The 144,179-nt window shown below is 38.8% G+C and overlaps 1 pseudogene; it reads right to left on the bottom strand.

The window, feature by feature from the left end:
- Nucleotides 1-48,602: 48,602 nt before the first annotated feature.
- Nucleotides 48,603-112,781, bottom strand: LOC116156438 (early endosome antigen 1-like; annotated as a pseudogene).
- Nucleotides 112,782-144,179: the final 31,398 nt, after the last annotated feature.

The raw sequence follows: 144,179 nt of genomic DNA, 5'->3' as shown, positions 1-144,179 counted from the left end.
ACATCACGGCCACCAAAGATGGGACAATATTGACACAAAGCTGGACGTCCCTTCTGAGTGTTCCAACTCTGCCCTCTTTTATACCTGTCATGGCATTTATGTCTCTGTACCGAAACTGCCTGTTCATCTGTTTCTCCAGTTTACGATACAAGATCTTTCAGGGTGGACTCTGTCATCTTCACCTTGTGGTTCCAGTGCTTGTCACAGTGCCTTAGCACATGGTTGCTGAGTAAGTGAATGAAGAGTGAGAAAACCAGGCGCTCTGATCCTTAGCCACAGGAGCAGTTAATTCAACATGCAGCCCTGGGCAAAGTCTAGAGTAGTAATCTTGGGTTTTGTGTTGTAATCGTATATAGGTATTTTTCATTCTTCTTAAAACTTAGAAAAGTCTCAGCTTTTCTTAAAAATAAACTGACATTTAGTTACCTATGAAGTATTTTAAGAATCTAATTCTTTCACTTTCTTTCCAGCTGCTATTGAACTTGAATCTAAGTCCTACAGACTCTTGTAGGCTTAATGGACAAGTCAAGTCTAAGTCAAGATCTGGTTTCGAAAGCACGTGAAGAACATGTGGAGATGATGAAGAAAAAGTGTCTGATCTACAAGATGAAAAGTAAACATTTACCTGCTGGGTTGTTTGCCTCACATTTTAGTTACTTCCCGTCAAGATATTGACACTGTTTATTAAAGGAAAATATTTTTATATTATATGTGCATGATTAAAATTGATGTAGTATTCTAAACCACATTTCTCTGCATCTCATTAACTTTTAAGCAGAGGGAATAAAACCCAGCACTTTGGAGCTTTTGGCAGGACCAGGAGAGGGCAGGCCCAGGTGTGTGCAGACCCAGAAACGGGCAGGCCCAGCCGAGGGCAGGCTAAGGAGAGGGCAGATCGGGATAGTGAAGGCCAACGTGAGGGCAGGCCCAGGAGAGGGCAGGCCCAGGAGAGGGCAGGCCTAGGTGAGGGAAGGCTCAGGAGAGGGCAGGCCCAGGAGAGGGCAGGACCATGTGAAGGCAAGTCCAGGAAAGGGCAGGCCCAGGATAAGGCAGGACTAGGTGAGGCAGGGGCTGAGGTGGGCAGTCAGCATGGGCCCTGCAGGGCCTTGTACTGGGTGGTTCCTGCCATTTCTTCCCCAAGTCCTGGGGTCGCAGGTCTGCCTGGGGCTGTTGGGCTTCAGGCCGTCCACCAGGCTGAAGGCACGTGTAGTGCTGTTGAGTGTCTGTGAGTGTATGATTGTGGTGCGTCTTGAGGTGCGTGTGTGTGTATCTGAGCGTGTGGGGGGTTTCTGGGTCTATCTGAGCCTGTTACGATCTCTTCCTCAGCCTAAGATCCTCAGAGAAGTTGTCTCACAAATGCACCCACAAGACAGGGCCAAGCCATTTCCCCACGCAGCGTCTGCAGGCGATGCCTCGCCCTTCGTGTGACATCAGGGCACCACCCCCGCTGACCCGGGATGTACCCCAGAGGTGGTGCCCCTTCTTGGGAGGGGATGCTCAGTTAAGCTCAGCTCCCTTCTGCTTCCAGAAGCAGCAGTGACTTGGCTCACATTCAACAGCAAGTCCAAATCGCCTCATTCTGGAGGTCATGTGGCCAGGCTTCCTGGGGCCAGCGTGTGACTCAGCTCGAGAAGACTGGGGTGCACCCCGCCCATCACAGCCCTCGGGGTCGGCCACATCGCTCCTCTGCCCACACTGCAGGCGCGCTGGCCCAGCAGGCGGGTTCTGTCCCCCAGCTGCCTGGACCGGCCTCCTCGGGGCGGCTGGTAGCTTTAGTGGAAGCGCAAGCTGGAGAGGGGGCGGTTACAGTCGGGGAGGGGTCACGAGCAGGGTCTTGTCAATGTCATCCTGGTCTTGCCCACCCATGTCACCCAGCTTGGCCCCTCTGGTCAGGCTGGGCGCCTTCCTGTTACCTCACAGCCCTTGGGCAGGAGCCAGCGGCCTGTCTGCACAGGACGCCATGCTTGCCCTGCTGGGTCTGTCCCGCCTCTTGTGGCTTCTGTGCTATCCATTCGCCGCTGTGTGGCATTGGCCAAGTTCCCCAACCTCTCTGTGCCTATTTCTTCATCTGTAAAATGGGTATGATTGGAGGATCATGCAAGATGCCCAGGACTTGTCAAATGCCCAGCACAGGGCCCAACATGGGCTCTTCCTCCCCAGAGACAGGCTGGTTTGTGCACCTCTTCAGAGGGATCCCGGGGGGATGAGGAGGGGTGACTGGCTGTGGCAGGTGTCCATCTCACAGAGGAAGCTTTTGGGGAGAGCTCTCTCCACATCCTGAATTTTCTTCCTTCTGTGCATTAGCAAGTTGGCACAGAATAGCCAGTGCTTTGTAGACCCTCGTGATAAAGGTTCTGAACTTAAATTGTGGGCTTTGGGGTGGCAATCGAGCAGTCCCTGGGATTCAAGGATAAGGCCCACCTGGTGAGTGGTCAGCCCGACGTGGACAGTTGAGGATTCAGCAGTCTGGAAACAACGGAGAAACAGATGACAGGGAGGAAAGGGGTGTGGACACAGCGGGTGGACACTCAGTGCCCCGGCTCAGGTTGTCACCACGACCGCCTGCCCTCACCCCTGTGGCTGCGCAGCCTGGAGTCTGATCTTGCCAAGTAAAGTTTGTGTTGCTCAAAGATCTTTCCCAGGCAGTTCCAGAAACAGGGTCCCAAGCTGTGGGGACCCAGCCCTGCAGGGCCCACCATTCAGGCTCACAGCTGCAGGCTCTGACCAGTGAGCTGGCAGCCTGGGGAAGACGTTCACACTTGGTAACTGCGCTCAGAGGCTGTACTTTACCATCTGAATGTCTTAAAAAGAAAGCCACCCATCCCAATATTTACCATAGGGTGAAGTCCATGACCAGGCAGGGCAGCGGGGACAAGCAGGGCCTGGGCCCATGAGACACAAAGGGACCGAGCTGGGAGGCATCGGGCAAGAGTAGGTGATATTTAGACACTTCAATCCCATGAAGCTCCCTGTCTGCTCACTGTTTAATCACAGGCCTGAAAAGCCCTTTCTCGGCTCTAAAATATGAAAACAAAGCTGCTTTTGGATTTGGGAGCTACTGTCTAGGGACAACTCACAGGTGTTTGGGGGATTTCCTGGGAAAGGTGTGCTCCCCAACATGCCTCCTCTGCAGCCAAGGTTCCTTCTCCTCTCCCCCCAACCACGCCACCCCAGGACCCCACCAAGCCAGGAGGCAGAGAGGCCCTGACTCAGGTGGAGCCCTGCTGACCCATCTCCTCCACTGCCTTCCCACCGAGCCTGCCCAGATGTCCGGAGCAATGCCTGAGATGAGCTGGACACCCCGCACCGACCGCCACAGCCACATGCCTCAGGCCGGGGGCTCAGGGAGTAGGTCCAGCCCAGTGTAGATCCCTGGGGAGGTGCCCCGCCCAGGAAGTGAGGGTGGGGAGTTCACTGGACTTGCTCAGCACTTGCTGGCCTGGTTCACGCATCCCTTTAGGGACCTTTTAGTCACCTCTGAGCCAAGTTTTTCTCAAGCTGCACATTCAAAGCTGACTTAGGCTCATGAGGAAATGATTTGCCTGTCGACTCATAATTTGGTAATTTCATAATCTAGTGTCTCCTTTCTCTCTCTCTCTCTCTCTCTCTCTCTCTCTCTCTCTTTCTCTTTCTCTCTCCGTGATTCATACGTCCTGTCAAATGCTGAAGGTGAAGGCTAAAGTATTCCTGCATGTAGCCACCAGCAGATGCTCACATCAACTCCTCAGACCACCAAGCCTCCCTCCTTGCCTCCATGCATCTCTGGGTTATCTGAAAGCTCCCCATATTCTGCAGCAGAGACTGGCATGGATTTTCTGAAAAGGGCCAGGTACAAAGATTCCCAGTTCCACTGTCTACATGGTCTCCCTCTGAGGCAACCACTGCACATTTCTGCTGTCCATAGTACAAAAGCAGTCATTGACAATGACAAACAGACGTGGCTGTACTCCAGGGAAAGTATTCAAAAAGACAGATCGGGCACACAGGTGGGCCACCTCCTGTTCTCTAGTCATTTCTGTGACCCACACAGCAGGAGGGGTCACTGTCCTCCCTCCCTCTAAACTACAACAGCAGGGAAATTCTTTCCCATTAAAATACCACAACCAGTATCAGCTCACATATATGCTGTACATGAAACGCCTTCTAGGGAAAAAAGCATTCAAAATCTTATGTCATAAAGAGAAAAAGAGTGAGTTACAAGGGAACCCCCATAAGGCTCTCAGCTGATTTCTCTACACAAACACTACAAGCCAGAAGGGAGTGGCAAGACACACTCAAAGTCCTGAATGAAAAAAAAAAAAAAAAAGCAGCCTAGGATACTTTATCCAGCAAAGTTATCCTTTAGAATACAAGGAGAGATAAAGAATTTCACAGACAAGCAAAACCTAGAAGAGTTTAGCAACACTAAACCCAAGCTGAAAGAAATATTGGAAGGTCTACTCTAAATAGAGAAGAAGCAGGATGCTACAGAAATGAGACAACTGTAACTGGAAAGTTGATAACTACCATGAATTACAAATAGAATAAACACGAAATTGTAAATGAAGACATCTAAATCATTAGGTGTGGGAGAGGGAAGCAAGAAAATACAGAGTTTTTTTCTTCTTTTTAAAATATTTTGTTCTCAGTAGGATGGGTTTGAGCTTATACTACTATCTGTTTAATACAAACAGTTATACTAATGGGTTAACAGACTTACAAAAAAACGGTAACCACAAGCCAAAACCTTACAAGGGAGTCACAAAAACTAAATAAAATCCATGATAATACAAAGGAAAATTACCAAACCACAAAAGGAAGAAGAAAGGAACAAAGAGGAAATACCAAATCAACTGCAAAAATTAGTTCAAAATGGCAATAAACACACACCTATCACTAATTACTGTAAATGTCAATGGACTAAATGCTCCAATCAAAAGACATAGAGTGGCAGACTGTATAATAAAGCAAGAACCTTCAATATGCTGCATACAAGAGACCCACTTTAAGGAGAAGGACACACATAGCTAGAGAGAGAGAGAGGATGGAAAAGGATATTCCATGCAAATGGAAATGACAAGAAAGCAGGAGTAGCATTACTGATTTCAGACAAACTAGACTTTAAAACAAAGGCCATAAAGAAATATAAAAAGGACGTTTTATGATGATTAAAGGATTAATAAAAGATGAGGATATTACACTCATTAATATATATGCACCCAATATAGGAGCCCCTAAGTACATAAAACAATTACTAACAAAGATAAAGGGGGAAATTGATGGGAATGCAATCATTGTCGGAGAGTTAACACCACATTAACATCACTAGACAGATCTTCCAGACAGAAAATAAATAAGGTAACAGAGAAATTATATGATACAATAGAAAAATCAGACTTGGTGGATATTTTCAGAACTTTACACCCCCCCAAAATAGGATAAACATTCTTTTCAAGTGCACATGGAACATTTTCTAGGATTGATCATGTACTTGGGCACAAAAGAAGCCTCAACAAATTTAAGAAGTTAGAAACTATCTCAAGCATCTTTTCTGACCACAATGCCATGAAACCAGGAATCAACTACAGAAAAACAAAGGAGAAATAATGACAGCATAACGATTAAGCAACATGCTACTAAAAATCCAGTGGGTCAATGATGAAATCAATGTTGAAATTAAAAAAATACCTTGAGACAAATGACAATGAAAACACAACCACACAAAATTTATGGGATGCAGCAAAGGCAGTGCTTAGAGGGAAGTTTATAGCAATACGGGCCTTCCTCAAAACAAAACAAACAAACAAAAAAAAACCCCACCAACCTCAAATAAACAATCTAATCCACCAGCTAAAAGAATTAGAAAAAAAAAGAGCAAAAAATCCCCAAAAGGCAGCAGAAGGAAGGAAATGATAAAGATCAGGGAGGAAATAAGTAAAATACAGATTTTAAAAAATATAGAAAAAAACAATCAAACCAAGAGCTGGCTTTTTGAAAGAGTAAGTAAAATCGACAAACTTCTGGCCAAGCTCACAAAGAAGAGAAAAGAGAGAGCACAAATAAGCAAAATAAGAAATGAAAATGGAGAAATTACAACCAATAACATAGAAATACAGAATATCACATGAGAATATTTTGAACAACTATATGGAAACAAAATGGACAACCTAAAGGAGATGGACAAGTTTCTGGAAACATACAGTCCACCAAGACTGAACCAAGAAGAAAGTGACACTTGAAAAAATGAATCGCTAGAAATGAAATTGAATTAGGAATAAAAAACTTCCCTGCAAACAAAAGTCCAGGACCGGATGGCTTCACCGGGGAATTCTACCAAACATACAAAGAAGAACTCATACCAGTCCTTCTCAAACTCTTCCAGAAGATTGAAAAGGAGGGAATACCCCCAAACTCATTCTATGAAGCCACCATCACCCTGATACCAAAACCAGGCAAAGACACCACCAAAAAAGAGAATTACAGACCAACATCACTGATGAACACAGATGCAAAATTCCTTACCAAAATATTAGGAAATAGAATCCAACAGCACATAAGAAAGATTATACATCATGACCAAGTGGGGTTCATCCCAGGGACACAGGGGTGGTTCAACATATGCAAATCAATCAATGTGATACATCACATCAACAAGAGAAAGGACAAAACCCACATGATCATCTCAATAGATGCAGAAAAGGCATTTGATAAAGTTCAACACCCATTTATGATAAAAACTCTCACCAAAGTGAGTATAGAGGGAAAATACCTCAACATAATAAACGCTATATATGACAAACCTACAGCCAGCATAGCACTTAACGTTAAGGTGAAAAACTCAAAAGCTTCCCACTAAAACCTGGGACAAGACAAGGCTGCCCACTGTCACCACTCCTATTCAACATAGTCCTGGAAGTCGTAGCCACAGCAATCAGGCAAGAGAGAGAAATAAAAGGGATCCAAATTGGAAAAGAAGAGGTAAAAGTGTCACTATATGCCGGTGACATGTTACTATATATAGAAAACCCTAAAAGGTCCACACAATAACTACCAGAGCTGATGGAAGAATTCAGCAAGGTAGCAGGTTACAAAATTAACGTTCAAAAATCAGTTGCATTTCTTTACACTAATGATGAATCAATAGATAAAGAAAGTAAAGGATCAATCCCCTTTAAAATAGCACCCAGAGTAATACAATACCTAGGAGTAAATCTAAAGTTTCGTTTTTAAACGGCGGTTATTGCAGCGTTAGGCTGTGTAATTCCGTGTAGCTGTGTTGATGGGTATGTCTCTCACCTCTAAGGTCTTCCACTCTCAGGCCAAAGCTTCAGTCAAAGCAGGGCCCAGACTGACTGCCATTTCACTGGGACCACAAGTGGTAATGTCATCCAAGGAACAAATATATCTCAACCCTGAAAGCCTAATTCAAACTGGTTAAAAGAAAAAATTTGAAGGGCCTTTAATTTTTTTTAGGGGATTTTTATCAATTTTGGAAATTCCTTCCTGATATTTAAGTAAGCATGAAGGCAAATTGAGAATTAGAAATTAAATTTCAAAACGTGTAATGGATTATGATTTGTAAATAACTAGTAAGAAAAATTCAAGTATAGTAAACTAGCATTTTCATATTCACTGGAGTATGCATTGCTAATCTAAGAAATGCTGAAACTGAAAACCATACATATTTCGTATATATTATTTATAAGCATATTTATGATTTATATGCTTATGTGCAAATAGAAGATCAGCCCTCAGCTGTGTTATCTTTTTTTCATTAATTATTTACTTTTAAGCATACAAATAACAGGTGAATACTATATTTTATAAAATCTCAAACAATATAAAGGCAAATCTCCCTCAATGAGAGAAAAATTTTTTTGATGATCGTAAACTTTCCATTCTTCGGACCTTTCCTCCTGTTATGCCTTCTCCCTCCTTAAGGTCCAGATACTGAGATACCTTGGGGTGTGAATTTAGGTGTTCACAGCGGCTGTGGGTGACTTTGGGAGGATCAGGTACCCACAGTCCGCATTTCTTTGTCACAGAGTCTTGTGTTTCCTAGCAAGTTGGCCTCTTTTGAAGGGCTTCTGCTATGTCCGTGGTGAAGTCTGTACGCGGTGAGGGCACTGACTGAAGTGTGTCTCAGAAATCGTCCCCAGCCCTCCTCCAAATGTATCTGCTACTGACACACATTCTGAAATTATGTCATTATAGATTGTTGTGAATTCAGTCCTTCAAAGTGTAAGATACTTTGTGTTCAGAAATTTATATTTCAAATCCACGAACTCTAAGAGGGATAATACGCTATTTATCAACTTCCATTTTAATAGATTGATTGAAAGATAGCTGAGAGGCCAAGGAATGAGGGTGTGGGTCTCCAGAAAGCAGAAGCAGCCCAGAGAAGCTTCCTGTGCTTTGGTATTAGTTAAGAGTGACCCTGATTCTAAGATTTCAGAAGAATCAGGTTGTGGAACCAAGTCATGACCATAACGGTGCCATCTTCCATCACTGCTTACAACCTGCGACCTCCACAGACCTTCTCACTTCCTGCTGGATTCTAGGGCAGCGCCCCAGCTGTCACGTGACTCTCCTTTGCAGCAGTCACCAGGAGCACCTTTCTGTTACGTGCTGCTCTCGCTCATCACCTTAACTCCATTTGGCTGAGTAACGTACCTGCACATTTGAGGGCAATTAGGGCTGATTTTGCCAGACCCTATCATGACTCCCTCAGCGCCATGAGGCTCCATAAATGACTTTAGCTGCTCTTTGTAGAGGGGAGTGGCCACCTGTCTTGTGCCCAAGAACTGATGGCAGAAGTCAGATTACTCACCAGGTGCATTGTCTGGCTTGGTATCTGAAATTCCACCCTTCTAGCCTCATTCTTATGGGTCTTAAAAATTTCTAGATATGGATTAAAGTGAAAGTATAGTATGCTCACAGTAAACCTCTAGGCCCTAAGATGCCAACACCCTAGTGACGGGAGGTGGCTCGTGAGGTGCTGACCGCAGCCCTGCAGGGGACGTGGTGAATTCAGTCCTTCGAGCTGGAAGATACTTTGTGTTCAAAAAATCACCAGGTCTCTTCTGTCTCGTGCCGGGCGGGCTTGTCCGGCCTCAGCTTGTGCAGCACATGTCTCTCTGGAGCGCTGCTGCCTCTTGCATGTACAAATCAATAGGCTAATTCCAGGAACTGGGCGGTTAAAAAGTAATTGTGGCTCCTTAATTGAGAACAAGTGCTAAAAAGCGGAAAGGTCACTTGGCTGGGAAATTCGCACAGAGGTTCCCACTGCAGAGAAGCTGCAGGACCTGTCACGCCCGAACGTGTGTCCGAGTTGAACACGATCACACAGTCCTCCCCGTTCTCTGATGATGCTAAAAGAAGCAGATGGCGTGAGACCTCGGCGACAATTAGAGGCATCACCCACAAGCTAAGGAGGGGACAGCATCTCAAAACTGTTGCAGAGGGAGAAGAAAAGATGTCAGATGATCTCACGATGGCTGTGTCCAAGTTCATCAGGAAAACTGAGTCTTGCCAAATATTAAGTAAGTGATTAATAAACAACACAGGTCTGACAGAGTCTAGGCTGTGACTGAGGAACGGGCAATTTGGCAGAGAATCTGGTCTCCCACGGTCACTTATGGACGTGACTTCTGAAGTCATCTTGGACAACACTTATGGGCTTAGCAGCTGTTCATCCCCTAGTCTCAGCTGTGCTAAGTGCATGGGAGAGAGGGCTGGGGTGAGGGCTGGGAGCGGCGTGGGGGGAATGAGCAGGTGGGAGCCCCCGTGGCTCTGACAGCTCAGGTGAAACGGGGAAACACAATGTCTTTCCTCTTGTCTTGAGGCCCAAATAAATCTGTCACACTCTATTTAAAATTAGCTTTATAACTGATTGTATCTCCCAGCAAATTGTAAGCTTCATTTGCTCTGGTCAGTTCTGTGGTCCCCAAGCCCACACAGGTGCTGGAATGTAATGGCTGCCCCACAGACCGTCCTTGGATGAGAAACTGGACACAAAGCCCAGGGGGAGGGTCTGGTGTGGATGGGGAGGGTCTGGCGTGGATGGAGAGGGTCTGGCGTGGACAGGGGGACGGTCTGGTGTGGACAGGCAGTACGATGGAGGAGAGAGCCTTTCATGTCTTCTCAGGTTCTCCTTCAGTTGAGTCTCTCCTGAAGAGGTACAGGACTGGGGCAAATAACACTATATATTCAACCAAAATAAGCAAAGCGATAACCTGGGTCTGAGAGGATGGGAACGTGGGTCTGAGGGGGTGGGGATGTGGGTCCTCAAAGGTGAGAGCTAATCATGAGCAAATGTTCTGGAGAACAAGGGTTGCAGGTTCTTCCCTCCCCAGGCCCATGACTCCTTAACTCCCTGTCACAAGTGTGCCCTCCCTGCTCCAGTAATGAGCCCTCTGCCCTCTTACCCACAGTGTACTCACCCCCTCACCCCAGACCACCCCAAGCCACCCAGGTTACAGGTCAATAGGGTCATATACACCGACAGTCTAAATCAGCAGGAATCTGAAGGAGCTCTTGGTTTAACTCAGGGAACCCAGAAAGCCTTTTTCGTCCAAACAAAATCTTAAAACATTTACTTAACTGTTTCTTTACTTTAGTTAATAAACTATATTTGAACTTCTGTTTGATTACTGCAAAAAAATTAGTTTTACTCATTTAAGAGAATGCTTACAATGCTTTTGGCATAAGAACATTTATACAAAGCACATACTCCAACTGAGTTTCTCAAACCATGCCCCACTGTGACAAATGGCACAATTTATGAGCTCCCTTAATGATGCTTTAAACTTCCAAATAAATAGCATAACTAAAACCAGACCAACGCCGGAGGCAAAGCCCCCCATAACCTCCCCAAACATCCTCACCTACTCCTTCGAGAAGTCTCCGCATTGTGTGATATGACCTCCCCTGCAAACCTATGGAGTAAGCTGAAGCTATGTTATTTCCACGTCTCAGAAGAAGAGCAGGAACACATTATTTGAGCCGAGGGACCCACCCCCAGGGCACTGCAGGCAAGTAGGACCTAGTTTATAAGTTCCTGGCCCTGCCTACTGGGGTTTCTAAAAATTGAAGCTGAGTGGTATGGGGTTGAAGGACTCTCCCCCACTAAAATTATGAAGTCAATATGAGATGTCTTCTGGAAACGCCTTTTTACTTTTAAAATAAAAAAAATTCCTACACTGACTTTTTTCTTACATTCTTTATTTCTCACAAACAATTCAGGTCAATGAAGGCACATGAGTGTTTACATTTTCTACTCAGTATGTGTGAAAAACATTCTTTTCAAAAGAAAAGAATTGATCCTTTGTGATCATAGCCAGCAATCAAGTTAAGTCTAGGAGTCTGACAATCAGTTACATTAAAGTAGTGCCTTTTTCTTCCCCCAAACAATGATTAGGAGGAAAATCTGTAAACAGGGTTGTTTGAGCAGGTCAAGCAGCAGAGACTCACTGTGATGACCGCACCCACGGAAGCTTCTGAAACCCCTTCCTCGGGGAGTGTAGGAGCTGAAACTTTGTGCTGGTTCCCGAGAACCCACCGAGGCGGTGAGCTCCAAATCCAAAGCTGATCTCATGGGGATCCGCTGCCCCCGCTGAAGGGCAGAGTCACGTCCTTGGACTCGGTGTGGGGCTCCTGAGCTCTGCTCCTGCTGAGTGCGGCTTGTCCTCGCTGGGGCTGCCGCAGGCCCCAGTTCTCACCGCTGAGTTCACCCCAAAGCACAGCCCCTGAGTGAGCCTCCTAGAGATCCCTGCGACAAACGTGAATATGCAGGGGGAGGGGAGGGAGAAGGAAACGTGGGCAAAAGAGGAGGGTAGAAGTATGCTGATGATAGAAAAAAAACAGAGTTAAGAGTGGAAAAAAATTTCCCAACACCAACATGGAAAAGTGTCAGAGCAGAAAAGAATCTCTGAAGCTGAAGCTTTTCATTCACTGAGTTTAATTGCACAGCTTCTCAAAGGGATTTTAGGAAACCCAACTTCATAGAGAAACTAGCGTTCTCGTGATTTATTCCATTGTTTATAAGGAGGAAGAGTAATGAACAATGCCGACCAATAATACGACAGTGACGGGTGATGGTGATACTGAGCTCTTGCTACATGCTGGGTGTGATGCCAGACACTTTCCGCACAGCGATCACAAACTGTGGGCATGATTACCCCCACTTTAGAGGCAGAATAAATAGCATCCCTGGGAGTCAGGCCCTGGCTGACCTGACTCCAAAGGGCACCATTTGCTCTCCACATTTACACTTCAAGCTGCTGTGTGGGGGGCCAGGAGCAGGTGTGCAGGGGCTGTGCTGTAACGTAGGGCACCTTCCTGAAGTGGCAGTTTTCCCTGAAGGGTTGGTGAAAAGGTTTTGGATTTTTTTCTAATGAGTATTAAACATTTCATTCAAAGATTTTAAAGTTAAAAAAAGGTACACAAATACAGATTACATTATACCAAGACAAGATTACATTATACATTATAACAAGACAGTAGTCTACATGACAAAAATCAAAATAAAAAAATTAAAAAGTAAATATACAGGTACTAAACACGCATAATACCCGATACCCACTTCAGGCTGCATACACACAAAATGCCCTGACTACATACATGCTTATGCAAAAGAAATTTTTCTTAGAACACAATTCCAACCATTCTGACTGTCAACTGCCTTAGTCCCCTGGCGACTAATTTGAGAAAACTTCTATGTAATATAAAAATAATTGGCAATGGCACATAAAGACTACAAAAAACAATACAATTAAAAACATATTTGTAATGCAATTCTGTTTAAAATACTGAAGTAAATTAAAATACACAGAAAATGTTATTAGTTAAAAAAAGATTTAAAAACAAAAAGCCACTCTGAATAATGGTTAAAACCTCATCACAGAAAAATGCCCATCAGTTGTAACATTATGGACAGAAAATTGATTTTTTTTTTGAGAAGATATCTAACTTGAAAATGTCATTCATTCAAAATTTATTTAAAGTTGTAGATAAGATAGTAACTCGCTGTCTCCCCCTTTGCAAAACGTTTTTATCATGAACACTCTAGTGTGTAGCTAAGGACAAAATAAAAAAAAAACTCAGGCAGAGTTTCTCAAAATGAGGCCCAGGTGGGTCAGGTCCCGGTGCCCCTGTAAAACCTCCAACAAAGCAAAGGTTATTTTCTATTCTGCAACTTGTTATTTTTATAGGAGTGCAGAAGTGTCAATATCCTTAAAGGTCAGAGCACTGAGAATAGGCTCTCTGGTACATTTCAGGCTAAAGGCAACATTGTTTTACACAAAGTGCAGAGCTGGCAAAACTAAGCCTAGAAAACAGGGCACAGGTTTAAAGGAAAAGAAACAGATCTAATGGAGTCAGATTTGTTCTTCTCTACTACAGTGCCTTTTGGTGAGAGGTAAGAGGATGTTTCTGGGCAGGTCCTCATCTGCCCAGGCTGGGGTTCAGGCAGGAGCCCTGCCAGGTTCACCATGACTGTGGACCTGCTCTCCCGCAGAGAAAGTAATAATTACTGGTGATTAAAATTACCTCTTAAAGTACCTTCAATTGCCTGTAAAGTATACCAAGGTCGGGGGGTATGAAACGTCTCATTGGCTGGTCAATGGTCAGTCTCCCTGTATGCAAAGGACCAGTGTCATGGCAGGCTCCAAGGTGGCCTGGCCAGCACAGCTGCCTGCTTTGCTCTCCAGCCTTGGCTTCCTAATGTGGACACTTTCAAAGCTCCAGTCCCTCTTCCTCTGCCCTGGCGCTAATGGACAGGGTCCCTGTAACCACTGGGCTGAGCCCAGGCCATGCACACATCCCACCCGCCTGCTTGTCCATGCCGCAAGCTCAGCTGCACCCCCCCCCCACTGGTCCGCAAGCCCAGCGCCTCCACCCTAGGGGGCCCGATCACCATCAGAGATATCAACAACGGATGGCCCACAGGCCAGTGGCGGGCAGCCCTGAACGACCCTGACCCGCTGGCTCAGACGAGGCACAGAGCAGAGTGCAGGAATTGGAACCGCCTCCAGCCCGACCCGCCGCAGCCTGTAGCCTTGGACACTAGCTGTGTGGCCAGACACTAGGCCAGATCCCCTGCTCCTGGCAGTCGCCATGGAGACCGGAGCCCAGACTTTCCCGCCCCAACCACGGGGTGATGGGTGAGGGGGTCAGCTGGGGGTAGTGGTGCACTTGGAGTGAGGGGGGACAGGCTGAGCAGTGAGGGGCCGCTCCGAGTGGAACTGACCCGGCTGAGGGCTGAGGCGGACCATTTCGGGATGTTGCGGTGGGGGTCCTGCGGTGAGGCAAGAGGGGTGAGCAGTGTGAGGGCAGGGACCTAGGTGTGAGGAGGAGCCCCATTTTGGAGGTCCTGTCAGAGACCGGGCCTGGCTGGGGCTACAGGGACAGCAACGGGGTGGGAAGGGGAGGCGAGCATTGGGAGAGGGGCTGGGGGTGTTGCCTGGCCCGCGCCGGCGGTGGTGCTGGTTGGGTGCCAGGACCAGTCAGTGGCGGGATGGAGACCTTGCAGGGCGGTCGTGGGGTGGGCCCGCCCCGCCGCCCCGCCGCCCCGCCGCCCCGCCGCCCCGCCGCCCCCAGTCGCCGGGCCCCGCACAGCAGGAGCCCCAGCCCGAGCGTCCGCGCTGCGGGCGGGAGGAGGAGGGACGCAGACGCCGGAACCCTCCCAGAGCGTGTGGAAGCTGGGTGGGAGCCAGGTGCTCCTGGACCAGGTCCCCGAGGAGGAACGCGGCCTGGGGTCTGCGCCGCCGCTTGCCGTCGCCTCTGCTGCCGTCGCCGGGCAGGTAAGGGGGCGCAGGTCGGGGAGCCGGCGGGTGAGGCCCGGGCCGCGCAGCTCCTTAGGGCCCTGAGGCGGGTGCCGGGCGCCGCCCTGGTTCGCGGTGCCCCTCCCCCACATTGGTAGTCCCTGAACTCCGTGTCTTCCCTGCCGGGTATACCCGGGTTTGAGAAAGCGGGTGCAGCTCCAGGAGATGGGAGGGCGCTGGACGGCCAGGGAGCAGCTCCGACCGGCCTTCAGGCCATGGCCTGCTCTTGGGAGGCGGATGCGTGTGGTCACGGGGCCGCAGGTGGCGCCGCGGTGGGATGGGGGCTGCCCCGTGCAAGCCGTCTGGCGGTCAGCCTGCCCCTGGGAGGCAGACGCGGTGCCGTCAGGGTGCGGAGCCCGCGGCATCAGAGGCGGCGGCGGGGAGAGGGGTCTGCCTCTGTGATCCTGTGGGTTTGCTCCCATCTCCCCTGCGTCCTGTCCTGGGTGCGGCCTCTGTTGCCCCAGGTTCGCGGGACGCAGGTGACAGGTCAGTCTGCTCCTGGAAGGCGGGCGCGGTGCGGCCAGTGTGCGGGGGCCGCTGCAGCGACAGCGGGAAAGGGGAGCAAATCCCCGCGCCCGCTCAGGGCAGCCCCAATCCCGCCATCGCTTCCGCAGCCCCCTGACGGCACAGCGCCCGCCTTCCAGGAGCCGGATGACCTGTCACCTGAGTCCCGAGAACCTGGAGTAGCACAGGACGAGCCTAGGGCAGGCTGCGGGGGAGGTAGAAGCAAATCCACAGGCTCTCATAGGCAGATCCCTAAACCCGCCGCTGCCGCCGCCTCTGACCCCATGGCGCACGCCTCCCGGGAGCAGGCTGACCTGTCACCTGCGTCCCACGAACCTGGGGCAGCAGAGGCCGACCCCAGGCCCTGCCGCGGGGATGACGGGGAGAAATTGATCAGTTCACTAGGGGCAGCTCCCCTCTTCTCGCTGCTGCCCCAGGTTCGCAGGACACTTGTTTCCAGGTCAGTGGGCTCCCGGGAGACAGGCGCAGCGTGTTCGGGGGGGCGGCTGCGGGGAGGGGTGCTGCCCCAGGGGGAGAAGGTGGACTTGCTCCCATCTTCCCCCAGGCCTATCCTGGGAGCAGCCTCCGCCTCTGCCTCGCAGGACCCACGTCTTCATGGCAGTCTGCTCCTGGGAGGAGGGCGCAGTGCGGTCAGGGGGCAGCGTCAGCGGCAGACAGGGACTTTAGGAGGACTGGGCTCTAGGGTAACAGCTCTCCTTTCTGATCTTGTTTCCGTCAGTTGGTGGCTGTAGCCGCTTTTCCTTTAGAGGTTATGACCAGATACTGAACATAGATTTCTATGCTATACAGAAGCCACTATATTTAAAATCTATTTTTACGTACAGTGGCTAGCATTTGTAAATCTCAAACTCCCAAATTTATCCTTTCTCACCCCCTTTCCCTGGTAACCATAAGATTGTTTACGAAGTCTGCAAGTATATTTCTATTTTGTAGATGAGTTCATAGTGTCTTTTTTTTAGATTGCACAAATGAGTGATATCATATGAAATTTTTCTTCCTGTTTCTGGCTCACTTCACTTAGTATAACAATCTCTAAGTCAAACCATGTTGCTGCAAATGGCATTATTGTATCCTTTTTTATGGCAGAGTAGTATTCCATTGTATAAATATACAACCTCTTCTTTATCCAGTCATCTGTTGATGGACATTTAGGCTGTTTTCATGTCTTGGCTATTGTAGATAGTGCTGCTATGAACATTGGGATGCAGGTGTCATTTTGAAGTAGGGTTCCTTCTGGATATATGCCCAGGAGTGGGATTACTGGGTCATACGGTAAGTCTATTCCTAGTCTTTTGAGGAATGTCCATACTGTTTTCCACAGTGGCTGCACCCACCTGCATTCCCACTAGCAGTGTAGGAGGGTTCTCTTTTCTCCACAGCCTCTCCAGCATTGGTCATTTGTGAACTTTTGAATGATGGCCTTTCTGACTGGCGTGAGGTGATATCTCATTGTAGTTTTGATTTGCATTTTTCTGATAATTAGTGATATTGGGCATTTTTTCATGTGCCTATTGGCCACTTGTATGTCTTCATTGGAGAATTGCTTAAGTCTTCTGCCCATTTTTGGATTGGTTTGTTTGTTTTTTCTTACTATGTCATATATGTGCTGTTTTGATCGTAGCTCTGTAGTATTGTCTGAAGTCTGGGAGTTATTCCTCCAGCTTCGTTCTTTTTCTCCAGTAATTCTTCCGTAATTCTGGGTCTTTTGTGATTCCATATACATTTTAGGATGATTTATTGTAGTTTTGTGAAAAATTACCACTTCTTTCTACTTATGCCCCTTCTTGAGGGTCTTTTCAGGGAGTAGGATTTCTTAAAAGCTTACCCACTAACTCTGAGCACTGAAAGAGCCAGTCTCTTTCAAATTGAAACTGTCAGATAATTAAGCTACAAAAATTAAGCATTTTGAGAGCTGTGCTGATTCTTTGTGGTAATAGTGCCTGGCTGGGAGGATGAGACTCAGGTAAAGAACACAGAATAGCAACAGTGAGCCCTTTCTCTGCACACCTGTGGCTCCCTGACAGCTGCAGACTGTCTTAGGGAAGAGAACAGCTGCGAAAATTTTGATTGTCTCTTTAATTACATTGAATGCAAATAGTAAGATGGAGCCCTCGTTGTGCCCCAATTTTTTCTATCGGCAGGAAAAGTGAAGCATGTTATGCATGGTAAAACATGATAAAAGCTTCATGTAACTAACTGAATAAAACAAGTTAAAACCAAGCCTAAATGTAGATGCCAGACCTTTAAAAGTAATCATAGTACAGTAATAATCTGTTGTTGGGAATCTTCTTTGGGATTATCTGGGGCTTTTCCCACACCGATTTTAGAAATGTAGAAAGAAAACCGATGCAGTAAATTGCTCCAGGTCACAGCTAAGATGAGAACCCAGTTCTTTGCTTTCTAATCCTGCACTTTCTCTTGTACTGTTTGTTATGTGTCAGAATTTGTTCACGCGGTTTATTTGAATATTTTCTAGTGGTTTGCTAATAAAAGTTTGACAACTGGTTCGTTCTGATATGGATGTTGGGTGATACGTTCATTTTTGTAAGTGAATGAGATGAAAGTGCACCGGTGAAAGCATGTCCCAAGTTCCCTCATTCATCAGTCACGGGACTTCTTTGCTGAATCGTGTAACAGCTTTTGAATATTGGAAAAAAAATTCCTTAATTTTTTTTGTGCTATTTAAAAGTAATGACTCCGACATGCACACTTTTGAGTTTGATTTTCTTACTATCCCTGTTAATTTCTTAACCAGGAATAGGGACACTTTTTCTATAAAGGGCCAGAGAGTAAATATTTTAGGCTTTATGGGCCAAATATGGTCTCTGTCACATGTTCTTTATTTGTTTTACAACCCTTTAAAAATGTCACAAGCCCTGATTTACAGCATTTGCCAGTTTCCATGGCATTAGGACTCCCACCACAGCTGATCGCGATCTACCGCTGCGCCATCACAGTGCGCGTGGAGTGGGGAAGAGATGCGCACCACCTCTTACGCGGTGCTTCCAGCACAGATACGGCACAGTCACGGACCTTGAGAGCGCTCACAGTCAAATGCAGGACAATAAAGAGGGAGGACTGGCTTCAGGTATTAATTATCTTTCTTATTAACTTAATTTATTTGTGTAAGTTTATATAATTCGATCTTTATCAATGCCTGCATTTGACAGCTGGCGTACAAAGTCCCTGAAAAGGCAGCAGTGGGCTGCAGGCAGCTGGTTAAGACGGCCTCAGCAGCGGCGTGGGGATAGGCTTCCAGCAGGCGGGCTCACCGCAGCCTTGCTCCCCTCGACGGTACATTACAGTACTCAGAGTGGATTAAGTTAGGGTTCTGAAGTGTAAAGTTGGGAGGTTTTATTTCTTTTATGTCTTTAAAATTTTTTTCACTTGAAAGTAATCAAATCATCTATGTTTGAAAAATAGTTTGTTAAATGTTTTCCTGGGTTCTGAGAAGGGTTGTGTTACTCTGGATCTTGAACTTAAATACAGGAGAGAGCTTTCTCATGCTACTCTAAGGACAATGTAGTGATTCTATTATATTTTGAGGTTGATTTAAAAATATTGATGTCTCAATCTCAAAATCCTGGTCACCTTTTAAATGCAGCTACTTGGTGTGATAAAGATTAATTATAAGAATCCCAATATTTTTGTTCATTTTTTTATTGTGGTCAAATATATATATCATAAAATTTGTCATTTGAAGCATTTTTAGTGTACAGTTCTCATGAAATATATTCTCATTGTTGTTCAGCCATCACCACCTCCATCTCCAGAACATTATCTTCCCAAACTGAAACTGTACCCATTAAGCTGTAACTCCCCAGTTACCCACTTCCCAACCCCCTGGTAACTATCACGTAACTTTCTGTCTCTGTGAATTTGACTACTTTGTGTGCCTCATATAAGTGGAATCGTACAGCATTTGTGCTTTAGTGACTCATTTATTTCACTTAGCATAATGGTTTTAAGATATATCAATGTGTAGCGTATGTCAGAATTTCATTCCCTTTTAAGTATGAATAATACCCCATGATGTTTCTATACCTTATCTGGTTTATCCATTTAACCACTGGTGCACATTGCGGTTGTTTGGCCCTTTGGCGGTTGTGCATATGCTGTAGTAGGAGAAACCCCATGTTTAGGTAGAAAAATTAACATGTGAACATGGACACTACCTGTAGGCCACAGATTTTGAAGAATCATAAGCCGTAAAAGCATTAGACAAAAATTTGCTTCTTGAAAGAATATGTATGGACATTTTTAGCTTAGTGGGGAGGGTCAATTAGATGTTCTAATAAGGCTTTGTTTGCAAACACTGGCATTCCCTCCATGTTGGAAAAATAGAACTGTTGTATCTTTTTACCAGACTTAAATACAATATGATCACTTTATAATGGCGGTCTAACAATCCCTTGTGTACGTGAAAGACACGCTGAAAAATCAGCAAGTTATAAGACCAAAAAAAGATACGGTTTGTGTGGCTAAATGGATTCTTAAAGAGCTAGTAAATAAAAGTAGATTGCAAGTATTCTTACTGGTTTATTTTAAATATTAGGGTCCTTTTAGAACTGCTGCAGGCTGGAGGCATAGTTCAGTTTGAAGAGAGTTGGCTCATCCGGATGGTAGAAAAAGCAGAGTTGTAAGTTGTTTTGAAGCCATGTGTTAATCCCCAGAGAACTATTAAATTACATTTCTCTAACTTGAAGCCCAGTTTATTGATGCCTTGTCATTTTTTAATTAAGAAAAGCTATGCGTATAACAGCAATAACCTGAAAGCTTTTGCCTTTTGAGTCTAGAAGTTAGTAAGATTTACAGAAATTAACAGCAAGTAAATTTGAAGTGCTTGTGCATTTGTTTTAGTATGAAAATGGGATAATAGTTTTATGAATTACTAGTTTTTTTACTTAGAATTTCTATAGTATTTGATAGATTTTTGATATATAATAAACAATGCAGAATTGAACATAGTCAATAAGATGCAGTATGTTAGCCCTACTACTTATCTAGTTTGCTGACTTTCGTTTGACATGTTTAATTCTGGATGGGGAAACTGCATATAATTGATTAATTGATATCTAATTTATTACCTATTTTTATGTGACACATTGTTGCTTTAACGTCTACGTTGTACCCAGCTTTGAAGTCCCCTGCGTACATAGTACTCGGCAGCACCCCACACCTGTCTAGTTTAGAGGAATGGTGGGTGCTCACCTCCCTTAGATACTGTAACTACATTTAACAGTAGAAACCACTTCTGTACTCATTTTTCCTTAATACTAACCTCTTTGTCTGGACATATATCTTATAAGCTAATAACCACCTGTCTGCTTGGTACGCTGAAGTTTTTCCTTTTATGATCTAGCTATCAAATCTGTAAATTTATGAACAAGGACACCAATATGACAAAATTATTGATTGCTACCTATGTGATCCACTAGGAGAGGGGCATTCATAAGAGCTTTAACCTTTGTTCTTACTCGGTTTCCTCCCCTCCCTTTACCAAATAGAAATAAGTACTCAGTAGGTATAACTTCAGTAGGAATATTTGGACGTGTGTTTACTGAGCCAAGGTTCTCTTCGTTTATTCAACAGACTTTTATTGCATGCCTGCCATTAGCCAAGTATATATTGATAAGTAAAACAGACATATAGTTCCTTCCTGCAGTTTTAGAACTTAATAGTTTAGTGATGGAGACTGACAATAAGAAAATCAAATATATAATTGTAAATTATGATGAGTGCTAGAGAAACTGGGTGCAACTTTAGAGGACAGTTGGGTAACTGACTTATACAGAGCGGCCAAGGAAGGAATCTCAGATAAAATGACATATAAACTGAGTCTTGGAATTTGATAAGAAGCCAGTCAAGGAAAGAGTAATGGAAAAAATGTTCCAGTATAGGGAACAGTCTGTGCAAATTCCTGAGGTGAGAAATTTTTTTCACATGTTCAAGGAACTGAATAGAGAGATCGTATAAATGAAGCAAAGGTCAATATAAGTTGAACATAATAGACAAAAGTAAGAGGGATTTGAGATGAAGTTGGGAATGTGAACAGGGACCATCAAAGACAAAAGTTTGATATTCGTTCATGAGATTAATGAAATTGAGACTAAAATGAATTGGCATAGATTTACTTCTAAAAAATTTATAGCAAACATCCATATATGCACCACCTCAACTCCTCTTAACATTTTACCATATTTGCTTTATCACCAACTGTCCATCTACCCATTCCTCCATCAGCCCATCAATCTGTCCTTTTTAATGCATATCAAATTTGCAGATGCCATTACATTTCACCCTAAACATTTCATGGACATATCATCAGCTAGAGTCAATCATATTTTACAGTTTTTTAAAGAAAATTTCCCACACAATTAAATGCCCAAATCTTAAGAGAGCATTTCCTAAGGTTTGGAATGGAAACAGATGTGTAACAGAAACTGATATTAAGCATGAAATAGTAACATCATCCCCAAAAGTTCTCCCAAACACCTGCCAATTGATCCCCACTCCCACTGAGATGCAAGCACTGTCTCTGTTTTTCCACTGTGGGTCAGTTTTGCCTCTTCTAGAAGTTATATACATGGAATCTTACAGTATGTGCTCTTCTGTGTCTAACTTCTTTCACTCAGTGTAATTATTTTGAGATTCAGCCAAGTGGTCGTGTATATCTGTAGTTCAATTTTTTTTTTTTTTTACTTCTGCCTGACATCTCGTGTGAATGAGCCATAGTGTGGTTATTCATTCAGCAGTGAATAAATACTTGGGCTACCTCATAACCAGCTTTTAAATAGAATTGGGCAAGCTAATTCTAAAATATTAATGGGAGGAATAATTATAACCATAGCCAAGCAGAAATCTCTGAGAAGGGGGACTTGCCCTACCAGATATGAAAGCGCATTATACAGTTATAATAATTAAAAGAGTGGGTTTTGAAACAGAAAAGGCAAATCAGAAGGATAGAATTTGAAAGTCCGGAAGGAGACTGATGTATGTAAGATAAATGTGTTTAAATAAAAGGGCATTTTAACAGCCCTCAAAATGGATAGATACAAATTTGAAAACAAAAGAAAAAATAAATATAACATGGAAGAGAATTTCCTAAGAAAAGTATAAAAGCAAGAATTCATAAGTGGAAAAATTAATTAATTTAACCAGAGAAAATGTAAAACCATCTGCACAATTATAAAACATAAAAATAAAGAATATAAGGTAAATTGACAGAAAAAGCATAATGTCCTTAGATATTTTTTAAACTCTTACAAATCAGTAACAGTAAGATAACTCCCAGAAAAGTCAGCAAATGAAATGAACAAGGTCACAGAAAAGAAGAAGAGAAATACAAAAGAAAGGAAGCATTGTCGTAAATGTTCAGTCCCACTCATCAACAAAACATTGCAAATAAAAGGCCACCAATTGACAAAGTGTTTCACATTGAAAATAGACATTCTTGGCAAAAATTTGAGGCACTCTCACACATTGTTTGCTGGAGAATAAATCAATAAATCCAGCATGACAAAAGGGCATCTCCACTGACCTGCAGTCCCACGCCTGGTATCTAGTGTTGTGTATCTGCAAAAATACTGAGACACTAACACTGTGATATTACAAAATTGAAAATAACTAAAATGTTCTCAAGAGGAAAAAAGGTTAAATTAAACATAGTTTTTCAATACGATAGAATATTATTTAGCTCCCTAAAACCCTAAGGGAGAGGGTGCAGACTAACATAGAAAACCATCTCCAAAGTATACTTTAAAAAAGAGAGTCATAAATAGTATGTATTAGATGATTCAAAACTGATGGGAAAAGATGGTCTGAGTATGTTTATCAGTGCAGAGAGGAAGACCTTGAAGACTGCGTTTTCAAGAGCTGGGCTTTCACTCTATTTCCTTTTCTACTGCTTGGATCTTTACGCTGGGAACGTGCTACTTGTCTGACAAAATGTGTGTGCGTGTGCGTTTTAAAAGGGAAACTCAGTTTAGGAATGTTCATCTTTCCTGTGACTCTTGAATCCTAATAATTACAAATTATTTGTAACATTTATAAATAAAATCTTGGCCCCTTTAATTGCTTGAAAACTAGAAATGAAGGATGAGAAAGCAAAGGAATTATCAGCCTCCCCTGGCTTACAGTCACGAAGCACCCCCAACATGGTGGGCATAATTGGTAAGTCATACCTGTGGCCCACCAGGACCCTGCAGAGGGGACACCAGGACCCTGCAGAGGGGACACTGTTACCTCCACTTGACAGAAGAGAAATCTGAGGCTTGGGGTGTCCCACCACTGCCCCAGGCCTCTCGGCCACAGAGCAAGGATTGGGTCCAAAACCTCTCCATATTTCCTCTGCACCCCTAAGATGACACGGCACAGGTAGGACCCCTGTGGAGGCACGGGCCTCCCAGAGGGACACACTAAAGACACTCTCACATCCCTGGTTGGCATGGCCCCATGTCCAAATGGAGTTGCTATCACAGGGGTGTTCGGCTGGCAAGGTTGCCCCTTGGTATTGTAAAGTCAAGTTCACCCTGGTATGTCACCAACATACCACCCACCATCTTCACATACACACACATATGCATATACATTTATTCCTAGAACCTTGGCTACTCTGGGCAACAAAAGCAACTATATTAAATAGTATTGACTGTGGACAAAATTTTCAAGAATAAGAATGCATCCTTACAATTTCTTATACTTCACATTCAGCACACGGTGCTACTGACACCCAATGTGCAGGCAGGTGACACAAGTATGTGATGACCCCTTGGCTGAACTAGACCAACTCTTCTCCCAGCCCTCTTACCCTGTCCTTCCATGCAGGGGTCTCTCCAATGCACCACTCCAGGTGTTTTAAAACATTAACAGTGTGTCTGGGCTGGACTCCTCCCCATCCCTCCCCACCTTTCTTTCCACTTAACAACTCTCTCCTCCTCCCATTACTTCGCCTTCACTCTCCACACAACAGGCTGAGTGCCTGTGCCCCACGCCCAGTGCTCAGTCTTTCTGCAAGTTCCCCGGGGCTGCGGGCACCTCCCTCCCTCTTCCCAGCCTCTCGCTTTCTCTACCCTTCCCTGAGCCACCCTCCACCCGCTACTCAGGGGAAATTATTTTCATGCTTCCACACTGATGACAGATGATAATTTCAAGTGGACCCTCTCGTGTAATGTACCTGAAACCTTCAAGAGCCAAAGCAGGAAATTCTGGTACCAACGGGTACCAATGAAACCCAGAAAAAGTAAATATTTCGGGGTAACTGAGCCTCTTGGTCACCAAATATCATCCATTCTCTCTTGTTATATCTTTAATTGCTGCTGTAGTATTGTAGAGTTAAAATAAAAGTGCATAAACAAAATATCATCATCAAACTCCTCCCACACCATGGCTCTGAGTCTCATGGCCTTAAATGCTTTAGAATTATACAGTGATTCACTTATCCCCCAAATCCATTTTTTTTAAACTTTTTTTTATTGAGTTATAGTCATTTTACAATGTTGTGTCAAATTCCAGTGTAGAGCACAATTTTTCAGTTATACATGGACATACATATATTCATTGTCACATTTTTTTTTTGCCGTGAGCTACCATAAGATCTTGTTTATATTTCCCTGTGCTATACAGCATAATCTTGTTTATCTATTCTACATATGCCTGTCAGTATGTACAAATTTTGAAATCCCATTCTGTCCCTTTCCACTCCCCTCCCCACTGGCAAACCACAAGTTTGTATTCTATGTCTATGAGTCTGTTTCTGTTTTGTATTTATCTTCATTTTGGGTTTTTTTAGATTCCACATATGAACAATCTCATATGGTATTTTTCCTTCTCTTCCTGGCTTATTTCGCTTAGAATGACATTCTCCAGGGACATCCATGTTGTTGCAAATGGCATTATGTTGTCATTTTTATGGCTGAATAGTATTCCATTGTATAAATATACCACATCTTCTTTATCCAGTCATCTGCCAATGGACATTTAGGCTGTTTCTACGTCTGGGCTATTGTAAATATTGCTGCTATGAACATTGGGGTGCAGGTGACTTTTTGATGTAGGGTTCCTTTTGGACATATGCCCAGGAGTGGGATTCCTGGGTCATACGGTAAGTCTGTTCCTAGTCTTTTGAAGAATCTCCCTCCTGTTTCCCACAGTGGCTGCACCAAACTGCATTCCCACCAGCTGTGTAGGAGGGTTCCCTTTTCTCCACAGCGTCTCCAGCATTTATCATCTTTCTTACACACATCTCATTTTCATGAGGATTCTAGAATCTATTTTATTCATTGCTGTCTTCTATCAGCAGAAAATACATCCCAACTGGACCCATGAGGTCCTTACTAAGTTTATTTATTTTCATTTTTAAAATTTTTTAGGGGGGAGGTAATTAGGTATTTTATATTTATTTGTAATGAAGGTACTAGGGATTGAACCCACGACCTCATGCATGTTAAGCATGCACTCTACCCCTGAGCTATACACTCCCCAGTAAGTTTAAGTCTTATATCATTGTCTATTAGCTTGGGCATTCAGAGAACTTTCTTGGGTACCAATCAGGTGCCAAAGCATCATCCAAGATGAAGAGATGGGGAGAACAGGATTGCCACAGGTCCTCTTAGGAAGGGCAGAGGGCATTTGTTTGTAAGGGGACTGTTCTCAGCAGCTCCTGGGGTGGGGGTGGTGAGTGTGTAGAGGAACCAACAGTGAGAATGTGGAGCTTGAAGGTGGATGCAAGTCTCAAGCCGAGCAGAATTTTTCTGGATATCATAGGAGGAGGAACTGAGGGTGCCAGCAGAGGACCCTTCCTTTGCCTTCCCCTCAGAGAGCTAAATACATGCTGGACAAATAAAGATCTTCTGGTACTAAGATGCCCTTGGGACAGCTCATAACTCAGGTCTGCTTTGCTGACACGTGCACACCAGTCCCTGCTGCTGTTAGCACCCCTCCTTAATGGGTGAAACCACTGACTTTTCCTTCAGTGTGGTTTTCTATAAAGATCTACACGGGTGCCCGGGTCTGGTCTGGCCTTGTCCTGGGCAGTGATTCACATACTCGCGTTGAGCAAATGACTTCCCTTCCCTGCTTTTCACGGTGGATTCACAAGCACATGATTTCTGTCTGAATGTGTAGAAAACAATTATCTCCTCCACTCATTGCCCTGGCTGCCAAGGCTCGCTCTGCAAGTCCAAAGCCCGGCTGCGTTTCTTCTTCAGTTACAACATGACTTAGAGGGCCGTCTATCTTAAATTGCTTTAGGGTAGAAGATGATGATAATCAACAATTTAATTTTTGTTTGACTTTGTTAACAGGGATTCATTTTTATAAACCCGTACTGGGAAGACAGAAGTAAAGACTAGGGAGGGCAGCAGAGTCATCACCTGTAATTTGGGTTTGACCCTGGACACATGCTTTCTTATTTCACGCACCCTCTTAACCCATTATCAGCCTCCTACATTTCCTGCCTCATTTGTTTTCGTGCTCTTAAAAAAAAATTTTTTTTCTTTACACTAATGTTTCTTTGAGGATTTTCGATTTCATGACATGCTTCTTGATATCAGAATCAACTTTCTCCCAACATACCCAATTATTCTGTGGTTTAGTATTGCATGAATTTATTGACCTCACCAAATTAGGGTCATTTCCAAGCTTGAGTTCTCTGGACAGAATTGTACACAGGCAGGCAGGCAGGCAGGCAGGCAGGCACGCACGCACACACACACTTCTCCAAACATCTCCAGCAGCAGACCCTTGGCCTCATAGATGCTATATCATTGTGCTGTTTGGGGCGGTCAAGATCTCCACTCATTCCATTCAAGAACCCAGATAGAATACGGTGATCAATTTCTGAGCTGTCAAAATGGAAGCCACAGCCTTGTAAACATAGGTGCTCTTACAAGAAAAATTGAATATGAATGCGAAAATCTAAGGTATGTGGTAATTGCTGGCTGAGTGTCTTCCTCATGGCCCTGTCTCTATCGATGCTTTTATCCTACTGCTGAGTTTACTGAATGCTCCAGGACACATTTAATTGGCTATCTGCATGATTCTCCAATGATGACTGTCCTGGCTTGGCTTCCCCCCAGGAAGCAGCTTCATGATCAAAATAAAGTATTGTTGGTGTTTCAAGCCACTAAGTCTGGAGTGTTTGTTATTCAGCTGTAGCCACTGGAACAGGTCTTTCTGTGAGGTCCAGGACATTTCTATCAGCTTCCTTCTTCCTGTTTATGTAGGCTATTTTTACTCAGTCCACTCTTATTAATTCCATGAGCCATCAGACTGTTTATGATCACAGAACCTAATAAAAGATGACCTATTTCATAGACCCAAGAGGCTCAAAAATTTGGCTCCCAAAAATCCCTGTCATAAAAAGTGTAACAAATCATGACATCAGATGACCGCTGATCTAGTGTATATTTTAAAATCAGTTCAAGTTGGAGTTGATTTATGGTATAAACATATGTTCTATTTGATTTATTAATAATTAATATATAAGGTAATACTTAATATGGAAACTTTCATGGGGCTTCTGGTAGCAAATAATACTAGCCCACGTTTCCTGGCAGGGAGCAAATGTAAACTATCTGGATTGAGTAGAACCAAGTACGGTGCCATATCACACAACTGCTGGTAGCTGATGTGCGTGTTGGCACAACAAAGAGACATGATAGTCTTTCTCAGAATGAATGAGTATCCCTTTGGTTTATCAGGACACTTTACAAATCATCAGTCCTTATGTGCAAAAAAAAGAAAGACATTGGATGGGATATAACATGATAGTCACTGTGATAAGAGGTGCAGGGATTTCAAAGAATCTTCTCCACTTATGTGAGTTGCTCTGGGTAATGTAAATAGCCATGGCATGACCATAAATCCATAAACGTGCTCATCGGTAAAATAAAGTGAGGGATCAGTTGTCATTATCTGCTTCCTTCCCACCTCTGCCTGTGGAAACACAGCACCAGAGGTCTTTTGGAACATTTCCAGCAACTCACCAGCCTGATGGGTGACCGGATACTCAGGTGGCTGGCAGGGGATTATTCCACTAGTTGTTGCAGTCAAGGATGCCTCTTTGGGTTTGTTGCACAAAGCCCTTGTGGATATGTCCACACTCCCTATTACCACCCTGATTCTGTGTGTGTTTATAGAATGGAAAATCTCATGTGTCTGAGCTACTACTCAAGTTATTTCATATTTTAACCACATTACCAAATTCCCAAAACCTGAGTATACTCCTACTACTGAAAAGAGAATTTTTCTCAGGGGACTCCACAGTAGACTGTATTTTCCAAATGTGACTCCAAAAATATTCTCCAGTTCTCAAGTTCTCCTCAAAGGAATGGTCAGACCAGCCTTCAGACTGCTTAGCCCAGTAGAATATAGCAGAAAGGTCCTTAGCTGGCCTGGCGGCTTCTGCTTCCTGCTCCCTGGAAGCCACCCACCATGGAAGAAATAGGGCTATCCTGAGACCGCCATGCTCTGAGGAGTCCAAACTCCACCGAGAGGCCCTGAGGGTTGAGCTGTCACATGGAGGGGGAGCAGGGACACTTAGGTGGCAAAGAGCAGTACTAAGTCACTAGATGTGGAAGGAAGAAGCATCTTGCAAATGAGTCTTCCAGCCCCAGCCAGGTGGAGTAGAGGTGAACCATCCCAGTCAAAACCACTCCAAATTTCAGACCCATCATGAGTTTAAGACATTAAGTTTTTTTTAACTGAAGTATAGTCAGTTACAGTGTGTCCATTTCTGGTGTACAGCACAGTGTCCCAGTCATGCACATACATATGTGTATTTGTTTTCATATTCTTTTTCATTAAAGGTTATTACAAGATACTTAAAATAGTTCCCTGTGCTATACAGAAGAGATTTGGTTTTTATCTATTTTTATCTATTATGGTTATCATTGGCAAATCTCAAACTCCCAAACTTATCCTTTCCCACCTTCTTTCCCCCAGTAACCATAAGATCATTTACCATGTCTGTGAGTCTGTTTCTATGTTGTAGATGAGTTTGTTGGCATCTTCTATTTTTTTTTTTAGATTCCACATATGAGCGATACCTCTTTCTCTTTCTAGCTTACTTCATTTAGAATAACGATATTCATGTTGCTGCTAATGGTACTGTTTTATTCTTTTTTATGACTGAGTAGTATTCCATTGTATAAATATACTACATCTTCTTTATCCAGTCACCTATCAATGGACATTTAGATTGCTTCCATGTCTTGTAAGTCATTAAGTCTTGAGGTTGCTTGTTATACAACAATAAACAAGTGAAACAACCCCTGGTGTTTTGCCCAGTCCCAACTTTTCTGCCAATTTATACCATCTATGTTCCATTCAGTTCAAGGTGGCAGTGTTTCTGCTGCTATAACTTAGTTTTTGAGACACTTGTAGGCCTTGAGCATATTTTCACTGAGTTTCACTTAAGATATATCCACCAATGTTTTCCAAATAATTCCTTCTCTAGCTTTGGCCTCTGCTGAGAGGGCTGAGGAAAAATGTTCTTAAGTTTCCCCAGGCCCCCTTGACCTTATCAGTCAAACCAGATCTTCTTAATCTCTTAGAAGAGTCATTTATGTGGCTAAAAACTTCTGTACTTTTAAGAACTTTCAGGATTTCAGCAGAGTGGTAGTCACATAATCAGCCTTTTCTCCATGCCATGGTTTGGGCATCCATTTCTGTCTTTTAGGATCATCCGTTATCTGCAGAGGCTGAGTTTTCCAAACCGTCAAGTCTTCTTCCTTCAATTCACCTCTCTTCTATCACATTTTACTCTAAGCAGTAATAAGACACCAAGCAACACCTCCAACCCTTTGCTTGGAAATCTCCTTAACTGTGTCTTCAAGTTCATTGCTTGTGAGTTCTGTTTTCCATTAACTGCAGGGCTCAATGTCACTGAACTTCCTGCTATGTTATAACAAGTGTGTGCCTTCCTCCAGACTCCAACTTCCTCACTTCCTTCCTTGCCCTCAGCAGTAATATCCTTTAAGACCAGGTTTCTACCAATAATCTGTCCACAGTGACTCAGGCTTTTTCTGTGATGCTCCTGTGTCTTTACTGGAAGAATCTCTAACACCCATATTTCAGCCAGACAAACTGGAGGGGTCCCTTCTAACGCATCAAGCTGAGACAGTGAATCCAGAATCTCATCTTAAAGAGGCTGTATCAATACATTCAGGCTCAGCCAGCCTGATATTCCTTCCACCTTGATACCAGCCCCTTAAGATCCACTCCTACACATATTCCCAAGGATTCTGTAGATACAAAGTAGGGAAGTCACCAGTTTTCCAGAAGCAGACCACACCTCTCTGTGGGTAAACTTTGCACCTCACCCATTAGGGCCTGCTGGGACTTGAGTTCAGTTATAGGTCCAGAAGCAGAGAGTGGCGATGGGGGTGGGTCCTGAGGACAATCAGCACTACCTTCAGGCCCTGTCCAGGGGAAGGCCCACTGCAAGTCTTCAGGCAAAGGGGAACTAACCTCTTCAGCGGGGAGAAGGGCTCCTTCTACCATTGTGCCAGGGCTCCCCACGACCACGCCCAGTTCACCTCCCAGGACTAGACATGTCAGCTGTGCCCAGTGCTGTGACTGCCTCAGAGGGATGGGAATCAAAACCAACCAAGGAAAAAGGCACATGGAGAAAGTCTGGAGGAAACCACGCACAGGCCTCTGAGAGCCCCCTCCCCGTGAAGTCACACAGGATGCACTCAACTCCTCCACCGACGAACTGTGAGGACATGTGGGAATGCTGTCTCCCAGGGAATCGGAGGCTCAGTGCCCAGGGCTTTTTACTGGGGGCTTCCCATCAAACCACCTTCTGTCTAGCACATAACAAAACGTCAGAGTCCCAGAAGGAAAACAGGTCTTACATAAATCCCATTGTTTGCACAAACAGGCTAGGAACATGGAGAGACTTTCATCATTTAAGGAACGAGGGGATCCCTTCCAAAGTCCAAGTTCCCTTGGAGTCAACTGAGGGTCAGCCTTGCAAGCAGACCTTTCTATGTTTAACTCTTTCCTACACAACTTTCCAAGAAGATATGGTGGCCTTTAGGGACTTGAGGCCCCCAGTTTAATTGCCTCTGTTCACACGTCCCTGTTCCAATTTTCCTGATTCCACTCCTTCCCAATCAGTGCAGTGCGGTAATTCAGCCCTCACAGAGTAAGACTCTGGGTTGGCTTGGTTGTCATGATAACTGAGGGCTGCCTCTGGCATTTGGTAGGAAGAGAATAGGGATGCTGATCACCCCACAAAGTAACTAACTTCTCCTGCTCTCACATGAAGTTTGAATGCCCACTCAGATGTTCACACAGATGGAAAAATCCATTTATAATTATCTGAACCTTTCATCTAAATCTTTACACGTAAATACAAGAGATATTATTACACAGGATGAAAACACTGACATTTCCAAGAATGTATCTATGGTGTAAATTAAGAGGAGATTTTTCTCTATTTTGTCTGGAACTTTGCCAGGCATGGTTCATTGTTTTAGAAAATCGCATTCCTAATGACAAAACCACGTGTGGTGTTTGAGTCCCAGGAGCAGCACCTGCATCGTGAGTTTGCATCTGTGGGCGGGGCATCTAGAGTGGTTCCGTGAGAAAGGGGTGGTTATTTCAAAGTGCCAATTATAGAGACAAAAATTTTCAGCTGAATATTGGCTTTCTTCTCTCAAATCCAGCCTTGTTCACTGTAAGTGGGTACAAAGATCTCTGTCACCTCCTTGTCTTGGAGTGAGGTCGCCCCGTGTCTTTGGCCATGATGCATGTTGTTAAGGAGTGAATTTGTTCACATGCTTCAGTTTTCCATTTCTATGCAACAAACCATCCTAAAAAATAGTACCTTTTCAAACAACAAAAACTGTTTATCGTTGATCACAGTTCTGCAAGTGGACTGGAATGAGCAGTGTGGCTTTTCCAGCCTGCAGAGTGCTGTTGACTGTAGATGCTGGAGGCCTGACCGAGCTGGGGCACCTCAGGTGGTGCATGGAGCAGCAGTGACTGGTCAGCGGGTAGCTTAGCTTTATGTGGGCAGGAGGGCCTTGTTACCCTCCACATACCCTGGTGCCTGGGCATCTCCCAGAGCTGTGGGTGGACTTGAAGACACAATGTCCTAAGCCTGGAATAGCCCAGCCTTGGCAGACCCAGAACACCAAGCACTCAATGGCTCAGAGAAATCTCAGGCCCAGCCCAGATTCCAGGGGAAGGGAAATGGGCTCTAAGGGGGTGGCCAATAATTTATGGCCACCCATCACAGTACCCAACAGATAAATTGGAGAATAAGACCACCTCATAAAAACAAAACCAAAAAAAAAAAAAAGCCACTTTCCATGAGGTGGGTTAGCTCTGTGCAGCTATACACCAAGAGGTGTAGGTGATGGGTGCCCTCTACCCAGCTCAAAGCCGTTGCCTTCTGAGAGCTAACACCTCAAGCCCCATCACCCGTGGGCCACACCTGTCAAGTATGTGTGATGCCTGTCCCCGAGCATCAGAATTTCATGATAGAAGTATCCATGACAGAAACTCAAACACGAGAAAGCATTTTGGCTATACAAACCCAAGTATGAATGATAAAGGACAGCCTTGAATATTGAGGAGAAGCTTGAAGTAATAAAATATTTGGTAAGACACGGAGATACATGTTATTGCAAGAGAATCACACCCACAGGAATCCACGTTGTACAGCAAGAGGAAAACGGCACTGAGAGCAAAAATAAAATACAGTAAGATAAAGTGAGATAAGGAACACAAAATAATGATACTATGGTAATCAGCTCCACTAAGTGTGACCAGAAATCACTTGCAGTGAATGGAAGGGGACAACTCTAATGCTGAGTGCAATAGAATTTTGGCTTTGAGCCAGCGAGAAGACACAGAATGAGGATGAGCCATGGCCACCCACCCTAGAACGGTGGCATTTCATCCTGTGAATGACATGGCCCTTCCAAAGCCCCTTTCTCCAAAAGCCACACCCACCCACCAAACCTCACGTGCTTGTCAAGGTAAATGGCAAACTGTTTTGTATTCCTTTATTTATGAAGAATTTAAGATGCTTCACACTGCAGCACTATGTCAGTAAGGTTCCTCACTTATTGTGTAATGAGTTAATTATAAGGTCACACAGATGTTGAATATTCTATTGCTACCATTACTTTCCCCATAAGCAGTTACTACACACAAAATTCCATCACATAGTGAATTTTACGAGCACATATTCTGCTTTGTAGAAGAAACAACCTTAGATTGAAACTCGTGGTATTTTATTAGGAATTATTTTCTTTTTACTTCTCCATACTGTTACTGTTGAACCCAAGCTTGTGTGCCCGATGCACAGTGAGGCCAAACAAACTGACACATCAGAGCTTGGAGCAGAGGAAGTTTTATTGCAGGGCCATGCAAGGAGAATGGGGTGGCTCATGCTTTAAAGACTTGAACTCCCTGATGGTTTTAGGGGAAGTTTTATAGGCAAAATTTGGGGAGAGGTCTGCAGGCTGCGTGAGCTTCCTCTGATTGGTTGGTGGGGAGGTAATAGGGTGGTGGTCCAGGAATCTCAATCATCAGCCTTCTGGTTACAGCCAGTCTAGGGTCCAAGTGCTTATGCTCAGCATGAGGTTCCTGTCCTCTACCTGGGTGGGGCCGTATTTCCCACAGAAGAACTCAGAGACCTGCATCAGGTTGTTATGCGATCTCGTACCCCTTGAGGAGGAAGTAGGACCTTGCCCCGTCGCTGCACTACTGTTTATTGGCTGCCTTTTCTGTGTTTCTGCATCCCCTCGCTCCTCTAGTTAGTAACTGTTTGAATCTGCCATTCGGAATCCAAGGAAACTCTAGGAGGCTTAAACTTTTTCCTGAAAACAAGAAATGGGGGACATGGAAGGACGTTTGTACCCGGGAGGGCCCCACAAGGTTCTGCTGGGTTTCACTGTGGCTAGATACTTAAGTATATCCATGTGAAGATGCATACTTATACACGTACAGCACATATCTACACAAGATGTGTTATGTGTGAATTTCATCATAGGACAGTGAAGGGGTATAAAAAGATATATTTATGAAAGGGGAAACTGGGAATAGGGCTGGGCATGCACTCCATGATCTCAGAGATTTACCACCAATGCAGCTCATTCCCTGGGCTGGGGTCCAGAGGCCCCTATGTTAGTTGTCTGTTGGCGCCTAAGAAACACTGAGAAATGTCATGGTTTACAGCAACAGTCATTCGTTACCTTTCCTGGTCCTGTAGGTCACAAATTGGACAGAGAGCAGCAGGGTGGTTGGTCTCTGCCCCATGGCATCTGGACTCTGTAGGGGATGTGAAGTGGGGCAGGACCACCTCAAGGCCATCCTTCATAAATCTGGCAGTTTGTGCTGGCTGTTGGCTCCTGGCTGGAATGCCTACATGTGACCTCTCCATATGGCTTGGATTCCTCCTGGCAAGGTGGCTGCTATCCAAGGACAAGCACCCCAGAGAAGCTCGGAAGAAGCCATACTACTTTTATGGCCCAGCCAAGAAAGTCCTACAGCGCCAATTTGCGTGCATCTCTTGGTCGAGGCACATACAAGTGTCCCCCTGGGTTTAAGGGGCGGTATTCCACCTCAGCTCCCGGGGGAGGAAGTCAGCACTGCATTGTCAGGGGAGCTTGTAGGATGGCATAGACAATGGTGTGATCATCTTTACCAGATGCAGTCTGCCCAGCCCCCAAACAAGGGCTTTGGGTAAACCCACCACCAGAGAGGTACATGCGAACTAAGAAAGGGACGGGGGAGGAGGAGTGAGGAGGAGGAAGAGGGAGGGATGAAAGGAATGCTGTAAAAGCATGCACAAAACTAAAGCAGTAGTCAAGCTGAATCTTCCTAGAACATCATAATGAACTGAAATCTCTCAGACTCTGTGATAAACATTCCATGTTATTTGGATCATGTTTTGAAAGAAAACAGTTTCAGGATTTCCTTAAAAAATGACATCACGTGTAGTGTCTTACCAGCGGATTTTGTGCAGAACTGAACTGTCCTTTACCAATTTAGTTCCAGAGTGTTTTTTTAAAAGTCGCATTTACCTTCATATCTGTTGGAGGGAGTATAAAGAAAAGCAGTTCATTTAGTCGTAATTCTTGCTGTGTATGTGGCATGTGTGCATGTGCAATGGCTGTTGGTGTCTGTTAGGTATGTGTGAGTGGGGCACGTGTGTGTCGTGTATGTGTACAAAACAAAACAAATGAAAGAAGGAATATTTCAGGTGTTCAGTTGCTTATTATTTGTGTGACTTGTTACCTTACTGGATATGGACTGGTGGGCCAGGAGTAGCTAAGCCAGTTGCTTCCCATCCAGTGACCCCTCCCTCTATAAAATGGGGGTGGGAACACTGACCCCCTCATCCCATGCCCCTGTGGCATCCTTCCTCCCCTTGGGAATCCAAGCTCCACGCGTGGAGTTTCATAGAAAACCGTAGTGTACAGCACGCTCTTCCCATCATGCCCGATGGAGTGGCGTGGCCGAGGCGGGTCAGCGTGGAGGGTGACCGCAGCGCTTTTCCTGCAACAAAAACCAAGGAAACACTAGACTTTGGAGTTTGCCCTGCCCACAGTAGGCACCCAGTAAATGTTTGTGAATAAGTGAATCCGGAAAGCTCTACACCCCAGTTTCTTTTCACCTTCCCTGAGCAGCAGGAGGCAGGGCTGGAGCCATTCCAACCAACCAGTCTGAACAATTTGCATTTTCTACACAGGGCAGTTACCATCCATGCCAGAGTAGCACAAGGAAACCAAACAAACATGTTTTCAGATTCTCTGAACTGAACGAAGACCTCATCCTCAAAAGAGTTCAGTTCCTGTTCACAACCATGAGTTTGCATAACGTTACCTGGATTGAGACAGTGTCTCTGGAAAACCAGCTGGATAATAACATCTTAAAAGCCAAGTACAAGATGTGACATTTTACACACAGTGCGCCAAACAAAGCGAAATGTTTAATGTTTATTCTGCCCTACTGGCCCTCTGGCCTTCTGTTTGAAAGCACCTTATGAAAATTAAAAATTCAAACAGCCAGAAAGCCCTCGCAGAGACCGCGAGAGAAATGACGGTGGACTGTTTAGGAACAGTGGTTCTCATACTGCCCGTCTGCGGCTTCCTCCACTTTCAGGGCTTCCCGGGTCCCCTCCCTGTTCCTTGGGGAAAGGCTTTCACTTTGTAGCTCTGCTTGTGACGTGCAGGGAAATCACAGGGAAGGTGGCTGCCATCGCGCTGCCCTTGTGTGTCAGTTACCTTCCGACCACGACAGGCGTTTGGAGTCTTACTCTCACTTTTTTCTCTCTCTTGAAAGCCGTGTCTGGTCAGAGGCCCGGATGTGTCCCAGGTGGGCAAGAGTCTCTTCCAGAATCTCTTTTCTGGAATATGCTAAATACAGATTTCATTTCCAAGTCAGCACAGAGTACATTACTATTATGTTTTTCAAAGTGGAAGCACTGGAATTTGGTTTAGAGATTCTGTGCTGATGAACTAGGGTCAACCTGCCATTCCTATTTCCAGGAACTAGTCTTTTTTTTTTTTCTTATTCTAGTGATGACCTTTGAGGAATTTGTTCATTTCTCCCCTAAAGCTGTGAAGGAAAGTTGGAGATTGAATGGGAATATAGGATGAAAGAGAAAGAAAGGGAAGAAAAACAAAGAAACTTAAACTCTTGAGCTTTATATTTTTTGCACAATTATTGAATAAATGTGTCCCCAAGATTCTGAAGTCTCTCCGTCCATCACCAAATGATTGAGCAAGGTAGGGCTTGGGGAACAGGGCATCTGTCCTCTGACTCAAATTGGAGAGCACAGCTTGGCTGCACTGGAGATTCTGCAGAGCACCAGGAGACTGTGCCTTGGTTCTGGGGTGCAGCCCAACCCTAGCCATGCACCAGGGTAATGTGAAAACAAACTGAGGTCATCTTCACAAAGGGTATAACTGATGGTCTACCTATGCTGGAAGCCATGATGTTATCTGGCCCTGACTGACTTCCAGCTTGTCACCACCAGCTCTTTTCTGTGTGGAGCCAACGTTCCTTCAGGCCTGAAATCTCCTAATTAAGCGCACCAAGCCTTCATCTCATCAGAGGGGAGCTAATGAAGAAGCTGAGTTGCATAACAGAGCATTGTCCCTATTCACCCACCTCCACTCTTGTGCAACAGGCCGTGGCGATTAGATGGAGCACACAGCAAAAAGGCAGGAAGGTGTCTCTTCAGGGACCTTTCCATACCTGGGAAATGGGGAGCTCAGGCCATGGCAGAACCAAACCGTCTGTGGCCAGCCCTGCAGAGACCAGCACAGCTGGGCCTCTTGAAATTTCCAATCTACTGCCGGGGGGGGGGTGGTTTCCGCCTAACTTGTTTGGAATGTGAGATACGGTTAGTCTTTGCCTTTTAATTTATTAAATCAAAAACCTGTGATGTCTTTGTCTCTAAATCTATACACACACACACTTACGTTATATATCATAACTGGCTGATACAAATGAAGAACCATGTGTTGGTTTAATTGCCCATAACTGATGCAAGTATGTAGCCATCAGTGTTCAGCTTAGGAAACCAAAAAAGTTCTAGGTACTTGATCAAGAGAAGGTTTAATACTCAGAATTCAGTGTTTTAAAAACTATTGAAGGAACAGGTTTTAGGCTGGGGTTCTTGGAATGACTTTTGGAACAATAAGGACCAGCCCAGTTGGGGAATTACTGTCTCTGAGTTCATTGCTGGAGCCACACTAGGCAAAGTTCAGAGCCATTGGGGCTGTGCCCAAAAACATCGAGGTGGGACTTTCCTCATGCTCAGGAAATCAGAGGATGGACACTGGGGACACACTTGGAGGAGAAAGCAACAGAGACAGAACCCACAGGAAGGGCACCCAGCCTCAACCTTGCCTTGCCAATCCTTCTCTAGACTAAGGGTCTGCTAACCTTTCCTGGAAAGAATTAGGAAATATTTTTGGCTCTCTGGACAGTAGAGTCTCTCTCACAGCTACCCAACCAGGACATTATAGTGCCAAAGCATCATGGATAATTTGCAAATGAATTAATATTCTATGGTCCTGTCCACAAAAACAGAGGGCCCACCAGATTTGGTCCGTGGGCCATACTAGGCCAAACCTTGCTCTAATGAATCTCAATAGAACTTAACTTACCCCCAGAATCCTCATTGCAAGGGAGTTTTGAAAGGGTAGTTTTTAGTTTTCCAGTGAAATGGCCCTGAGACAGTGAGGGAGAGTTGCTTTCCTGCCTAATGAAAGCATGTTATTTCTGCTGCTTTTATGTATTTGAATAAAGGAGAAGCATTAGCCAGAATGGAAGGTATGTACCAGGCACCAAGGGCTATGGTGCTTTTTCTCCAGTAAAGAGACCACATCATGATGAATAACGCCAGTTAGAATTGATTTATAATAACTTTACTGTTATTCTCCAAGAAGTCTCTGTCCTCTGATGGGTCAATAAACAAGAGAGGATGTGGAGCCCCCCCCCGCTGCACCTTGCAGCACTGTGGTTCTCCCAGAGGTGCTGTGCTGACTTTGGTTTTACCCAGAGGGTGGTTCCAGGTCGCTCCACTTGATTATTTCTGGCAGAGAGGCCCTCTGTCCCTCAGTGAGGGAACCAAGGTGGAGGATGCAGCCAATCATTGAGTATGTCTCTTTTTTCTAAATTATTGAGGCACAGTAGACATAACATTCTGTAAGTTTCAGGTGTGTACCATAGTGATTCACAGTTTTTAAAGGTTATACTTCACTTATCATGATGAAAACTTTACCCTAACTGTACATTCAGGAGCTAGGAAAGTGAACACAGGATGGGTTTCCAGAGCCACTGGATCTCCTGGGAAATGGACATGGGTTGAAATTCCATTTATCCCCTGACCTTCCCACCTTCCATTAAGTCCCAGTCCTGGAGTAGACTCATCAGCTCGGAGACCACATCAGTTGCTCCCTGACAAGCTGGGCCTCCCTTTCTCCTGGGCACAGCCACCCTGGTTAATGGCTTCTGGTCATGTGCAGGAAGGGAGAGGGGAAAAGCCACAGTGTGTTCTTGGAGTAGCTTCTCAGGGTCTGAGGTCAAGGGACTCAGTCAGCTCCTCATTCAAGACCCTTCCTCAGGCATCCTCACCCCAGGCTCCAGAGGGTTGACTCAAGGGCTGCTCACCATGGTGTCCACGTACTTCATGGACACCATGGCCAATATGATCTCCCGGAGACCTGTGGCCCAGACACCTTGGTCACAGCTTGGCTCTGCCACTGGTCACTGTGGTCATTCTCATCTTGTCTCTGAGGTAGGGGTTGATAAGGCCTCCTGACATTTCTACCCAGACCACCTGCAGGAAATTCACCACTCACCTGATCATGAAAGGATCATGCCCTTTTCATTTGTTCAGTGAAAGAACTGTGATGTATTTAACACAGACTTCTTGCGTGATTTCTTTACCTACTTATGTATGACTGCGAGTGATGAAAATCTGTGTGCTGTGTTTCAGTGCTCAAAGCAAACACAAATTTGGAATTGTTTGAGTTGGCACCATTTGGAGTTCTGCCTCTACTGAGAGTAAGGATAAAGCCGGTGGAAACAGACCTTACAGAGGCATTTCCTGTTATCAGCCAGAACCAGAGCAGAGCAATAAAGTAATCTGTATGAATCAGAAATCTACTTAGCTGAAGCTTTTTAAAGAAATCCTACCCCATAACCATTGTGGTTGCAAACCTGGAAAAACTCTAGGTCTCTGAGATTTGAGGTGACTTGTCTGTGGCAGCCAGATTACATGAGACTCAACTCAGAAGCACAGACAGGTGAGGGGCACCCCAAGTGGACAACTGCTTCTAAAGGAGGCATCAGTCTGGGGCACGGCCCTGATTCCTCTGCCTCAAGGCACAGGACTGCCAGCAGTGAGGATGGGGCACAGCCGCAGGGTGGCTCTGAGCTCAGGCCCAGGAGAGGTTAGCAAAAATGCACAGACTCTGGAACCAAGTGGCCTGGGTTTGAATCCCACTTCCATCACTTGCTGGAGAAGTTATTAGTTTTTGTCTTAGTTTCCCCATCTATAAAATAGAGATGAGAGAGATTGTTTTGAGATTAAATTAATTAATTCATGTAAAACACTGTGAGCAGTGCCTGCACATTGAAGCTCAGCACAGCACTCACATCATCAATGTTGGGGGTGAGGTGGGTGCAGTGGTGGGGATTAGGGATGAAGACAGAATGCTACAGGGCTTCCGTTATTTAACTGGGCTTCACATACCCCTGTGTGGTGCCTGGATGGGGTTATGCTAACTTTTTCCAATTTTAATTTTAATTTTAATTTATTTTTTTGTAAATGAGCTTCTCTCTCAATGAAGGGTTAAAAAAAAAAAGCATGTTTAGTTCAAGACCAGCCATGCTTCAGGCCAAAAGCACAACCGGAAAACTCTGCAGCCCACCCTCCTTCCCAGGTGTTCCTGCCTGATAAACCCTTCCAGGCCCAGGTAGCAGGAGCTGTGGTCACCCTTCAGGGAGCCACTGGATGTCTCAGCCCTGGATCTGCTGATGCTTCCGAGGACAGTAAGTGGGCAAATAGCCCCTTCCCCTGGCCTCCCTCTTCCCTGCCCTTTCTTTTTCTTTGAATCCCAGAAGTTCTACATCTGCGAGGAAGTTTGAAATACTCTTAATTCATGCAACATCCCTTCAAGGCATCCAAAAAGCTTGCTCCTGAAAGAAATGTGATTTGTGCCGGAGAGAGTTACCCGTGAAGAGCAGTCCACTCCCTCAGTGTTCTGGGTTGAGTTCAGGGTTCTCAGTCAAGCCCCTCAACTCAAGGAACCCCAGCACAGGCAGCCACATCCTCGGTCTTCAAGTGCAGTCAATTCAGCTACCCATGCCTAGCAGGGGATTCATGGTCTTTGTGCAAAAGAAGCGCAAACACTCTGGATTCATGTGGTTGGGCCACAAAGAGCTTTGTTGGCATCGACAGCTCTGAGGATGACTAGAGCAGCGTTCCATTCATAAACGGAACCAGGAGCCCCCTCCGGGCAGCCTTCAAGAACCTTAAGCAGGAGAGATTAGAAAAATGAGAATGAGACCCATCAAAGGAGGAGGAGCGAAGAGAGAAAACACATGGCCTATGGCAGCGGTGAACTGGAGAAGTTAGCCCAGTCTTCTAAGAGAGCAGCTAGAACAGTGAGAAAATATTAAAAAAGAAAGAAAGAATTTGCCTGGAGGCACGGAAGATAAAACCAGCCAACAAGGAATTAACAAGGAAGGATTTGGGAGCTAAAGGAAGGACAAGGGTGGTGAACCCAGTCTTCCCAGAGATGTTTACCAATTGCAAAAAAAAAAAAAAAAGGCAGTTAAGAGAGAACAAGAGGGGGCAAGAGCCCCTGGCAGCCTTTCAGTGGAGGAGCTAAAACCTGGAGCCCAGTACCAGCCAAAGGGCAGGAGAGAGTCACAGGCCACCTACACTCCAGGTGGGGGCCACGAAGGGCTACATCCTAGGAATAAGGGTGACAGAGATGTTATTCATCTCTCAGAGGGACTGAATCCCAGCTTCAAGTCATGTGTAAAACTGGATTGTGGTGAATGTTCCAGCTGACAGCCAAGAAAAAGCACAAATCCTTCCTCGGGGAAGATAACAGCAGACTAGACCTCAGATTACTCCTACTACTTGTCATACACAGCATTTGATCCGCAAATGCAAATTCCAAATACCCATGAGACCAAAGTAAAGGAATGTAAGCCAAGAAAGGCAAGAGAAAAGAGAACAATCTCTTAAGAACTCCCCCCAAAAATGGAGTCATCAGAATCAAACTTTTTAAAAACTTTTTTTTATTTTGAAAATTTTTAAGCATACATCAAAGAAAGAATAGTATAATGAACCCCTGTGTATAAATTATTCATCTTTAACAATTAAACACACACACATATTTTGGGGAGCATTTTCAAACAAATTCTAAACATAAAATCATTTCATCTCTAAAGACTTTAGTATATAATTCTAACAACCCAATTATCAGACCATTATTACATTTAATAAAATTAATAATAATTTCTCAGTCTAAAACCCAGTTAGAGTCACAGATTTTAAAATAACTACTCTTAATATGTTCCAGCAGATTAAGAACAAAAGTAGAAATTTCCAGCAGAATATTGGAAAATTTTAAAGAAAAACAATGAACATTCTAAAATAGAAATAAAGTTATTAACATTAAAGCTCAATTAATGGACTTGGCAGAAGTTTAGACACAATCAAGGAGAAACCATGTGACTAGGAATACAGATTAAAAGAAAAGATTCTGAATAAAACACAAAGACACCAACAGATGGAAACGCAAAAGAGAAGGTAGAAGACCAGAGAATGCAGTCTCCTGTCCAGAGGTAACAGACAGACTGGAGCAGAGGCAGTCTGAACAGCTACAGGATGGTGGTTTACTCAAATTGATGAGAGACATTTTATTGAACACATTCGTTCATTCCTGACTCCAAGTACCTTGGTCCCTTGGTCCCTTGGTCATGGACATCCCCAGCTGCTGCCACCACTGCTTCAGCTACAGCTGCCACCATGTCACATCCAAAGGCCAGGCTGTCTTTGCCTCACTCCTCCATGAGGTAAGGCCCAGCCCCTCCAAGTTCTGTTTCGGCAGCTGTGATGGTGGGAGCTGCAGCATCTCCGGTGCACAGGCATGGCCTGACCAGGCTCTGAGGCTCCTGCTCCATCACCATTTATCCACTCAGCTGATGCTTGGGGTCTGGCTTCTCCAGGGTGACATACTCAGAAGTACGGGTGTGCCAGACCTTCAAGGGGAACTTTGATAAAGGGAGACAAGGCATAAGAGTGCCAGCAAATAAGTTCTATCTTCCTTCCTCTGATGGACTGTTCTAGACAGTGTTTTGCGTTCAGCCGGCCTGAAGATCCCTTAGGTAATAAGCACCCTGCTTTGTCCCTCCATTAAGCTGCAGTCAGCACTTTCTTGCAGTTGCTTCTCTTTCTTCTACTTTATTCATCTTTCATTCTCACCATCATGTGAGACCTCCTTCACCTTTAGCAGCAACATGCTTGTCCACAGCATGTGTGTACCATAGTGTCATCAGCAATTCCACCATAGATGGACATTCAAATGGTTTCCTATGGTTTGCTATTATAAAACTGTACAAGAATATCTTTAGACATATATTTTGGTGTATTGCTTTTAATTTTTATAAAATGTATTGTTAAAAATGAGATTTTAACATCACAGAATTTAACAGATACTGCCAGATTGCTTCCCCTAAAAGGTGTAGCAATAGACATGCCCGTCAGTAAAATTACAGAGTGCCAGCTTCTCTAATCTTTTTTACATCTTGGACCATATCAATTTTTTTAATTGTTAAAATTTGCTAAGAAACTTGATTTTTTTTGCTTTAATTAAAAATTTCCTGACACTAGTGAGATTGATGATTTTAATCTTTTGCCACTTTTTGTGTTTTATCTTGCCTAGTCATACCTTTTGACATTTTTTTCAACTAGATCTTTGTTTTCTCCCTTTCTGAGGAAGTTCTTCGTGTAGGAGCAATCTTAAACTTTTGTCCATGTATATTGGAAATGTTTTACCGTGTCAACCATTTATTTGATGGTTTCTAATATTCTTTGCCATATAGAAATGTTTAACATCTACAGTGAATCTGTCACCATTTGCCTTTATGATCTTTGAGGGTGGTTTTTTTAAATCGCTTGCGAAGGCCTTCCTGGTCCTAAGATTAGATGAGTATTCTTTTCAGTCTTCCACTAATATTGTTACAGGTGTGTTTTACAGTTAGCTATTTAAACCTTCTGGGGTTTATTTACATGGAACAAGGTAGGGGTCTGTCTTTTTTTGTTCTTCCAGTTGAGTAACTGTTATTCACCCAACTGTTAGTCCCTTTTCACTTCGTGCTTACCAGCATAATTCCAGACTTTTTCAAGAAACAAGTTCTGCCATGTTCTTCATGGAAAGCTGACTCCACTCTACTCCAGACTCATGCTAACTTGTCTAATCTTTTTCCAAAGGTTGGTTCAAAAGTAGGCACGTGGCCCAATTCTGGCCAAAAGGATGTGAGGAAAGTCATGCCATCTTTGGGGTAAGATCTGTCTTGCTCATCAGGTTAGCATCCAGAAGTTACGGGCTTTCTTCTTCCTCTGGAAGTGGTCCTGAGTGGGAAGAGGCCAGGGCACCGTACAGCATCTGACCACCTGTAGGGAGGCAGGTGACACAAGAGGGTATAGCCAAGAGACTCACCCGGAAGTTCTAAAGGCTGTACATCTCTAAGCTCATCTCATTCTGCATCCTCCCACAAGACTGTTTAGCGGTCTTCCTTTGTGTTCTATTAAATTCATTATTAAATTCAATTCCATTTATTTTCTAGCTTTCATTTATTTTTATTTTTGTTATTAAATTTATTTCTACTTATTTTCTAGCTTTTATTTTTATTATAAGTGAGGTGGGTTTCCATTTAATTTCTATTGATTGATATTTTTAAAGCTATTGATTTTTATTTATTTTGTGTGAAAAATTCTTTTTTATTCAATATTTTTTTTTAAAATTTGGTCTATGGTATTTTCCAAGCCTGCAACCCTACCACCTAAAAATACAGATAATTTAATCCTTCTGTTCTAACATTAGTATAACTTATTTCCTCTTTCTTATTTTTTACATTAGCTAGACCTTCCAAAATCATGTCATTTAATCATGATGATAGAGGGCACTGAAGTCCTGTTCCACATTTTGGTTGCTTAATAATTCACAATTGGACATCTAGATTTTTGATAAATACCCTTCATTATGTTACATTAGTTTATTCCTAGTCTTTTTACTTAGAGCTTATGAAACAAATGACTAAAACTTTAATGTTATTTTAAATCTGTTGATAAAATTGTATAGTTCTTTAATGTGCTTATGTAATGAGTTTGCAAAGCATGTTGAATCATTTTTACATTTTTTTGGAGTAAATTCCACTTTGTCAAGCAAGATTTTTTTTTTAATTCACTGCTGATTTCGATTTGTTAATATTTCAGAGTATTTTGGGTTTTGCGTCTACATTTACAAACGGAATGGAACCATAGTTTTCCCTCTTATTTTATTCTCTTTAAAGTCAGATTTTGGTATTAAAATTATAATGAATGAAATATAAAACAAATGAAAAATTTTCTTCATTTTCCATAATCTGCCATATTGAATAATAAAAAACTACATTCTATTAATTGAGACGTGTCATCTAGCATCACCACTCTCTACCAAATGAAGTGATGTGCTTCCTATTACACAGAGTACCACAAAAGTGTTCTCTTGCCTGAATAAATAGCTTCTTTGAAGTCAGAGAAATAACATTGACTTATGAGGCCCATTAATTTTAACATTTAAAGAAAACGTAAATTTAGGAAAAGCATTCCAACTCCTCAAAAAATCAAATATTTTATGCCCAAGTTATATTGTCAAATCAATATTATTCTTCATGAGAAATTTATTACTAAATGGCTTCATTGACACATAAAGACACTCTTTTGAGATGATGAAAATTGTAACTTGTAAAGGATTCACATAGACCATCACAGTGACCAGAACCACAGAAAACCATAAAACTAAAATTGTACAGCTGAAATGTGTGAGAACAGCCAAGTTCACTGAGCATAAGGAAATGGTCATTTGATACCATCAATTACTCATCCCTTTCCTACTTTACAATGATACAGTAAAGATAAAAAGTTTCCATGAGAATGCTTCAGAGTGTTTCAAAGGAAGCTTCATTTGCTGTATAATCACCATTATTTTTCAGACTGCAAATTTAAAAATGACCTATCTCTGGGAATGCAGTTTGGTGCAGCCACTATGGAAAACACTATGGAGATTCCTCAAAAGAGTAGGAATAGACTTACCATATGACCCAGGAATCCTGCTCCTGGGCATATATCCAGAAGGAACCCTACTTCACAATGACACCTGCACCCCAATGTTCATAGCAGCAATATTTACAACAGCCAAGACATAGAAACAGCCTAAATGTCCATCAGCAGATGACTGGATAAAGAAGAGGTGGTATATTTATACAGTAGAATACTATTCAGCCACAAAAAATGACAACATAACACCGTTTGCAGCAACATGGATGTTTCTGGAGAATGTCATTCTAAGTGAAGTAAGCCAGAAAGAGAAAGAAAAATACCACGTGAGATTGCTCGTGTGTGGAATCTAAAAAAACAAAACCAAAAACCATAAATACAAACCAGAAACAGACTCATAGACATAGAATACAAACTTGTGGTTGCCAAGGGGGCAGGGGGTGGGAAGGGACAGACTGGGATTTCAAAATGTAGAATAGATAAACGAGATTATACTGAATAGCACAGGAAAATATACACAAGACCTTGGGGTAGCTCGCAGTGAAAAACATATGTGACAATGAATCTATGTATGTTCATGTATAACTGAAAAATTGTGCTCTACACTGGAATCTGACACAACATAAAATGACTATTACACAATTAAAAAAAGTTAAAAACAAGTACAGTGTACAATTAACTATCTAAAAAAAGGAAATTTCTTCTGTAGAGCACAGGAAACCATATTCAATATCTTATATCACCTATAATGTGAAAGAATAGGAAAATGAATATATGTATGACTGAAACTTTATGCTGTACACCAGAAATTGGCACTTTATAATTGAGCATATTTAAATAAATTAAATATATATATGAGATGCAGATTCTCAAGTGAGCAGGTCAATTATATGTCTAACTGGAGTTTGAAAGGAAATAATGGAGGATGAGGAGGAATGTTTTTCAAGAGTTGGTTGCTGAGAATTTTCCAGAATTACTGAGGGACACCAATGTTCAGATCCAGGGAGCTGAATGAACTTTCAGTATAAACTTTAGAAAATCCTCTCCACGTATAGATATATCGTAGTGGCACTGCAGAACAGCAAAAGGAGAGAGAAGATTGTATAGGATCTCAAGGAATGAAACAGATCATCTACAAAAGAACTGATAGTAGCAACAGGATCCAGAAGACAGTGGAGAGGATTTACCTAGGTTGGACACATTGTCAATAAGAGATCTTGAGATACCACCTCAACACCTCCCGGATCGGCAAAAACATAAAGCCTGACCACACCAAGTACTGGAGAGAATGTGAATCAATAGAAACTGTCATCGCTGCTGGTGAAATTGCAAATCTGTTCAAGCAGTTAGGTGTTACCTAGTCCGGTAAAGTGGAGCGTGAGCACACTCCCTGACCCATCCACCCTGTTTCTAGGGCAGCGCTGACAAACATGCTCCAGAAAGCATACACAGAAGGTTCTAGCAGTGCTGTTGATAACACAAGAAATGTGAAAATAACCAAAATGTCCATCGTTACTACTAAGAAAAATAAATGTTGGTTATCATTATGGAAATCTGCAATCAAGTGATCCATAGCTACCTGAATCAAAGTGGATAAATTTCAACAACATGATATAAACAACAGGAATCACATAGAATATATACAGTAGGATTGCACCAGTAGAAAGTCCAAAAGCAAGAAAGCTTAAGGATGATTAACGCATTGTTAACTCTAGGTGTATGTATGTGAGCGTCTGCATGAGTGTGTGCGTGTGCGTGTGCGTGTGTGTAGTAAAAGAACAAAGCCATAGATACACACCAAGTTCAGATTAATGTTTACTTTTGAGGAGGAAGAGAAGAGAATTAGAGAGGGATAAGAAAAGGGCTTCCAATGTCCTTTATCGGTGAGATTTTATTTTAAAAAATAAAACCCAAAGCAAATATAAGAACATGTTATCATGCATTCAATATGTGTGACAAGTGTATAGGATTTTTATAGTATTATCTGTAATTTCCCCCAGATTTGAAATAGTCCTTAGTTTTAGAAAGAAAGCAGACTAGTGTACATAATACATAAAGAGCTCACAAAAACTACTGCGAAAACAACCAACCATAAAAATGGACAGAAGATGTGAACAGATACTTCACTAAAGAAGACATATGGATGGCAAATGAGCACACGAAAAGCTCAACATCAGCAGTCAGTTAGAAAATGAAAATTAAAACTACAATGAGACACCACTAGTAGAGACGATAAAATTTAAAAGACCCTATCAGGTGCTGTTAAGGATGTGGAGCAGCTGGAACCCTCTTACGTTGCTGGTGCAGATGTACAATGACAGCATTTGTTTTGAACCTCAGGTAGTTTCTTAAAAATTAAACTTAGAACCCGTATGAACATATAAACTCTGTCACCCAGTCATTCCACTCTTTGGCATTTATCTAAGGCAATAGAAAACACATGTCCATAGAAAAACTTTTACACAAATAAGCATAGTGGCTTTATTTGTAATAACCCCAAATTGGAAGCAATCCAAATGTCCATCGTCAGGTAAGTGCACAAACTCTGAGACAGAATATTATTCAGCAATTTAAAAGGAATACATTATAGGCTACAACAAGAATTGCTTTCAGAAAACATTTCATCAAGAGAAAGAAACCAAACAAAAAGAGATACGGTGTGTAATTCCGTTTACTTTTAGGAAACGTAAACCAGTGCATAGCAACAAGAAACAGCTCAGTGATTGCTAGGGGATGAGGTGGTGGGGACAGGAGGGGTGGGCTGGAAGAGAGCATGAGGAGACTGCTAGGGACGATTCGTGTGTTCATTACCTTGATTGTGGTGACGGTTTTCCGAGTCTATTCCTATGTCAAAAGCTGTCCAACTGTACCCTTTAAATATGTGCATTGTTAAATATCACTTATATCTCAGTAAGTTATTTTAAAATAGAAATAAAGCATAGGGAGAAGTAGTGACTGACTACCATGGGAGGAAGTACACTGGCTCGGTGGGGCAGCCCATGAGCGCAAGCCCTCCTCCCGGGAGCAGGCTGACCTGCAAACATGCATACCGGGAACCTGGGGCAGGAGAGGCCGCCCCTAGGCCAGGCCCTTGTGGAGATGGGAGCAAACTGATCGGCTCCCTCGAGGCAGTCTGCTCCCGGCGAGGTCCCTCTCCCCTGAGCTCACCTCGACTGCCTCCCAGTACCTGGCTGACAAGGAGAATTAAATCTGGGGTAGCAGAGGCCGCCCCGAGGCCAGGAGACGGGTAGATGGGAAGAAAAAGAGCAACTCGCCGAGGGATCCCCCTTTGCTGCTGGGCTGCCTCCGCCTCTGCGGCCGACCTCTTCCCCCGACAGCACCACGCCCGCTCCCAGGAGCAGGCTGACTTCAAAGGCTTCTGTCCGGCGAACCTGGGGGAGCGGAGATCGCCCCCAGGCCAGGCCGCTAGGGACATGGGAGAAAATCCTCTGGCTCATCAGGGGCACCCGTGTCCCCTGTCGGTGACGCAGACCCCGTCCCCAGACCGCACCCCGCCTCTAGTGTGTCAGTGTGTCTGTCTGACTGCCTGCCTGACTGCCTATCTATTGGAGGAAGGGAGAGGCTAGTCTATGTGTGTGTCTGTTTAACGGAGGAGGAAGCGCCTAGCATGTCACTCTCCTTGCCTGCCTATCTATGTATCTCTCACTCTCTCTATATATCTGTCTATCTATCTAGATGAGGCATAGGAGTAGGCTAGTGTTTCTTTTAATTTTTCTGTCTGTTGAAGGAGGGGGTTACTTTGTCTATCTAACTATCTACCTATTTGAGGAAGTGGAGGAGGCCACAGAGGGTCGAGGAGGGACAGGGAAACACAGAGTGCAGGGGGGCAACGAAGGGGAGACCCCACCTCAGGGATGAGAACCTACAGAGGGTCAAGGAGGACATGGACAGACAGAGTTTAAGGGGGCAATGAAAGGGAGACACCCACCTCAGGAACGGGACCCCACAGAGGGTTCAGGAGGACAGGGACACACAGTGCAGGCAGGCAATGAAGGGGAGACCCCACCTCAGGGACGGGACCCCACAGAGTGTCTAGGAGGACAGGGACAAACAGAGTGCAGGGGGACAAGGAAGGGGAGAGCCCACCTCAGGGACCCCAAGAGGGTGCAGAAGGGACAGGGACAGTCAGAGTGCAGGGGGGCAATGAAGGGGAGACTGCATCTCAGGGATGGGAACCCCACAGAAGGTTGAGGAGGACATGGACAGAGTGCAGTGGGGCAAAGAAGGGGAGACCCCACCTCTGGGACCCCACAGAGGGACCAGGAGGGACACGGACAGACAGAAACAGGGGGGCAATGAAGGGGAGACCCCACCTCATGGAAGGGACCCCTGAGTGTTCCAGGAGGACAGGGACACAGAGAGTGCAGGGGGGCAATGAAAGGGAGACCCCAAACTCAGGGATGGGACCCCACAGAGGGTCCAGGAGGGACAGGGACATACAGAGTGCAGGGGGGCAATGAAGGGGAGACCCCAACTCTGGGTCCCCACAGAGGGTCCAGGAGGTCAGGGACAGACAGAGTGCAATGGGATAACGAAGAGGAGAACCCACCATTGGGATTCGACTCCACAGAGGGTCCAGTAGGGACAGGGACAGACAGAGTGCATTGGGGCAATGAAAGGGAGACCCTCACCTCAGGGACAGGACTCCACAGAGTGTACAGGAGGTGCAGGGATAGATGGAGTGCACAGAGACAATGAAGGGGAGACCCCAACTCAGAGACCCCACAAAGGGTCAAGGAGTGACAGGGACAGAGTGCAGGGGGGCAATGAAGGGGAGACCCCACCTCAGGTATGGGACCCCACAAAGGATCCACGAGGGACAGGGACAGAGTTCAGGGGCGCAATGAAGGGGAGACCCCACCTCAGGGATGGGAAACCAGAGACAGTCCTGGAGGGACAGGGACTGATGGTGTGCAGGGGGGCAATGAAGAGGAGACCCCAACCTCAGTGACCCCACAGAGGGTCCAGTAGAGACAGGGACAGACAGAGAGCAGGGGGGCAGTGAAAGGGAGACTCCCCCTCAGGGATGGGACGCCACACAGGGTCCAGGAGGGACAGGGATAGACAGAATGCAGGGGGGCAATGAAGGGGAGACCCCACCTCAGGGACGGGACTCCACAGAGGGTCAAAGAGAACAGGGACAGACAGACTTCAGGGGGTCAATGAAGGGGAGACCACACCTCAGGCATGGGAAACCACAGACAGTCCAGGAGGGACAGGGACAGACAGAGTGCAGGAGCGCAAAGAAAGGGGTTTCCACCTTTGGGACGGGACGCAACCCATTCCCTTTGTGCTAGATGAACGAACGTTCATTAAAAGTTTGTTTAAATTCTGCCTTAAGATGCTGGTACTTGGTCTCCACTTCTGACAGTTCTTCCTTGAGCTTTTGAGTAGCTTCTCCCTTTTCACCTAGTTCTGCCTGTATTCTCTGCAGAGACGTTTCAGATGCAGATAACCTTGACTGAAGCTGTTGATAATCTAAGTCTTTCTGAGGAAGGCTTGCTTGTATATTCTTTTTACTCACACATTCTTCATTGTGTTTCTCCTCTGAGTATAGTCCAGTTCTTTCTTCTGCAACTTTTCAGTCAAGTCCTGAAATATCAATTTAACAATGTTATTTCTTTTCCTAATACTTTCAATTATTCTAATTATTCAAACAATCTTTAGAGAAGTATCATTTCGTACTAAATGTTTAGTCATTATTACAATATAAAAACAGTGAAAATATCCAACCAAGAATTAAATCATTACATACTAACTTATGATTTTATTATTGGTCCACTTGACTAAGCTTTTAGTACTAGTGTAATAAGAACTACTAACAAAATTTTGACATAAAATGAAAACACTAAAATCTACTAACTAGACTCTTTAAGGTATGCAAAATATTTACATTCTCTCATTTGACTTAAAAATTAAAACTACTCCTCTATCATCAAAAATTGTTTTACATAACAATATACCTCAGCAATTCTGATTTCTGGCTTTACAATTTCATAGTTGGTAAGAGTTTTAGCATAACAATACCATTCACTGCTGTAGTATGCCTGATTCTACTGATTCCTAGTTTTTGCTCTTCTTAACAAACACTATTTTTAGGAGTAATTCAGAGTTCTTTCTAGGTATGTAAAAACAGTGATCTAAAAATTTCACTAACCTATCTCATGTTTTGTTATTTTACTCAGTACTATCAAGTATAAAGTATAAAAACTGACACCTCCAATCAAAGATCTGGATCAGTCAGCCTAATCAAATGTCAAAGTCTGGTCTTAGTGGGGTTGTTACAATTAATATTGAACATTTTTAAGTCATCATATGTACACATAAGGTATGGATTAGAATTTTAACTCAATTCTGTAACAAAGATAGCCAGGATAAGAAGCCACGGTGAGCACCTGATGAGTCAATCATGGACATTTATAATGCTCACTTTTTATATGCAGTGTGCTAGAAGGGGATACTACAGATGTAGTGGAGGACTAGCAAAGCCTCTGACCTTTAAACAGACTAATCTAAATGAAACACACATATCAAAAAAAAAAAACTTTTCTAACAAAGTTGAAACATAATGCATAGGCAAAAATGGATTAATAGAAAAGCTGTGTTAAATTTCTTGAGTATATAGTCTTAAATAAAATGAGTAAAGTTGAGTGGGACTAACTAGTAAGTTAAAAATCACATGAAAATAAACTTTTAACTTGGTAAAGTGGTGAGAGGAGTTAAGCAATAGGTAGACATGACTCATGCTATCTGCTCTATACAAGAAGACATAAATAGATAAAGTCACAAAGGAACAAACAAGTTGCATGAGGGAAAATAACAAATGCTATTTATTACCTCGAGGGGAGTAATAAGTCTAGGTACCAAAGTGGGAAAGGCAGGCAGCAGTAATGATTCTTGAACACCCGTCTGAGAAGTTCGTTAATATAAATTACCAAGTAGGAATATACTATAGAAAAAGCAATGTCAGAAAGATGATATAAGTATATATATAACAAAGAGAAGATGGGAGACAAAGTAAAAAGAACAACCATAAATTCTGGGCAAAATTAGCAGAGATGTGTCTTGACCAACCAACAGAAACAGAAAAAAAGAGACAGAGCCAAAAGACTAGAGAAAAAAATAGTAACTTTGAGTCAATCTGTATATTAGGAAAATTCTTTTTTTATATAAACATTTGTGTCTTGTTAGTAACTCCACATCTTTCTTGACATAATTTTCTACTTTTAAGAAGATAACATTTATTTTAGAATTCGTAAGCTAAATCTATTCGTTGATCATTATAGATATCTTGTATCTTTTTGAAGAAAAGTCCAAGTTACTAAATTTTATGAATGCAACCACACTAATACTGAGAACTTGGGTGGGATATAATTTTTTTTAATGCTATTAAAATTAAGGCTAGTAATGAGGTAGTAAGTCTTCTTCCCCATAGGCTTAAAGTAACCAAGTAATCCCACTAGTTCTACACATAATCCCTCAGACAGCTCCGCTCTTTAAGAAGCAAAAAATACATAACAACCATTGACTGTTTAAAATTCACTTGCCTAAAAAATTAATCAAAATCTTCCTGCTTTACTGCACAGATGAGAGCTAATTAAATTTTAAAAGAACCTAAATCACTTACTTTCTTTTTAAAAGAAACTAATACACTCACATGATGTAATTTTTACATGCAAAAGGCTAACTGAATTTAGTATGACAAACTTTTCATTCTCATTATCATCTTCCCATAGAATCTGAAGCAAAAAGTATAGTGAAAACATGGTTTTTGAAGATTGATTTTTTAATGCAGTAGAATCCATTAAGGAAATCAATAATTGCACATTCTCTTCTCTATATCAATCCTTACAACAAAAAATGAGATAGACATTATCATCCCCATTGTATGGATGAAGAAGCTAAAGTCAAAAGCTTGATATGACTTGGCCAGGTGGCAGAGTCACGTATTATGATTCTAAGTCCAATAAACTTTCCACAACACAATTCAGACACTCAGTGAGTCAATTCATGCTCCTCCAAACTTATACTATTCAAATTTAAAATATAAAATGAATGTTAAGATTGGTTTATAACAATTATCATTTGAGTAGGCAAAAGTCTTTCCTTCTGAATGTCCAGTCCTCTTTTGATTTCCTCACCAATTGTTCTTTCAACGTATTTTCTTACAGAGACAATTTCCCTGTATTAGGCTCTATTATCCACTTGTTACTAGCCAGGTAATGAGAAGAAATGCAAAAAGAATGGTATTTTTTATAGCTTGAGAGCTTACAGAGTAGTTTCAGGGATCTCATTTGTTCCTCAAAACAGCTTTGTGAGAAAGAACAAATTAACTATTTGTAGCTCTCCAACATCTTGTATTTTGTGCTCTTACATGTTCCCATGCCTTCTATAGATATATCTATCTCTAAAATGAAATGCCATTAACCCCTCTGCCACATGATACGCTCCTTAGCATCCCTAAAGACTAAGCTAAATAAAGTTGTCTTCTACAAACGCCTTTCCTGATTTACTAGTCAGTAAGATAGGAAAACATCCACCGTGGTCTTGATCCAACTCGGCATCACAACACTTCCAAATAAAAACAGTGACAACAAATATTCATTGAGGTGCTTTCTAAAAGCCAGACACTAGTCTAAGCACTTTAACATCTATTAATGTATTCAATACTCACATCAATCCTAAGAGGCAAATGGATATAACAGTACTTCTTAGCAGAAGAGGAAACACACTTTAAGAGGTTGTGTGTCACAACCAGTTAGTGGCAAAGCTGAGATTTAAACGGGCTTTTGACCACTGTACTATTCTGTTCATGTCAGTATACCACTTGGCAACACAGTGGTAATACACAGCGATACAACTACTTGCCACATCTGGCTCTCGCTCTGGCCTATGAGCACCTTAATACTGGGACCGTTGGAAAGTGGAGAGCAATGAAGAATGGAAAATGGATAAGAGGTGTAACCCAGAAAACAGTCAGTCTCTTACAGTGACCCATGTTAATCACATTAGTAGCTTTAAATAAACATATGATTTTGTTCAGAATCATACAGAAATAGTTAAACTAAGCTGCAGAATTGTTTAAATGTCAGAATATGATTCTTATTAGAAACTAAGAAGGAGGCTCCCTCAATATTCCTCTCGTTTTTAAGTTTTCCAAGTCAGTAATTAAAAAAAACACTGGCTTAATGCTGAGAACTTGACATTAACATAAAAGCAACTATTTTTCCCATTCATTATATTTTAAAATGTAATCTATCCACTCTGATGCTGCCTATGACCCACAAAAGCTGCCAAGGCATTTCATGTAATAGCCTTCAAAAGACCAAGCATAGAGATTTCCAAATTTACAACACTTGGATATCACCACTGTCAACAATTATGATTTATCAAGGACAAAGGGTGAGGAGTGGCGAGGGAGGCAGAAGGCAAAAATTCAAAAAAAAAAAAAAAAAAAGAGAGCGAGCGATAGATGCACCTCTCTGCTTGCTCCTGCTCTAACTGGTGAAAAAAATCCTAAGCAAGAAAACACTTTGAAAAAAAATTGTCAAGTATTACACTTCTGTAAAGATTATTAAGATTAGTAGAAAATCCTCTTATCCCCTAATAAAAAATTCCATTTTTACCACACTAAACCATCTTGATTCCCTGTAGTGCTCATAAAATAGACAGAGTACTTCCTTTAACAGTGTGTGTGCACGTATATAGGCATGTGTGAATATATATATATATAATATATATATATGATGTTTGTTTCATAAATATTAACGGTTTGATGTTTCAGAAATACGTAACAAACTACACTGATCATAAACATCTGCTGCATGTACACATCTGGCCAACTTCCAAGAGGCAGAAGGTCAACTCTAATCTCAAAAGAAATTAAAAATCAAATTGAGGGACAAAGATAAAACTAAAGTGTATGTAGATGTTTTCTACATAGAGTTTGACAGGAGAAAAAAGGAGGGACAGGGAGGCAGGGAGGTTTTTATCAGCCATAAAAAGATTAAATTTTAAAAATCAGTCAGCACCAAGTGTTGATGGAGAAATAGAAAATGGTAAACTAGTATAATTACTTTGGAAAACAGTTTGGGATCACCTAGTAAATATGAGTATGTATGTAGCCAGTAGCCCAGCAATTTCACATGAGAGTACATAACAATTTAATTCCTGCACAAATGCATGAGATTTATGGTGAAAGTTCATAGCTGCAGTATTTGTAACAAGAAAAAAGAAAAACTGTGTGAAAAAATAGGAAGTATATATGGATCACTTTGGCTGCATACCAAAGAATAATGTAATTGTCACATAGAAAAGCATTTATGCAATTGAGCTAGTTGCTTTTTTCCTTGAAACGCTATTTCAACTGGAAAGAATCACGGACGAACTATCATTATTCAGACTTGGGTAGGAAGAGAATCTGTCATGTCAAAGAATAGAAGTGATCCCGTTGGTTGCCAATGATAAAACTGAAGCTTCAAGATGAAGCTTAGAATTTTGGAAAACTTGTATCTACCACCATGAGCTTGACACTTCCTTATGCTTAAAGCCTGTACTGAGATTGATGGTGATGTTGACAAATGTAACTTGTTTTATACTGTACAGTGAACTGTTCAATATCTGGGAAATCTGCATAACTCAGTGAACCAGTATTTTTCACATGACTAATGCATTATGTTATAAAAATCATGCATAGGAAAGGTCTATTCAAAAGGCAAGACAGAGGAATGAATTTCAGTGTTACAAAGTACAAAAACTGCATTGATATGGTTTCAGAATCTACACTGCAACTAACTTTTGAGAAACTATACCTTATCTAATTTAGTACAATATCAAATAAAAATAGCTACAATTATCTGAAAAGGCTATTTAGTCCTCCCTTTTCCAACTACATCTGTGTAAAACTAAGTTTTCTATGCACACTTCAACCATATCACAACAGATTAAAGGTAAAAGCAGATAGAAGAATCCATCTGTCCTGTATTAGCTAGACATTAAAGAGGACTGAAAAAATGTAAACTACCACCACTATTTTTTATATTGGAAAATAGACATTTTTAATAAGATTTTTGTTATTTATGTTAATATCTAATGGTTACTGTTTTCTAAATAAAATAATGAACATATATTTTTAGTTTATTTTAATTTCTGACATAACTGTCCATAGATGCAACCAAAAAAATAAATAAATAAATGCTCTTCGGGGTTCATGACACTTTTGAGAATATAAAGCAGTCTTGAGATCAAGAAGTTTGAGAAATACTGTGCAAGGGCACAAGCAACAAACACCCCAAAACTTAGGAGCTGAAAATTTTATCTATTATCTCACACATTTTCTGAGGGTCAGGGAATTCAGAAACAGCTTAGCTGGATGGTTCAACCTCAAGGTCTCTCTTAGACTATAGTAAGCCATGGGCCAGAACTACAGTCTCTGAAAACTTGACAAGACTTGGAGGATGTGCTCCCAAGTTCATTCACCTGGCTGTGACAAGAAGCTTACTATTTACAACCAATTATTCTCATCTCTTTTTCCCTTCTACCATGTTACTTTCTGCCTTGATTTTTCCTTGTTATATTTCATCAGAATACTAGGTTCAAGTTATTTAAAGCAAAGCCAAGAAATTCACCATACCTTTGAGTAAAAAGATTTAATAACTCCCTATTATTCCACCAACAAAAAAGTAAAGACATGGGGGGAAAAAGTATTAATACCATGCCTGCCCTGCCTCCAAAGTAAATATTATCTGTTGCTCATCTTTAAAGAAACAAAGTGGAAAATATTAACATTACAAAAAAATACAGAATAAGAACAAAGTTGGAGGTCTCACACTTCCTGATTTCAAAACTTATTGAAAGCTACAGTAGTCAAAACAATGTGGTACTGACATTTAAAAAGACATCTAAACCAACAGAATAAGAATAGAGAACCCAGAAATAAATACTCACACATGGTCAAATGATTTTCAACAAGGGTGCCAAGACCATTCAATAGAAAAAAGGACAGTCCTTTCAACAACTGGTGCTAGGAACACTGGATATCCTAATACAAAAGAAAGAAACTGAACCCTTACCTTATGCTGTAAAAAATTTTTCCAAAATGGATCAAAGATCTAAAATTACAAAACTATTAGAAGAAAACAGGTGAAAAGCTTCATGACAAAATTTGGCAATGATTTCTTGGATATGACACCAAAAACATGGCAAGAAAAGTAAAAACAGACAAATTGGATTAGATCTAAAACTTCTGTGCATCCAAGGTGCGATACTGTAAAATATACATTTGGTCCTGGTCCCCATTTCTGGAACTGGGCTCCTAAAACCCTAGGAATTTCCTATGTGATAAGAGCAATAAAGATATCCTTTGCTATTCATAACAAGCCCCCTTCAGCCACCTATGAGTTTTTAATAATGAGGTGATTCTTTAGAAAGCTCTAAGGATGGGGGCGGGTGCTAGGGGCACCAAACTTGAAGGAAGGGTTGAACTTTTAGCCCTACCTGCTCCCCAGGGAGAGAAGAGGGGGGCTAAAGGTTGATTTAATCACCAATGGCCAGTGATTTGATCATCTGTGCCTATGTAAAGAAGGAAAGAAATTTGAGAGATTTCAGGTTGATGAACGTGTGGAGAGCTCCCAGAGAAAGCATGGAAGCTTCATATACTTTCCCACGTATCTTGCCCTATGCATCTCTTCCATCTGGCTGTTCTTGAGTTATAGTCATTTATAACAAACCAGTCATGTAATAAGTAAAATGTTTTCCCAAGTTCTGTGAGTCACTCTAGCAAATTAATTGAACCAGAGGCAGAGGCCTGGGAACCTCCCATTTATAGCCAGTTGCTCAGAAGTACAAGTAACAAGATGGACTTTGAACTGGTGTCTGAATTGGGGTGTGGGGAAGGTACGGGTGTTCAGGCACAGGCTGGTGGGACTGCACCCTTAATCTGATGCCAGATCCAGGTAAATAGTGTAAGAACTGAGTTAAACTGTCGGACACCCAGCTGGTGTCGCAGAATTGTTGATATACAGAACACCCACACATCTGATGTCAGATGTGAAGTTGCGGTACAGTACTGAGAGTAGAGGAGACACACAGGAGTGTTTTTCCTTTACAAAAAGACACAATGAACAGAGTGAAAAGGCAACCTAAAGAATGAGAGAAAATATTTGCAAAATCATGTATCCAATAAGGGATTAATATCGAAAGCATATAAAGGACTCCTACAACTCAACAAAAACACAAACAACCCAACTAAAATTATATGGCCAACAAGCATATGAAAAGATGCTCATCAACCTAATCACTAGGGAAATGCAAATCAACCATGATGAGATACCACCTTAACACTCATTAAGATGGCTACTATAAAAAAAACAAAAACAAAAATAAACACAGAAAATAACAAATTTTGGCAAGGATATGGAGAAACTGTTGAATCCTTGTACACTGCTGATAGGAATTTAAAAGGATACAGCCACTATAGAAAACAGTACGGTGAAATCCTCAAAAAATTGAAAACAATTACCATCTGATCCAGCAATTCCACTTCTGGGTATATACCCAAAAGAACTGAAAGCAGGGTCTCAAACAGATATTTGTATACCCATGTTCAAAGCAGCGCTATTCACAATAGCCCAAAGAAGGAAGCAATCCAAGTATCCATCAACAGATGAATAGATAATATGATAACACACGTACAATGTAATATTATTTATCCTTAAAAAGGTAGGAGAATCTGACACAGGCTACAACATGGATGAACCTTGAGGACATTATCCCATGTGAACTAAACCAGGCACAAAAAGACAAATACTGTGATTCCACTCATATGAGTTACTTAGAATAGTAAATTCATAGATATAGAAAGTAAAAAAGGTTTGGGTCAGGGGAGACAGTGAATGGGGAATTGTTTAATACTGTTTAATGAGTATAGTTTTAGTTTTCCAAGATGAAAAGAGTTCTGGAGACAGGTTGCGTAACAGTGTGAATGTATGTAACATTAAAAAAAAAAAAAACTCACACTGTACTGTGCCAATATATAAATAACATACACAAGATTAAAATTTAAGATATACAAAATCACTTCCCCATTATATATAGTTTTTAAATTCTCACCTGATTTTTTTGTGTTAATTCATTAACTGAACTTTTAAGTTTCTGTAGTTCCTGCACATATACAGCAACTTCCTGGGGGCGTTTGGCAAGTTCACTTCTCAGCTGGCTTACTGTGGCCTAAAAAGAAAAAAAAAAAAAGAAAAAATTAGAGCAAACTAAAATGAAAAAGGAAATGAAAGCATCCAGAGGTTTTAAGATTCCATAGATTTTTGTCATTGTTGTTGTTAAATTGAAATAATCCTTAGAAATTTCAACTTGGTTCTTTATCTTACCACCCTCTACTGCCACCCCACAACTTCTTTGACTGAAAATTAATTTTTAAAATTTATCCAAAATGAACAACTTTATTTAATAATACAGTAAGTGAAAAGTTGACATCCTATTTTATGTGTCTGAAGTAAGCATCAAACTGCAAACTTGAATTTACTGGCTTTAAATTCTATACTTTAATCCTGAATTTAAAAAGGATATGCAAGTCATGCCTGTATTTTCTCCCAACTTCTATAGCATAGCCTTTTCTTTTTACTTCAAAATCATGTTAAATGCAAACAACCAACACAGAAACACCTTTAAAGGTGGTGAATCATCTTTTTCACTGTAATTGAAAGTACCTGTCAATAGAAGTTATCAAACAGAAATTATATGTAGTTTCACTAACCTGGATCACACTATGATCATGGATAATAGCTGGACATGAATTTGCTTTAATACATTTTAACATTTTTAAATAAAATTAATGTCTATTATTGAAACAATGATTTGATCATTTAGTAAATAATATAAGAGGAAGATAAGCAAAGATCTTGGAAATACAAACTTTCTATACATGAAAGTTTTAACCACTACAGAGACTAAGTACTGTTTTTAAAGTATGGTTTCCTACAACTGAAAAGAACTTTGTATTTCTAATTCATTGTTTACATTGTTAGTAAATAAACTTTATAATATGAATATGGTAAACTTTTTTAAAAATTTTAACAAATACATCAGCAGTTACTATATAATATATTACAAATGAGTACTTTCATCTTCAAGGGGGAAACCTTAGAAGGCTACTAATTTATTATAAAAATAATGCCAAAAGATCTTTTGCTGTTTCTTTTGGAAACCCTTCCAGAATGCATGGCACCTTTTTTCTTTTTAAAGATTCTCACTAGTGACAAAACCAAATCCACTATAAATGGATGAATATATAAGTTTTAGAAACAAACTAGTAAACAAGGTAGGTGAACTGAATGATCAAACACTTGGGTTTATCTTATTTAATAACCATAAATTAATGAAACTAGTTTTCTGAGTGTTTTCCCAACTGGTTTAAAGTCAACTAAAAGAGGTTTGAAAATGTTTTGGGGAATGGCAGCATGTCTGAGATATGTTCATGGCCTTACCTTTTATGGAAAATATATGTATAAAAATATATATATATATATATATCATATATTTCAAAAAAGGGAATGTTTAAATATTCATGTCTTTTTAACTGTGTTCAATTTAAAGTATATCCTAACACCTTCTGTCTTAAAATGGTCATGCATCCTTCACATGGTTATAGGTATTAAGAGTTTACTTCAAATTGCTGTATCTAACAACTCTGAATCTCAGAATCATTTTCTATTAGCAACACTATGGATATTAATAAAAACATTAAAACAACCTGGCTATTTCAAATTACTATGTTTTAATCATGTAACACAAATGCCTACTTATCACACAAGAAAAGAAATTATATTTAAATCCCTACTTGTAAATATCCTATCAAAGGAATGACTAGAGTATCTCGCACATAATAAACAGAAATAATAAACAGTATGTACTAAAGTGCAAATTTTGAGTATATTTCATTAAAATACCCTGATTCCACTTTAAAGTCTGTAAGATGTAACATGTCTATCTTGCTGATAAATTCCAAAATGCAGAAGAAACTAAACAAAGAAAACATATCCCAATTTTGTTATTTTTATAGCTTTTAGATATGTTCTTATACATAATTTTATAATGTATCCTTTGTACACTAAATATGTATTTTTTTAAATTATAATTCATATTTTTAAAAATATAAAAGCAAGAATTTTTTTAAATTTAATTTACTCAAAGAGGGAAAAAAGATGTGGGAAGAGTATATACCTAAAGGTACATTTTAGTTGTGGGGAAGAGGAGAAACGGGAGTGAATTACAGGAAACTTTCACTTTCTCCACTGCACAATATGAGTCATTTTAATTTTTTACAATGATCATGTATTATGTTTCTAGTTAAGAAAAAATACAGATTGAAGAAAGACAAAATTTTCAAAGAAAATAAATACATTCACTATTTAGTTATCACTATGGTGAAATTCAAACAAAGAAGATTCAAGCCACACTGACACTCCTTACTAGTTAACAGGCGAAGCTCATCTGTGCCCGGAGGCTGTAACACTTGCATTCCCTCTTCCTGAGAATGCTGCTCCCAGTTACTCACCATACTATTTGCTTACTTCATTCTTTCCCATGTAACCTCGTTGAGGATATCTTCCTTGATCATTCTAAAACTGTCCCATATTACTTCCAGCCCCACTACTGCCTGTATCTTGCTTTGTTTTTCTTTATAGCACTTTGCATGAACCGACTTTCTATCATGATTTGGTTTACTTACATATTATTTGGCTAAAGGAAGATAAGCTTTATGAGAGCAGGCACTCTGTTTAATTCACTCTTGTACTCCCCACACCTAAAATAGTTGCTGGCACTCAGGCATTCAAAAAATACTCACTAAAGGGATGAGTGACTCTATATCCTAGAAGTTAACAAATATTTGTTCCCATGAAAACAGTATATAAGATCCTATAAAATAGCCTGCATTCCCTTGAAGCCATGTTATTGAATTTAACATCAAATTTTACTAGAAAACTATAAATTACAAAAGAATTAAAGAATGATATTTCAAGCAAACATCCTGCTAGTGCTTTAGGATTATAATTATTGTCCTCAAATTCTACTACTCTTAGCAAATAATTATTTTAAAGATGGTTAAAAGTTTGCTTGGTTAATAAAACAAAAATGAGTATATCTTTGAAGTTCTTATATTGCCTTGAAACACAAAATTTGCCATACGATGAAAGAAGGTGCTATATTAGAAGTATTACTATTATTCAAAGCCTTCCAAAAACACATTACCTCAAGTTTAAGCATCTCCATTAGAAAGCAGAAAAAAAAAAAATGGATGAAAGGTGGAAGACAAGACTGACAAAAGTACACATTGAACACACGATAAAAAGTCCAAACACACTACTAATCTCTGATCTTACACTAGCATACTTTTAAAAGTTATTCAAATGCTCTTTCATAACTATGCATGAGTGTAATATTACTTATTTTGTATCTTTTTAAACTTTTTAGCTTTAAAAATTAGGACTCAAATGAGTATATTTGGAATAGAAATAAAATTTTTAAAGAATCATTTCATTAAAGACCACACCAAATAAGCTGATTACCATTTTGATATTTTCAAAAATGCAGATTTTTGGAAATAATACTTTTATTAACCTTTAAAGCCTTAATTTCTGATCTAAAGAATAGCTAATTATTTATAAAGCCCTTTTAAATGCTTTAAAATGAGTTATTTTTCTATATGCCTTTTAAAATATCTGGACCAAAAAAATGAACTGTCTACAAATGCATAAGGTATATTTTCAATGACAGTAATGGAACATATTTAACAATGTACACCAGATTATATATCTTCAGCCTAAACTAGAAATATCAAATAAACCACTGCATTTTTCACTTCTTTAATTCTTTTAATGTGTTTTGTTTCTGATGTCAATATTTAGGTTCAGTTAAAGCAGTAATATAAAAAATAAAATTTTTTTCTATTAAGTTCCTTCAGTGCTATAATTTATTAGCATGTTTAACTGAGAATAAATAGAATGGAATTTTAATAAATTAATAAAATAAATGTCATATATTTAAAGAGTAAGCAGAAGCTAAAAGAGTTATAAACAAATAAATGAGATGGAAGATTAAGACGGTAATTTTTTTCATATGGAAATGGTATGAGACACAACTCAAAGGTATTTAAGCTATATTCAATACAATATGTCAAAATTTAAAAAGTAATAATAATAAGTATTAAGTAAAGATTAATAGCACAAATTTACTTACAAGGCAATCATCAGATCACCTAAAATGGGAGATAACATGATACAAAAAGAACACGGGCTTTGTATACAACCTGGGATCTAATGCTACCTTCTTTATATTAGGTACATGGCCTTGAATGAGTTATTTAACTTCAATGAGCCCAAATTCCCTACACATAAAACAAACTTAGTACTTAACTTACATGGTTAAAACAAACTTAATACTTAACTTACAGGGATAAAAGAAACAATTGAAACCACATATTTAAAGTGCCTAGCATAGTGTCCAAAACCTAAGTGCTCAAAAAGAGTTTGTTTCTAATAACAATATACTGCTCTGACTCTCAAGCTACTATTTCCTAAAGCTATTCAAAATATTTCAGCATAATCTGAGGTCTTGATCACTACATATTTATTAACTGAACAGCAAGTAAATAGTATCCTTGTTTTATTAAAAATATGATGAAATATTAAATCAATTACCCTGAAAGAACAAATCCCTGTATTTTAAAATTTATTTCAAAACACTTAGAAAGATACATTTTAGGAAAACTTAAAAGAAATTAAAATGTGAAGAATGGATTTCTAAGCCACTTTTCTTCTTTCTCAGAAATATCTTTTCTAGAGAAAAAAATAAATCATTGTTTCCAAACAGACACAGATCCAGAGACATAGAAAACAAACTTATGATTACCAAGGGGTATAAATTGAGATTTCGAGATTTGCAGATACTAACTACTACATATAAAATAGATAAACAAATATATACTGTGTAACACAGGGAACTATATTCAGTATCTTATAGTAACCTATAATGAAAAATTTGAAAAGGAACATATGTATGTATGTGTACGACTGAACATCATGCCAGACTTTGACACCACACTGTAAACTGACTATATTTAAAAAAAAAATTTAAATTAAAACAAATCATTGTTTCATCACCCATGTTGACAGGTGGACAATGTGGGAAGATACTAAACCCTTTCACCTCAAATCTTTTATGTCTAGTTAAAACTTTCTCATCTCTAATGACCTATTCTCATTATATATAAACATATTTTAATCTACATGAATAAAAACAAATTTATAAAAATCCTCCATATTAAACTTAGAGTAATTCTTTTGCGGGGGGGTAATTAGGTTTATTTTTTTATTTAAATGGAGGGCCTAAGGATTGAACCCAGGATCTTAGGCATGCTAAGCATGCACTCTACCACTGAACTACACCGTCCCATATAGAGTAATCCTTAAGTAAAATATTACTTAGATATATTTTCCCACATATATTTTTCCCAAAATATGTAAGTTTATTCTCTTTGGTGAAACTCTACTTATATAAGATGTGTATGTATAACTCCATAATTCTCAGTTGGAAAAGGTCAAAGAGGATTGCACATTAAAATAGATGTATTCTAAAACTACCATTACTGTGATTCAATTTTAGTCACCCTATTACACTTATTTTGAAATTTCAAATAACATTAAAGGAATTTTTTAATCAAAAGAGTGTAACTTTTTTTTTACTAGTATTTGAGAAATACTAGTAATCAGGCATATTTAATTAAAAGTAATTCTTATTGAACCACAGAAATAAATGACTAGATTCACCTAGGTTCAAGTATTTCTACTTTAGCATTGTTTGAATCAGGCTTTTCCTCATGAGATTCTTTGATTCAGACTCTCCTTAATTATACATTGGGAGCTTTCATCTGGCTTTGATAAATTCATGAACTCCCTGAAATTGTTTGAAAAGTTGTGAGATTAAATGTCACTGGGCTACAAAGATCACTTTTGGGAAATCTACACCTGAGGTTCATGAAGTCTGAAGTGTTAAGCATCATAAATTCTCACATGCCTATATGTGTTATACCATAAACTTTTACCATTCCCCCATTGATAAGATATAGGAGGAAGTAAACTAAAGAGTGACATACGTTATCTATAATATTTATACTTCATTGGCTTATTAATATGTTACCAATTATGAATAGAGTGGCTTTTAGATCACAAGCTGAAAAACTCTAAGAGATGCAAATTAAAATATCACTACAACTTAACTTTTTAAACTGAAAACATGAAAAACAAACATCCACATCACATAAGGGAGCTTAAGAACTGCACATAGTAGTAGTTATAATAAAATATCTCCTATAATACAATAAAAAAAGAACAAAGGCTAGCATTTTTAAGAGAAATATTTACTACATATCCCAGAGCTTGTCATACACTGACATAATTACATAAGGGATTTACAGGCCAAAGTCACGTGAGCAATAGAAGAAACTGAGAATGTTTATCTTGGAAGACAGAAAACTCAGAGTAAATATGAATAGTCTTCAAATATTTCATGTGGAAAAAAAGAACAATTTATTCTGTGTAATTGCTGAAAACTGAACCTGTGCATGCAAATTACAGGGAAACAAATGTCAACTCAATGGAATGGTTGACTTATGAAGAAATGTATCACCCAGCAAGAGTTGTAGATCACTTACCAGAGATGCTATAAAGGGGATTCTTGGATGCAGTGTTAGACTGGATGATTTTTAAGACTCCTTTCAACCACATAATTCAATAATTGATAAACAAAAAACAAGTCTACTAGAAAATAAGCCTTTCTTGAATATTTTTTTCTAAATATTGGTAATACAATTGAAGAAAATTAAATCACACTTCCTTTACCCAAACTGAATTTAGGTAAATTCAATTAAAACTTATTAACTAGCCTGGAGCAAATTTAACTTTAAATATCATTTCTCCACAATATACCATTTGTTAAATAGAATAATACTCTTTAATGCAAACATTCGTCTCTAAGTTTCTAGCTTCATAAAACAAAAATAAATAATACTATCAAACCATACTGACTATATACAAATATTACTCAGACCAAATGAAAGAAAGGCAAATACTGTTTGATAGGTCTTCAGAAAAAAATCTCAAATCCTGGCTTTACTCAACAGTATACACTAAACAAGTTAACAATAATCTCATATAAGTGCAGTGAACTTCATTACCTCTGAGTTAGCATACTCTGTTTGTAACTTTTTGCATTCATCTTTGAGTTTTTCAGATTCTTTCTCACGTTCCAAGGTCATGTTATCCATTAGCGTTTGAACTTGGACCAGTTCTTTCTTTAGCACAGCAACATCTTCTATACCAGGTCTCCGAAGCTATGAAGCAACACATTTCCATTTCAATTAAAAATTACAGTGAAACTAAAATAACATATTTTTAAAATAATTTTACTACAAAGAAATCAAAATAAAAATAATCTTTAATGTCAATTATTAGATTCCGAACATCAAACACTAATGTCTTCCCTTCAACAGTCCTCTCCTTTTCCCGCTCTGCCTCATATTTAATAGTATTACCACTCAACGTGCAAACTAGCAAATTCACAGTTGTCCTCAGTGCTTTAATTGCTTTCCCTTCCTTCGCAAAGTACACTCACTGGTAATAACAATCACTTGATAAATGCTAAATTCTTTCATTTTCTATCTTAGGAAACTGGTAATAAAATGAAGGAGGAGCAAATATAAGCATAATTAGAGTCTGCTGCAGGTTCAATATAGTTGATTCATTTATTCATATATCTATTAAGTACTAAATAAAGGACAGGAAGGAGGCAAGAACAGATCCCAGGTTGTTAAGCCTGGGGAGAGTGCTGAAAATGGGTAGTACCAGTGACATAAATATAGTTATGGAGGAAATATGATGACTTGATGTTACACTTGTCCAATCTGAAATCGAAGCTAGAAAAGTATCCTAAAAGTAGGTGGATTTATAAAACAAAGTTCAAAGGACGGTAAGATCAGAGATGCAGATATGAAAACTACTAAGTAAGACAGATAATATTAAGACAGAAACAATAAGAATGTTAACATCATAAATTATGTATTGTAAACTTCAATTTTTACTTTAAAAATCATATATGTAGGTGGTAAAACTATGGAGAATTTATTTCCTCCATTTTACTCAAGCTGTATTTCTAAAAAGTTTCATCAGAGTACATATTTTATTTTTCAATTTCAAATAAGGTTTATAGTCTAATAATGGTTTCTAAATTACCAGTTCAGTCTTCAGATCTTGAATTACAGTTGCCTCTTTATTTAATTGGTCTGTCAGATGTGTCACTTTTTGTTCAGCAGCTTCTCGAAGACTCTTTTCTTCATCATATTTTGACTTTATATCTAACTAAGGATAGTTATATAAATATTAGTTTCATGACATTAACTTTAGAGAAGAACAGTTTTATAAATTATATTCCAGTACATAGCTATATCTGTATCTATCTATATATATATCACTCTAATTCAAATTCACATTCCTTAGATAACTATAAATATATACAATAAAATTGTGCTTCTAATTACATTAAATGATAAATTTAAAATGATCAAATGTCTTTGTCTACGTAAATTCCACACACTAAATTACTAATTAGCATTTTAATGTATACTTAATCATACATAATATTTTACCCAAAAGCATGTAGTTGAAAAAATTACATGTAATTGATAGCATAAACAAATACTAACTCTATATTATTTAACTTCTTCAAAATGTTACTTGTTAATCTTTAAGCATACCCCAAAAGAAAATTCATCTTCTGTAAAGTGAGTCTTTTGAAAGGCAGAGATGAGAGGACAAATGAAACAATTTATAGAGCACTCTGTTATCATTATAGCAACTCTCTTACCATTAAATTCCATTAATCATCACCATATTAAGTCTAACAAATGCTTTATCACACTAAAATACGATGTTTATTTCTCAAACATACAATGGTAAAAAGGTAATGAGACTGATTTATTGGCTAAAAAAAATTCTGATTCATTTTACCTGCAATTTCAGTGGCAAGTTGGGCTGCTTTCTGTTCAAATAAGTCTTTCATTTGCTTAATATTAAAATTTTCTGTTTGAGCTTCTTCTAATTGTCGTTCCAAAGACTGTAGTTCTACAAAAAAAGTACAGTAGCTATTGAAACACAATATTAATTACATTTCCTAATTGTTATTACTTATATTTTAATCATTGTAGTAATTAAAGACAATCAACATGAGTCTACTATCCAATTACAAGCAGAGTATCTTCACATTTCAAGAATTAAGCATATGTTTCATTTAAGGTCAAAGTCATAATTTACAAACATATAAAACAAATGAAAGGAATACTCAGCATTCACACCCAAATGACATAAATGTTTGTTTAAAGATTATTTTGATTTCATATTTCAGTTATTGTCCTAAATCTGTCAACTGACCAAAAAGGAATACATTCTCTCCTCTGATAAAATGTACTATAATATGAAATGTAATTAGAAATGTTTTAAGAACAAGCAAGGCCTTATGTAAAATAATCAACTAAAATATGCAGTAAACTTCTACTATTTCATTCTAACAAAGAAAAGAGATATCAGAGGGACATTAAATACAACAGCTAACCTCAAAATATAATTCTGATTAATTCATTGAGCATTTCTCCAGTTAAAGTCCATTACAAAGATGCTAGTTTCATCTTTCCTTCATTTCAAGAGAAAAAGAGTGCATCTCTTTAATATAGATTTAAATTTTCACTAAACAACCATATTAATGTAATATTCCAGAATTTTGTTTATAACTTCAGAATATAATGATCTAAGGAGACACTAAGATTTTCGTTAACTGATTAAATTATGAAGTTCACAGGCAACAAACATGCTGCTCAGCCTAGAATATGACTGTTAATCTTCACTGTTTTAGAGCCATGAAGTATCCACAAAACAAAATTCACGTAGCAGGCATCAGAGAAAAAGAAATAAGAAAGAATGAGAAAGATGAAAAATAAAAATGGAAAAAACAATAGCTTCAAGTAAAGTTACCTGCTGGTGAATCAGCTACTAATCCATCAGGTTTAGACTCCTCAATGAAAACAAAAGACAAATGCATTAAAAGGAAAAGACAATGCTGTTACAATTGCCAATGTGAAAAAAAAAATCTCTGAAAGCCACAATCTGTCAGGTAAGTAGCAAGATTTTGACGAAAATTAAATTTTGGCCTGCTTACATTCTTCAAGATCACTAAGGTAACACTAAGCAGACTGGCATAAAGATCTAAATACAGCTCAGTTCCTCTAAGACTTTTTGTATGTTAACATATTATTAGATTTTTAGGTCTTGCAATAGATGGCATCTTAAATCCCATAAATCCAATAACAGATAAATAAGATAAATTATTACAATTATAAATATAGATTCTAAAGCAAATACTCAAGTTAGCAGGTAAGATTCAGTCCTACAATATTTGAAAATTTTCATAAGCTAAAATAGGCCATGAAGCAATCACTACTAAAAAATGGCTTTTAAAACATAAATTTTTAATTCAGGATCATAAACTGTCTTTAAAAGAAGCAGAAATAAAGAATATATTCCATAAGATTTAATTTACCACATGCATTAGGAATAAAATAATATACCACCTGGTCATTACTTCCATATTCTAAAAATTATATATATCTAGAAGAGTTTAATAAGGCTTCTCACAGTGTATCTGACTTTTTATTTTCCTACACATTGATTTAAGCATATTGACTATTAATAATCATCAATATTTAAAATACACTTTCCCCAATGGTAAATTTCTTATTAAGGCAATTGCACTGTGGAAGATGTATTTAATGTATTAAATGTAAAACAGTTGTCTCAAATGAGGAAACAATTTCCTCTGTGTTTTCAGGTACAGAAAACAATATAGCCCATTTCTGATTGTTAATAACATCTACATAAAACATGAGTAAGTAAACTATAAGTATTTTAGATTACTAAAAACCTCTTTAATGTATCCTCAATTACAGAAGCTGAATAGTAATAAGACTCATATCTTTTTATCCATTTGTTTTTCTTCTCTAGTCCGAATGACGATTTTTGATGAAAAGATAAAAAAGGCAAAAAGACTAAGAGTCACAATGTGCTAAGATAATGTGCAAAAGGATTATTAATTCCTTTATAAAAATATTAAAGCTACTGTTAAAGGGTATCCACTTTATTCTTATAAATGAAAACTATATATGCATTAGGTAAAATTATTCTAGGATTCTTTATGTAATTTTCGTATAAAAGTCAAGATAATTTTAGTGTAAAACTCGTAATTGGATTAAGACATTTCCTTAGAAAATATATTAAACTATAAAGATTATGAAATATATGTATATATTTATATATATAGAATCTAGGATATCAAACGAAATCACTAAAAATAACCACTTCTGTTACCACAGTGACTTTTCTTTTCCTCATGTATTTTTTTTTGTAAAGTTGTATAGCATATGTATCTGTGTGTGTACAAGGACACATAAAAATTTTTATTGAGTTTTTTAAAATCTAACATTAATACAAGAGTTTTCCCATGCTTTCAAACGATCTCCACTAATATAAACTATCCGCAGTTAATAGTTCTTTCCCTCCTAACAGACATTTTAGTGATTTCCAATTTGTCACCAATTCTTTGAAGAGTTTCACTGTTGTCTGAACTTATTTATACTTTTTAAACATTTAGATATATTGTCAGAAAATAAGAATAATGTAGCCTGATATAAAAAAAAACCAACACATAGGTAAATGATGCTTAGTGGAACACCTTTAAAGAGTTATATCTTAGATTCCCATATTTTGGTTATATTCATTTGCATTCATTAATATTAAAACGGGTATACATGCAGGATATTAAACACATAGAAACAAATTAGGAAGTTATTCATATCAGGCCACCTGCTTACAAAAAAATATTATGCTTAATTTTCAGCAATGAAAATAAACAACTAAAAACACACTTCAAGTACTTAAAAGCAATTACTTGCTGCTGTAGCCCTTGAAACTTTTCTAATTCTTTCTTTCATTCTTCTGAGTACCATTTTTCTTCCTAAAGGAAAAAAATGCCTTTTAATTAGTAAATTTTAAGACTTTTTTATCTGAAACATTGAAAATAAACACGTAAAATCATTTTTATTCTTACCTTAAGTGAAGCTTGTAGGTCTTGGACCTCTTGTCTAAGTAGTGTTATGTCATCTCTAAACATACATTGGGAAAAACAGGAATTAATAGTTAATGTTCTTTAACAAGTCATGGCTAGTGACTGTATATTAGTATTCTAGTTTTCTCAATTCTTAAAAAAACTACTGTACATTTTATGCATAGTGGAATATACATATAAATCCCTTAGGAGAATAATTGTATTCCTAGAGTATGTTACTTATAAATGGAAGAACATTTTATCACGGAAATGATAGAACTGTCAAATGCCTGAGCCAGAAACAAAATACCATTAATTTACCAGCAAGAAGTATCCATGGCTTCCTATTGCAGTTAGTATAAAATCTAAACTCACTAATAAGGACTATAAAATCTGTACAGTCTAGTCCCTGCCTTACCACTCTCCCCCTCACTCATCTAGCTCCAGCATTACTGGCTTCTTTCTGTTCTTTGAGTCTGAAATGCTATTTCCTGGCAAAACTTCACATTTTGTTCCCTTCATCTAAGAGTCAGTCTGATACAGAATAGTGAGAGACCACCCGAAGTCCTAATGCAGGAGAGATTCCATGAGAAAACACATTTGGGATTATTATTCGGGGTATAAGAAACATGTATCTTCCCCTGTTGGATTGTAAACAGCAGATAAAGGGACCCTTCTTGCTCCATGCCACTGCAATGCTGCCATGGTAGAAGACACAATAACTGAAATGAGTAGACTGAAAATACTCAAATGAATTCATTCTAGTACAAAAGGAATAGGAGAACAGGATCAGTTCTAATGATGGGGAAGACCAAGTCCACTACAGCACAAGCATATGAGAAAGGTAAAAGATAACGGGACAATTCTGGTGGAAGAATTATTCTCTAGGATGGGGGTGGGGGTAGAGAGTAAAGGGACAGAATCAGCTTCATCTGTGAAACATGGTTAATGATAGGAAAGGAAGGAAATTGCCAACAAAGAAAAATGTAAAAGATGGAGAATTGAGTCCTCTATTTTTTGTACTCATTCATAAGTAAAGAATTAACTCATTGTTCCACAGAATTTGTCTACTCCAGACTCTCAAGCTGTTCAGTTTAACGGGGGAAGTAAACATGTAAACAAGTAAAAGCAATAGATGATCATCAGTTCTATGACAGAAATAAAAGCAGAGGCATAAAGACAGTGATCACTTCTACCTAAAAGCACTTCATGATGGAGATAAACTCTGAGGTAAAGTCTTTAATCTCTGAATACAGAAGTAAAATTAGATAATAGATTCCTGTGTCTTTTGTTGACTCTTAAAATTTATCTTTATCTGACACTTTCACTAATTTTCATTTCTCTGTTGTGTGTGTGTGTGTGCGTGCATCCCCATCCCTCCCTCTCTCCCAAGTGGCCCTAGGAACATATCTATTTGTAGAGACCACAAGCCAACTGGAGAAGACTTAGTCTTTACATGCATACGGACAATTGTGGGTGTGTTTTAAGTTTTCCCTACTCTTTATTAATCTTCCAAATCCATGTATAAACTAAAATGATGAAGAGAGGAATTAATAACAATATACTTGAATGGCTCATACTAAATTGAATCAAATTGCAAAGAAGATAATCCAATTCAGTTTCTAATTGGGTGAACTTAGTTATTCCAATTAATCTTTTAAAAAGTGCCACTTCAACAAATTTGTGAGAGTAATTTGCCTATCAGTGTTTAGAAGGAAATATAATGAACTCTGTTTTCAAAATATCAACAGTGAGATGTTCCTTTGGAACATCAAAAGATACCTAGTAGGCAACTTGGGAGATAATTCTAGGTTGGGAATGTAGTTTAGGAGGAAGTCACAGATGTAGATATCATCACACATATAGAGGAAGAGGAATACATTAAACAGATCAAAAAAGAATGATAACAATGGTATGTTGTCTCAAAAGAGCAGAACAAAAGACAGCCAGTAAACCAAATTTGCAGAGACTGTGACATATGGTCTACAAAGATGGCTGCCATCAAGTTCTTCCCTTCTCATATGTAAAAGCCACCCCTTCACTGAAAGACAGTTTACTTCTTGGCCTCTTGAATCATAACTGGCGTTGAGCAGTCTTGTGGCTACTTTAACCAATAGAATAGGGCAGAAGTGACATTCTGACACTTCTGAACCAAACCTTAAGAAGACTGACAGCTTCTGCTCCTTTCCTCTTGGAATGCTCTTTATTAGGACCTAACTGCTATCCTGTGGGCAAGTCAAAGCAGCCACATACACAGGTCCATATAAAGGAGAACTGAGCCCCCTGACATATAGCCCCAGCTGAGCTGCCAGCCAGTATCCAGTTATATCCCCCAGCCATGAATGTGAGGCCATTTTGGCCCTTCTGGCCTTTTCAAAACCCAAGTCTACATAACTTAAGGCAGAACCACCCAGTCAAATCAAAGAATCATGAGAAGTAATACACTGTTAATGTTTTAAACCATTAGGTTTTGAGTGGATTGTTACACAGTAATACATAACCAAAACAAAGGTCTACTAAGATAAAAACTGAAAATAATCCTTTTTTTTTTTTTTTAACTGTTGGGCTTTGAGGGAATAGTTTCAGAGCATGGTAGGGCAGAAACCAGGTTTCAGTGAGCTAAACATTGGATGAAAAGTTAAGGGTAGACTGAATGAAAATTCACGTACTAGGCACTAATTCGTAGATGAAAAAGCAGCTCTGTTAAATTGACACTAAATATAAAGGCACTTATACATGATTTAATATAAATATATATTTTATATCTATTTCCTAACAAATGACAAAAGAATGGTACCAAAATTATTAACTCATACACAAAAATCTTAAAGAGCATTAATAGTCACATGAAAAGGAAAGATTCACACATCCCAACAGCACTGGTTTTCCCACATATTTTAACAAATTAAAACAACCATATTTTATAGTTCTTTATTATCAACCATAATGTGGTCATAACCAACTATGAGCCATTTTTTAAAGAAAAACATGAAACAAATTTTTTACAAGTAGAATAAAATCAAGATTTCTCCCTTAGTGGGAATATAAGATAAAGAGTTTTCACCAATAGCAGAAGAAAAGGAAAGTTATATTGTTGAATGCCTTTCTAAGTAATTATATTTTAGCTTGATTTAATTTTAAAATGGTCAGGCAAAATTGCCAAGAAGCAGAATGTGTATGTGTGCTTATTATATTGGTGATTACAAAAGAAATTTTTAAAAATAATTATTAAATTTAACTCTTGGCTAAATTAATTATTTTAATAACTTACTATAAAATCTTCTAAATAAAGTATATCATTTTTTATTAAGCAGAGTATGCTAAATATAATTTAACCTTTTGATAAATCACAACCTTCTTTCAAAACATATCCTCTGAACCATGTTGTAGATGCTGATATAGTTATTGGTCAAGGATAGAATAAGTTATAACAATAAAGGAGGAAGAAAAAAAAACAATAAACGAGGAAGCCACAATAAATGAAGACAGATTTAAATTAAATAATATAAAAACACTATTTTCAAAAACTAAGTATTCACAATGAAACAATGGTATCACACACATTCACTACATTACACTTCAAAACTATTATACTGCACCGCTTCAGAGCAAGAGCTTCTCCTCCATGACCTGAATCATTGCCAGCATCATGAACTGCCTCATAGTGTTTGAAAAGTTCATCAGCAGATCCAAGAGATTTCATACACTGGGGACATATGAAACCCTAAGAAAGAGATAGAAAAAGGTTTCAAAATAGTATTTTAGTATTGCAGAATAACCGTTTGTATGTTATGAAATACAGTCACATGTATTATTCACACCAATGGTACCATTAAGTAAACTCTAATTTATGGTGTTAAGTCCAAATTCTGGTATTGCGCAAAGGTACGTCACTGCTTATCCTGGATGCAGTTTACAAGATACAAAGAAAACCCTTACAACCTTCTTTTAGGTTGAGTAAATTAATGGTAAGAGAGTTTTATCCTGAAAAGTCAATTCTAATCTCAAAGTCTAGTTGAGAAGATTTGTCTTCATATCCTCCATCTCTCTAGACAATCCTCTTCGTAGATAATACCTGCTCCAATCTACTTCAAAGGAATGATAACCAAAAAATTAAGAACATGAAGTACTCTGATCATTGAGAAAAAAGGTAATGTAAATAACTCATAATTACCACAGAGTTATCTACAATGGTTGAGAAGTATTCTAGTCAGTAATGCTAACCGAAGACTAACATAAAAATTTTAAATTAACATATAGTCCTGTACTTCTCTTCTAAGAACTTGTGGTTCCTCCATACCCCATTTATACTTCTGTAATTTGTCTCTTCAAAAATTAAGTTTCTTGAATTACCTTAAAAAATATATATATATAGTCTATATATATATAGTCCTGTAAAATAATAAAAACTTACAAATAATCCCAGAATGACTATATGGTTATGGCATACAAGGTCCTTCATGTGTATTACCCGAATGACCTAACCAGTCTGATGTCTGGACACCCTTCCTTACTCTATACAACATGGCTCAACTATACTGAAGTACCTATGCTTCTCTGAACACACCATGGTATCTCACATTTTTATCCTTTTGTATGTATATTGCTATTTTCCTCCAGCATTATTATTAGTGTGTCAAGTTTCTACATTCACTGCGACACACAACACAAAAAAGATTTTAATCTATGTTTCCCTAATGGCTAGTGTAGTATTTTGAACATACCATGTATTTCTATACTGTGTATTTATTTAGTGAAATATGAATAAACCCAGTAGGGAAGAATTTGGGGGGCGGGGACAGAAGAGCTTCAATAGTTTGCAGATCACAAAGCTTCCAAGGGACAGATTGAGCTAACTAATAAAAACTCTGGATACATAAAAACTAAAAATAAATAAATAATTTGTGCTCTTTTGTTGGCTGTTACACAAGTAATATACCCTTACTTATCATTTGTGCATATTATATGGCAAAAACCAAGGCTCACTGAGCATAACATTACCAGACAATGGTGTAACAAGTATATATAAAGGATTATAGGAACACAGGAGGAGAGGTATCCAACTTTGCCTGTGGTAGCAGTTAATGCTTTACAAAAAATACAGATACACATACATATTGTGTATATGTGTATATATACATATATGTAGAGATATGTATATATGAGACATTAGAATTAGGTACTAAAGAATAAGTAGGAGGAAAGAGACTAAATAGAAGTTTACTTGTCAGAAATAAAGGCATTCTAAGCAAATGGAGGAGCATGAACAAAGATGAAGGAAATGGTATGAAATACAGTCGTGCTGCATTTAGGAAGCAGAGGTCTGTTCTGATTACAGAGCAAGAGTGAAGGGCAGGGGCACTATAGGTGAATGAATGCAATGATCTCCAAGAAACTCCTAAAATAAGCAAAGACAGTAGTACTGAGGCTGTGCATTTGGACATCAGAATAACGCATCAGGATCCACAGATATTTGATGCTCTGCTGAATTTGATGTCTTCTGAATGAATGAATGCTCCCAATCTATGAGTTAATCTAGCTGATGTTATGCTCTTTTTTTAAAGCCACCTATTATCTACCATCATGTTTCATAACCGCTCTATATTATGCTTTATTTGGCATTCTTGTAAACTTCTGCCCAGTAACTACTGTATCACACAAGTTAACATGCTTTTGGTGCAACAGCACATAAACCCCTATAATATTTAGCTTGTCATCTCTCTTTTGCGTCTCAGCTTCTTCTAGTAACTAGAAGGCAAATTACAGTGTTCCTCAGGGAATCCACACCCCGTTACATTATTTAATCTTCACAACTTTGGCTTCTTGACTATTGTCTCTACTTCCAGGTTTTGGCTTTAGATACCTAAGTATGCCAAAAAGCTAGTGATCACATTAAGGTATGTCATACCCTCTTAAAGCTTCTAAGTATTACCAGATTAATATTCCAGAATGAACTGATTCATCCCTAAAGAGAAATTTTAGAAATTCAGTAATAAATATTTAGTTATAGAAATATTCCACCTAAGTAAATTTTCCATGTGATTAGAGCTTTCATGGATGTTTAAATAAAACTTCAGTTTGGGGACATTTCTGATAAAAATAAATCTTCCTAAATTACATATATGCACTTTCTCACCTTCTTAAATAGATGATATTAAACCTTTGCTTAATGTCTAAGCAGCATAAATATTAATCACTGAATGAGTATCTTCCACTCTGTGAATTCTGGCAAGCATCTTTAATTCCTGTAACCACATTTCAGTTTTTTCTAAACCCTGTTTTGTCTTTCAACAATCATTTCTAAAAATTATTCATGTGCTATTTCTAGCAATGCTAGCCTCATATGAATGGGAAGGGTATACTGGGGGGGAGTCTATTAAAACTATATCACTCATTTAAAATAAAAGTAAAATAAGCTCAGAATGAATATCTGAGAGATGTCCCATGAATGGGACTTTGTGATACTAATTCTGGATATTAAGAGATTCCTCTATTTTTTCTAAAATATTGTCAAGGGGACTGAAGTTGCTAGATAGCATAAAACACCAAATAATAAAATACTCAAAATAGCTAGCTACATTTATTTCCCTTAATCATTCCAAATTTCTCACCAACTTACACACACACACACACACACACAGGTTAAAAGCAATTAAATACCTTACTCTTAGCTTTCAGTTATCTGCAACCCTTTCTCAGATCCACTGTAGCTAAGAGCTTATCTTAACTTGATACTGATGATACCCTGTTGTACCAAGTATCCTTTCAGGTAAAAGGAAAGTTCTTATTAAGTGACAGGGAGAACAGGTTGTCACTTTTGATTCTGGCTATCCCATAAAGAAAAGCTGACCCATATGTTCTGGAAGAAAGACAACTGGTAAAATGCTAAGCAGAGTTCCAAGACTTTTATGCCTCTATCTTTGTTCACACTGCTTCAGCTAGTTTAACTGGTATCCTCCCACAGGCACCCGTTCCCCCATCACCCTAGAGAATGTCTGGTTTAAGTGTTCCCCACCAAAGTTTTTCTGCAGTTTCCCTTAAGTTGAATTAGACATTGCACTCTTTTGCAAATATGTATCATAGAAACTTCCTGGCATAGAGATCATATCTTATTTACCTTTTTTTTTTTTATCCCTTTTATCTACCAAAATACCTGGAACATAAGAGGTACTCTATTAATGTGTTAAATAAGTGGAGGTTTGGTGAGATTGTTTTCCTTATATGTCATTATCTCATAGGAAAAAGTAAGTGTGATTTTTTTGTCTTTCATGGTTAAGAAAAAGTTTCATTCTTTTATAAAACTTATAGAAGAATTTTTTAAAATCTATGCCTCTATTTGGTTATAGAATACTGTAGTCATTTTCAAAGGAAGAGACATAGCAGGATCATCTGAGAAACTGTTTCCAGCCTAAAAATTGGCAACAATTCCCCTCACTGGTTCCCACCCCTAGCCTTAGACATGCATCAGCCCCACACACTACAGAGAAACATTTGGGTGACCCACTGTTCATGGTAAGTATGCCTCATTCTTTCCATCAGGTCTGGGTAGTCAAAACAGAGGTTGAAACAGTGGTAGACCCAGGTTCTAATGCAGTGTATTTTCCCGAATAAAGACAGTGACAGTTCACATGCAAAGTCGTCTTTAAGAGTAAAGCATTAATCTAAAACATTGTAATATATTCACTGATAAAACATTAACTAATAAAGATATAATTATTGAATAAAAAACTCACTTTATATTTCAAATTTCATGGCAAAATTTATGCAAAAATATTAACTTAAATGTTTATATTTGTTTACAGATTCACAAAGAATAGCCAAGCCAACTTCCCAAGAGCCTCTTTTCCTTACTGAAGCTTCTTTAAAGCATGCATAATTAAAGCAATCCATATTCCCTTGTAGCATAAAAAATTAAGCAACACCAAGGCCAGGAAAAACAAAGCTATTTTGAGCAACCCATAACCAAGCTGCTAAAACAAAATATATAGGACCCACAGTAACACTGGAGTCATTAAGAAGTTCCTGTCCTCTTGTCTCATTTTCAGCATGCACTTTCTGGTAATGCTCCGACAAATCAATAGCAGTTATACATCTTTTCATACATAATGGACAGATGAAACCCTGTGAAATAACAACTTTTAGGAGGATATACATAAAGTTATTTATGAAACAAAATATAGACAGTAAAAACAGACATAACAGGAAAATAATTAGTATATCTCTTTTTAGTATATAGAAAGGAAATTTTTAAGCAGTAACTGCACGAAAGGTGAAAGACCTATCCAAAGTAGGACTTTGAAAATTAGTTTCCATCCTCATGCTGCAAGTTTCCTCTGGTTCAGTATTATAGTAACCAGCTGCTTCAGTTGGAATATAACTACTCTTTTTGTTTATAATACTTCGTTCTTGCTTATCTGAGAGCCATTATTGGCAAACTAGTTTTTATTTTAGATCAAGAAATGACTGGCAGTTTTAACAAATACCTTTATGTAAGATAACATTCTCAACAAAAAAAAATTCTTATGATGAAAGCAATTTTTAGTCTTCACCATATTCCACTAGCCTAAGATACTATTCTTGTCCACACCCATGTGTTCCAGTAGGTAGGTTTCTAGTAGGTAACCTTTTATTCTAACTTTATGAGCCAAATAAAATCATTTAAAAACAATTTCCCAAAATCCCTATACCTAACAATATCTATATTTTAAATGTGAGATGTTACACTTATCTTTGGTTTGGGGTTTTGTCAGACAGGAACAGTAAAAGGATAAGAGGATAGAGGAATTGAGAGGATCAAGGAGAAAGTAAATTAAATGAAGACAGTGGTGAAGGACAATAGGTTATAAAGTTTATAATGTTATGGGTTTGGTGTCAAAAATAGATGTGGTTTTGAGTCACAACCAATATTGACTATGTGAATTTTAAAAGTCACTTTATTTTGCTAAATATCATTTCCTCATCTATAAAATGGGGCTGATATTAGTATCTGTTCTTCTAGAGTTATTGTATAGTATATAAAATGCTTAGTCCAGTGCCTGAGACATTATAAGTGCTAAACAAATATTAACTGTCATTGGATGTACAGTTAGAGAGTAAAGGAAATGAAGCTAAGAAAGGCTGAGAGACTAGAAGAAAAAATAGAAATTAAAAACCTGAAATACTCAGTAAGGCCAAAGAAGTTAAGTAGTGAGGAGAGAAAAAGTTTTTGCGAGGACAAGCGGTTAAGGTAAAGAATGCAGAGATACGATTTTATTTAACATTTCAGATGAAACTATTCTACCTGATAAGAAGATGGAAGGTACTACCATGGGCTTGAGTAACTAGAAAAGAGGTAATAAAGATCATTGGCACTGATAACATTAAGAACTGGGAGGCTAAGATGTTCCTTGAGTCTCTAACATCACTTAGGACCATAGCAAGCAAGAAGACTGCAAACAAATGTTCCAAAGTGAGAAGCAAGGCAGGGTAGCAGTTAAAAGCCAGTCCTGGGCTTGAAACCTGGATTCATACCACTCTTAGTAGCACGTATGACCTTCAATTTCTTCATCTTAAAGGAGGTAAAAATAACACCTACTTCATATGGGGGAGTCGCATGAGAATTAAATGAAATAATAAATGCTAAGTGCTTATCACAGCATCTGATATAAACAAAAAATTCAATAAATGTTAGCTATCATTAATATCATTGTTCCTTTTGTTAACAACCCTTAAATGGGACTAGCTAGGGGATGAAAGTAAGGAACATGAATTCACTTTTTTTCTTTTTACTGATGAAAGTGTTGTCTTCCAGGCAACCACAGTCCCGAGTACTAAAACTACACAGTAATTTTTCAAAAGAATGCACTGTTGCATTTTTTACCACAATATATTTATGCTGCCTACCATTTTACTCATTTCTTCACTGTAAGCATCCGCATATCATTCAATCATTCATTCTAAAAGTATTTACTGAGTGTGATTACTAGGTCATTATGCTACCGTGCTGAGAACACAATGGTAAAATAAAATGAAGTCCCTACTCTCAATAAGCTTGCAGGTTTCTTGAAAAATTTACTAAAGAAAATAATCACATTTTACACTCCATTAATCAGAAAATCCTATTAAAACTACCTTCAAAATATATTCAGAATCTCAGGACCTTTACTGTTATCGCTTGATCCAAACCACCCTCACAGTGTACATGGATCACTGCAATAGACTTCCAACAGTCTCTCTGCTTCTACCCTTACCCCACTAACAATTTTATTTTCCACAGAGCAGCTAGAGTGTATCCTACAAAAACGTAAATAAATTTTGTCGTTTCACTGCGCAAAACTCCCAAGTGACTTCCCATCTCACCAAGAGTAAAACACCTAAGTCGTTACAAAAGCCAAATGGCCCTATGAGGTGGGCCTCATTACCTCACTATCCCAGCCTCCCCTCACACTCACTGTGCTGGAGCCACACAAGCTTCCTGGCTTTTTCATCACGCCAGGCATGCTCCCACCTCAGAGACTGTCTACTTGTTCCACATGCCTGCAACATGCTTGTTCCAGAAGTTCACATGACTCGTTTCCTCACTTCCTTTAGTTCTTTCTGAGCTATCCGCTTTCTTAGAAACATCTTCCCTGACAATCCTATTTGAAATCACACCCACCCAAAATACTTTCTGTGCCCCCTTCCCTGCTTTTATTTTTCAAAATAACACTGCCTCCTTCTGTACAATTTTAGTGTGATTTGGGTTTTTTGCCTGTTTCTACCCACTAGAATATAGGTTTCACCAAGATAAAAACTTTTTACTATTTCACTCACTGCCATATCTTCAGCATTCAGAACAGTGTCTGGCAATAATAAATATTCGACCAAGAAATGAATCTCATAATAATAGTCATTACCAAAAGGATAAGGAATACTTTTCCATAGAAGAACATGGAAGAAGTCTCCATCCTACATGTGAGCCAAGGAAAGTTTACTGAAAAAAAGTAATTATCTGCGATGAGACTTGAAGGATAACCAGATGTTAACCAAGAAAAAAGAAAAGCCAAGAACAAGTAAGGCATAGAGATCAGCATATTCAAAAGTCCAAAGATAAGAAAAAACTTGGAACACCTTAAAATTAGGAGTTCATTATGCCTGGATCAAAGAACATTAAAGAAAAAAAAAAAACCACATATATAAGGTTGACTGATTTCCCACAAAAGTAAAAATTTAATGCCATGGGGAAAGGTAACATTTTCAACAAATGGTCCTGACAGGCATATGGGGGGAAATGTGATTTCCATATTCACATGGAAAAAATGAAACTCAACCAGTACCTCATACCATACATAATAATTTAAAAGAAACCACAGACTTAAATGTAAATGCTAAAATGATTTTTTCATCCTTCAGTCTTTTTTTCTGAAATATAGTTGATGTACAATATTATATGTTACAGGTGTACAGTATGATTCACAATTTTTAAAGGTTATACTCCATTTATAGTTACTATAAAATATTGGCTACATTCCCTGTGTTGTACACTGTATCCTTGTAGCTTGGGTTTTATTTTTTTAATCAGGAGAAAGTTTTGCAGTCTTGGGGTACGCAAAAAATTTTGCAGAACCCAAAAAGCACTAACCATAAAAGAAAAGGATGACAAACTGCACTTCACCAAAATTTAAATCTTCTTCCCTTTGAAAGACATCATTAACAAAATGAAAAACAAGCCAGATTGTAAAAAAATATACACAACACATATTTCTGATTGTGGTATAAGGCCTAAAATTAAGGCCCAATATTATATGCTGCCTTGACAACTGGTGAAACTGGAAGAGCTTCAATGATCTAACTACAAGCTCCCCTCCTTACTCTGCTCCAGCAGATAAGGTCCTCTAGCCCAAAAACCCTCCTCTTCACTGGGAGCAGGCACAGGGCCTGCTTAAGCCTGAGCAGCAGGTTTCAGTTTCCTACCAGTCCCTGGAATTATTCAAACAAGCCAATCACATCTCCTGTAGGAAGCAGACACCTCACCTTCCTGATACTATAATGACTGCTTCTCACAGCCCCTGAGTGTTCGTTTCTTCCCCAAGTGCAATCCTTGTGTGGCCCTACTTGGCACACAGTGTCCTCCTCACCTGGGCTGTGAGTATATGTGAATAATAAACTGCTGTTGATCTCACTTATCAAGTGTCAGGTTAATTATGTGTTGAGCCATCCCCATAAGTCTAGGGAGGGGCTTCCCTTAGCAATGGGGTGAATAGGAGGCAATCAAAACACTGACAAAGGACTTGTACTCAGAATAGATAAAGTCATCTTACAATTCATTAATAAAAAGATAATTCAGTTTTTTAAGTGGTCAGATTTCCAGTTCCAGATAAAATGGAATAGATACCCTTCTTTATTCTTCCAGCTAAACACAGCTAAAATCCCTAGGCATTATATATAAAACAAACATAAGACAATTTTGACAGATAAAGAGAGAAACACAGACCAGCTAAGGAGCTCAGAAGCCAAGGACTGAGACAGTGGTGAGTACTCTGCATTTTCTTTTTGCATCATATATTCTAAACTAGGTGCTAGAGAAGCCGGCAACCTGGAAACTTCAGTGGACCCTTACCACTTACCAGTGGACAGCACCACAAGAAAAGGCTGCTCTCCCTAGCCAAAGGAGCAGAAAAACGAAGATTGGATTTGGTAATATGGTGGTCATTAGTGAGTGCTTTCAGTGAATACTAAGGATGGAAACCAGACTGGAAAGGGTTAAAGAGTAAATAAAGACATTTGCTTCTGCAATGTGATATAGTAAATAGTCTGAACAACTACCCTGACAAGAACTGACATAAAAAATCACTTATTACATTATATATTATATGTATTATATATTTGTTATAGACTGAATGTTTATCTACCCTCAAAATTCATTTCTTGAAATCTTAATCCCCAATGCGATGGTACTAGGAGATGGGATCTTTGGGAGATAATTCAGTCATTAGAGTAGAGCCATCATGAGTAAGATTAGTACCCTTATAAAAGAGACCCCAGAGAGCTCTCAAACCCCTTCTACCATGTGAGGACAGCCATCTATAAACCAAGAAGCAAGCCTCCATCAGACAAAGAATCTGCCGATCTTTGATCTTGAACATCCCAGTCTCTAGAACTGTGAGAAATAAATGTTTATTGTTTAAGCTACTCAGTGCTTTTGTTATAATAGCCTATACTAAGATACTGTTATATATATTATTATACGTAATAATATATAAAATGTGAGAAAAATGAGCACTAAAGCAAGGTATTGCTTTATTTCTATTTCTTTAAAATCCTGGAAGCCATATTTCAAATTTCATTTAGATGGCTGCTAAAGGAACAATGTTAAAACCTAGAGTTTGTTCAAAGTGGGAAGCCAACTTCAGAGTAAAAGGGAAATAACCTGAGAGAAAGATTAAGAAAAAAAGAGACTGAGGGACGGGGAGAGACATCGACCAACATCTTAAACAAGTCTGTACCTTAGCATGGGCTAACGGAAAAAACAACATCTCCTGAGAATTCATAATCACCAATAACCCTTGGGTGGGTAGTTGGATTTTATGCTAGTGAGTAATCTGAAGAATTTCAAGCACCAAACTTAATTTAAGGGAGTCTCAGGTTAATGGCACCTCTAAAGCAGTATTTATACGCTGATGGGAGTAATTTGTGGCATGGGTAAAAATCAAAATCGTAGGAGGGAAAGATGATAAGCTGAGAATATGAGAGAGAATGGAATCCAGAGCAAAAGCAAAATGACTGAAGTCTGATAGCAGAAGATACCTGTCTTTCACATACAAAAGTAAGAAAAAGAACAGAGGTGCAAGTATAGCTTTTAGTGACAAAATGAGCACATTCATCTAATGGTTCCTATTTTCTCAATGATGTAGAGAGTGACCAAAGGAAGGTGAGAATAAGGTAAGACACACGGAAGATTTAAGGATAACAGAGAGTACAGCTATCACAGACAACAGAAAAGGGACCCTGATAAGAAAGCACAGCAGGATTACCAGCCACTGCTCACTACCTTTTGGAGATTCTTTGTTGTTTTTGGTCTGAATGAGGTCAGCAATTACTACTAAACTCCTTTCCAGGGTTACAACTGAGCACTCTGAGCTCATCACATCATGAACACAGTTTGGAATGTTTTCCTTGAATGTATTTCCTTAAACTTGCTCATAATATAAAGTTCAACTGATACTTTCCTTCTCACTTTCACAGTCTTGTTAGATCTTATTACAGTTAATACACATATACATGAAGACAGATGGCCAGAAAGAGACAAAACAGAAAGATGAATGGATAGAGACATACCCAGAAACAAACACAAAAATAGACTCACCAACCAAGAGGTGGGGAAGAGTAGAGAAAAGGGGACTGGGTAGATAGTACAGTTAGATTCAGAAAGGGACAACTGACAAAAACTGTCAGAGCAGAAACACAAGTGTATCAATCTCTTAGGGGCAGTATTATGGGTGGTTTTTATGTTCTTCTCTCATCTTACCTCCTTTTTCTGTGATGATCATATATTGTTTGTTAAAACTAATAATAACAATAAAGCAACTACTAAGGCTGACTTTTGGAAAAATGAGGGTTTTTTTAGACTTATTTACTTTATCCATTAATTTTCAATAAGTTATCAAAGATAAAAGTTCTTACAAAGTCATAAATGAAGACAACAAATAATGTATAAACTTTATAGCTAATCTAATCTTTCATTAGCTTAGTAGTTCATGACAGTACAAACATAATTAGATACTAATCAACTGTAATTCTTCACAGATTTAAAAATCTTCATTAAGTTGAGATGACATTAACATTAAAGACAAATTGGTACTACTATTTTTCGGTCTTAATATACACTTTCTCAGTCTCAACTAAGCACAAATAGCTATCCATAAATATGATTCAAAAGGTGCTTTTCAATTTGTAAGAAAGATTTCTGAGAACTTTTTCTACAAAAGTTTAAATTACCAGTTGTTACTTGAAATATTTGCTATTTTTCCTTAAATATTGAATTTTATTGTAAAATTTTATTTTCATACCTCTGAAGAGCTTTCATTAGTGACATCCACAGTGTTTACAGGAGCTGCTGATGAATCTAAATCAGAACCTTGAGAGCCAACTCTCCCAGGAGTCTGAAACACAAGCAGAAGGGGGAAAATCAAATTAAATATTAACAATATATTCATAAACTATTTAGTAACCTAAACAGTAATCAAGGCTAGCCTTATACATAAAAGTAGACATCCTCTCAATAATAACAAACAGTAGTAGAAGCTATCCTTTACTGTAGACCAACTGTACCTAATATTTTATCAAGATCTCTACCTGGATTCTCTCAGTTTTAGTTTTTTTGAAACTAATAAAGTTTATTTTTGTATATAGTGCTTTATCATCCTCATCTCACTTTCACAGAATATCTTATTTAATCACAATGACATCTCTGAGAGAGGAAGGGATAATGTTATCTCTATAGATAAGAAAAGAGAGAAAATAGACATCACAAAGCAGCTAAAAGATTTCTCAAAATTGTACTGTTAAAAAAAAAAAAAGGAAGCAGAACCAAAATGCTAAAAGTTTAATTCCTCTTGCATTGCTCTCTACTACACCAACTAAACTACAATTATTTGAGGGGAGCTAAAAAGATCAACACAACACACATTATCTAGTCACCCATCCATCTACCACCATACTAACCATTACCAATCTATCTCCAATACTTAATATTCCATTGTCAGAGACAGTTTGGAGGGTTCAAGATGATGGTGTAAAAAGATCCTGAATGAACCTCCACCCACAGACACAACAAATATACACTTACCTATGGAATAGTTCTCCCAGAAAGGGACCTGGAAACTGAATGAACAGAACCTCCACAGCAAAGGGTAAAAGGACAGCAATGAGATGGATAGGAGAGGCAGTCACAAAACCAAAACTACAGCAAGCCACAATTGGGAGGGATCACAAAGGAATAGATCTTTCCCCTGAGAAGCAAGGGATTTAAGCATCACATTAAGCACCCCAACGCCTACACCCTGCACGAGAGATGAGAACCAAAACATCTGGGTTTGAAAACCAATGGGGAATATGCCTGGGAAAACTAGAAAACTATAGGGAATAGAAAATCTGCTCTTAAAGGACTTGCACAAAGACTCATTTGACCTGAAAACCAGTGCAAAAACACCAAGCTGTAAAGTGCATGAACAATGGGTAAAGGGGACTCACCTACTAGCCTTGAAGCATCTGCTGGAGGGGCAGGAACCAGTTGGCACACCCCCAGGGACTGAGTCACTGGCAGGAGCCATTTATGTGATCTCAGGCTACCTTGCTAATACCAGTGCTGGCTGGCACCATTTTGGAATTCTCCATCCAACCTGTTAGCGCCAATGGTCACACCCCCACTGAAGCTAGCATTAACCTGATACCTAAATCAGACCAAAAAAGAAAATTACAGGCCAATTTCTTTGATGAACATAGATGCAAAAATCTTCAACAAAATATTAGCAAACTGAATCTAACAATACATTAAAAGGAGCATGCACTATAATCAAGTAGGATTTATTCCAAGATGCAAAGATCATTCAACATCCACAAAGCAATCAACATGATACATATTAACAAAATGAAGGATAAAAATTATACTGTTATCTCAATAGATGCAGAAAAAGCATTTGACAAAATTCAACATCCATCTATGACAAAAACTCTCAACAAAGTAGGTATAGAGGAAATGTACCTCAACAAAATAAAGGCCATATAGGACAGATCCACAGCTAATATCACACTCAACAGTGAAAAGCTGAAAGCATTTCCTCTAAGATCAGGAAATAAGACAAGGATACCCACTATAGACACTTTTATTTAACATACCATTGGAAATCCTAGCCAAAGCAAGTAGGCAAAGTAAAATAAAATAAAATTTAATTTAATTTAATAAAAAATAAAATAAGGAAAGAAAAAAGCATCCAAATCTGAAAAATAGAAGTAAAACCATCACTATTTTTGCAGATGACATGATACTATATATAGAAGACCAGAAAGACTACACACACATACACACAGTTAGCACTAATAAATGAATTCAGTGAAGTCACAGGATATAAACTCAACATACAGAAATCTGTAGCATTTCTACACCAATAGCAAATATCACAGAGAGAAACTAACAAAACAACCCCAGTTACAATTACATCAAAAAGAATAAAATAACTAAGAATAAATTTAACCAAAGAGGTAAAAGACCTGTACAGTGAAAAACCAATAGACAATGATGAATGAAACTGAGGAAGATACAAATGGAAAGATATTCCACAGTCACTGATTGGAAGAATTAATATTCTTAAATTGTCCATACTTCCCACAGCAATCTACAGATTCAATGCAATCCCTATTGAAGTTCTAACGGCATATTTCACAGAACTAGAATAATTCTAAAATTTGTATGGAACCATGAAAGACCCCAAATAGTCAAAATAATATTAAGAAGAAAACAATGGAGGTGTCATGCTCCCTGATTTCAAACAATACTATGAAGCTACAGTAATCAAAACAGTGTGGCACTGGCACAAAAACAGACACACAGGTCAATGAAACAGAATTGAGAGCCCAGCAATGTAAACCCACACATATGTGGACAGCCACGTGCAAAAGAATGAAACAACTCAAAATGGATTAAAGATTTGAATGTAAAACCTGAAACCATGAAATTTTTAGAAGAAAACATGGGCAGTAACTTCACTGACATCAGTTTCTGTGGATCTGACTCCAAAGGTAAGGGAAATAAAAGCAAAAATACACAAATGGGACTGTATCAAACTAAAAATCTTCTGTACAGCAAAGGAAACTATCATCAAAACAAAAAGGCAATCTACTGAATGGAAGAATGTATCTACAAATTATATACTCGATAAGGGGTTATTATCCAAATATACAAAGAACTCACAACTCAACAACCAAAAAACAACTCAATTAAAAAAATGAGCAGAGGATCTGAACAGACATGTTTCCAAAGACATGTGCCAACAGGCACAAGAAAAGATGTTCAATATCACTAATTATTAGACGAATGGAAATCAAAACCATAATGAGATATCACCTCACACCTGTCAGAAAAGACAAGAAACAACAAATGTTGGAAAGGGTGTGGAGAAAAAGGAACCCTGAAAACTGGTGATTTGACTATAAACTGGTGTAGCCACTATGAAAAAAAAAGTATGGAGAGTCCTCAAAAAATTAAGAATGGAACTACCATATGACCCAGCTATTCCATTTCTGGGTATTTATCTGAAAAATACAGAAACACTAATTCATAAAGATATATGCACCCCTATGTTCATTACAGCATTACTTACAATGGCCATGATATGAAAACAACCTAAGTGTCCAACAATGGATGAATGGATACAGAAGATGCGATAAACACACACACACACACACACACACTAGACTACTAGTCAGCCATAAAAAATGAAATTCTGCAGTATTTGCAATAACATGGATGGACCTTGGCGCATGATGGACTATGCTAAATGAAATAAGTCAGATGGAGAAAGACAAACACTACATGATTTCACTCATATGTGAAACCTAAAAAAAACAAACAAACTCAGATACAGAGAACAGATGAGTAGTTACAAGAGGTAAAGAAGGTTGGGAAAATAGGTAAAGAGGGTCAACTGTATGGTGATTGACAGCAACTAGACCTGGGGTGGTGACAACTTTGTAATAAACACATATGTCAAATTATAAAGCTGCACACCCAAGCTTATATAATAAAATCTTAAGTGGACTATCTTCAAAACAAAGAATAGGTTAACAAAATTGTAACAAACACACTCAACAAACCTGACAATTAAAAGTGCCAAGAGTGAAGGTTGTGGAGAAAATTTACAACACATGTGATATGATGTTGAATTTGTACAAGAGGTAAAAAGTACAAAATTTGCATATATTATGACTTCAATTATGTAAAGACATAAACAGAGTTCGAAAGGTCATAGGAGATTGAGGCATTTTACGCTAGGGTTATTTTTGTTGTTGTTACTATTTTTTCCCTATGTTATTGAAAGGATGAGATTTGTGTTAATGATTTTGTTAATCACCCACCTACCTCCTCCCAAAAATTTTTTATTAGCATGGTCATATTATTCTAATTTTCAGACTTTTTTAAATGTAAAAAAATTGGGGCTTGCAAAAAGATCTAGATGATTATATTTATCCAACACCTATCATTATTCCTTAGCGGCCTCCACCAAACAGATCAAAATTTGAAAATATAAGGAAAAAAGTTTATATCGTATGAGGAAAAAAATGTATATGGTATTCAAAGTATTTACTTCAACCAAATAAGAACAGGTGCCTGCTATATATTTGGCTACCCTAGGTTGTTGATAATATAAAAATACATTCCTACTACCAACAACTATAAGATCAACATAAAGTAGTATTAATATCTGCAAAAACTGCTTTCAAAGAATCACATGCAAGTTTTTGAAGAAAAAACAGTACTTCACAGGGGGGGAAGTTATCATTGTTTACTGTATGCAATACCTTGAAAGGAAGTATCAGTATCATACAAGTTTTAACAACATGAAATTTCTTTGAAATGCATATTTGATCTATTTCAGTTGATCTAAACAATCAACTTGTGAAAATGATAACTGCACTGCTCTAATCCAAAGCAACCAATAACTAAGTCTTCTAATTGTGACTGAAAATCTGATAGCAAAGAAGACCAGAATCAAAACAAACGCCTAGTAGCATATAAAAAAACAACTATTTTATAGATGAAGAACAGAAGTTTTTCTAATATCTGGTGATATACTGAGTCAGAGCTTTCAAACTCAACATAATCTCCCCACCCCTACCACTATTTATGACTCTACTCCAGAGAAGATCAAGCAGGAAGAGAACAAGAATTTCACTGGAAAAATAACTCAGTTTCACAACCTAATTGCTACTGAAATAAAGAACCTCATCTTTAAATTCTACCTAGCTTCAAAGCACTAAAACTAACTAAAAGGATAACTAATCTTTGTACACAAAAGAGACATAGTAAACGCTTAATAAGCAAATAAACAACCCATAACACTCTGAAACTAGACTGGAAATAAGACAAACAGGCAAAAGCTGAGTTAATAATAGATTAATTGCCACACACACACACACACACACACACAAAGGTGACTTGACTAAAAAATGAATTATTACTTTTAAAAAAATATTTGAAAAAAATTGTTATAGGCTACTAAACACACCTTATGCTTAGCAAAATTATTTCTGAAAATGGAAAGGATACAAGTATTAGAAATTAAATGACATATAACCTCAAAACCTTGGGGACTTAAAAGACATCTATTAGGATTTCTTATAAAATGTAACTTTCAGCACTGATTTTGTCACACTATTTCACCCTCAGCCCACCATAGAAACCAATTAGGAAAATTTTCACAAATTCAAAAAATGTGAAAAGCCACCTACTATATGCAGACCCTAAGAAGGGTGCTTTAAATACATTACCTGATCCTTGCACTAAAAACAATAATCGAAGATTTCTTAGGGCCCTCACTACCTCTTTACTACTATTAAGAGCTAAGACCTTACCACATTCAGATGAACTGAGAAGTATATTTGCAAATGATACTGTTTTTATGTCATGGAAAGCATTCCAGGGCTTCCCAGGGAGTTTTCATGCTCAATCTCTTAGCTTACTGTACACTATTCAGTGATCTCATTTACTCCTTTAATTTTAATAACCCCCAATGCAGACAAAAACAAAATGCTAAATCTAATCCAGATCTCTGCTGAACTTCAAATTCATATTTTCCTGTCCTGCTAAATATTTCTACCAGAGTGCCTTGGAAGCACCCCTAAGTCATTTTGTTCAAAACCAAATCCATTATCTTTTTCCACAAACCTTTTACCTGTCTGCATTCTCTATCTCAAATTACAAAAACATCACATACTCATCTTGCCTAAATCCAAAGCATTACCCTTAACTATTCTCTTCCTTAAATGTCACATCCAATCCCAAGTTAATTCAATCATCTACATTATCTGACATGCATCTCAAAAATGTTCTCCTAGAACAGTCTACCCAAGCAATAGAAATAGAAGAATAAACAAATGGGACCTAATTAAACTTACAAGCTTCTGCACAGCAAAGGAAATCATAAGTAAAACAAAAAGACAACCTATGGAATGGGAGAAAATTTTTGCAAATGAAACCGACAAAGGCTTGATCTCCAGAACATATAAGCAGCTCATACGAGTTAATAAGAAAAAAACAAACAACCCAATCCAAAAATGGGCAGAAGACCTAAACAAGCAATTCTCCAAGGAATAAATACAAATGATCAATAGGTACATGAAAAAATGCTCAATATAACTAATTATCAGAGAAATGCAAATCAAAACTACAATGAGGTATCACCTCACACCAGTCAGAATGGCCATCATTCAAAAATCCACAAATGACAAATGCTGGAGAGGCTGGTGGGAATGCAGTTTGGTACAGCCACTGTGGAAAACAGTATGGAGATTCCTCAAAAGACTAGGAATAGACTTACCATATGACCCAAGAATCCCGCTCCTGGGCATATATCCAGAAGGAACCCTATTTCAAAATGACACCTGCACCCCAATGTTCATAGTAGCACTATTTACAATAGCAAAGACATGGAAAGAGCCTAAATGTCCATCAACAGATGACTGGATAAAGAAGAAGTGGTATATTTATACAATGGAATACTATTCAGCCATAAAAACCGACAACATAACGCCATTTGCAGCAACATGGATGCTCCTGGAGAATTTCATTCTAAGTGAAGTAAGCCAGAAAGAGAAAGAAAAATACCATATGAGATCGCTTATATGTGGAACCTAAAAACAAACAAACAAATAAATCATAAATACAAAACAGAAACAGACTCATAGACATAGAATACAAACTTGTGGTTGCCAAGGGGGTGGGGGGTGGGAAGGGATAGACTGGGATTTCAAAATGTAGAATAGACAATCATCTACATTAATTTTGAATCTATCCTTCTCCATCTCCTTTGCCGTTAACTCAGTTCAAGGTGTCATCATCTCTCACCTAGACTATAAAAAAGACTTAATTTAGCACTCTATCTCTACACCACAATTCCAGTTACTTTCTAATTTATTTCCCAAAGCACCTCAAATGAATCATATCCAAAATCAAACCCACTTATCTCAATGTTCTACCATCCTAGGGAAAAAGTTCATTTCCTCCTATGTTCTCTAGCTGAGTTAATAACCCTCATTTATTGAAAACCTCAGCTAAAGTCTAACTAAACACAAATTGGTATCTGTACATCACTGTTCATAGAAGCATTATTGACAATAGCTAAAAAGGTGGAAACAACCCAAATGTCCACTGATATATATGTGGATAAACAAAATGTGATATATACATACAATAGATTATTATTCAGCCTTTCAAAGGAAGGAAATTCTAATCATGCTACAACATGGACATACCTAGGAAGTATTAAGCTAAATGATATAAGCCAGACACAAAACGACCAATATATGTGACTCCACTAATATGAGGTCCTAGAATAATCAAATTCATAAAGACAAAAAATAAAATAGTGGTTGCCAGAGGCCAGGGGTAAGGGGAATAAGGAGTTATTGTTTAATAATACAGAATTTCAGTTTGGTAATGATTTTAAAAAATTCTGGAAATAGCTGTGATGGTTGCACAACAATATGAATGTACATAATGCCACTAAATTGTATGCTTTAAAATAAAAACGCTGAATTTTATGTTGCCACAATTTTTAAATTTTTTAAAAAATTTTAAACCTAACTGAATCTCAAGCTAGTGGTATAGCCACACAAAGAAAATAATTATTTCAAGTGTTTTAAGAACAGTGTTTTGACTATATAGCCTTAGTGAGCAATAGTATAAAGATAAACAGAATTGCTTTAAAAAAAAAAGTAAAATTCATATTCAGTAATCTTATTAACAATATTAACATTGTTATTTTAAAGCTATTTTATGTATATATTTATGAAAATTGTGTTAATGTTAAGAACCAAGATATTCAGTATAAAATTTAAAAATATAAACTCAAATAAGGAAAAAGCATTTTATAATCTTAAATTTGAACTCTTGTTTTGCTTTTCAAATCTATCAATATGTATATGTGTATATATAACCTAGTTCTAATCTTGAAAGCTTAAAAGCAATGAAAACAGAGAAGCAATGAGCACTCTAAATGTCCAGACAGTGCTATCTAAACAGCATTCTCCATTTAAAAGAGCCAGGACTCTTTGGAGAAATGGATTATTCCAGCCTGGAGGAGAAATTTTATAAGATAAACCTGGGACATGTTGTTATGCCACAAAGCAAAGAGACTATCAAACACTGTTAGGATCCAGTCAAAATAACAAGTCACCTTCAAGGTACTTCCACTAGCCACAGCTGGGACAATCTGCACATCAAAAAAAATCACACTGACTTCAAATGACTGAAACCCACTAAATATATATAAATCCATGAATTCGTGAAATATGTTAAAAATCCATGAGTTCTCTTTTCTCGAAGAAAGAAAAAGTCAAAAGACAAATAAGCAAGCCTCACTGATCACTATTAGAGTAGTGTATCAACTCTTACTCTGAAAATTCATAATTAAAGGAAAAGAATTAAGCGTTTATCCTGCCCATCCAGTATACACTGAAGTTCACAGCAACCAAATAGCCCTGAAAGATACTGAAAACTTCTTTACAGAAAAATGTCAGTTAATACAGAAAAATGTCAGTTAAAAATCTAGAAAATCAACAGTTTGCAACTGTCGATGAAATCAGTCTTTCCAACTTTGGTAACATCATACAACCTTTCCTTAGATAAGAAATATTTCTGTTCTTAAAACTATTATATCTTTTATTTATACTTCTCCTGTAACCCTTACTCATAATACAAGGAGGAAGAAAGTGCTGGTAGATTGTTATAGTAATGACCCTCAATGAACTGTGCCTATGTTTCAATGCCCTTGTAATTTTTATGTGTAATCCTCTCCCACATGGGCTCTGGGCTGGCCAGACTTGCCTTGGCTATTGACAGAGTAGCAAATGAGATAAAAGCAAAGATCTGAGAAGTGCTTGCACAATGGGATTTGCTCACTCCTTGCTGGAAACTCTTCTGCCACCATATAAGCCCATACTACCCTTGGACATATGTGGCTCAATGAATATAATCAGCAATCTGAGTGAAGCCACAGTAGACTATGATCCCAATCAAAACCACAGATATCTCCAGCTGTATGAGTAACTCCAAGAGAGACCAGCAGAAGAATCACTCAGCTTAGCCTAGCCCAAAATGCTGATCTACAGAATCTAAAGTAAACAAAATGGTAGTGATTTTAAACCAAAGCCAAAGTTTGGGGATGGTTTATCATGCAGCAACAGATACAATTAGATACAGTAGATATAATGTCATACCTTCTCCTCAAAAGAGAAAAGGAACCTTTTTGAGGGCAGGAGCCCGATACAGAGTGAGTATTCATCACAATTCCTAGTAAGGATACAATAAAAGTGTCCACCTGAGTTTAATTTACACACAGTAGTTTTCAAACATTAAAAATAATTAATATAACTACTCCAAGATTTACATTATTCTACTTCCATTGTTTCTTTTTTAACTTTTTAAATTAAACCACAGATTAGAAGACTAAATGACAACTGTCAATGTGGTTTTCAGGGTATTTGAGTAAAACCAAGTTTTTTTTTTTTAATCTTTGACAATACTCATTGGTAGAAAGGGTATTGGAAAACCATCACTCTCATACATTATTTGTGGGAGTGTAACTATATACAAAAAATGTACATACTCTCTGGCTCACTGCTAGGAAATTATGCAGCGGACAAATTCATTAAAGGGAGACCTATCTATGTGTACAGGCATGTTCACTGCAGTGTTGTTTATAATAGCAAGATTAGAAACAAATGAAATGTCCTTCAATAGGGAAATAATTAAATTTTGATAATCCATATAACGAAGTATAATGTAGTTATTAAAAATAAACAAATAATATAAGACACAATTCTGAAAATGCTAATACTGAAAGAGCTCCAAATTGTATTAAGTGGAAAAAAGAACTCAACTCATACGAAGAGTATTGTTATACTGTATAATGTTAATGGACATATGCATAAAAATTGTGGAAAAATACACAAGAAACCATCAGCAACGATTACTGGGGAAGGACCTTCTACTTTTCATATTATAGCTTCTGTACTCCTAATCCCTAACTCCTGTCAGCTTCAAACTTCATATAAAATTTGTCTCTTGTCCTTTCCTGCTTGCTCTCTCTTCAATCTTGAAAATAGCCACTAATATTCTTCATTCTAATCTCCATTATAACTCTAACACCTTTAAACTTGTCTCATAATTCATTTTTGCTAATTATTTTTTGTCCTGAGTTCCTTCTCATTTCTCCACTTTCTTCTTAAAACTCAATATATCCCAATCTATATCAAATCCTGATGTAGAAGGCTTACTCAGACTTTTCCATAAGATGACCTTGACCTACCATTATAACTCTACAGATGCTTTCCTATCCATCATAAAATCGTATACAATAGTAAGCTTCCCTAAAAATATACCACATGCAACCCTAACTCACTTATATCAGCTTTCAACTGAAAACAATTCCTATTTTTTTGAAATGTGAGCAATTCCACCTAACTTAGAGCCATCTACAACTTCAGTGAGTATGCAAATAGCCATCTATGTTATTAAAGTATTAATGCTGAATTAAGTACCATCCCTATTCAATTTGTCTTTTAAGTGGCTTCTAAAAGGCTATATCCCCCCTGTTGTACCTGATTCTAGCCCACTCCAAAATTTCTCAAGCACCACCACACAATGTACTTCTGCATCCTAAGTCTTTCCTGCCTAACCTACTGACACACTACACTATGCCAGAGAACAGGGCGAGAAGCATATACTTATCTAAATGCAATTGGCTCTCATTTTCAGCAGGGCCTGTCAAGTGTTCCAAAAACAAAAGTACATCTAAATCTAGGAATAGTGATTCAGAATATAGTGGTTGGAGTCACACAGACCTGAAATCAACTTCCAGTTTACCCACTTAGAAGCTTTATAAATTTATTTAACCTAAGACCCAAATTCCCATTTGTAAAATGAAACTGTTAATGTCAGCCTCACAGAATTGTTGTGAGGATTAAATGAAACAGTATGTGTAAACTGTTTTAGTCAGCGCCTGGCATTTGGTCGATATACTATAAATAGTAGATAAATGCATTATTATTAAGTGCACCTCTCTCAGAAAAGACCTAGATTCAAAATTCAAAACCTGGAAAACATCTCAGAAATCATGTTCTAAATGTAACACTTCATAGATGAAGAAATGAAGCCCTAGAAGGTATAACTGGCTTACCTGACATCACTATGCTATCTAATTAATGAGAGAGTTGCAATTAAAACTTAGGTTTCCCAAGTCCTAATTCAATATTCTCTCTGATATCTCAAATGTTTCTTGGCCATCTCTCTGATATCCATCAAGACACTTTATCTTTCTAATCTCAGCTTCTTCAATGACACATTACAGGGACAGAACAAGATCATGGTTCCTTCTGCCTCCAAAATTCATATTCCATGATTCATGTGGGCCCTAACCTGGCTAACTTAAAAGCATGCACACAGATATAAAGTCAAATATATTCCCAGTCTCTATATATGCTTAGCTTTTTTATGGATACTTTCAAAACTCAAACTTAGTTATTGGTTACTAATAGTTACATGAAGTAATTTACCTCTCAAAGCAGTTAAATCAGAAAAAAAAAGGCAGCCAAGTCACTGAGACTACACAAAACTAATTATAGACAAGCTACTAGTAACTAAATTGGGTTTATAGACATCATACAATGAACTTGATATTAAGTAAAAGAATAAAAGTTGTTAATATCTAACAATTTTTAAATATCAAACATATAATAAAATATCTAACACAGTTAGAATTGATCTACATATCTTAAGCAAGTTTAGAGTATAGGGTGTTTTGATTCAATAAATATGGATAGACAGGTGCAGAAATACATCAAAATAAGAATTCACAGTCTAGTTCTAAGAAGATGCCACTTTTCATTCTTCAAGTCTAAAAATCACTTGAAGGAACTGGGAAAGGTGCTAATGATAAAATTTCCTGAACAGACTATCTGTGGGCCATGTTCAAAATCCCAGAATGTGCTTGAAGACCTACCATGTAATACTCCAGTATCTTTAACAAAAATTCTAATCTACTGGCTATGGATTCTTCTTATAAAAGATATGTAAAACATCAGTTTCAAACAAAATTCATAAAATTAAAATCCATCCTGAATATTACCATCTTTTATGATACAATAATCCCTGAGAAAGACAATCCAAATAGCCGATGACTCGTAATTCAGGCTCCCAAGGAAACAGATTCTGAGACTAAAATCTGCAAGCAGAACGTTTATTGGGGAGTGCTCTCAAGAACACATGTGCAGGCACATGGGGAGCATGACTGGGCCAAGGGAGAAACTGAACAGTATTGATCAAATAACACAGTTGGAACGGCAGCCTCAGTTAGTCCGACTAAGAGTCATGAAGCTAGAATGACCCTTCATATTAGTCTCTAATCGAGGCAAGAGGATGAATCTTTGTATGCCCTACATTAACCAGTAATGAAGTATAGGCTGCTTCCAGGAAGGTGACATAAACTTTGGTGAGGCAGCCATGATTCCAAACAACTAAGAGAACATGTTTCCATCCTGAAGAGGGGAAATCTATCCACTACAACAAACGTAACTTACTTGCATTTGAGATAACCATAAAGTGCTTTATATTGGGGAAAGGGGGTGGGGGAGGGAACTCAGTAGAAAAAGAGATCTACTATCTTCTAGAGCCTACTATGTAGCAGGTGCTGTGACAGTCACTTTGCATGAGCTATCAAATTTTACCACTGAATCCTTGCTTTCTTCTCAGCAAAGATGCTAGGAAACAGGATAAAAGAGATCAGGATTTGTTAAGTAACACCTAAAATGCTACTCTGGGGTTGCAAATGATCTGCAGACTCAAAATCCTGGTACTTATAATTTTCAACTAATATTTTCCACTCTGAAAAGCACTTTAGAAATCACCTAGATGGTACCCTCATTGGACAGACAAGGAAAGTAAAGCCAAAAGAAGTTCATGATTTGCCTAAGATGACATTGATAGCAGAATTCAGAACTTGAACTCAAGTTTTTTGATTCCAAATTCAGTGATTTCTCTACTTGCTCTGGTGCCTTTATACTCAAAAATTTAACAAAACCAGAATAACCCTAGGCATGAATCTTACTGTAAAGCTCAGAATATCTTCTCCTAGATCATTTGTACTTTGAAAATCATGCACACTAGAAACCTGAGTTTTAGACTCACAGACCTAGAAAACAAACTGTGGTTACCAGTGGGGGAAGGAGCAGGGATAGATAAGGAGTTTGGAATTAATAAATATACATTACAATACATAAAATAAACAAGAACCTACTGTATAGCACAGAGAACTATATTCAATTTCTTATAATGAGCTGTAGTGGAAAAGAATCTAGAAAAAAATATATGTATGTACATGTATAACTGAATCACTTTGCTATACATCTGAAACTAACATTGTAAATCAACTACACTTCAATAAAAAAAAAAGAATTAAAAAAAAAAACCTTAGTTTTATACTAAAGAAATGTCTATGTGTAGTCTGCTAAATGAAATATGTCTTTCTGTTAACAATAATAATAGCTAACATACAAACTCTATGACAGGTACAACATCAAGATCTTTATATACATTATATTATTTAATCAAAGAATTAAACAATTCTTTGAATAAAGTCAAAGGGATTGTTTCCATTTAGCCAAGGGGGAAAACTAAGGTTAAAGTTGTTAAGCTAAGATTAACATAAACTGTTAGCTAAGATTACAGATATAATAATGCACAGAGCTGGGATTCTACTTGATTCCAAAGTGTTAAACTACCCCCTATGCTACAAGCCCTATGTTTCTTCTCAATTTTCCTGTTCTGAACTTTTCAGATTTCCATGATGTACATGATTTATTTTCATAACCAGAAATATATTCTTTTATTATTTTTAAATATTTATCATTGCTTAAAATATTTAGAAGTTGAAAACAGATACAATAAAGTTATATCAGAAAAATGTCTTGCCAAACAAAATAAATCCATACTTCCTTATCAGAGATCTAACTTATATGATTTACCTCTTAATCCATTCCTTACTACAGTCTATTTTGGCATAGAACTATATAAAGACAGGAATTCTTAAAACATTTTCCAAGTATTATTTAGATAATTAGCTAATAAAGTCCAAATAAAGTATCACTGAGACTTTGGAAAAACTTTTTTACTTACGTAAAACTTAGCCATAGCATGATATTAAAAATTGAGATGAAGAAAATGTGGTTTTTATTCAATTTCAGCTACCGCTATGGCCCATGGAACACTTAACCAGATATCTATGTAACTAAGTTATTCATGTTATTGTATGAAATATGTCAATCAATCATAGTGCATGCAATGGCCATGGATCCATCCTAAAGTAAGATACCCTACCATAGCCCATGTTGAGACCCCTCATCCAAAACAGCCAGGTTGTATGACCCTATGTCTATCGACAACTGACCATATGTGATCACCTGGACCCAAAAGTAGCCATTTACAAGCTAGCTAGCAACCAATAAAATGGTTCAGTAGCAAAACAAACCCCAATGTGAAGAATGAACTACTGCTGAGCTCCATGCTTAGGCCTCTGAATTGCAAACTATGAAAAGAAGTGACTAACTAGCCACACAAACTGGTACTAAATAGAAACACAGTGCAGTCATGAGGTAAAGTAAGAGTACAGGAGGGGCTTGAGCAAATCAAAATTATAACCCAGCAGAACTTTCAAAAGACTATAGACTCTGAGCATGCAGAAGGTATGAAGAAAACACTACAGTGTAAGAAAATTAGCTAGAATCAAGTGAACCTAATCAGAGCTATTATCACTATTTCAGAGCCACCGTAAAGCTTATTTCTAGAAGAATGATCTGTAAAAGATGTCTTTCATGTATCACAATTCCTAAAAGAAGGAATCCTAAGTATCAAATGACCCCACTCCACTCCCAATCTCAGTTGATCAAATCAGCAGTGGACATATGACCCAGAGAAAACAACTTTTTTATTGGCCAACCGGAGACCTACACATGATCTAAAAAGAAAAGATGAGGAGGGCATTTCAGATTCTTCTCTTGGGATTTGGGAATTGAGACACTGGGCCAGCAGACTATGCAAAGCTAAGGTGAAAAGCAAGTAGAATCATGTGGTCAGATGGCCATTTGGGGTCTTGGGCACACTGAGTAAGCAGCAGTGAGGAGGATGGACACGGAGATGCAAAGACAAAAGGCCAGTGGTCTATGAGACTGTAGAGACAAAGAGTGCCACCTCTGTCCCTGACACCATTCTAGGTCCTACTGTCCAGAGACTCAACTGTACAGCAGTTCTTGTTCTTAGATCACTTTGAAACCTTACAATAAATCCTTTCAACTTAAACTGATTAAATGAAGTTTATAATCCTTAAAAATAAAAAGCATTTGTTAGATGCTGTCCAAGGATGACAGATTACATTTATATATTAAATATTTTAGTTTTCTCTTCTCCATATATCTTGGAAGAATAATAGTGTGTGCTCCCTGTTTCTATTTCCTTACTTCCCAGCCAACCATTTTTCCCTATGACTCTCCTGAAACCAAACTAGACATGCCCAAACTGTTCCATTCAGTGGACTTCTTAGTCCTTATTTGACTTGACCTTTCAACATTCACACATATCTAATACTTGACTCCACCTGTCTCCTGAGTGCTGGACCTATATTTCCACCTGCCTGGTGAACACTCCATAGGGATGTCCACACCTCTAGTTCACGCTCATTTTCCTCCCCAAACCTGTTCTTCCTCCTCTTCTATTCTTTACCTTGGTCCATTCCACCAAAACTATTCACAAGTCAACAAGTCCTATTAATTCTCTCTCTTAATTTCTTGAAAATCAATCTGTTCTTTCCCTATCCCCAAAGCTGCTGCCTGAATTCAAGTCTTCATCATCCCTTGGACTGACAACCAGAGATCCAGAAATTCTGATTCAATGAAGGTACCTGAGAACATTTTTTGGGGGGATTCCAAAGGATTCTAATACATAACTATTGCTTTCTGTTGTTGGTCTCTTCCTTTATGGAGCCATCCTCTTTACACAGCCACCAAGCAGTCAACATATAGTACTGAAAATACAATACACTAATGGAGAAAGAAAGAAAGAAAACAAAGAAACCAAGAAAGAAAACAAAAATTCCCACCCTAAAGGAGCTCAAACTAGTAAGGAAGAAGTCAGGTAAACAAATCACAAAAACAATGTAATAAATTTTGCAGAACTCTGTAATGTAACAGCTACTGCATACTAAGTGTTTACTGAATGCTGGAACTGTGGTGAGTGATCTGTGAACATTATTTCATTCAATCCTTCCCCAATACTGTAAGGTACATATTACACTCAATTTACAGATAAAGCAACTGCGTCTCAGAGAGCTTGAAATTTTGCACAAGATCTCACCTTCATGAGTGGAAGAGCCCAGGGCTTAAATGACGGTCTAATTTCAAAAGCCCATTCTCTTAATTAGTCTGGGGTGCTTTGGGAGAAGGGAAAAAAAGCAAGCAAATAACTCCTAGTATCACCTAAACTGAGCAACGTGGACAAGTGATGGTAGGGTACTCTGAGCAGAATAAAGAGTTCTATAGAGATGAGGGGATGAGAGAACAGGAAAGTTGTGCGACACACAATTAGTGAAGACGGCAAGGTCAGTGCACGTAGAGAGGTAGTTGGAGACGAGCCTGTAAAGTGTAAAGGAACCAGAGCAGTATGGGCCTTGCATGGGTCATCGGTAAAGAGTCTGGACATCTTCTGTGGGCACGGAGTAGTCACCAATAGATTTTAGACAGAAAACTGATTCACCTGATTTGCTTTTTATAAGGATTACCTAGGAAAAATATTTTAAAGGGTTTTCCTTATTACAAATTAGATCATTTGGAAACTTTCCATGGCTCCATATTATCTATTGTATAAAGTCCAAAATTCTGTCCAATCTCATCTCACAACTGTCCCCATCCACATGCAGAAATACCCACAAATTCCCATATGCTGTGCTAGGCTGCTCTGTGCTTTGGCATCTGCCTGGTCCTTATCTCTAAAAATGCCTTCTCTCCCTTGCTCCACCTTGCCTGAGTCCCTCTGGCTTCTGCAAACCTTCAACAATCTCCATTCCCTGTCTCCCCACCTTTCACCACGGAATTAGTTGCTTTTTCTTTGTGTTCACACTCTTCCTCTGTGTATCTATTAACACTTATCACATTGCTTTGTAATTATTTATGTCTTCCCCATTAAAACTCAAAAGTTCTTTTTAATCTCCCAGCCCAGCATAGTAATTAGCACAGAATAAATGTTCAACAGTATAATGAATGACTAACTTCACATACACACATAAACATGAATTTTTAAAAAATAAATGATAATAACAAGGGAGTGATAAGAAAGCTGTTCCCTGAAGAAATCTGGAATATGTAATAACAAAAAATCAACATTAGCGACAGCTAACATTTATAGAAAACTTACTATGTGCCAGTTACTATTTGAAGATCTTCACATGTATTAATTCATTTAATTCTCACAACTCTATGAGAAGGATACTATTGTTATTACCATTTTAAGAGAAACTGAGAAGTAACTTGCCCGGAGCTACCCTGCTAGTAAGTGAGTACAGATGCCACCCCAAGCAGTCTGGCTCCAGAGTTCAGGTTCTTAACCACTAATTATACTATCCCTTTAGCTCAAGTGAAAGACCATCAGTATATGAAAACAGTTCTAGCCCTAGTTCTTTTATATCTTAATCTCTTTTTCACTCTTAACACACTAAAGATAAATTCTACACAGTGAGAAAAAAAATTCCACTTTTTATAGTTTCGTATTTTTTTTAATTGAAGTATAGTCGGGTTGCAATGCTGTGTTAATTTCTGGTGTACAGCACGGTGATTCAGTTATATATATCTTTTCTTTCCTATCTTATTCTTTTTCATCATAGGCTGTTACAAGGTATTGGATATAGTTCCCTGTGCCATACAATAGAACCTTGCTGTTTATCTATTTTATGTATGTGTAGTAGTTAGTATCTGCAAAAATAAATAAGTAATAATTTCATCAAATAATTATGTAACTAATCTGGGACACCTTCCCTAATATCTTACTTTAGATCAAGGCCCTCTTGCTGTAAGCTTTTGGGGGTCCCTGTGCTTTTCCTTCCTAACACTCACCCGAGGATGTGACCATATACTTAATGTGATTCTTTTAAAAGTTCCTCTGTCCTCCCCTGGATATGAAGCTCCATGGGGTTCAGGTCTGTTTTACTCATCAGTGCATCCACAGCACAGAGTAGGCCCAAAATAGATGTATGAGAAGTAGATATTTTTCAAACGGTCTTCCCTATTCATCACTTTTTTTCCTGCTCACATTGACATCAACCTTATGCAAGTCATAATTACTTAGTGCCTAAAATATTAAAATCAATCTCATCTGATCTCTGCTTATACCCTCCTATGGTTTTAATATATCACATGCAACACCAATAAATTAATCTTCCTAAAACCTTCAATACTCATTCAATAAATATTACCTCCTATTGTGTGCCTGAAGGAAACCAGAATATGTCACCCCAAAATATGCCACTTTGGCATACTGATTATTTTTAATTAAAGGCATTTAAGAAAGAGCAGGTGCAAGAACACTCTGACCCTCATTTCTTCCTGAAGGCAGGAGATAAAACTCCCATGTGAAAGTCACTCTAACTGTACCAGGAGGAAAGACGTTCTCATCACTAGGGGCAGAGGATGTGGGGGCTGAGAAATCTGTACAAACAAACCTTGTTAAACTAACACTTATCTTCCTAGTTAATTCTTCACCATTTAGTTTCTCAACCCAAAACCCTTTGTCTTGTCAGTTCTTCACAAATCTTGTTTCTTTGTCTAAAAGGTGTAAGTGTTTCCTGCTCTGGTCACGTCTTCAGGTCTTCATTCTCATGTGAAGGCTCCCATGTACATGTAAAAATTTAATGAAATGTGTATGCTTTTTCTCCTGTTAATCTGCCTTAGATGAGTCTGATTATTAGGCCCAGCCAGAGACCCAAAAAGGGTAGAGGAGAATTGTTCCTCTCCTACATACCAATTTCACTGCTTAATAAATAAATCCTTTTAATTTCCTAATGCCTATAGGATGAAGTTCAAAATGTCAGACTTGTCTCCTGAAAAAAATAAATAAGAAAGCCACCCCAGACCTTAGTCTTTAATGCTATTCCCCATTAAAAGGAACAGGGTTCCTCAGAGAAACAGCTAATTTCAGGGCTGGGAAAGGGTAGATAATGGATAAGCTTGGAATACCTAGAAATTTACACCAGAAAGTAAGGAACAATTCAAAAAACTGTCAGAGGCACATCAAAGAACACAGGAGCCACCTGAAGGGGCTCCCACTGTTCACATTTGGGACAATTTGAGCACCAAAATAATTAAGTACAGTGATGAGTTATGAACCACTTTTTAAAAATGAAATTATGAGTCCATACCAACAGGAAGGAAAGAGGAAAGGAAGGTAGGTAGGTAGGTGTAGGAAGGGAGGGAGGGAGGGAGGGAGACAGAGGAGGCAGGGGAGGCCAAGGACCAATTGGTAAATACATAAGGAGTGCTGGAGTGGGAAAATCATCAGTTTGCAGTCACTATAATAAAAATTAGATCTAGCAAGAATCAACAATGAATGGTAAATATAGGGAAAATTCTTGATAAAGAGCAAGATATTTTCATGTTCTCATAAGTATCTGCCTATTAACTGCAAAGGAAGAAAAATAATCATTATCATACTGTCAAAAAACTGGGCTACACCTTGATCTTTGACAAGGTAATCAATATTAACATCACCTATGAAGGACCAAAAGACTTCATGGACCTCCAGGTGTCATAACCAGAGAAGGACACAACTTCTTGGCCAACTTCTGATCAAGAATGCATAATCTCAACCTAATCAGAAGAAAATGTCAGACAAACACAACATGAGGAACACTGCAGGAAAAAAAAAAAAAGCAGGACAGTATCTGTATTCTTCAAAAATGTCATAAATTACCAAGAAATACTGTGGAAATTTTCCAGACTAAAAGAAGCTAAAGCAACAGAACAACTACATTAACCCAAATTGGACCCTATACTGGTGAGGGGGAAATGCTACAAAGACATCAGATCAATTGAAAAAAAATGCAATTATGAATAGTAAACTGAATCAACATAACTTCATGAAGTTGACAACTATACTGTGTCTATGTAACAGAATATCCCTACTCTTCATTGAAGCATTCAGAGGTAAAGAACCATAACTGATCCTTAACTGATTCAGGGGAAAAAGAAAATTACACACAGAGAGAGAGAAAATAGGAGAGAAAAGGATAGAAGAGAAGAAAGTGGGCAAATAATAAAGTAAATAGGATAAAATAGTAACAATAAGTAAATCTAGATAGAGTATACAGCTGTTTCTTGTATTATTCTTGTAACTTATTGTAAGTTTGAAATTAGTTCCAAATAAAAAGCTAAAAATTATATAATACATGTATTCAAGCAGACCTGCACTGTCCAATACAGTAGCCACTACCTACAAGAGGTTATTGAACAGTTCAAATACAGTTAGTCCAAAGTCAGGTGTGCTGTTAGTACAAAATACAAACCAGATTTCAAAGACGTAATACGATTTAAAAAAAAACTCATTAATAATTTTTAAGACAACTCACTATATCACTTTTATATTGATTGTATGTTGAAATATTTTAGATATATTGGGTCAAATGAAATACATTTCAAAAATTAATTTCACTTTTTATTTTTTTAAATGTGGCTACTAGAAGCTTTAAATTACATATGTGACTCGTTTGCATTGGACAGGGCTGAGCTAGACAATCAAGAATCTCCACAATAAGGTGTCAAGACTATCTTTGAAAGTTTCTCTCAATTTCTTTCTGCTCTAAACAGACCTCTATCTCTAAGTCACTTGGTTTTAAGCTACTTACAGATACTGTATTTTATTCACTGTGGTATCTCCAGTATCCATGGAACACATATCCAGTGTTATAAACATCTGTTTATTGAAAAGCAATATGCAAAGGAAGGAAGGAGAGCAGGAAGAATGAACTCATTCCCATCTCTGAGTTTTGGTTTATACTGTAACTCTTTCCTAGAATCAAAGTAATTCTCTTCCTCTTCTAATCACATTCTTCAAATCTCATGCCCATTTTCATCAAGGAGACTCCCCACTCACACAAGTTCATTCTGATCATTCCTCCTCTGTACTACTACAGCCTTCGCTGTCTGTATCATTTACTTTGGCACTAACTTATGTAAGTTCCCTGAGGGAGAAGTTAGGTCCCATATTTTCCAGGGTGAGTGGCATAGTGCTAACCAAATCAGTTGAGTAGTGAAAGAAAGGGTAACAAGGTGCCAGAAACAGGGAAATGGTTTGACAGTAGTAGTCTCAGTTTTGACTACTACTACTACAATATACTGTGTTGCCTTAGATAAATCACTTAATCTCTCAGTTCCTACTTCCTCATTTTTAAAATCAGAGAGAGAGACCTGTTAACCAAAAGAGAAATGTTCTATTTTCACAATTCTAAAATTAAATCCATCTTTTTCTTTAACATTATTGACATACACTAGTAAAAGGCAATCTAATACACTAATGTTAAATCACAGTAAGATCCTTAAGAAAGAAACAGCAATAAAGTTTATAAACTGCCTAAAGTACTAAATGCTGATAGTCTTTCCAACCATGAAGCACTTTAAATTCACATTTCTCTTCAAGGCCTATTAAGCAAAATAGTCAATACATACCTCAATTTTTTTTTTTCACTCAAGCCTCAAAGAAACACCTTTTAGTAGCTAATGGGAAAAAAAGAAAAACCAGAAACTAAATTTTCTATACAGTACCCTGGGACCTTATTGGTGATGTTCAAAGACTGTTATAATTGATTCTAAGCACATCATCTGTCTCTTCTTTCAAAAATGCTATTTAAAGGACACTATTGAGAAGAAAATTATAGCAGTTAAAATGAAAAGGCCACATAAAAACAGAATATTAAAGGTATGTGACTTAATTTCAAAGCATGGAGACCATTTCAGATAAACCTGTAAATCAGCAGTTTTAGTTTTAATCTTATATCTTATTATCTCTGCTGAGAAGTAAGATTATCAGGGTGGGGTAAAATAAAATGGTTGCCATGTTACATAATTCAAAGATTCAAGTTATCTTTGTTAGTAAATACCACCTGTGGAGTTAACACTAGTTAATTCCATTTACAAGATTTCTTCAAGGCTTTATCCAAATGCTGAGAGTTAACACTGACCCACCTGTAAGGCAAAAGCGGAACGCCTGCCAAGGGACTCTAGGTTGTCTCAGGAACTGGTCTGAGCTACCTCTGCAGCCTCATTTCCCATTAATTTCTGCACATCATTTCACCTTCTATACTTAATTGTTCACATTCCTCTTTACATTACCTCCCCCTTTTCTAACTTATTGCCCTGGCATTTGCAGTTTCCTCTGACTGACAGGCCCTCCCTTCTTTTGAGTTGCAAATATAACCTCCTCCCTGAAGTTTTCCTGATTGCCCCAAAACCCTCCCAGACACTATTCATTCCTGTATTACAAAGCACTGTCATTACTTTTAAATGTTCACTTCACCAACCAGCTGTGAATACTAAAGGGAGGGCCCAGATAGTATTTAACCTCAACTCCTAGCAGGTGCCTTGCATTTACTGATCCTTAATATAAGGACACTAAAAAAAGAAAGTTAAGTAATTAACTATGAGAAACAGCTGAAACTTTCCCATAAAGGCGTATATAAATTTAACACATTGGTTCTCAACCAGGGCAATTCTGCTACTAGGTGACAGCTGGTAAAGTGTTTAGATTTTTTTTTTGGTTGTCACAATAGGAGGGTGGAGATTTTGGGGGTGCTACTGGCATCTACTGAATAGAAGACAGGGATGCTGCTAAACAACTTACAATGCAAAGGACAGCCCCCTACAACAAAGAACTATCCAGTCACAAATGTCAATAGCGCCTTGATTAAGAAACTCAGTTGTCAAGTGGGGGCGGGGCACGTGTAGCTCAGTGGTAGAGCGCGCGCTTAGCATGCACGAGGTTGTGGGTTCAATCCCCAATACATTCATTAAATAAATAAATAAACCTAATTACCACCCCCGCAAAAAGTAGGTAAATAAAAAAATCTTAAAAAAAAAACTCAGTTGTCAACTCACTTATTCATATATGATGATTCCTTTTCACATCTCAGCAATGACCAGCATGAATTCCAATTTTGTAGTTTCAACTGAAACTTCGGTAGCTGTTACTGTGTATGCCCCAACACTAAAAGTTATCTTTAATCATCGTGATGCTTAACAACATTAAACCAAGAGCACTGGAAAGCATCTTTCTGAAGGCTAATCTATAACTACTGGAAGCTACTCCTAAGTCAGAAAACACTTTGTTTTATGTATACACTTTAAAGCAAACCACAAGCAAACTAATTTTCAGCTGTGAACTGTGTGAAAGAAACACAATCTGAGGCATGAGGTAATTAATCAGCTCCTTTAGGTCTGATAAAAGAAAAATCTCTTAAGTACTGCAAGTAAATCATGCACAGATGTCTACTGTTGAACACAGGAACTGATGGCCACAGTAAAGGGTATGCATGACTTTACTGCTGCCAAAATCACCATTTATCGAGGTTTCAAAAACCTCTGACAAAACACTGTAAAAAAATAAATCATCAAATGTCAATACAGGGTAGCAGATTCAGAAGTTAACTATTTTTCCCCTTGATAGATGACCAAGTTTCACATGACGAACATTTCACGAAGCTATGCAGGCGCAAGGACACTCCCTTTCTATATAGTGGATGACTCAACTCTCTTTGGTACATTCTTTGACTGAATACTACAAAATCACTAATTCCTTCTGTCCTTTGAACTACTTATCCTACTCCCTCAGTAACCAATTATTAGGTTGGCCGCCAACTTTTCAAACATTTCTATTTTGTTGCACCCTATCAGTATCAAAAATAAGTTGGGGGGGCGATCCAAAACAAAAACTTGCGTACAGTAACTCTTACAAGGATTTTGTTATTCTAGGAACTGATTCCTAAACAGTACACCTACAGCTTTCCAATGCTCTAATCTTTACGTCTTAAGGTTTTTCCAGGTTTCAAACAGATAGCACTGGCAGAAAGTAAAGGAGTAAGTGTATGCCGCTAGACAAAGCTTACAGCGGATTTATTCTTGGATGGCTCAAAAAACATACTGGGCTGGGAGGGGGAAACGCACTTTCAATCGGGGAAAAAAAGTTTCCAACAGTAATACCTTCCTTTGCAGCTAACTTTGCCAGTAAGTGTCCGTACCACGATTGGACCGACGCTAGGCCGGGTTTCACCACATTACCCTGCAGGGTTGTCTAGACGAGAAAACCAAGCCGTGTGTGGCAGGTGTGTGTCGTGTAAAGTTGGGGGGCAAGCTGGGCGGGGAGGCTGGGGAAAGAGCCCAGCTAGCCTCCCGCGATCTCCCACGGGGCGTTCTCCAGACCGGAGGGCGGCTGGTCGGTCAGTCCCCAGGGCACTAACTCCATTTTCACCGCCGTTCCAGGATCTAGAAGGAACGCGCTGGCTCCACCCTCCCGCCCCGCCGCCCGCTCTCACTGACAGCCCGAGAGGGAGCGGGTCCCGGGCCTGGACGCGCAGGGCGGCGGGGAACCGGGCGCCGGCCCCGGCCCCGGCCTGCCCCCCTCGCCGCCGCAGCCGCCGCCGCCGCCGCCGCCGCCGCCCCACCGGCCCGCCCGCCCCTGCCCCCGCCCCCGCGGCCCGGCCCCGGAGCAGACGACCGAGGCCTAATCGCCACCTGGGCTGCGGGGCCTAGAGAAAGGAAATGCGCTGAGGAGGGGGCGTCCGCGCCACCACCTCGGCTCCTCAGCGCGGCGGCGCGGCGGCTTCTTCGGCCTCTGGGCTCGGGCTCTCCCGCTCACGTGCTCCTGGAAAGACGGTTTCACTCTCTTACCCTCTGTAAAATCCTCCTTAACATGGTTTAAACACCACCCGGTGCCGCCGCGGTGACTCTCCGGACCCCCCGCGGGGCCACCCACTACTTGCGGGTGCGCGGGCGGGAGGGACTGAGCCAGAAGGGGCCCGGGGAGGAGGTCGCTCAGGCGGCCCAGACTTCCCCACAGGCGGCGAGAGGGAGAGCGCGCGAACGAGCGACGAGATAGCCAGCGAGCGCCCGCCCGCCGGGCCGCCCCTGTAACTGACAGCTGGGCGGACCCGCCCGCCTCCGCCGCCCCGCCCCCTAGGCCTGTCCATCCGCGGTGGGCGGGGCTGCAAGGGGCCTGGCCCGCGCCTGTAGCCAATCGGAAGCGGCGGCGGCGTGGGCGGTTGCGTGACGGACAGGCGGCGGGACGCTGGCCCCGCCGCTCCTTCCGGCGGGCTGGGGAACGCCGCGGCCGCCGGGCGCACGCCTGCGCTCCGTCAGAGGACGCGACCGCGCGCAGACCGCGTACCCGAAAGGGGGGCTTGGGGGACCCTGACCGCGACGGAAAGAGGGTCTCGGGGCGGGTACCTGCGACGGCACCTCACATTGCTCTGTAAAATTTGTCAATGTGATCCTGGCCTTGACTGTTCGGACTACACCGTCATTTCTGCTGGAAGCGCTTAGCCCCTGGGTGGAAGGAAAGGAGAGAATCGCAAACACTATTAACCAGACTGTTGGGCTTCCCTCTCCTGGTCCAACCCGTCGTTCCTTTTCCTACTCCCTTCCTGCTTCTAACTTCAGCCAAAAGAAAAGTAAAGAATCGGAAAAAAGGGTAGGAAGATATTGGAATTTGAGTTGGTAAAAGAAGTTTGGGGTCGTCCTTTTTGGACTATAGAGACAATGTTTAATGCACTGATACCGCTAACGTGTTGCACTATCTAAAGCCCATGCTTGTCCAAGGAATTTTAAATCCTCTTCTGATAATAGATGTGTGAAGTGAATCGACATTAATGCGTCTGTTTCGTAGATTAAGAAAAATGAGGTCACAGAGAAACAGTGTGCCAAAACAAGGACGTGGACTCGGAAGTGGACTTGGAACTGACTTCCAAGCACGATGTCATCATTTAAGTTCAAAAACCACAGCTCCAGAATCGTATCATTCTGCCAGTAATCACAAGCTAAGAAGTTCGACTTTTACCCCCGGTGAGGGTCGGGGAGCGGAGAAAAGCCTTTAATATTGTTTAAACGGGGAAGGAGGCAGGGGAAATAAGGTAACTAACCTTGCTGGGGTGGGGGAATTTGAAGTCTATCAAACAATGAGTGGAATGCCTACTGGAATGTCTAATGGAATGCTTATTAGGATATAATTTTGATCTTTTGAAAAGATGCAACAAATATTTTCAAATGAGTCCATGTAAAAGTATTTTGTAAAGTGTATTTTATGATGTAATATGTTGTTTCTATCCCAAACATGTTTTTTTTACTATGTGTGTCTGTATCCGTGTCTGTCTATAGTGCAGCAAAAGTCATGCCTGTAACTAATACATTATTAATCACTATTGATAATAGTGCACTTAAATACTTCTAGAGAAACATAGAAAATCACATACTCTTTGATCTTTCCAGACACAGGTGCTTTATTTTCAGACACCGAGAAATATTTTTAAGAACACAGGGTGATAAAACTGTATGACACAATAAACATATATTTAGTCTCTACCCCTGAGTGATATCCAGACAGGATGTTAAGAACATCTTTTGTTCTAGTATTTAATCTTTGACCCTGTTTCCTGACACCAGAGCATCTAAGACCCTTGGAATCCCACAGTGCTGCGTGTCTTTTTGTATGCTAATGAAATGATGAGTGGTTAGAGTCATTAGCTTTAGGCTGATCTCTAGAAAGACTAAGGCAAGATTAGAAGGTTGGAATTTTCAGTCCCACCCCCCACCACCCCACCTCAAGGAGAGAAGACAGGCTGAAAAAGTTAATCACCAATGGCTGAAGATATAATCAATCATGCCTGTAATGGAACCTCCATAAAAACCCTACATAATGAGATTTAGAGAGCTTCCAGATTGATGAATGTAAAGATGCTAGGAGAGTAATATGTCCAGAGAAAAGAGGGAAGCTCTGCACCCCTTCTCCCATACCTTGCCCTACGCATCTTCCGTTTGGCTGTTCCTGAGTTGTACCCTTTGTAATAAACCAGTAATAGAAAGTAAAGTATTTCTGTGAGTTCTGTGAGACATTATAGCAAATTATCAAACCCGGGGAGGATGTTGTTGGAACCCCCAATTTATTAGCCAGTAGGTCCAAAGTATAGGCAACAACCTGGGACTTTCAACTGGTGTCTGAAGTAGAGGGCATTCTTGGTGGGACCAAGTCCTTAACCTGAGCCATTCTTGGTGGGATCTGTGCTAACTCTGTGAAGTTATTGCCAGAATTGAATTAAATTGTAGGATGCCCATTTGGTGTCCAGAGAATTGGAGAATTGCTTAGTATGGAGAAAAAAACTACACACATTTGGTGCCATGAGTGTTCTAAGTAGAGAAATGAAACAGTTTTTCCATTTAAACTGACATTTGCTTCTACTTTTTTGTTTTTCAAAAATTAATTTAGTTTAAATCTGCTTATTAATGTCACATGCTAAGGCCTTCTCTACTGGAATTCTCCAGTGGAATCTTTTGACTAATATAATAGACCCTCATCTACTGCTTAGCTAGATGGGTTATTCAAAATCTGTGTGCTCCCCTGCAGTTTATGATAATCCCATCACTAAAATAATATAATGGAGAACTTAATTACCCCAAAAGAAAACAAGTGGGTGAGACATAATCATGTAAGAATATCCTCCACTAATCTACCGGCTTCCCATACAAAACAGTCCTGCTTACCCTGTCTGGCCACTAATTCCTAACCATTTACCTCTCTTACATTAATATTCCATCAATTATTTGACTCCATCAAGACCTCCAGTCCATTGGCCCTTCTTTCTTACGATCAGTCATTTCCCTGGCATCCTCATTTCCATCAAAACCCAGCTTAAAACCTATCATCCAACTTTATAGCACCCCCACACATACTATACAAATATGCTTAACTTCTTCAGCTCTCTCTTCCTCCATTGTTTTCATCTAGCAGAACCCAAGCTCAACTTCCCACCTACTCTGTGCTGCACAGGGGTAGCTGAATATCACTAGAGATACACATATGCAACTGGGGCTATTGGGCTTACTTTATATTAATAGTTACAGATCTCAGACAGGCACTCAACACTCTCCACCAGCAGTCCTGTTATACTTTCTTCCTGTCATCTTTCTCTAGATCTCCAAAATGGCTTTTACATCTACAGTTGTTTCACTCTCTTACCTTGCATTTTCTTCAAAAAACAAAACAAAACAAAACAAAACAAAACAAAACAAAACAACAAACCTTAGAAATAAATCTGACCAAGGAAGTGAAAGACTTAAATGCTGAGAACTGTAAATCTGTTAAATGAAGTTGAAGATAATTCAAAGAAATAGAAAGATAGCCCATGTCTTGGATTAGAAGAATTAATATTGTTAAAATGGCCATACTTCCCAAAGCAATCTACAGATTTAATGCAATCCCTATCAAATTACCCAGGACATTTTTCATAGAACTAGAACAAATAACCCTAAAATTTATATGAAACCATGAAAGACCCAGAATTGCCAAAGCAATCCTGAGGAAAAAAGACAAAGCTGGAAGCTTAACCCTCCCAGACTTCAGACAGTATTACAAAGCTTCAGTAATCAAAATAGCATGGTATTAGCACAAAAACAGACAAAAATGGAACAATGGAACAGTATAGAGACCCCAGAAATAAACCCACACACCTATGATCAATTAATCTTTGACAAAGGAGGCAATAATATGCAATGAAGAAAAGACAGTCACTATAACAAGTGGTGTTGGTAAAGCTGGACAGCCACATGTAAATCAATAAAGTTAGAACACTCCCTCATACCCTACATAAAAACAAATTCAAAATGGCTTAAAGGCTTAAATATAAGACATGACACCATAAAACTCCTAGAAGGGAATAGAGACAAAACATTCTCTGACATAAATCATAGCAATGTTTTCTTAAGTCAGTCTCCTATACAAGATCTTATGGTAGCTCACAGAGAAAAAAATGTGACAATGAATATATATATGTTCATATATAATTGAAAAATTGTGCTCTACACTGGAACTTGACACAACATTGTAAAATGATTATAAATCAATAAAAAATGTTAAAAAAAAAAGAAATGTAAATCAAAACTACCATGAGGTATCACCTCCCACCTGTCAGAATGTCCATCATTAAAAAGTCTACAAATAACAAATGCTGGAGAGGGTGTGGAGAAAAGGGAACCCATTTACACTGTTGGTGGGAATGTAAACTGGTGTTGCCACTGGAGAACAATATGGAGTTTCCTTAAAAAGCTAAAAATACAGTTACCATGTGATCCAGCATCCCCACTCGCGGGCATATAACTGAGGACACTCTAATTCAAGATATATGCACCCCAATGTTCATAGCAGCACTATATACAATAGCCAAGACATGAAAGCAACCTAAATGTCCATCAACAGATGAATGGATAAAGAAGATGTGAGATAGATAGATAGATAGATAGATAGATAGATAGATAGATAGATAGATAATGGAATACTACTAAGCCATAAAAAAGAATGAAATAATGCCATTTGCAGCAATATAGATTAACTTAGAGATTATCATCCTAGGTGAAGTAAGTCAGAAGGAGAAAAACAAATACCATATAATACTTACATGTGGAATCTGAAATATGATACAAATGAACTTATTTACAAAGCAGAAACAGACTCACAGACATAGAAAACAAACTTATGGTTACCAAAGGGGAAAAGGGGTAGGGAACAGATAAACTAGGAGTTTGAGATTAGCAGATACAAACTACTATGTATAAAATGGATAAACAACAAGGACCTACTGTTTAGCACAGGGAACTATGTTCAAAATCCTATAATAAACCATAGTGGAAAAGAATATGAAAAAAAAATATACACATATATGTATATGTCTCTTGGCTTTAAATTTCATCTGTTTGCCCAGGACTTCCAAGTCTATTTCTCCAGGACTGACTCTTCTCAGGTTTCCAGACTTGTATAACAAACAGTCTACTTCCAATATTTTGTCTTGGATGTCTAATTCAAACTTAACATGGCCCAAACAAAACTGTTTCATTTTTATCTTCAAAACTGCTTCTTCACCAGTCTTCATCTGTCTTAGTCTGTACTACCACCAGCTACTTAGTTGGATCAAACCAAAAATCTTGGAGTTATCTTTCATTTCTCTCTTTATCTCATCACTATCTCTGCCTCCAACCAATCCATCAGAAAAAACTGACAGGTGTCCCTCCAAAACATATCCCAAACCTGCCACTTCTTTCCATCATCACCCAGTCCATAGCACCTTCATCATCTGTCCAGACTAATTTATTTGCTAGTTGGTCTCCCTGCTTTTACTTTGGCCTCCCTATAATCCAGCCACTACACAGCAGCTAGGGACAACTTTTTAAAATGCATATCAAATAGTGTCACTGTCCTCCTTGATTGTAGCCTTTCATCATAATCACAATAAAATCCAAATACCTTATCCTGGCTCACACACCCTGTCAAGCTGGCCCTGCCTGCTCTGCCTTCTATTTATAACACTTAGCTAATTATATGCCCCAGCCTCCTTGAGCTTTTATTCCTCAGTTGCACAAAGTTTATTCCTGCCTTTGCACCAACCAGAAAAGCACTTAAGAAATGCTTTTCCCTGCAATCTTGTGGTTAATATCTTTGCATGCATATTGTACCTTAAAATTCATCTCCTCAGAGATATCTTCAAGGATCACCTCATCAAAAGCACTAGAGCAGTCTTCAATCTACCATAGCATCCATTTTAATTCTCTGCATAGCTGCGAAAACACCATTTCTGACTTTTCTTGTTTCTCTATTTGTGTCTCCCCAACAAGAATATGAGTTTAGGACCTTGTCTCTTGTCCACTGCTGCATTCCCAATAATTAAAACAGTGTTCAACCCATAGTTAGCAAAAATGAATATTTGTTGATGAATGAAGAAAGGAAGGAAGGTACTATGGTTTAAATGTTTGTGCCCACCCCCCTCAAATTAACATGTTGAAATCCTAACCCCTAAAGGTGACAGTGATAGTGACATCTGTGGGAGGTGATTAGGTCATGAGGGCGGAGACTTCAAGAATGAGATCAGTGTTCTTATAAAAGAAACCACAATGAGTTCTCTAGTCTCTTCCTCCATATGAGGGTACAAGGAGTCTGTGATCCAGAAGAGGGCCCTCACTCGGCCATGCCGGCACCTTGATCTTGGACTTCCAGCCTACAGAACTGTGAGCAATAAATTTCTGCTACCCAGTTTGTGGAATTTTGCTATAGCAGCCTGAAATAAGATAGAAGGGCACATAATTATTCCTTTAACAGTTGCCTTGCAGGGTTCCTCAAACTAATATCTTCCTGCTTGTGAAGAAATGGTCCAAATCCTACAACCTTGAGAGCAATTCATCATCTTTTGATCCTACTTTTGATATAATATCAAAAGATATATGTATGTATGTATGCTTCCTGACTCTTCAGAATTTCCCAATATTTATTGGAAATAGCCTATCCCCCACCTTCTGTAAATTAGAACATTTTTCTTCTTATTAATTTCATTTGCAACTAGAAGCAGATCCATGAAAGATAGTTTAGAGATTCTAAGGAATACACATAGGACTACTAATGAGCTATTTAGCATCAAGCAATTTTTAATTTTCTCAACTTAACTGAATTGTTCACTTTTTAAAAAATTGAAGTATGGTTAGTTTACAATGTTGTGTCAATTTCTGGTGAACAGCATAATAATTCAGTCATATATATATATATTTGTTTTCATATTCTTTTTCATTATAGGTTACTACAAGATATTCAATATAGTTTCCTAAGCTATATACAATATAAACTTGTTGTTTATCTATTTTATATATAGTAGTTAGTATCTGCAAATCTCCAACTCCCAATTTATCCCTTCCCACCCTCTTCCCCCTACTGGTAACCTTAAGTTTGTTTTCTATGTCTGTGAGTCTGTTTCTGTTTCGTAAATACATTCGTCTTTTTTTTTAGATTCCACATATCATTAATATCATATGGTATTTTTCTCTCTCTTCCTGGCTTAATTCACTTAGGATAACATTCTCCAGGTCCATCCATGTTGCTGCAAATGGCATTATTTTATTATTTTTTGTGGCTGAGTAGTTGAATTGTTCACTTTTAACAAATTATGTTAGTATCATTGAGCCAACTAATTGAAGCCTAGTACCAATTTGTGCTTCTTTCCGCCCTTGAGGGAAGGATGAAAAGGGAGACAAAGGCAAGAACTTCAAAGGAGTGAGGAGACATAGGAATTCTCCAGAAGTCCCTACTGATTTTCTTCATATTCTCGTTGACATGATTAACCCCAAGAAAAGTATCAGGTCCCTATTAAGTTTCTTCAAAGGCAGGTTTAGGGAAGGTCCAAAGTGATAACTATGTTTTAAGATCTATTCAAAATTATAAATTATATATATGGCTATGGCCAAGCCTATTGCATTTAAACCACAAATTGAGTTGGTGGAATACAAAATAGACCATGGAATCATGTAGAGGTGACACAACAGAAATTCCCATCTATGATAACAGGGTGGAATCTTGATGCCAGTGTAGCTCCTTCAGTCTTACACAGAAAGTTCATGGTTGGGACTTCTGAACCTGGTAGACATCTCATTCTGCAGGGGTTTTCTAAAACTACACATTTTGGGAACCGGGAAAACAATGGGGAGCTGGGCTAACTCATCTTTTTGATCTGGTGACTATTCCTTACATTGCCTATTTTAAAAATATCAGCGGTAAAGCAAAGTGAAATTGATGTTAAATCAAATCCAAGTCATCATTTTTATCAGTCTTCTGAGACCAACCTGTGGACCTCCTACCTGAATAGCTAACTAAATGGAATAAAATACATGGACTACTACAAAAGGTGGTGTGAGTTAATTGTGGAAATGCAATTAATATCTGAAGCTGTGTTCTCACATGTTTCTAAAGTGTGTTTATGAAGTCAGATGAAGTTATTTAATGAGTTTGGTAGAGAGATGTCACCTGAGTGTTGGTCAGGGCTAGCATTCCCTTGGATTTGCTCAGTACAGTGTTCTTCTGAGTTTGTCTCTCTAAGCCCTAAGTGGTCCCTCAGAGGCCACATCAGTGGATGGGAAGAAGCAAGCAATTGAGACCCTACATTAACCACCCTTGCATCAGCTGGTGTAGTTTCACTTTTACCTGTTATACATAATGGGGTTCTGAGTAAGATTTGCTTCCAATAAAAAGTAAAGTATCAGCCAGGGATCCAGAAGGAATATGTAATTGAAAATATTTTAAAGGAGGAAACTATTGAAATAGGTACGGTCAAAGGTTCAGAAAGCCAGTTAAAAATGGTGAGGCACACCTAGGTTAGCAAGAGCAGGAATTACCATAAATCTAGTTGGACTAGTGCCCAAAGGGGCAGGGAGAAGGAGCGGTTACCAGAATCCAGAGAGAACTAGGAGAGAGAGCTGCAGGACAGAAACTGTGACCTTCAGGAGAGGGGTGTTTAGGAAACACTTAGACATGAAAGGGAGGGTACCAAGGACTCTATGTTCTGTCCTCATTCCCTTCTCAACTTCTCAATTTCCTGCTGGTGCTTTCCACTGGCCCAACTCAACAAGGAGCCGAAGGGCAAGGGAGCCTGTGGCCGCAGTGAATGGATCAAGTTCAGCCTCCAGAGGGAGAGCAGTTAAGACCTCATGTTAAATAGGAGTCAAGCTATCCTCCCTCCGGTGAAATGTTGGAAAATAAACTAGTTTCTGTATGTTCATATATATTAGGTCTAAGCTATTAAGAGCAAGGAGCCTGCCCAGTGCTAGACGTGTCATATCTGCTGTCTACAGCTCTATGTTAAATATCATAGACAAGTTTGCTGAGGATCAGAAGTTTGGAATTTGTCCAGGCCTACAAAGCTGTGATGCTTTCCATCTACTACATTAAAAGGAAATACAAAAATAATGGTCAGCATTTTAAAACTCTTTTCAATTAAAAAGTTCTGGAAATGGATGGCAGAGAATAGTTCCACAATGATTTGAATGTACTTAATGTCACTGAAGGGTACACTTAAAAGTGATTAAAATGGTAAATTTTATGTTATGTATATTTCACCACTATTTTTAAAAGGCGATAGAGATTGGACACAAGGCAGGGAGTGCAAGATGTGACAACAGAAGCAAGATGTTGGAATGAGGCAAGGAAGGGGCCAAGAGCCAAGGCATGCAGGTGGCCTCCAGAGGCTAGAAACATTCTCCCCATGAGTCTCCAGAGGGAACCAGCCACTGAGGACACCTTGACTTCTGCTCAGTGAAACTGATTGCAGCCTTCTGGCCTCCAGAGCTGTAAGGAAATAAATTTGTACTGTTTTTGAAAAACAAACAAACAGACTTTTCAATGAGCAATATAGCATTGAATTCAGAGTGTATTGATTATGACACAGTGTATGGTCCATATCTGTAAATGAGTTCTGAAAGATAAAAGGAAGGAAGGGAGAGAGGGAAGGGAGAAAGGAAAAATTAAATTTCAGGCTAGTTATTGGTAATAAACTTACTGGGAAAACCCTCCAAAACATGTAAGTATAGCCTCTTTCCCCCCCCCAACTCTGGTGATTTTAAAACATATCTGCAAATTCTTTGACACCCTCCCACCAAAAGGTAGAGTCTAATTCTTCCCTTGAAGGTAGGCTGGACCTAGTAACTTGCTTCAAATGAATAGTCGCTGTGTGACTTCTGAGGCTAACATAAAGCTGTTTAACAAACACAATATTTTATTATGTGATAGTTAGCTCAATATGCCTTCCAAGAAGTTGCCTAGTTTGGAAAAATCATATCATGAACTTAAACTTTAAGCTTCCAGTCATGTGCTAGAACTAGTCAACTTTGGAAGGACACTGCCAAAATGTACATGGAAGAATGACTGGTATTATTATGTTGATTTTAGGAATTTGGCTAAACAAGGTGGACCACACCTAGGTTTACAGCTACTGGGCCATTTCTATCCACCTCCCATACATTCTCAAAAGGTGACCAGACACTTTTAGGGTTTCTATTACATGTTATTTAGTTGCTGTTGATTCCCAAATCTGCAGTCTGGCTCTATCTCCTACATATGAAACCCAAGTATTTAACAGCCTACTGAACAAATTCACTTCAATGTCCCCCAGAATGCTCAGGTTCAATTCAAAACGTCTGGGCTCTAAACTGCAACATCATCTGCCTCTTCCGCCCACTCCACACTCACTTCTCTATGACCTCCTGGCTTCCTATATCGTTGTTGGACCGCCGTGCCCAAGGTAGAAACCTGCCATCTTTGTCTGTTCCCTTTTTACTTCTGCCCATGCTTAACTAATCACCCAATCCTGTAAATTCTCTCTCACATCGTCCCAGTTTTCAAGTCACTCCTTTCTGACCTAGAACTCATCTCTGGTCTTGGTCTTGCATCCAACTAGCTCATTCTCTACCCTGCAGCCACAGTGATCTCTCTAAAGCACAAACCTGATTGTCATTACTCCCCTACTTAAAATTCCTCAGTAGTCCCTATGATTTTCAGGACAAAAACCCAAACTCCTTACTGTGGCTTGCAAAGCCTTCCATAGTCTTGCTGCAGCTACCCCTCCCCCTTATCACTTGACAGTATTTTCTTGGCACTGTACGCTTCAGGCATGCTGAACTATTGCAGTTTCCTGGCTCATCGCAGTCTCTCCTTGACTTTTGGGCCTTGACATATGCTATTCCATATGCCTGGAATGTTTCCTACATTCATCCTCCCTTTGTCTCTCTAATTCCTACTCATCCCCAACTCTCACCCCACCCCAAAGTAAGCTATATGGCCTATGTGTGCCTCCACTTTGTACTGAACCCTATTATGGGTGAGAAGGAAACACTGTAAATTCAAAATGCTCTAGGCTACAAGCCTGCCCCTAAGGTACATCATTCAACTATCTCCTCTTATTCTGAATACAGACACCACCCCCAATTTTCAATTATAATTGGCTTCCCAGGTAGTTTTGTCTTTAAAGAGCAAATGCACTTGTCGTGTTGATGCAAGCAGAACAATCCACATGAATATTTTATTGCCCATTGTAAATTAATAAAATGACATTCCAGTCTCTGTAAGCTTGAATAATAAGAGTTTGCCAAGAGAAGACTTTACTTTCAATGTGCTGACAAAAATTCAAGTTTTGAGCCTGCAAAGCCAAGATTCAGACCTTGTACTACAGTGAGTTTACCAATGTAAATGAATTTCCTGAGATCTCTTGACAGCTAGCCAGCTGGCCTCCCCAGGCAGCATAATTAGACTGAGGAGTTGTATAGAATTTAGACTTACTGCACTTCCATCTCCCCTTAAGATTTGATAGAAACTCAGTGACAGAAGATTTCAGAGGCCATATAATTCAAACAGTATGTTGCTTAAGCCCATAGACTGCTTAGAATGGTCTGAAAATCTACAGCATTGTGGTCAGGGCTCAAACAAATGGTCTTTTGTAAAATATTAATCTGAAAATGTCTTGTTACTACAGGTAGCATAAGTGAGGAATGAGAGATGATACAGTACTTTACTTAACATAACTATTAGTAGTAGTTCAATTATTATCGTATAAAAAATATTCTGGATGGAAGAGACTCTCTTTGTCTCTGTATCTCTGTCTCTGTCTCTCTCCCCTCTATCTATATCTGTCTGTATTAAGAAATGTGTTTTCTTTGTTAAGGGAGAAAAAATCCACCTTATAACTCAGGGCAATCAGCTCATTCATGGTATCATTTCTAAATGATACTGCAATAGTATACTTGATGCCAGCTTTGCAAGATTACATATAAAAATAACACAGTACCCTTTTTAAAAATGTTTTAAGAATAATGCTTGTTATGGATTAGTTGGCTAAAAATGAGATCCAAAAATACAATTTATTTGACAGATTTTGGTTAATATATAAAACAGATACTTGGCTGACAAAAAACCAAGAAGACAAATTAATCTGCGAAGAAAATTAAAGAACCACTTTTGGAAAACACAGTGTCCTTCTTCTCCCATTTACCTTGTAGGGGAAGAAAGGCTTCCTCTACCCTCTCAGCTCAAGTACCTGGGGAAATGCAAGTTAAACTAACGAAAGACAGATTAACAGGAGAGACAGCATATGAATTTAATTGATGTTAATATTTGCATGTGTAGGACAATTTCACACAAAAAGAAGTGAAAATCCAAAGAAGTGTTTAGACTCAGGGACTTATATGTCATTTCTAACAAACGGTGATACACTGTACAGAAGTGACTAGACAGAGGGGTTTGGGCTTCTAGAGCAGATAAATTGTGGGAAAGTGACAAGAAAATATATGGGTAGAAGGAAAGGAGGATAAGGGTTATTTTAGTACGGTTTGTTTATGCAGACTCATCTCAGTGCCAGCTCTCCATCTCCAGTGTCATAAATTAATCAAAAAGGAGGCCATTGATAAATTAATTAAATAGAAGGCAACACCTTAGCAGCCTACAGAAACAAACCAAAACCTAAGTCCAAAATGCCTCAGAATTGAGAATTGAAAACCTAAGGACAACCAATCACAAACGGCCAACTAGGCTTTCCCAGTTAATGCAATTGCTTAAACTATAGCCAAGCAAATAATTTCCTTGCTTAGCTTCCACCTGTTCTCTGTCAAAGTCCTTCCCCTAGCTCCTGTTGGTAGACTGTTCCTAAACACTTCCAGTCAGGCACTGCACAATTCAAATCAATTTTTGCTCAAATATACCCTTAAAAAATTTTAATATACTTTAGTTTATCTTTTAACAAGTAATAAAGATAGCTCTCCTTTACCTGGTACAGGAGAAGGGAGAAATATATGCCCTGCTTTTAAGCAGAAAGAAGGATGGTAAACTACTATTTTCGAAAAATGATCAAAGAAGACAATTTAGGTGATACAAACAAACATATCATGGTATTCATGGTCTCCTTTCAGAAAACTGCAAAATGAGGTGGAAGACAAGAAGTTTTTATACAATATAAGAATAAAGAATAAGGAAGAGACAAATAAAAAATATCTGATGGCCCAGGACCGCATAGTCAAACTTGTTTGGGTGAAAAAGCCCAGAGGTGGCTTGGCATTTGGGGTTTGGCTGAATGAATATTCAATGGGCCCTCTGTATTCATGGGTTCCGCACCTGCAGATCCAACCAACCATGGATTGAAAACATTCAAAAAAAGAAATTCTAGAGTGTTCCAAAAAACTTAAATTTGCAACATACCAAACTCCTATGAGAGTTTGGTATCGTTGCCCTGATACCAAAACCGGACAAAGATATCACCAAAAAAGAAAATTGCAGGCCAGTATCACCAATATGAACATAGATGCAAAAATCCTCAACAAAATACTAGCAAATCAAATTTAACAACACACTGAAAGGATCATACACCACGATCAAGTGGGCTTTATCCCAGGGATGCAAGGATGGTTCAGTATCCACAAATCAATTAATGTGATACACCATATTAACAAACTGAATAACTAAAATACAAGAGAATCTTATCAATGGGCACCCACCTAAATGTGCATAAGAAATGCTATCCTTCATTAGTAGGTTTTTCCTGGTAACCTCCTGTAACTGGCTTCCTCCCACCAACACACAGACACAGACACACACACACACACACACACACACACACAATACACACATGCCTTCCTTTCTTTTATCTTTAGCTGAAGATGGTCTTTAAACTGATAGCTTAGGCTAGTTAGGGAGTTACTCATTTTTCCCTCGGTATATCCCATATATACATGAGGTATGCATGTTAATACACTTCCGTTTGTTTTTCTCTTGTTAATCTGCCTTTTATTACAGGGTGTCTCAGTCAGTAACTCAGAAGGGTAGAGGGAAAATGATTTTTCCTCCCTACAGTTCACTCAAGAAACTAATTAGTAGATCTTGGGGTGAAATTTAAAGCTAATAATAAATAATTTAGTCTTACGATGAGAAATAAATGCCAAAATCAATTTCAAATCCTTTTATATACTGAAGAAAAATTCTGAGATATCATATGTTAACAAGAAAAACTACAGCCCCAAACCATGTCAGCTGTGCTTAAGATAAATATCAAACCCAGATTTAATACCAAACTGCAGTTTCCATCTTCCTCAGGAATGTAATTTTTTTTTTGAAGTAGCATAGTATTGGTGTAAACTTTATACAGTTGAGCCTTGAACACGGGTTTGAACTGTGAGGGTCCACTTATCTGCAGATTTTTTTCCAATAAATGTACAGTTGACCCTCCCTGATCTTGTGTTGCACACCTGCAGATTCAACCAATCACCAGTTGAAATTTCCATCCACTGTTGGTTGAATCTGAAGATGCAAAACCCACAGATAATGGAGGACCGGCTGTATTCACTGTACTATTCTATTTTGTATAAGGGACTCGAGCATGTGTGTATTTGTGGGGGGTCCTGGAACCAAACCTCCATGGATACAAAGGGACAAGTATATAACATATTTACTGACCTCGCCCCTTACCTCTCTGAACAGTTTCTTAGAGCTATGTGAGAGGATGTCTCTGGGGCTACAGTCCTCAGTAAGATACTGAATAAACTTGACCCGCAGCTTTCATGTTGTACATTTCATTTTAGTTGATAGTTCTATTCTTAATTTTTTGGGAGACCTCCATAGTGGTTTCAACAATTTACATTCCCACCAATAGTACAGGAGGGCTCCCTTTTCTCCACCTTCTCAGCAACAATTTGTTATTTCTTGTCTTTTTGATAACAGCCATTCTAACAGAGGTGATAGCTCATTGTGGATGTGATTTGCATTTCCTCAGTAATTAGTGATGTTGAACATCTTTTCAAGTGTTTGCTGACCATCTTTGTGTCTTCTTTGGAAAAATGTTTATTCAGATCCTCTGCCTCATTTTAAATTAGGTTGTTTGTTTTTTTGTTATTGTTGTGTTGTTGTTGAACCCAAGTTCCTGTTCTCTGTGCACAGTGAGGCCAACCAAACCAAAACATCAGGGTCTGAAGCAGAGAAAGGTTTATTGCAGGGCCAAGCCAGGAGAGTGGGAGATGCTCAAAAGACCCAAACTCCCTGATGGCTTTTAGGGAAGAGTTTTTAAAGGAAATATTTGGGGTGAGGGGTGCAGGGAGCATGACTTTCTTCTGATTGGTTGGTGGTGAGGTACAGCAGTCTTCTAGGAATCTCAATCGTCAAACTTCTGGTCCTAACCAGTATGGGGTTTCAGCCTATAGTTACCATCCTCCATCTGGATGGAGGGGCCTTAGCTCCTGCAGAACAACTCAAAGATATGTATCAGATTCTTATGTATATCCCTCCAGGAGGAGCTCAGACTCTGTTTTATCAGCAAACTATTGTTTCTCTCAACTGATTTTCCTTTGTTTCTGCAGTTTCTCACTTTGCTAATTAGTAACTGCTTGAATCTGCTCTTTGGAAGAACTCAGGGAAGGCCTAGGAGACCAAAGCCCTTTTCTACAAGCAAGAAATGGGGGACCCGGAAAGGCTTTTGCACCCAGGAGGGCCTCACAGGGTTCTGCTCATTTTCAATACCCTCTTTTGCTTTGATACTCCTCTATCCTGAGGGGAACCAGTACAGGACAAGAAAGGGAATAATGTTTTGGATAGAGAGGTTAATCATAAACTTGGCAGAGGAACTTTCTTTTAGAAGGACTCAGTTTCAGTGTAATATGAGTTCTTCATATATTTTGGATATTAACCCCTTATCAGAGGTGTGATTTGCAAATATTTTCTCCCATTCGGCAGTTTTCTTTTCATTTTGTTGATGTTTTCCTTTGCTGTGCAAGGCTTTTTTAGTTTGATGTAATCCTATTTGTTTATTTTTGGTTTTGTTTCCCTTGCCTAGGGAGACCTATCTAAAAAAAATATTGCTAAGACTGATGTCAGAAAGTGTACTGCCTATGTTTTCTTCTAGGAATTTATGGTTTCAGGTCTTACATTAAAGTCTTTAATCCATTTTAAGTTACTTTTTGTATATGGTACAAGATAGGGGTCAACTTTCAATCTTTTGCACATAGCTGCCTAGTTTTACCAACACTATTTATTAAAGAGACATTCCTTTCTTCATTGTATGTTCTTGCCTCCTTTGTCATAAATTAGTTGCTTGTATATGTGTGGGTTTATTTCTGGGCTCTCAAATGTAACCTTAATCAACTAGTTTGTAATGTTCTGGTCAGCACCAATGAGGTAATCTGGAGACATGGCCCCTCCCCAGCCCCCAGAGGAAGAAGAACCAATCGGCATAATAAAACCCTTGATATTCCTCTGCCCCTCAAAAGAGGATAACCCAGCCCAAAATGACTATTTTCTTTTGCTAATGACTTCCTTGCTGTTTAGCACAAGGAACTATATTCAATAGTTTGAAATAATCTATAATGAAAAAAACATGACATATATATATATAAAACTGAATCACTGCACTGTACCCCAGAAACTAACACAACATTGTAAATGAACTATACTTCAATTAAAAACAAAAAAGAGAGAGAGTGCTAAGGCTTAGATTAAATAACTTGCCCAGACCAAGAAGTGGTTGAGTCAAGATATGAAGCCAGGTAGTCCAAAGCCTGTTCTGTTAATGATTTCAAACACTTGAATAGCTAGTGGACTGGTGGAAAACATCAGTAAAATAGGCAATATCATTCTAGGAGTTTAGTTGTTTAATTTACTTATCTATTGTAAAATTAGTTATATAAGATATCCATTAGACTGAGTTGGTTCTAATACCTTAGCAGCCTATCTAAGCAAATCAAAACCAAAGCCTGAAATGCCTCAAAGTTAAGAAATCAAAATCTAAGGACAACCTAACACAAACATCCAACTAGCATTTTCCAAATAAGACAAATGCTTAAGCTATAGCCAATCAAATAATTTATTTGCTTGGCTTCCACTTCTTCCCTATAAAAGTCTTTTGCTTTGCCCCTTTTGCTAGAGTGCTCCTAACCACTTCTAGTTTGGTATTGCCTGACTAGAACAGATTTATGCTCAAATAAACTCTTAAAAATGTTAGTATGTCTCAGTTTATCTTTTAACACCATCTGTATATTTTAAAAACATTTTCATAATCTTTCATCTCTTAACTGTATGGTGTTCATAATTTTCACTTCTAATGCCTCGTATTAATCAATATTAGAATGTTAAAAATCAACTCATGAAGGTTTTTTAAAACAAATATTGTATTATATATTTGTATTAGTTTTTATTTGTTTTCTCATTAAAGATGCTTAGCAAATCAGAATTATATAAAGCATACTTTATATGTTAATATGTAATTTTCAAAAAGTTAAAAACATGACTCTCAGAGTTGTTGACCTCATTAATGAGAGAACCAGCAGGATAATATACCTGGTTCAAATGGGGCATAGAAAGACAAAAGTTATTTATAGTCATTGAGAAAAAAGTGCTATAATAAGATTACTCAATTACATAAAAATTGGTTAATGCCCCATAGGGCAATAAAACTAACCTTTGGGTTACAACCCAGTCTTTTCTACCAGACACAAATCATTTCCATCTCTATGAGACAAAGATAATTGCATTGCTAAAACATAAGGATTATCTGCATCAATTACTGGTCTGGTTTTCTACAATTTAACATCTACTCTTACAAAGTCATTTTTTACCATTTATCACCATCGTACTACATTTTATGTATTTACCTTGTTTATTGTCTGCTCCCTCCATTAGAATATAAAGGCAGAACCCCCCCTTTGTGCATTGTGATATCCCCAATACCTAAAATAGTGCCCTGTCCCATAGTATGTACTCAAAATATGTGCTGAATGAACAAATTAGTGAAAACAAAGAAAGACACGGTTCACTTTGACTTTAAAAACATAAGCCATTTTAGGACAAAAAATGTAAAGTAACCAAGCCCAAAGTAAATTAAAAAGTAAACCAAATTGCCCGAAGGATAGCCAAGACCTCATACTGGTGCTTGAATAGAGGAAGTTTCCAGCCCAACTTTCTGCAGAGAGAGAGATTAATGGAGATGACATATGATGAGATGGAAAATCAAGCAGCACCTGTAGAAAATCTGTTAGCCTCTCATTCTCAAAGTGAAAGTAGAGAGGAAACAATAGTGTGCTCTCTGAAGAGAGATGGGGTGGGGGAGGGGGAGGGAGCAAGAACCAGATTGTAAAATTCAACAAAATAAATTCCACCTCAAGAAGCCACTTGTTACTGAAAGAATCAAAATATGTTGCTTTAGCATAAGGATTATTTTGAGCTGAAGGCAATTAAGAAACAGCAGGTATAGGGGGGAAAAAAGTATACTCTTTCACATTTAATTCTTTAGTGCATCTGAAATTGATTTTATACATGGTATAAACTAGAAATCCAATTTTTTTTCCCCATATGAATAACCAGCTGTGCCCACTATCTCTCACTGCTATTCATTTCCAGCTCTGTCAGATATCAGGTTTTTCAATAAACAGATATGTAATTTGGGTAGGTAGTTTTCTATTCCATTCTATTGATCTGTTTGTCTGTCTCTTGCCAGTTTTTCATTACCTTAATTTGTTGTAGCTAAGTCTTGATATCAGCTTGTTCTTTTATACTTAACTTTTCTAGTCTTGGCCCTTTGCTTTGTACATAATTTTTAGAAACATGTTGACAAATGCCACTCAAAATAAATTCTCTTGAGATTTTAATTGAAATTGACTTGAATCAATTTCATCAATTTTGGAAGAACTATATCTTCAATTATTGAGTCCTCTAATCCATGAGTATGTTTTGTCTCTCCATGTATTTAGATCTTCTTTAATACCATTCAGTAATGTTTTACACGTTACTACAAAATGGTCTTAACACATTTTGATTAAAATGATTCCTATATACAGTTTTTGCATTTTCTAACTGTAGCTACTGTATCAAAATGTAATTAAACTTTTATAGGTAGAGATAGCAGGATACAAGATTAACATACAGACAGGCTGTTCAACTAATCACTTCTGTGGCAGACACTGGGAATTTGGTGTCTGTATCTTGCCTTGTCATAGGCAAGGGGGCCTTTTGAGTCTTATCTAAGTCATACGGGGAGGTGTGGTTTCCTGCAGTAAGCCATTTTCCAGAACACGAAATGGCAAGGGTCTTTCTCAACCTTCAGGTAAAATTCAACATTGTCCAAACACAAGTACAAGGTGGACAAAGGATGAGAATGAGATCAGGCCTGTCGCCAAGGCCCAAGCTACTTAAGTCCAAGGTCGACTCTCCTCACAGGAAGGAGGGACAGAGAAAAGCTAGGAAGTTCCTGGTTTCCAGTGGAGAAGGGCGAGCTGTCATAGGGGCTCAGGCCTGCTGGCTCCGGGCACACAGAGGCCGGCCTGGTTGGCTGAAGGTAGCCACTGGAAGGAGTATCATCAGTTCCACCAACACCAAGGGAGCAGGTGCAGACCTGGTAGGTCACAGATGTGGGCCCCAAAATATCCTTAAAAAAAATTGGGAGCCATTTCAGGATTGGGGAGCCAATAGAACATGCAGGACCAGAAGACCCCTTGGATTTTACTCATAGCCATCCCCACAGCCATCATGAGCCATCAGGAAAGACTCAAAAAAAAAAAAAAAAAAAAAGGACATTAGTAGGAAAAAAACATAAGAAAAAGACTCAGAAAAGTTCCAGGAATCAGTTGATGGCGGCTTGTGTGAAATAATATTTTTTCTTTTGATTACTATTATCTTGGACCCTCACTGTATCTCAGGGTGATGTAATCTGGGAGGTGATACTTGCCACATTACATTTGTATAGATGATCACATTCTCTGTAGGGATGCAGGCCACCGGGGAATGCCCTTCAGTTAACGTTTCATTTCATCAGATCCTCCTTTCTGTTTAACTTGATCTCATCCCCACCATTCAACTCAGATTTATTGCCTTTGTCTTACAGTCTAAAGAACTGAGGGCTGCTTTTGAAGTGGACATGAAATGTGTCACCCCAAATAGACTACCCACATATCATTGAAAGTTTAAAACAACAAACAGAACAACACAAATGCCTTCCACTGTTTTGAGCATCCCAGGAGGTCTTCCCATTGTTTAAGTCACTTTTGAGTTTAAATTGTTGTCATTCTAGTAAATTAGCTAACATCTGCTGTGCATCTGGCAATGAAGGCCACTCTATTAAAAAACAAATACACCCTCAACTTGAGTCATTCATTTAATGTTCAGGACAGCACTCACTGTCTCACAGTAATATAATGCAAGCCACATGCCACTGTAAATGTTGCAGTAGACACATTAAAAAAGAGAGAATGAAACAGATGAAATTAATTTAACAATATGTTTAATTTAGCCCAGTATATCAAAAATATTATCATTTAAGCTGGTAATCAATATAAAAATTATTAATGAGTTATTTTACATTTTTTTCTTTATACTAAGTCTTCAAAATCTGGAATGTATTTTACTCTTTGGGCACATCTCAATCCAGACTTCCTACTGACTTCCTAATCTTACTGAAGGGGGTCGAGATATGCCACCCCAAATATGCCACTCTGGCGTAAGGATGAAAGCAACTGAGTATCAACTGATGCAGAAAGAATTCTCTGCCCTCCCATTATCTGCCTAAAAGCAGAGCATACACTTCCCTTTGTGAAGGTGCCCCACTCCTTGCACCAGGAAGGGAAGAGCAAATTTTATCGCTGGAGACGTGGAGATGAATTTGCATCTGCAAGCCTTACTAGATAACTCTTATCTTCCATTAGTTCCCCAATATATTCCCTAGGCATTTCCCCATGATTTATAATTCCTTGAAATCCTAACTCCCTTTCCTTTGTTTAAATGGTATTTAAGCCCCCAAATCTAACCACTTCTTTGAACTTCACTTCCTTTCTGTGAACTCCTATGCATATCAATAGCTATAAAACTTGTGTGCCTTTTCTCCTGTTAATCTCTCTTCTGTCAGTTTATTTTACAGGTCCCCAGGTCCTGAATTTAAAAGGGTAGAGAATGTTTTTCCTTCCTGATACTACCTTTCAAGTGCTCAATAGCCACATATGGCTAGTGGCTACAGTATTGAACAGGGCAGGTCTAAGAGAATGACACGTGGTATTGTTCTAATGTAAACTTCATTTCTAGTCTCCCCCCCTTCTTTCTTATATAAAAACTATTTTTGTCAGTATTTTCCATGGTACTGCAGAAATTCAACAAAAATAGTATTAAATTTTAGCAACTGGTAGAATTAATAGCTTAATTGAGGCTATAGTATCTCAATTTTAGATTCTTGAAGGTTCCAGAGCAGGAGAAAAAGTCATTCCTTTCCAAAATTCCTTCATACCTTGGTCTTGAAAAAGGTTTTACTAATAGTTTTCCAAAATTAAAAAAAAAACACTCAATTCAAAAATTATATGTGATTTTTATTTAAAAAAAGACATACAAACCAAGACTAAATCAAAGTAAAAGTCAGATTTGTACCTTGATGCATTTTCTATTATGTAATCAATGGTGGCTTCTAGCAGTGCTTTTATTCTGGATCCAGGGTGGGGAAACTTTTCAGATCCCAAATAAAACAGCTACATGTTCTGAAGTTAATTAGAAGTATAAATCATTCAGTTATAAATAGTAGGATATCTTATTCCATGGCTTTAATTATTTCAGATCTTTGGAACAAATGGATTTGATTAAAGTGCAATCTGATTTATAAAAATCTAATTGAGGGCATATGTTTTAGCACTTCTAATATTTCTCCAAGAACTTAAGGATGTGTGTTTCTCCCTTGGTATATTTTTTGGCTTTATTTAAGATTGACACAAGTGTTCAATATCTAAAATCTAAGATTAGGATTAGGTGTAAAATCACTACAATACTGTTATTTTGTTCTTCCTACCACAACACATGCCAGACATAAAAAATGAATTGCAGATCTTTCATCCTACTTTTCTTCCATGCCCTGCTCTGCTGCAGTACTTGCCTACTTTTCTGAATGAAGACTCATGCTGTGGCAGTTCAATGAAAATAATCTTCCTTTCTCTTTAGCCTATTTTTACCCCAAAGGGTATTTTTTTCATTGTATACTCTCTGGCAAAGAAGAAGTTAAAAATTCACCATCAATAGCTTGGATCTATGGCTTGGTTGGCTCTCTGGTGATACTAATTAAATATGTAATAAATGAATGACTCTGTGAGTCACTAGATGAGTGAAGATGGCCATAACCCAGGATATGACAAATGACTAGAAAACTGGTGCTAGAATCAGTTCTGGGAAGGCTCTGAGTGTCATCCACAGTCTGTTCCATCTTCCAGAAGTAATCCATGATGACTCTTATCTAGAAGCTTGTACAAAAGTAAATCTGCAAAAAGTGATGGGTTTTTTTGGTTGTTAGCACTGTTCTTCAAAGTGCCTGAAGAACTGGTAAGACTCTTTTTTCCATCAGTAAGAATGTTTTATTTAAATTTTGCTGTTTTGATGCCTGGTCAGATTCTGTACAACTCTGCAGTCCTTACACCCTACCAAGTCACAAATACACAAGCTGTGGCAAGCTGCTGTTCAGTTTAGCTGAACTATTCACCTATAAAACTGAAACTGTTAAGAAAATGAGCATATCATTTGAGTGGCTCTTCTGAAACCAAAAGTCAACCCCACTCTGGTGCTTCCAGCTTTTTTTCTATCCTCAGTCTACCTGAAGGGTTTTAAATTATAGCCCACAGACCCCTACTCAGATTATGGCTTTGAAACCATGGTTATGAACTTTTGGAAATAATGTGCTTCATTTATTTTTTCATTTTTCTGGAAAGAGCTTTTAGTAGATTCTTGAAAGATTAGGAACCCCTGCTCAAAGCAGACACTTATCAACTGGGAAGAGAGGAGCAGCATTGTTATAATCAGCCAACAGCGAAGACCCTACCGATGCTGGACTGTCAAGGGCCTCGCTCAGCTGTTTTGCATCAAGAGAATGGACAATCCTGGCTTAGTATTTACACATCAGCAATGGGGTGGCTTTTGGTGTGGAGGCCTCAATTCACTCTATGCTTAACTGTAAGCCACACTGGGCTTTATTAATGAGAAGCTTTAGCCATAGAGAGATCTGGTAGGAATGGTACATGAAATGGTTGTGTCTTGAGTCTTCTGTGGCACACCTACACAGAGATGGCAATTAAAGTTAAGATCACCATCTTTTGATACAAGAGCAAAGGAGGAGCTTGACCACAAGGCAACTGCCCTGTCATACCGTGAAAATAGCTACATGTGGGGACATTCATCTCTATGAATCAATTTCCAAGTTTATCTAGGTTACTGAACTAAAAACCATGGGGAAAAGAGAACAATTATATTCATTCTTTTCTTCCAAATTTTATTGAGGTCACAACAAGCGTAATTTATCTCCCTGGGAAGTTTTATGTGTCTGCCTTGGCCCAAGTTCTTTTGATTAAAGAGGCAGAGAATAAGAACAAATTATTTTTTCAGCAAAATTAGCTACAGTTGCACTTTAACCCCTTTAATTTAATTAATATGAAGAGCTACATGCTTTATTCTATATTATCTAATACAAGAGAGTGTTGAGGGTAAATTATAACAGTATATGATTTATCCCAGGAATGTAAGGATGGTTCAAAGACAGAAATTATGGCAGTGTAATTCATATTAATGGACCAAAGGACAAAAATCACATGATTTTCTCCTATATCTGCCAAAAATAAAGTTTAAATCTATTCTGAACTTTTGAAAAAGATGTTTAGAAAACAAAGAGTAGAGAAGAAGTCCCATAACTTGATAAGGGCATTTTCTAAAACTCAGCAGCAAATTTAATATTTACTGAAGAAATATTAGAAGTATTTCTTTTAAGGTTGAGAATAAAACTCAGGTGCCTTTTCTCACCCTAATTTCCACGTGATATTGGAAGCTTTGGCCACTAAAATAAATCAAGAGAAGGAAATAAGTATAAAGATGGGAAGGAAAAGAGAGCCAAGAGGCTCAGCTATGGTTATTTTCAGATGATATAAATATTTGCAGAAAACTCAGAAGAGATTCAACAGAAAAACTAGAACTGTCGATGTATTAACCTAGGAATCAACCTAACAGGTATGCACAAAATCTCTCGGAGAAATCTTTAAAATTTTACTAACCTAGTATTTTTCTAACTTTAATTACATACAAATCACCTGGGGATCTTGTTTAACTAGCAGATTCTGATCCAGTAGGTTTTTTTGGGGGGGGGGGTGTCTAAGAGTTTGCATTTCAAAACCTCCCAGGTGAGGCTCATGCAGCTGGTCCATGGACCACACTTTGATATCATAGCACTGAAGCAGTTAAGAATAAGTGGAAATATAAGACATGCTCACGTGGAGAAATCTAACCATGATAATGATTCTAATTCTCTCCAAACTATTCTACAATTTTAATATCATTCACAGCAAAATTTCAGTAAAATTTGGGAGTTTGGGGGTGTTTGCTTAATTTATATGAAAAAAATTAAAGTTCCTTTTTTTCCAGAAAAAAAGAGCCAAGTGGGGGGAAAGGATATTCCCCTACCATATATTAAAACATATTACAAAACTAAGGTAATTAAAAAACACAATTTGGTAGTGGCAATAGGAACAGACAGTAGAACAATAGGACAATAGAACATAGAGTCCAGAAACAGACCCCAAGATCTTCATTCATGAAAGAGGTGGCATCAGAAATTAGTAGAGAAAAGATAAACTGTTTGGTAGATGGTGTGGAGAAAACTGACTCACCATAGGGACAGGTTAAAAGTTATACTCTAACACGCACACACGTACACACACACACAGGGAGCAAAAACCTGCAATGGACTATGTTTCTGGATGGAACTGACTTAGGCTTCTGATTCCAAGACAGAAGCAGAGGAGAGACTAACCTTACTTTCCAGCAGGATGTTTCCCCACATGAGCACGTGGGATCTACCACTTATCCCCTTCAGTTATTTTCTCTGAGTCTTGTACTTCATGGAAATTCCTCCAAGTTTCTCACAATGAGCCAGTCCTTGGACATGGTCCCAATATATTGCATTGTGAGTTTTCAAGAATTTTTTATCTTCATATTTTATTGTAAAATTGATAAGAGCCACATTAACAGCTACTAGCCAGATGCAGGTTCAACTACACTCGACTTTTTGATTATTGAGTTCAACATATTAGCAGTTTTTTCCAACTTTGTATTGTACACAAATATGATTTTCATATCTTCTTTGTTTTCATTCAGGTTCATAATAAAAATATTTGAATAGGCCAGGGCCATGGACAAAGTTCTCAGACAAATAATTAAGAGTTTCCACAAAGCTGATATGGATCCATTAACTAATCAACAGTGTTTGGGTAAGGCCCTTCCTGATTCCCTCCCTTTGTATATCTACTCTTTCTATAGCCTCAGCCATAGAGAATTCCAGCTATGGGCTTGGCCTCCTTTAGTGTCTAGGAACAATCCTCGGAATTTGAAGGTCTCTAAACTAAAACTCTAGAGCTCAAAGTTGGATCATGTTTCCTCTTAGTATAGTATTGGCTTTCATCCAAAGTGTAACAACTAGGCTTCTACCATGTGGCCTATTCTTAAGTTACTGTTTTGATGAGTTGCTTTTTAATCCCTATTATCCTATGATTAGCACATTTCCATTTTTTAAAAATAGTTAAACTTGAGTTCTTTTCATTTACTTCCCCTACGTCTCCACACAAGAATTTTTTCCACCTGAAATCCAGCACAAGAACTGGAAACCTGCAACCTGTCAATTTTCCTGTGGTGCCAACTCTTGCCTCCCTAGGTTTCTAATGATCATTTGCACCCTATTCCCAGCACACTTTACATCTTTTAGTATGTCCCACTGTTTGTATTAAACACTTGTCAGCCCTCCCCGTGCTGATTGCTTGCCTATACCATCATCTATTTGCTATTTGTCACAGTACTGTTAAAATGCCATGACCTGCCAATCGACCAGCCTTGTTTTCCTCTAGCATCCTGTCTTTATTCAACATCTGCATCTTTCCCCAATATTTTCCCATTTTGTGGACCAAGACACTATAAGCAGTTTTATCTGACATTTGCTGAAATCAAATATTTCCGTGACTTTCTCTGATATGTAATTTACTATCCACTAGTTTTATCAAAAAAGAAATAATTTTAGCTTAGCACACTTGGTCAGAGTAGATTCTACTGTTTACCATTCATTTCTCTAAATGCTTGCATATGAAATAGTGTTCCATTCTCTGGGATGACTTTTATCTGGGTAGGAGATTTGAATGTCCATCTCCCACAAAGTTCTGGACAACAAAGCCATCAATTTATAATCACCAATGTATAGACAATAAGAAAAATTTACTATCTCATATAACAAAAAATCCTAGAGTAGGTCGGTGCCAGGTTGGTTGATTTAGCAGCTTAATGATATTCTCAGCAGCCCAGAGTCTTTCCATATCTCTGCTCTGTCATTATCACTATTTGGCCTTGCCCTTGCCTGGCTCCCTCCATGGATGCAAGGGAGCTCCCACAGCTCTGAGTATCATGCCCAGCCAAAAATAAGGACTGTTTTCCTTGTGAAGTGCTCTTTTAGGAGCAAGGAAACCTCTCCCAAAGGCTTGCTCTCACTGGCCTCTCATTACGTTTTATTGCGCAGAACTGGGTCACCCGCCCCTTCCAAACCAATCACAGACAAGCTCAGACTGATCAGAGTTTAATACTGAGACACACAGGGAAAGGATGGGCACCCCTTCAACTTGGCTTTTTATCAGACAGGAGAAAGCAGGCAAAGGCTCTTGGCTAGGCAACCACACTGTCTATTCCAGACAAAGGAATTACTCCCTAACTTGGAGGGCAAGGATATTTGAAGACAGTTACTGAAGAAGACCCATTAAAATAGCATGGATTTTTATCTGTTCAAAATAGTTGAAAGCAGGATTGTGTCCAAAACAAAGGGGTAGATTAAGTTATCTCTAAAATTCCCTTCCAACTGTTTAATGCAGTGATTCTGTTCTCATTGTTTCCACTGGGGAAACTGCTTGCAATTTGGAATTGTGCATATCAGCAATGTCTGTGCTGCCAGCAAAAGTGCACAGTTGCTGATCTGTGAACATTTCCCCTAATAGCACATTTGTGGAAAACTGAGTCACAGGGATTCTAGGTACTGTGAATCCATTGTCTGATCAATTTTCTGAATGCCTTATATCTTAGACACTGGCAGCTTCCTTGGAAACAGACAAACTGTAATGAAACAATTGACATAGAATATGCGTTTGGGCAAAGCAAAGCAAGTTGGGCTAAGTAGCTTTTCACTGGCAATGTTCCATTTTATTTAGTTTGGGCTGAAAGCAGGAAATTGTGTTTTATAAGGCAACAAATTAAATGTGGATGTGAGTGCTACGAGAGAAAACTTGCAGCAAGTTGACCTGACTCATTTAATCATGTGCAGAGACATGACCATGCTACATGGTGAGCTATTCAAATGACATACATTCCATGTGACTTCCACCTCAGCAACCCAAGTCCTTCTAGAGAAAACTAGAGGAATGAAGGGGAAAACTGGATGAAGAAGAAGGCTATTTTTGTGGCAGTCAAGGTATGATTAGTTGCAGATCCATAAATTATCAGCCAAGGTTCTTGCTTCTCTGGCAGTAAGACTAGAGAGAAGTAGCTAAATGTAAGTGATACTGCAGGGGTAGTAGCATCATTGGACCCAGCCAATGATTGGATCTGGGGAGCAAGAAAGACTTGACGATAATGTTGAGCTTTCCAAATGAGAGGTTTAGTAATGTTGTTGAAAAAATTACTGCATGATGGACACTATGCTAAAGTGGGTAACATAATTTTTACGTGTCTCACTTCTCCCCATAGCTCTGTTAAGTCAGTACTATTGCTATTTCCATTTTATAACCAAAGGAACTGAGGCTGCAAGGGATTCTCTTAGTAAATGATAGATATGAGATTAAAATCTAGATCCCAATTCTTTTTTTTTTCCTACATAGAGGGAGTTTTTTTTTTTTTTTTTAAAACTTAGTCCTATTTTTTAATTGAAGTATAGTTGGTTTACAATGTTATATCAATTCCTGGTATACACTGTAATGTTTCTGTCATACATATACATAAATGTATTCCCTTTCATATTCTTTTTTCATTATAGATTACTACAAGATATTGAATAAAGTTCTCTGTGCTATCCAGTAGAAATTTGTTATTTATCTATTTTATATATAGTAATTAGTATCTGGAAATCTCAAACTCCTAATTTATCCCTTCCCACCACCTTCCCCCCTGGGTAACCATAAGTTTGTTTTCTATGTCTGTGAGTTTGTTTCTGTTTTGTAAATAAGTTCATTTTATTTTAGATTCCACATATAAGTGGTATCATACAGTATTTTTCTCTCTGGCTTACTTCACTTAGAATGACAATCTCCAGGTCCAGCCATGTTGCTACAAATGGCATTATTTTATTCTGTTTAATGGCTGAGTAGCATTCCAATGTGTGTGTGTGTGTGTGTGTGTGTGTGTGTGTGTACCATAACTTTTTTATCCAGTCATCTGTCAATGGACATTTAGGTTGTTTCCATGTCTTGGCTATTGTAAATAGTGCTGCTATGATCATTGGGGTACATGTATCATTTCAAATTAGAGTTCCCTCTGGATATATGACCAGGAGTGGGATTGCTAATAGATCCCAGTTCTCAATTTATCACTACACTCTGCCTTCCCGGGTGGATAGAAGGAAAGTGAGGCATTTCCATTTAGACATAGTATTTTTTAAGCATAAGTGGGCATTTGATTGAAGATGTTCAATAGGCTACAGGAAATGTGAAACTAGGTTTAGGGAAAAAATTAGGCTGGAGGATAGATTTGGCAGTCATTTGCTGAGAGGTACAAGTTAAAGTCATGAGCTTGCTCCTGGAGACTCTGAGGTCTACCAAGTCAATTTTGCTGTGCAGATATCTTTAGGCACCTCAAACATCAGAAATTGGAAGAAAAACTGATTAACCCATAGGCTCGTCTTACTGGTTTGACTGGCCCACTAGCTCCCTGTATGACTTTGGGCAAGTCACTTAACCACTCTGAACCTCTGGTAAATGAAATCTCTTCCGTTCTGAAATTCCAGGCAAACAAAGTCCTAGACTAAAGCAGTTGCAGGGGGAGAGGAAAAGAAGATGACTACAAGAGTTACTGCAGGGACAACTGACTGGATGCCAAAAGATGCAAGAAAAGGAGAGACAGAGATGGAGGTAACTTTTCTAACCTAGAATTTAGGAGAATCTGTACCATTAACCAAGACAGAGAAGGAGGTGTTGCCAAAGAGTTTGGGAGAGATAATGGGCTTCGTTGTGAATGTGAAGAATTTGAGGTGTTGTCCACATGGTATTTTGTTGGGCATTGATAAGTAAATCGTTGGACTAGACATTTATTTATATAGACACTGAACATAGATTTGAAGGTAAGAGAGCAGAGCCAGATGATTCATCAGATAACCCTTGAGATCTCTTCTGTCTCTGTGCCTCCCTGACCACCATCTCCATAGCAACGTGACTCACTGGTGGTGTTGGATTACCTCCTGGTGGATCAGCTGGTTTTCATGCTGCTGACAAAGGGCAGAGCACCCTCAGTATTTTCTGAATGAGCAGCAATGTGGCACTGGGGAGTTTAGGTAGTTTCTCCCACCCCTGTTCAGTGCTCCTTCCCTTTCTTTTTATACTCCTTTCTAATAAGCCCCACCTTGAACTTTTCCACATCTTGAAATTCCTTCCCTTAATTTTTCTCCCATTAGTCACTGCTCCTTCAGTGGGCAGCTCTTCACTATTTCATTCATCTTTTTCCCTATAGCCTCCAGTTTCATTCATACCCTTTCTCAGCCCCCATGGAAAGCTTCCTGCCTCCTTAATTACTGACCATCAGTAATTCTACCCTTCAATCTCTTGCATCCTTATTTTCATTATCAATAGCCAGTTTACCCCAGGCCTTGAATTAAGTGTTCTGTATGCATTAGCTCATTTAATTGTTACCATAATCCTGTGTGGTAGGTACAGGGATGGAACCAAGGTTTGGAATAACTGCATTACTGGCCTGAGTCCCACAGTGAATGGGGGGAGCAAGGAGTGGAACCCAGACTGTTCGATGCCACAGCCCACACTCTACTCACTCTACGTGTCACTGCTTTCTCTGGTCAGATAAGTGGTTTTGTGATTCTTACCTTTGACCTACTTTGTCCTACTTTTCTGAAGTGTTCTCAGCATTTTCATTAATGAATACAACAATTAGTTAAGCAACTAACCCTTAGATACAGTTTTACAGGAAGCCCTTTTAGTTGTACATTATCACTCCCAAATCAACCAAACCCACATATCATATACACAAGGCATTCATCTACATTTAAAAATTCATTTCATTCCTGCTTATCTCAATTTAATGAAGCTAACAAGGAAGAGTTTACATATTAGGGGAGGAAAGCATTACAACAAGAATATGAGGCATAGACCCAATTTTGGTTAAAAAAAAAACACCCACTTGCATGAGATACAGATGTACAAGATACAAAGTAACTAAATAAAAGTAAACAACAGTGAATGATTACATATTCTAAAGAAAAACAAAAGCAGTAAACACCACAGGAATCCATGGAAGAGGAAAACTTTAAGGTTGAGTGGAATTAGGTGCCTGGAGGACAGATATCAGAGTGAAGACACAAATCAGTGTCTTCATCACTGACCATTATTTAGCAAGCACCACATGGGTTGGATATTAAATTAAAGTTATTGGGATAAAGAGATGTATAAGCTACTGTCTTTCTCTCAAATAGTTGGATTATGGAAAGGCCCAATTTAGAGATAGTGAAATAAGTAGCAATACGAAGAGGCACATAATACATGGATCAAGAGTTGCAGTAATTCTGAAAATGAAAGGAACTTATCCTAGCAACAGAGATAAGCACAGGGACAGAGAGTGAGCCATTAGGCACGGAGCAAAGGGCTCACTTGTTGTAATGATAGTTCTCTGTAAGTCAGGCAGTGAATACAATTGATACAAGGAGTGTAGAGGCAACTGGAGGAAACAGAAATGTGATTTGTGAGGGCAGGATATGAAGAGGGGCTACTTTTCCTAGTCAGCAGCATCAGAGAAGGCTTCCTGGTGGAGGAAAGTAGGTCACATGGGCCATAATGGTCAAGCAGCATTGGCAGGACCCTTCTGAGCAAAAGCACAGGTTAGAAGGTGCACTTGGAGTGTAGGGAGAAAGAACAGAACCTACAGGTCATTCACTATTGCTGTGAGAGCATGTGGAATGACCTCGAAGACACAGGTGGAGGCTGAATTGGAAGGGTCCAGGTGGCCACATTAGGGAGCCTGGACTTGATGTTGAACCACTGAAGGAAGTATGTCAAGCATCCTTCAGGTTGAGGGGCTGTAGGAATTCCATTTAGGTTGGGCCCAGCTTTCAACGAGCTTCATATGCCAAACTGAGAGTCTTTCCTCCATGTGAGTTTTCTATGATCACCATTCTTGTAGCTCAGAGAATAAACTGGGCACTAGACATTCCAAGAAAACA

The sequence above is a fragment of the Camelus dromedarius genome, chromosome 21, assembly GCF_036321535.1.
Source record: "Camelus dromedarius isolate mCamDro1 chromosome 21, mCamDro1.pat, whole genome shotgun sequence".
NCBI lineage: Eukaryota > Metazoa > Chordata > Mammalia > Artiodactyla > Camelidae > Camelus > Camelus dromedarius.
The sequence above is the reverse complement of the archived record's forward strand: the minus strand, read 5'-3'. Positions and strand labels throughout refer to the sequence as shown.